This window comes from Fundulus heteroclitus, chromosome 13, assembly GCF_011125445.2.
Source record: "Fundulus heteroclitus isolate FHET01 chromosome 13, MU-UCD_Fhet_4.1, whole genome shotgun sequence".
Classification (NCBI taxonomy): domain Eukaryota; kingdom Metazoa; phylum Chordata; class Actinopteri; order Cyprinodontiformes; family Fundulidae; genus Fundulus; species Fundulus heteroclitus.
The window spans coordinates 23,377,540-23,520,935 of record NC_046373.1 but is presented as its reverse complement, the minus strand read 5'-3'; the positions used below and the strand labels follow the sequence as shown (position 1 = coordinate 23,520,935).

The window sequence follows — 143,396 nt, the reverse complement described above, 5'->3', positions numbered from 1 at the left end:
TATGCTTCCTTTTATTTTCTGTAAAACAAACCCCACTTGCAATGACTTGTCTGGGACTGAAACTCTGTGACAACGCCCCCAGAAATAATTTTTGAACCTGTTCTATTCAGAAGCATCAACACTTTTAATGAAACTATCCACTGCGTGCGTCTTAACATTAAATGGCCAATGTGCGTTAACGGCGCTAACTAACATTTTACACCACTTACAATAATTATCTTTATTGACATGGCAACGTACAGTAGATTTCAATTAAATTTGTTTTCTGCATTCAACCCATCCCTTACGTAGCAGTGGGCAGCTTATAGCAACAGGGGAGCATTCTGGGGCTAATGGTCTTGGTCAGGGACCATAGTGTCAGTCTGCAGGGTTCAGAAAAATCTCAAAGCCTTCTCTAAATGCAAGCATGCTGGTTTAACCGCTAGAACACCACTCCCCTAAAACAGATGAGGTCCCACTGAATTTTGAAGTCAGCTCATTGGATTCAAAGTCCAGAGTGCTAACCATGACACCATGGGACCAGATGACTTCATAATATGCTCCTGAAATACCTGAGAGTGACTACATGTTACAGGAAGAGTCTTATTTGTCCTTTTTTGGACCCATGTAAAGCCTATGTTTTACCATTGGTGACAAGTTGGGGAGCACGTGAACAATGAAGCAAGCAGAGCAGCTGCTCCTTCATTTTTAAAAGTGCAGGAGCAAACTTGTATTTCTGCTCCCTCATCTTTTCGCCATAAGAAATTTGCTCCTCTATTTTACAGCATAATTAGGCGCCCACGGGAAACAACATGATAAAAGATTAACAATTATTTGCCTAAATGGTTGCCTCGCGACTAAGGTCGACCAGCAGGTCCCATAGAGTCATGTGCATCATTAAGTTTTAATCTGATACGAAACCTTTCTATTTCCTTTAGCTGTAACTGTGATACTTTACACGCTAGCAGTGGCTACCATTGCTAATGCTATCATACATAACCAGGAATAAAAAATAAAAAAATAGTTTCAGCCTTTATTTCTGTACCCCTACGGCTAACACCCTTTTAGTTGTTGGCACCCTTTTAAAGAAGACAATGTGGCGCTTGTGTAAAGTTACTGTTTACTGCGGCATCCTTCAGCCACCACCTCCAGCTGGAATGGCCACGGCTGTCAGGCTGAAGTAAAGCTGCTGCTTTTAAGCCTGAAGAAAACAACATTTTGTTGTTCAGAGGTCTGAAAGGTGGATTTTTCCTTAAAGTACCTCGTGTTGGAAATGAAACTGTGAAATCTCTTGCTTTAACGGCACTTTTTGATGACTAAACAATGAACTGTTCACTCTGGTCTTTTTATGTGTTGTGGCTTTGAAAAGGTGTCACATACAGTATACGAACAAACACTGGTATAAATTTTAGCTCAATGTTTTCAGGGTTTTTTTGTACCGATCACGTTCTGCTCTCTGCAGTGTTTCTCTATCTGGTGACAATTGTGAAATTCTCTTTCAAGTTGCGACAAAAAATATGAAAAAAAAAGATAATTAATTTGTTTTAAAACTATACTTACAAATGTTTTTTTTTTTCATATTTAAGTTGTTAACAAAGGAAAAGTTGGAGTAGCTGCTCCATGGACACATGAGAGTTTTTTTCCACATGCGAAAAACAAAAAACACAGAAAATATAATTGGTCGAAACAGGGTTGTATTAAAAACAATCAAATGAATGGCAGTAGTTAATAATAAATTTAAAAAGTACAAATAAAAGTCGGGTTTTTTTACATAATTATTTAAAGCCTTAAATAGAGGAGAAATGTTACTACTAGAGAAAAAGCTGAAGAATAATGTACATCTTAAATCTTAAATAAAAAATTTTGTATGTGGTAATAAATAATGGGTTGAATAATCAAAATAGTTTAGAGCTGTTAAACATTATATTTATACAGCAAATTAAATTAGTAAACCATACACAACCAAGTTACAGGCCAAAAAGAAAAATGTCTTTTATTTTGATGAATTAGTTTTCCTACATTTCTATGATTTTCTGAGTAAATTACTCAGTTTTTACGTTGTGAGCCTGCAGAAGATGAATTGTTTCTTTGATGGTTTCAGTGGTTCGCACTTCTTTGCTTACATAACTGTGCCACGCAGTAAAATCTCAGCTGTTTTAATCTGCTGTTTTCTACGGTGTAGCTGATGTGCAGGTTGTGTGTCAGCGTGTGAACAGAGCTTCAGTACATTTTCTAAGTGGTTGCAAGTTGTCACGTCAAACCCTGAGGAGTAGGTTTACCTCCATGCCTTCTGTTTCTGTATGAGGCTGCACATTTGTTTTGTAAAGAAATAAAAGTTCCTGTTGGATCTGAATTGATTCTCTGTGATTTTTTTTTATCTTCTTAAGCCTCATGTTTTTTTTTTTCCGTTTGTTTTTGTTTGAGCTTCACTCTTTTTTTCCACACTTTTTTTTTATTTTTTTGCCTAGCTCGATGGTGTCTGTAGAATATATTTATGTTTCTCAAATCTCCCTGCATTTTGGCGTCAGTTGGCCTTGATCAAAGAGATGAGCCCCTCACCGACTTGAACCGCTGTCCATGCAGATATTTCTTACTTGAAAATGTACGATTTTTCAACTGTTCTGCAAGACAAAATCCAAAAGAGCCCTTGTTACACTGAGAAAACTTGGTCTCAACGATTCAGGTATTATTTTTGAAATGAAACTGCTTCTCTCGGGGTGTGCTTGTGGAGAGTTAATATTAGGCTGGATTTCCATAATCTGCATGTGTGAGTCATACATAAAGGCTGACAGATGGTTGATGGGTGGAGAAAAAATTACAACATGCTGCCACTAAGGAAAAGGGGGATTTCAGTCCTTCGCAAAGCTGCCAGATTTAAGCGACGCAGCTTGCTCTGGTCGGGTTCCTCAACCGGCGATGGACTGCCAATGGGAGGCACGGGACATTTTCATGGTTATATCAACGTTCTTTTTAAAGAACATTGATATGTTTTGAAGTAAAAAAGAAATTCAAGTTATCAAGACAGTATTTTGCACAGAGAATTGACAAAGAATTCCAAAATAATCAAATCTGATTGGAAATGCTAAAATTTTCATTAATTTTACATAGCGTCTGCTTCAAGATTTAAAAATGTTAGCTGTTATTTTAAACTTAGGGTCAATTAAGTTTTTTTTATTGTTTTACTTTGATGAAATTAATTGTATTCCTCTAAATACAGTACATCTTAATCGGGTGTTTCCCTCTCACGTGTAACTTTACATGGCTTCGCTTTAGCCTTTTTGATACAAAGTACTGTGTTCATCTGTGTGAAAAGGAAATATAGATTATAACAGATTCTTCTTTAGACAGAGAGAAAGATCCTCCGGAAAACCCAACGGACAGAAGGAGTGAAGGAATCAGAGGAAAGTAACTTTAACATTAACCTGCTGGATTTAGCCATCATAACGGGTTACGTTGTGGTAATACAGGGATGGACACGGTCAGCAGCAATACTGACCGTGTATTATGCCTAAATGGTACTGAGGGGCCCAGAATGGGTCAGGAAAGTACCCCCTCTGCCTCCACCCCACCATACCACCACAAGAAGCCTGAACTGTGGATTTAAGTCGGGATGGGACCACGTTGTTACTGCCCCTACCATTTGAATGTTGCAGAGGACATTTTCGTGTCTGTCATGGTCTAATTTTGGTGAACGTGTGTGAACTGTAGCCTTGGTTTCCATGAGGTTTCCTGCTGCTGTAGACCATCTGGTTCTGGTCCTGTGCATGCAGGCCTGACCTGCTGAGGCGACCACTGAATAAAGGAGACGGTGAAAATACTTTTTATTCTCTTCGCTGTTTTATTAAGCTCTTCTTCTTCTCTTCTCTCCCTTCACAGCTGTCTAAATTTTTGCTCCCTCTGTATTTACATTTACAGGCTTTCAGTTGTTCGTTGACAGACGAACACCTGAATGCTTCTTGCTTCCCTTTGGGGCAGGTCTCTGTCTTTGTTTTTCTTCTACGTTATTTCTGACCTCCTGCTGGGCACCAACCATGAACCGTAGCCTCGGCTTCCATGAGGTCTCTTCTGTAGACCATTTGATTCATGATTTGATGTCTTGTCTCCAGAGATGGCATTCTGCACATATTTTGTTTTTGTAACAAGCAAGGGGGGCTCACCATACATTAGCCCCTTTTCCATTGAAAGCCCCCCAGGATTCACTGCCTAGACTGGTCTGCCCCTCCTCTTTCTCTGCCACGGAAATCGAGCATGCTAGGCACATATGCATGCGCACACACACACGCACACAGTGGCAAAATAGTTTATAATTAACTCAAAACACAAACAAACAAATATTTAGCCAGGATTCTCACATTTGATATCTGTTACGCGCAGACATTCCCCACTAACTTAACAAATGCCTTACGGCGACTTTTCAGCCGAGACAAACAGATCCAGTCTGCGGCTGAAATCACAATGCTGGTCTACCCGGTGAGGCCAGCCTGACACCGGGTCTCTGCCACTCCATATCCAAATCCATAAATTTGTAAACTCCTCATCTTCTTACTGCTCCTTAGTCCACCCTTAGTCCTCAGTCCTTAGTCCACCCTTGTGGCGGACAGTTTTTCTTTCTGCACGCAATCCCGTCCCCTCAACAAGCCCGGAGAAAGCAAAGAAGTACTGGATGGCTTCAGGGACCAAAGCCCCGGTAAAGTAAAGCACGGAGAAAGTGAAATTAGTCGGGTACATGTGTATGGAAACGCTACCCGTGATCTGCAAAGCCCCAGGTTTCTCAAAAGCCCCAGGCTTATGAGTGGCATTGGAAAAGGGGGCTATTTTCTCTGTTCCAGAGCTTTGTCTGGAGACTTAGGATAGCTATGCATGAAATTTTGCATCAGATATTTTAAGATGTCATGTTGTATTTATGAGACCAACCTGTCTTGCAATAACAACCGTGCCATGTTAAAGACACTCTATTTTACCTTTTTTCCCTGTTCTGATGCTTGCCACAAACCGAAATAAGATGTCTTAGATGCTTCAATGCATTGAGTCACTGCCATGTGAGTGCATGTTATGTTACCTGCGTTCACAAGCAGTAGAAGAGGTGTATCTCACAAGTTGGCCATTAAGACATACAGATTAACTGATTCACTAACAGACAGATGTAGAACAACAACCGTGTACTGTTATAATTTGTGGTATTTTGTCATAAAGAAAAAATAACACCTTACTTTCTTGACATTGGTCATATCCTGCAGATTTCTCATTATCAATGTAAAAAAAGGGGGGGGGGGGGTCTTTGGTTGGCTTGCCAACCCGAAATGTAAGTAAAAGACTGCATTTGAATGTGAGCAAACTTAATGGGTACAGAGAGATGTTATTTGCTCAGCGGCACCATTCCAGGAGCAGATCTCACTTTGTGTGCAGTTTAACAATTAGGTGGCCGCGCCAAAACTGGTTTGGAAATATTTAACATGCAAAAGTAGCTTTGTGAATCTGCCCTTTCGAGTGAAGTCTAGACTTTGTCCTCTAGGGAGCCTCGTAAGCATAATCATTCCAAGACGCATGCTGGACCAGGCAGGGTCAAAAGCTCACACGGGTTTCTGGTTTTCCTTGTGTTCTGTCCGTTCAAGTCAATTCAAAGTCAGCAGTGCAAACATGTTTCCTCTGATGAACAAAAACTTCTAATGAACAAAAACTTGTGCAAAAAATATTTCAGTTCCAGTCCAACGGTTCCCATGGCAACCGGTACTTAAAATAGAGATTTAGACGAACACCTTCCAACAGTGAACTCGCACTCAAGGAAAGGTGCTAAAAATTAAAAGTGTGCGCATCCAATTATCACGGTTTGTGTGGCTTTTTCATGTTTTGTGTTGTGAACTTTATAATTATCTGTAAGCTTTGTAATGTTTTGGTTTAGTTCTTTGTTCGTTTCATGGAAATCTCTTCGTGATTTGGCATGAACAACTCTGCGTCTTGGATACGGGGACCTGGGTTTGATTCCCGGCTGCGTCAGCGAAGGCATCTGGCATAAAAACTTTGCCAAGTCTGTGTGTGTGTGCGTGTGTGTGTGTGTGTGTGTGTTGTATTGACCTGCTGTGGCGACCCCTGAATAAGGGAGCAGCTGAAAATATATTTTATTCTCTTTACTGTTTTGTTCAGTTTCTTCTCTCCCTTCACAGCTGTCTAGTCCTTTGCTCCCTCTCTATTTACATTTACAGGCTTTCAGGGGTTCGTTGACAGATCCTGGATGCTTCTTGTTACTCTTTTGGTCAAGTCTCTGTCTTTTCTGCCACGTTATTTTTCACTTCCTGCTGGGCACCACTCTTGGTTTTGCAGTACATAAATTTTGTTTAAACCTTTACTTGCCTGTGTCATAAATCACATCTGCATATGGCCCCTCTGTTTCACAACCCAGGTATAGAAACAGTTATGCTTTTCAGTGTATAGGTGTCCCTGGTTATATACTGTTTCTGTTTTTAGGTAGATCACCCCTTACCTGTACTGCTGATTCCTTTTCTCTGCCTCTTTTTTAATCTTGCATTAGGAGTTAGTTTTGGATTTTCAAAGACGTAAATATTGCTTTTCATTTTATCTCTTGTTTTTGATGAAACTTGCTTTGCTTTTGGTTTTGTGTAGAAAGAGCGGGTAAATCCAGCTACAATAGCCTGCGTGTTCTCTTGGTCCTGCATGTGAATTTCTGAACAAGCTAAGTTCTGCAGGAGCCTGCAAAGTGTAAATGCTTACGGCTTTGGAAACAGGAAACATTCTACGCAGTCAGGAAAGAAACTGTACAGGACCATAATCCTCATTTTTAAAAATGTGTGGCTAAATAAGTTAGCCTAAATTTAGATCTGGGTTTTCACTGAGCTCTATCGTCTTGTTGGATTATTTTGCAAGTAATGCTTGACTTCATCTGGACATGCTTTTACAGCAACAATGCACCACAACATAAAAAAATCACCCAGAAGGTTGACGATGTTTGCAGGGTCTTGAAGAGAGAACACGTCACACTCCCCACACTACGGAGTGCAAGAGTTTCCAGACTGCTTTGAAAAAATGCACAAAACTTCCATGTTGAGATCATGGTGCTTCGTCGTCATGCCAGCAGTAGAGCAGCGTTCTGGGTGAGATGTGGAGATGTCAAAAGAAGCAGTGGTAACTTTTCCATGATGCACAGCCGGCACACCAGCTGGTGAAACTAAAAGAAAAAAAGTGTGATCAAACAGATGAAATTTACTGTACACTCTCTCAGCTAGGGGGAATCGCACACAACTCCATATTGTGCATATGTACACATAACTGGGAGACAAAGAAAAGTTACAGGTTGCAGTTAAATATCACCTTCATCCCAGTAGGCCTACAGATCATAGTTGGGAAGGGATTTGAAGAAGAAAGGATAAAAGCCAAAAATAGGGATAAGGAAAGCACAAGACAGTGTGTTGAATGAGGACCTACATGCCTTAGAGACTTAGTTTGATCTGCTCTTATGGCCTTATGGCTGCCATCATTTTATATACACACACACATATATATATATATATATATATATATATATATATATATATATATATATATATATTGCTGATGTGTGTATGTTGTAGCAGGGTAATAAAGAAAGCAGGAGGGGGAAAGAAACCTGCCATGAGGGGTATGGTGATGCTTGCCTCCACATTAAAAGTGGGTTTTCCAACTTTATTATGATCCAGTGACACTTTAACCTTCTTAGAGATCCTTCAGACATTAGGGCAAGAGAAATCCAGTGTGAAGGGACCTTTCAATTTCTAAACTCCTGACAGACGAAAAGTCCTAACAAATCTCTTGGCCGACACCTGCAACAAATTAATGTAACAGAATTCAATACTTAATCTTCAACAGTTATTACAAAACAAAAATTGGAAAACATGCTTCACCGGAAACCATCATGTGAGCTTGAACCGATTCCTCTTGCTTCCCCTTGATTACAGTGGGAGTGTGTCACTCTTACTTTATCTAACGCCTTTACAAATGCCTGTGAAACGACAAAGCTGCCCGAGGGCAAAGCATTTTAATGAAGGAGATGAATCTCCAAGAAAACCTGAGCAGGTTACTGATCGGAACTGTGAAAAAGAGAGAGAGCAGGTCAGCATGTTTGAATGTATTCGGTTATGACAGGATTTAATTTATAAAGGTGGAATATCTCCTCGACATGCTCCACTGGTGCTGATCATTCATGTCATCCTTCAGCAGAAAGCCGTGAATATTATGCTTTGCCTCTGCCAAGCCTTGAAGATGATGCCCTTCTCATTCGCACAACCTAAAGTTTATTTAAAAGAAACCTAAATATTGTTTGCAACGTAGCTGAATCCCACGACTGACACACCACAGTATATTCCAGCTAAGAAACCCCAGAACCGCAGGTCTTGAATACCATTCTAGTGGAGAGGAAAGATTGTCCAGAATCTCTGGGCTCTGATTGATCAAGCAGTCACAGCAGTTTAATTCCATCTTTCTGCATCAGTCATTTCATATTCAGTGCAGTCTTTTTCTCCTCCACCACCAAGTTTGGCAGACTTTGACCTTTTCTACTTTTAGTTAAACTGAACCACCTCCATGTTTAATTATGTAGAAAATCACGCCTTTACACATCTAAAAGTAAAGAGCCCTAATTTGCTGTTTGCAGGATGTCATCCTGACACCCAGCTGAGTTAAGAACATACAGCGTGGGAGGATAAGAGAAGAAGTTTGTCTTTTGCAAGCTCACTGCTAACTGTGGATGTCCCTATTTGTTGACGAGGAGGCTGATCAGTAAAACATATAGCTTCAAATGATGAACCTGACGAACAATGTAGTTTTGGCATGGAAGCGCTTCAGTCTTGCAGCTGCTAATTAATTGATTTTACTTATCTATTAAAAATAGCATGCCTCCTCAGATGTCACTGCACTGAAGAAACTATTTTCTGCTGATTTAAGTCATGATTTTTAATAATAAAATATGTGTCACAGAAATGGATATGGTTAGTTTTAGGTGCAATCCAATGTAACAAAGTGTATCTAAATTATAGACTGACAAGTAGACAAGTTCTAGTCTTATACAGCAGTAATGTAAACTATTGAATCCACTTACAATTTGAATTTTAATTGAATATACACAACGATTGGTTGGTCTTCAGTGGTCATGATGGTGGAAATAATGTATGACTAGTGTTTCACTTTGGCAAAACACATTTCACTGATTGGATGCAAAACACACTGGTCATGTGTTGCATTCAAATAAAATGGCCCTATTATTTTCTGTAACAGATTTCAAGCATTAACACCCATGGTTGAAGTCAAGTGATTGTTGTTGTCTCAACACACTATAGTAACACTTCCGATGTGTTTTGACAGCAAACATGTTCTCACGCGCCATATGACTCAGCAGATTGTGCTGGTCTACTCTAGGGACCGCAGGATTCCAGGTTCTTTGTTGTGATTCAGGAAAAATGCAAAGCGATAAGTCTGCTCAGACGTAGATTTTTCTGTGGCAAAATATGGACAATGGTGCATCACCAAAACAAATCAACTCACTAAAACTTTGTTAAAGATATTCTATTGATCATCACAAAAGCATCCCCTCATCTTGAGTGAGGATAAAATAAAGGAGATGATTGTAGATTTCAGGAAAAGCAGGAATATTTGTGAAACACTATTTCCGTCATTGGAGAAGAAGTGGAGATGATGGAGGAGTATAAATACCTTAGTGTTCACCTGGACAGCGGACTGGATTAGAGACGCACTTGTGACGCTCTCTCAAAGAAAGGGATAGAATGGTCTGTGCTTCTAAGGGAAGCTTAGGTCCTTCAATGTTTGCAGCAAGATGCTCCTTATCTTCTATATGTCTGTTATGGAGAGTGTCATCATCTATTGGGATAACAGCAACAGCACAATTTACTTAAAGAAGCTCAACAAGCTAGACTGGCTCTGTTCTGGGGACTCCTTGAGAACATCTGGAGATGAATTCACAAAGAAGGATTCTTCATAAACAAAAAACATTACGCCCTGAACATTCAGAAAATAAATATTTAACCACTTGGAGTGGTCATAACCTCTCTGTAGAGCATTGAACCTCCAGATTAACAAGAAATGTAATGAAAAAGAAAAAAGACGCTGAGGAGCCGTCCACATGGCAATGAGACTAGGTGTATCCACAAAGATACGTTGTTGTTTAGGCTGTGTATCCACATGGATCCAATGCTTTGGGAGTCCGTAAATAGTAATATTTGAAAACGGAGGTCCTAGAGTGAATATATTTCCAAATGCCACTTTCGTGTTTTTCTGTGTACATGCGAACTGCATCTTTTCTGAAATTATATCATAGCTTTGCCTCTGTAACGTGCCTCTCCTGCCTCTAACTCTCACAAATATCGGTGCTGTCCGGTGTTGCGTTCAGGGTAAGGCAAATGTCGGCTCTGTTATTGTTTTTAGTGGCGTCCTCGGACTCTTCCTTTCTAACGAGCCTGCTCTAGATGGCGTGTCTCCTGTCAAACCACATAAAGATCACCCTGAACATACGTAAATGTTTGTGTTATATCCCCCGGCATTTTACTGTGTAACATAACTGCACGTGATTTATGTTTTTTGCTGGTTTCTGTAGTCTATCAGCACCACCAACGGGCCCTTTTTCTTCGGGATGCTTACGTTTCAGATCATCAAACAAATGTTTAAATCAGACAAAGACAACATGAGAAAATACAAAAGTCAGTTTTCAAATGATGATTGCATTTATTAGGAAAAGAAGCTATCCAATCTTGCGTGAAAACACACTCACTCCCTAAACCTAATAACTGTAATTAATCAAGATTTGGATCCGATAATGCAGCCGAGACAGAAGGAGCAGTTTAAGATTTATAATAAAGCAACAGGTATAGATGGGCTGGAAATCGGCTGGCACATACTCTGGAACCACTGGAAGGGAAATGAACAGGTTAGTGGCTGCAGGACACAGTGGATTGTTGTGCACACTGAATAAAAGCCAACCAACCTTTCTTGAATCCAGGAGGCAGCACTGGATCCAAGTTGTGGGACCGAGCAGCTTACTGGATTGAGCTTGTCAGGGGAAGCCAGAGACATTCACAGAGCACCACAGCAGCTCGTGGGTTATTCAGAAAACAGTCCAGGGTCAGACACAGAAAAGCAGATGCAGGCGGAGGTCCCATTGGGCAGGGCTGGACTGGGACAAAAGTTAGGCCCGGGCATTTTGAGCAGAGACTGGGCCACCAGTTATTGATGGAAAGACGCTGAAGCCTATTAATGGAAACATACTTTCTTGTAACCATTCTTGGACACTGTCATATTGGTGTATATTTACTTACTTGTTTAATAAACTTAAGCCTACACCATCCTCCCAGTCCCATTGTTGCATAAAGGACAGAAACCAAAAGGCGGCTTGGTCTAGTGAACCTCCTGAACAATGTAAAACAAACATATAATAGAATCCTGAAATTTATATGGAGAGGAATAGAGGCAAGGCATGAATGTTGAATATTAAAATGTATAAATGACAGATTGTGAGTCATTGATGTTTTTATAGACTATGTACTCATGTCAATAAAAAGTCACTCTAAGCTTCCACAGCAGCAATATTCAGCGCAGCAACTCAGAATATTTCATCAAACATGGAAACCTTTAGGAAGTGAAAGGAGACAGACAGAGAAAAGTGAAAAAGAATGACACTTGATGGACTTGCTCAGATGATCACAGTACTGGCATTTTACTCTAGAAAATAGATGAATCGTGTGTTTTATATGGTAGTTACTAAGAACAGTGCTTCACAAATAGTGTGATGCGCCCTCTAGTGGCTGGATTTAAAATGCAGGCCTCCTAAATCATTCTAAATGTGACAACAGCACCCCCTGCTGTTTGGTCTGTACGAGCGGTCAGTAGTATGATGAATACTATTAACAAACTCCTAAAAAAGGACAAAACATAATGTATTTGGCTTTAATATTAAGACATGCCTTGGAGACTTAGTTTGATCTGCTCTTATGGCTGCCATCATTATATATATATATATATATTAAAGGCTTGATATTATTTATGCCACATGTTCATAGCTAGTTAAATGTCTGCGGGTATGAGTCGGGCTAAAAAGCATTTATATTGTTGTTAATATTGTTGTTAAAAAGGTGAGGCATTGTTGAAATATTTCAGTTGTTAGAAACCATTGTTACATGTCATAAATTAACCCATACATTTGTTATAAATGTAAAAAGGGATTTTTTTTTTTTTTTTTTTTTTTTGTGATGGCCTCCTGTAAAAGACAGTGGGAGGTTAAGCCTGGGAGAAAACAGCATATGGATCAGTTTATATACACAAAATACCTTATTCTCCTATTTATTCCACCTAGTGTCTTGTGCATTAAGACCTATTAAAATTCAATCCTCTGTCTCCTCTCTCATACACTGCTGCCCCGGGGATAGTGGATCAGCCTGGTGTAACAGAACTGACACAATTTGTTAAGGTTTTGAGGAGTTTGCAGGTAGGAAGGTGACAACAATCAGTAAAATAATGGCCAAATTACTGTTCAATAAAAACAAACATAATCAGGTGAAAATAAAATAATGTAACAACTGCATCTATTATATTTGAATCCACTGTTTAGAAGTACAAGTAGGGTAATGTCATGCTCATGCCAACATAGTTAAGACCTCAAGGCTGAGAAATTAGCGAAGGACCTAAAGAACATTTTAATAAAAAGTATTTTTAATTGAATGGTAAAATGCCCACATGATAAAATGAAGGCAATTAAGGTCCACAAGAGTTTGCTGATGAATGTTGGGGGAAAAAGAATAATTAAAAACAGACAACTTGTCCAGAATAAACAGGACATTTATGAACATTAAATTGGTTTCTTTAAAATAAATGCAACTTTTATGTTCATGAGCAGCATCTCATCTCCTGGCAAATCCTAATTTGATTAAATCTAAATCATATCTGCAAGTGTAGAAGGTTAATGATAAATAACAGTCTAATCATTAGGTTTTACATGACCATTTTTGTTCTGTTGTGTTTTAGCTGTTTCTGAGCTAAAAAGAGTACTGCATAGTGCCCGTTTATCGATTAATAAGCACTGAAATATGTAACTACCTAACTAATAAAGACAAGTTACTGAAGCACTAAGATCACTATCACTAACATCATAGAAACTAAATTGTTAAACGGCCCTAATGTAACTATTGAAATTAGCAAAGACAACAAAAATAAACTCCACCAAGACTGGATTTATATCTGACCCACATGGACAACAGTTTATCACTGCTTACCTGAAGTTCAGATTTTCCCACACTCGCACCGGCGGTCCCCGCTGGTCTCTCCTCGTCCTGCCGGCGCTCTTTCCCCTCTTCCACCTGCAGGAGTTTCACCATTTCCTGCAACCCATGTTATTCTGGGACTCCACCAGAACAAAAATAGAGCCCCTCTAGTGCGCAGACTTGATATGCAATCTACACACGAGTTTCATATTGACTATGCTTGAACAGTGCTTTGAACGATACTAAATCTTAGTTGTGTCTGACCCGAGTTGGCTGGGTTTTAAATGCCCAACCAAATACTTTATGACAGTAAATTAAGATAAGCTTTAGTTTGCAAATTTTAACTAAATCATTTTGATCATTAGCCTATAGGTAAAATAAGCCGCGGCCGCATGTACGTCAATCGTTATTCCTTTTTCAATTAAAGTTATTATAGACAATGAGGCCCCTGGAGTCACAGAATATGAAGGGTCGCGTAAAACGGTGTAACACCTGCCAGCCGGGGCGGGTAACTACCTCCCCCATCGGCACCTGTGACTGCTTCGGATGCTGCTGCTGAAGTTGAAGCTCCACATAGCCACCAGCAAATGCCTATTTGCTGGTGTCCTTCAGCATCTGCTAGAAGGACATGTATCTTTTTAACAAAAAAATTTTGGGGACTCCTTTTCAATTTTTGTCACTCTCCCTGTTGTTCTCCATTCTCCTTTCTCTGCGCATGATTTATTGATTTACAGTTGTGGCCCCGGAGGGAGGGGGCATCGGCCCTCGGCTGTAATAAGCATCATAACTAGAAAAGAAAACCAAGGGAACAACAACAACAACAAAAAAAAAAAAACAAAAAAAAAAAACGCCTGGCCCAAAATCCCCACCAGCCCACCGGGTAAGTGCTCGGTATGCCCGATGGCCAGTCCAGCAGTGCAAAGGGACTTCGTCCATGGTCTTGATCCACAAACATACAGTCACAGGCAGAGGTAACAAGGGGCTTAGGCAGAGAGGCTTGGTCACAATACGGTTTGATGTCCAGAATCCGAGGGCCAACGAGAGAGTCCGACAGGGGCAAGGCAAACAGGCAGGAATCCACAGAGCAATCTTAGTCACACAGGAAGGCAGTCAAGGAACGCTGGAAGGTCTACTCACGTGGATGGCTTTCGAGAATCTGGCGCTTACACACTGGGAGAGCCAGGAATATATATATAGTGTTTTGATGAAGCTGCATTGGAGGGCTTTCAAACATGAAGTGTATAGATGCCACAGCATCTAAATTGGACTTATAAGTCTGAACTTTGACTAAGCCACTCCAAAATCCCCTTTGGTTTTTGTTTTATTTAGTCATTCACAAGTGGACTTGCTGGTGTCATTCTGATCTAGATACCTTAAATGTACTTGAGCTTTTCTGGTAGAGAAGCCTTGAAGATCCCCAGTATGTATTGTACAAACAACGGGATGTGTCTTTGTGTTATTTTCGGTCAAACAATGTTTTGTCCAGTAATGCAGAGACCCCATGCTGTGACCCCCCTTCACAGGCCTGAGACCCGCATGAAGAACCCCAAAGACGCCTGCTAACAGCCACGTTTCGGCTAGCTGCATAGCCGCCTGCCCCTGCTGAGTTAACCAGCTTTCCCCTCGAAGTAATTCACTGGCAACCGGACGCCCATCGTCACCACCAGAGACAACGGGAGAAGTTTGGCAGAGTCGAGCAGGGAAAGTTAAATTGTTTATTCAGAATGGGTTACTTCATGCATTTTCACAGTGTTTTAAAAACACATGGAGCTTACAGGATAGCTCCCACTAGCTTATTTGAAACCATGTCATGCTGATGTAATTTAAGTGTGTACTATGGTTATGACAAACTTTATTTCCACAAGACTTTTATACATTGAGGGGATAGTAATGTTTGTGTTGTGCGGTCTGCTGATTACGACCAAAATACAGCTTAAACCTTTTTTAAATTAGCACTGAATGTCTGCTAGCATAATGCTATTAGCTTCCAGATAATAATTGTTCTTCCAGGATACACAACTACGGTTCGTTTCGAACATAAGGTTTGTTTTCGTTTTGCTCCGCCATCGTTCAATAGTGCTTTGAGCGTTATTACCACATTTATATGGAATATTAAAGTCGATTTGATGGTGTTTTGTATAACTTTAGGATTAACCCATTTAGCAACCGATCACTACAGCGAACCCTAGCTTCCCAGAGGAATATTCGCATAAATAAAATGAAGCGTCCTAAAGTTACGGATTTTACTGAGTAAATCATTCTTTAAAATGTTATTTTATCAAATACTGTTTGTTTAACTCAGAATTTGCATTGTGAATGGGTTGAAACACATAGCAAACCACTTACTGAATGTAATTTAACCTCCTTCCACTTTCTTTAAGATGAACTTTGGTTCTTAGATCTGCAGTGAAACAGGATTCACTCAATCATTCTGATGATGCACATAAACAGTAATACATTGATGGTAATACCCTGCCATTCAAAACCTCATATCATCTGTGGCTCATTTGGCTTTCTGTCTTGTTGTTGCTTTATAAATGTCCTAATATTTATCAACAGCGTTGGTCCGGGGAGCTCTTGGCTTGCAGCAAAGGGAGGTAATGAATGCATGATAGTAAAACACCGACAGCAGCAACCAATCACCTTCGGCCTGCGCCCCGGATGCACCACTTCCAGCTGCGAGAAGAAAAAAAAAAAATCTAACAGAATATGATGAGGTAATTTAACTGTAATAAAGTCAGTTTTATTCATCATCAGCGCAGCAGGAAATAAACCCTGGGATTCCTGACTTTTTTTCTATCTCTCATTAAGTCCATAATGCCTTCTCGCTGATAAGTCTAATAAGAATATAAAATACAATTGACACTAATCTTCCTGTAACCATGTTCACACTAGTTTTATTTCTATTTAATACTTGCTGGAAGAAAATTGCTTGTTTTGTTTTTCTTTGTGAGAAGGTTTTTGTACCCTGCTGCTTCATTATTCTATGTGAGGATTTAAACCTTTAAAGCTTTCATAATAGATTAGTTTAACATAGGCTTTATTATTTCTGTTTTTTTTTTTTATATGTTGGCATTGGGAAAGAAGCACAGGTAAAATAATGATAGGAAAACTCAGTTTTCTGTAAGCTGAAACATCTTTTTAAATGTTTTAGAATGTTATAGGGACAACATAGCACATCCTGCTTCAATCATGTCTTCACACTACTGTCATTGCAACTTGTTTCAGGGAGGTGTTTCCCAATCTTGGAGCCACAGTCTTTGCTTATTTCAGATCCTTTCCTGCTTTAACACAACTAATTTTAAATAATGGGTCATCAGCAGGAATATACTGTGGCTGCCGACCTGAAGTGGAGGTAAATCAATTGTTTTTATCTAGGCGGTGCCAATATTCACCAGTCATTAGGCAAGTGTTGGGTGTGCAATCCGTGATGGACTGGAGATGTTCCCATCTCAGCTGCCTGTAGCCTGATCATGATTTTTTTTTTTTTTTTTTTTTTTTTTTTTTTTTTTTTTTCCCCCCAGTGTCCTGTCTAGCACTATGGCAATAGGAATTGATATCTCAATGCCAGATGGAGCTCGACAGATTTTGCTTTTACAAGTGGAGCAAACAGCTTTCGCCATAGTGCTCCACTTGATTTATGCTTGTAAATAGCTTTATTATGATTCCTGCAAGGAGAATTTCAAATTATATGGACATGACAATGGGAGAGTAAAGGAAGAACAAAAAGTGAAAGAAAAGAAAAAAAAAGAGTAGAGGTGAAAGAAAGAGGAGATAAAAGGAAGAGAATGATAAAATGTCCTCTGTCTGCTCCATCACCTGGAAAGAGACACAAAAAGAACAGCACAACCAACAGACATAAAGCAACAGATACACTCTAATAACACCTAGATGCCATTACTAAATCATATATATTATTATGTAAGCTGACATGTGTGATGTGATATTTGAAAAAAGAAAGTGACACAACATAAATAAATAAATAAATAAATTATAAGATTACTGTATATAAGTGAACACTTAATACCTGGGACCCAGCACCAGTGGGAGATGTGAAAGTGCACTAGTTTAGGTGAAGATTATCCAGAAATAGCTTGATAGTGATTGTGGAGAACCAAAGACCCACCTTCCCCGAGCACAGAGGCAGGCGTCAGGGGACCCGTAACCCCGGACTCCCAAAGGGGTCCCTAAAGCAGGTCGCCCAGGAGGGGCCGACACAGGATATCTGCAACCCCCCCCCCAAGGAAGGAGCAGAGACGACCCCGAGGAAATCCCCCAGCCACCGCAATGCCGACGCCCTCAAGAGCCGCGGAGACGAGCCCGTGGGCTCCGCCGGCAGCCAGCCCCGCTGAAGTGCGCCCCTGAGGGCCAGAGGCCCCAGGGGCGCCCCGCCCCCGCGACGAGGGCCCCGGCCGCCCCCCGGGGGGCCAGGCCCCGCGAAGAGGCCACCAGGAGCGGGCCGGCGCACGCCCGGGAACCCGCCCCAAACCCGAAGCCAACTAATGCGCCAGGGGGCCAAGGCGCCCGCCAACGAAGTGGAGGAGGGCAGGACGTGAGGGGATGGGCTCCGCACCTATCGGAGACTTGAGATGTTCTTGGGAGAGGGAGCGGACCACACCCATACCTGGAAAAAAAAAAAAAAAATAAATAAATAAATAAATAAAATAAAAAAAAACTCATTCACCCCATCCCTCCCTTGTGCCCCACTCGCCACACACAGAAAAAAAAAAAAATAAAAAAAAAAAAAAAAAGACGCTGTACACACATTCCCACATAACACTCACATCCAACACTGACCAAAGGGGGGGGGGGGACACCCCAAATCGACTATACGACTGCTTGAGCCCGACCCCCGGCCCCGGCCCCCGACCAGACGCCCCCCGGACCGGGCCCCCCCAAGAGGGCGGGCCAACACGACCCGCGCGAGCCACCCGGCCAGAGCCCCCCCCTCCCCCTAAATACCTAATAAACCCACTCCCTCCCCCCACCTTACCCTTGCCATCCCTGCCCCCCGCCCCCTGGGGGGAGCGGAGGCATCAGCCCCAGACCTGGTAGGCCGCTGACTGCACACTGCAGCCCCCCGCCAAGACCCCGGACACAGTGGCCCGCACCTCCTCCAGGCCCCAGACTCCTTGCCTCCATCGGAGAACGGGGGTGTGCAGAAGACCCCGACCCTCCCTACGCCTGCTCAAATGTTGTGTTGTTGCATGTTGTTCTCAAGTGCGTTTAAAAACTGGGAGCGCCGAAGGGGATGCACGGCACAGCCCACCCCCCTTTCGGAAGGTAGCTGTTGCCAGCGCACCCCTTCCGTGTGACTGCCCAGAACCCTCAATGTCTAAGTGGGAGAGGAGGTGAAGGGAGCCGTCCGAGGTGAGGCCCACACAACATAAGCCCCCTCCCAGACGTCTTCCCCCCCCCCCCCCCCCCACCATGGCCTATATGAGTGTGTGATGTGAAAAATGTTTGAAGTGAAAGTGTCTAAGATGCAAAATAAAATTGGGGAGAGGGGCGTCACCAGAAAGTGGCAACCTCCAGTAACGCCCCCTCCCTCATGACCTGCATGTGTGGCGGCGTGATGGAGCAGGCAGAGGGAGGAGTCCGGGGATGGGGAGCAAATGACTGGGAAGCCAACCCAGGGAGCCAGCTCCCCTACTGACTCCAATAGGCACCCCCGCTCCCCGAAAGCCCCACCTAGAGAAGGGGGCCTCGCCAGCGGCACCACCGTAGCCCGGGGGCCAGGGAGAGGCCGCAGGGCCCGCCAGCCAACCACCCACCAGGACCAACACCTAAGCCCCCCCCAGCCCACCCACCAAGCCTACTTAAACTAAATAAATAAATAAATAAATAATAATAATAATAATAATAATAAGAGGGGGGGACCCTGGCCAGCCGGCCCGCACGAGCCACCCCAACCCCACCCCCCAGGTGAAACCCGCACCGGAAGACGACACAGACCAGGACCGGGACAGGGGGCCGGACACAAGCCCACCAGAACATCAACCCCCCCCAACCCCCCCCCCCCCCCCCCCCCCACCCGTGGATTTAATCCCTCCCCAACACTAACGTTCAAACAACTCACCATACATTCGACAGTAGACATCCAGGCTGGGTAGATCCCTACTCCCCCTCCTTTCCCCCTCCCCCCACTGGCAGAGTGCCTTTCCAATAAAGGAGAAGAGCATCTGCCCAGAGGTGTTAATGACCATGCCCCCCTACCAGCTCAACGGGCCCCGAGACCCCCCAGCGCACCAGAGGCCCCGTGCAGGGGCGGACACCCGGGCGCGCGCCGGCCCACACCAAAAGCGGCACACCCCCCGGAACCGGAACCCCCGAGGCCCCGCCGGGGCCCGCGCCCGAGGGCGGCGCGCCCCAGGGACCCCAGACCCCCAGACCCACCCCGGCCCCACCCAGCGGCAGCACAGCTACCAGGTCAGTAACCCACGTCCGTCAACACGCAGCTCCCAAAGAGCGCCGCAAGCGGCTGCTGTAGGCCACCCGTAGGCCTCCCAAACTCCTCCCAGATGGGGGCAACAGACCCCGGAGCCGGATCCACCAGGCGCCCTACTCCAAGTGCCCCCAGGGCCCCAGGAACCCCTCCATCCAGCCACTGCGCCCTGCAGGAAGCAACCCACCGCCCCCTATTCCACTAAGTGATGGTGTTGATCAGAGGAGCCCAAAAAGACCAATCAGATGTGGAAGCAGATGCTGTCTCTAGATTAATATGATCCAACAAAAGATCTCTATACTGATTGATACTGAGATTTTGTTTACTTTTCCAATTCATGAGGATAGTTTTCTTTGCGATGCATAAAGCAGTAAAAACCATGTAAACTATTTCTTTTTTCAGAGGACTTTCCTCAAAATTACCGAGCAGGCAAACTGATGGGGATGGTGTAATCTTACAGCTCAAGCACCTTGATAAGTCCTTACATATCTGTGTCCAGAACCTCTGGACTGGTGTGCATAACCATAACGCATGAAAATAATTATCAGGATGATTGCCTATGCAGTGTGGACAGATATTAGATTGTGCCAGACCCATCTTGAATAATCTTTGTCCTGTATAATGTACTCTGTGAAGGATTTTGTATTGTATTAGTTGTAAGTTGGTGTTTCTAGTCAATTTGAAAGTTCTTAGACATGTCTGAGCCCAGAAATTTTGTTCAAAGGTGCCTGATAAATCTTTTTCCCACTTCATTATAGGAAGAGATATCGAATCATCTATTTTAGTCAGTGTCCTGTATGATTTAGACAGTAGTTTGGGGGGGGTTAAATCTAAGAACTCCATTATATTAGTTGGGACTTGTAAACCACCATTAATATGCTTATATTTATTTTTAATTATAGATTTAAGTTGTTCATATTCCAAGAATTTATTTTTACTAATGCCATATTGCATATTTAGTTTAGCAAAATTGATGAACTCGGTTCCGTCAAGTAGATGTTCCAGATATTTAATACCTTTATTCTTCCAGTATGTAAAGTTTATCATTTTATTATTTTGTAGGATATCAGGGTTATTCCAGATAGGTGTACGACTGCATGGGATAAGGGATGACTTTGTCATTTTGAGGAACTCCCACCATGCTGTCAGAGTAGAACTAATGTTGATATATTTGAAGCATGTATGCCGTTTTATATTTGAGCTTATAAACGGCAGATCTGAAATCATGATATTATTGCACATTTCCTGTTCTATATCTAACCAAGGCTCATCTAAAAGACTATTTTTTATCCATTTAGAGATGTATTGTAGCCTATTTGCTAAGTAATAGTTATGGAAGTTAGGCAGATCTAATCCTCCCCTGTCTTTAGTCTTCTGTATTGTCTTTAAGCTAATACGTGGGGGTTTATCTTTCCAAAGAAATTTAGAAATGGCAGAGTCTAGAGATTTAAACCAGTCAGATGATGGTTTATTGGGGACCATTGAAAATAAATAATTAATTCTAGGTAGGACCATCATTTTTATTGAAGCTACCCTACCCATAAGTGTGATTGGAAGCGATTTCCATCTTTCAAGGTCCTCTTCTATCCTGTTTAAAAGTGGGGCATGGTTAAGTTTAAGTAAATCTGTTAATTTATTCGACACAGTAATACCTAAATATTTAATATTTCCTGATTGCATTTGTAAATTTAGGGAGTTTTCGAGAGAGCAATTAATTGACAGTACCGTAGATTTAGACCAGTTTAACGAGTAATCTGATACTTTGGAGAAAGATTCTAGTATTCTAATTACTTGTAAAAGAGAATTATTTGAATGCTGGAGATAAAGTAATACATCATCCGCGTACAGACTAATCTTGTGCTCTATTTTCATGCATTTTATACCTTTTACAGCTTTTGTTTGTCTGATAGTTGCTGCTAGAGGTTCTATAAAGATGGCAAAAAGTGATGGAGAAAGAGGGCATCCTTGCCTGGTGCCCCTCTGTAGACAAAAACTGGAAGATATTTGATTATTTGTCCTGACACAGGCTGTTGGAGAATTGTATAGAATTTTTAACCAGTTTATGAATAAATCGCCAAAACCGAATTTATGAAGAGTAGCGAATAAAAATTTCCAATTTACTCTATCAAATGCTTTTTCTGCGTCTAAAGACAATATATTGGTTTTAATGTTTTTACTGATCATGATTTTTGATTCAGGATGACTAGAGCCAATCTCTATCTTCTTTAGTTTTTATCACTGGAGGATTTGTTAATTTTTTTTAGGGGAACATTGCAGGCTTCTTATAGTTTGCTTTGCAAGTCAGGTTAGATGGTTAAACTCTGGTTCTCTCTAGTGTTCATTAACTGCTACTGCAAGCAATGCAAAGGTTCCAATTAAACGTTTTGGTTCGTTTCCATCATTTTACCACTCAGTAGCTGGAAAAGTCAAAGATTAAAAGATTCCTAGGCATTTTTATGATGCAGGGCATGAAAATGACATTTAAATTATCTCAGAAATAACAGTGGGGATAGTTTTAAACCATTGTGTACGTGTGAGTTGTAGGATGTCTTAGTTATTGTTCTACTGAACTTTGTATTTTATCAATACATAAACTTTAACTTTTTTGTTATTTTGGTTACTTAATTTGGGTTGTTTTTCTTTGCTCTCTCTTTCACTTATTTTATATGGTTCTTGCTCCAGATAGATATTTACTGGCTGACATGTTAGTACTGTTATTGGGACTCTCCATGTTATTCATCAAACATTGTAGTGTTTCATATGCAAGTTGTGGTTAATTTGTATAATAATAATAATAATAATAATGCCACGGATAATCATTTGTCCCACAGATTGTCCAAAAAACAATTTTTGCATATAGTTTTTTTTCTAGTATGAGGGAAGATGAACTGAGCTGAAGCACTAGAATGATTTTGAAAACAGGACTAAGAGAACAAAAGCTTGAAATAGGTTTTTCTGTAGGTGAAAGTTCCCTCAGTGTAGCCTAACAAAGTAAAATAACTCTGGACAATCTACTGAGACAAAACAAGGAGAGCTGGTCAAAGATTCGTGTCTCCTTATGCTCCAACACTTTATAACAGAAGACTCTCATCATATGGGCAGAAAGGAGTTCGCAAACAATTTGACAGTAGCACCTCAATTCTTGTGCTGCATGTAGTTTTGTTTGAAATAAATAAAACAAATTGTGGGTAAGCTAACGCTGTATGTTTATAGACCAGCTTTTTCCACATTGTGATGGATTATTAGAATCTCTCACTATTCAGAGCCTGCCAGCTTCCACAGTTCGACTGACCTCCATTTCACAATGTCCACTCGGTCTTTGTTTACGCTCTGCTTTTATTGCAACTGATTCTGCCAAACACTAAGCCAATAGTTAATCAAAATGGCTATATAGTGCTCTTCTTCTAATTTCTTAGCATCGTTAAATAACTAGAACCTGAAACAAAGTGTTCACTTGATTTGATTTCATATTTAATTTCCTTAGCAATTCTATACATTTTTGTAAAAGAGTTCAGAAGATGAGTTCCTCAGCACAGGGTAAATGTGATCAGACGGGGCATTTCTTTTTTTTTCCTCCTCATTATTTCAAATAAATACAGAATTCAAGCATTTTTTTTCACTGCAGTAATACCGTACTTTTTTTTAGCTTTTGACACAGTTTTGTGTAGTAGTGTAGTCCGGGGGTTCTCAAACTTTTCGTGGCCAGGGACCCCTTAGCAGCGGTACACATTTTCCAAGGACCCCTTTATGCTGATAGTGTTTTTTAAAGTGTTGTGTACTGTTAAATATGTCAGGAATTGTGCATGTTTTAAAAATATATATATAAATACACCTAATATTAGAGATTTGGTGGAGATTAGATCTTTATTCTCAATAAAGCCAAACTCGATGCCATACTTCCTAATTTTAGCTGATTTGGCTTTTACTTTACTTATTGACATGGACTGAGTTAAATATTTGTCCATTATGTTAGCTCAGCCCCAACGCATCCTCAGCAGTGCCTCTTCAGGCCCGACAACATGCGTTTCTCAGACCCCCAACCCGTGGTTCATGGATCCCTGGGGGTCTGGGGACCCCAGTTAGAGGGCCGCTGTGGTCGAAATAAAAACAACTGAATAGAACATATTCAGTTGTTTTTATTTGGAGTCTTGCCACTGTCCACATGCACACCCAGACCATGCTCATACGCATTAACGTCCCCACCAGTTCTTTTATTTCCTTTGAGTCCCCACACTCTAGATTTAAGAGCCTCTAAGGACGTCTCAAACTCACAGCTTAGTTGTGTAAACATTTAAGGAACAAATCTAACACGATTAAATGTTACTCAAATGCACACTGCAAACGGGGAGTTGAGTGACAGTCGAAAGTCTTGGGGTAAAGAAAAAAAGTGCATTGGGATAACATGTGTAAGTTTCCTTCCACCTATTCAAGAATGCCTATCTCCAACAAATTTCACTCTGAAGCGCTTATAAAGATTTGGCCAGGCAGTTATCTAGAAGCTAAAATACAGTAAGCCAACCTATGTTGAGATATTCCAAAATTTAAGAGGAAGTAGAACCTGTTATTTTAAACACTTGATAAAATAAGAATTCAAAAAACACAATTACGTGACAGTCTGATTCCATGTTACAGAAGCAGAGAGTGGCTGTAAATGTTTTCATTTGTAAATGGTAACTGGCCTGTATTTTTATATAGCACTTTATCAAGTCCTGTGGACCCCAAAGGGCTTTACGCTACAAATTCAGTCATTCACCCATTTACCCACACATTCACATGCTGATGGCGCTCGTCATCTCTAACAAAACTCATTGTTGTGTAATGATGGAATAATTAGCTCTTGCCTTGTCCGCCTTTAATCAATATAATTGTATTTTTTTCTCTTGACATTTCCAAAGGCCTAGAAAGCTCCCAGCTGCCACATCAAATACAGGTAAAAACCTAGAGCAGCAACTGTTTATAATAGGGATCCAGCCTAATTTTGCAAGTCTTGCCCTGTGCACTTCTGTCCCTGCTTGCTGCTGACCCAGCTGCTCTCCCATTGGTTGACTGACTTGGCTGAACCCCAGTAACAGTTGCCAGTGGAACAAAAAGCTTTCAACAAATAACAAGAACATTAAGGTTTGCAAGTATTTTTAAAACCTGCTCAATATATTTTACATTCCTCAGTTGTCCGCATTGGCTGCACAGTGGAACAGTTCTAAGCATTGTTGCTTTGCAACAAGTAGGTTTTGGGATTGAAACCCACCTGCAGCCTTTCTGCCAGATGTTTGTGTGTCCCACCCACGTGTACATATGTTGATTCTCTCAGGGTACTTTGCCCTAAAAGTTCCCTTAGGTGGTTGAGTTCATGCCTGGGACATGATATATTATTTAATCCAGGTTGAGTGCTTCTAAAAATATTTTTTATCTCAATTATCAAAGTGTAATATGGCCAAATAGATGTAATAATTCAAGCTTTATTTAAAACATTTTGTAGACAAGAAGAAATATAGCCAACAACATTTGAGTTACAAATGCTAGTTTTGAATGGCTGCAATCTAAACAGTGGAGTCCCAGGTTTTGGTCCAGTAATTGAATGTCCATGGACATATTATGTCTGCATAACTTTTATAGCTGATGAGTCTTATGGACTTCCTTATAGACCAGACGTTTGTGTACATTTTACATTTTATGGGTCTTTGAATGTGCATGTACTTTTTCGTTTGTAAGCCAGGTCTACTTTGACCATTCATTACCATTCTGAAGGATTCAGAGCATTAGCCTGAATGGATTCACAACATTTCATGAAAATATGTTGGGCTAATTTTGCAACAAAACTCTTCAACTTCCACAAACATTGTCCTCTGTAGCGAGGGGAAAAAATGTATGCACAGGTAAAATTTGCCATTAGTTTCATCCTTGTATATCATACAGTTTGTTAGATATTAGCTTTTCATCTAGCAGTGAAACATTTATTTCCATAAGGTTTGTAAAATAACCAAGTTTGAGAAATTGTGTCTGCATGAGACCGCTGGTGTGTCTCATCTGTAAAAAGGAATATTTTCATAAAGAGAGACTGTGGCTCGGTGGGTAAAATAGCTGTATTGCAATTGGAAGATTGTGGGTTCAACTCTTATTAGTTTTCTGTCACAATGTGCCAGAACCCGAAGGTGCCCACTGATTGGTATATGCTAATGAGTGTGTTTGGTTGGGTGTGGCTATAATGTAATGAGTGGTCAGTATGACTAGAAAACTGTTGTTGCAGACAGAGAAAGGCAGAGTGGGTGATTTTTCCAGAAATGTAAATAAGAAATACCCAAGTAATTTTTTTAAATAAATGCTCAAGACCATCTCACCCGCTCTTTCGCTCCTCAGGGGGATCACGTGAAAGAATCTACCAAATCCACTCTGGTCCTATTTCTTCTGTGACCTTCCTCTTCTTCTCATAAACTTGTCAGACGCTTTGCTTCCTGTGACTCTTAGATCTCTTCCTGTGACGCTCCAGTGAATGGCCGAAACCAAAGGTTACTGGATACATAAACACTCGAAGATGCACACACACTGGCGTTATGGGAGTGAATCACAATGATTGGCATGTGGGACAACCAATAAATAAGATGATCCCGAAAGAAACTTGGCCACTCTATCTTTAAAAATCCCCTTTTTAATCATTGTCATGCTCCTTGTTTATTGGTTGTTTTGCTGTTTTATGGAGCCAAGCACTAATGTGTGAAGGGATCCTTTGTTTAAATTGCATTTAAGCCTGAGCTATTCCAAAAGAATTCCAACAAAATTTCAATATTTCAAGATTAATTTAAGTGGACTTTCAGTAAGGGTCAGATACAGACCTGCACTAATCTCACCACCTAAACTCACAGCTGATGGATTTGTGATAATTAAGCAGCTTCTCTTGCCTTTGTTCTTCTTTACAAACCCAAAAAAACACAACTCTAGCACAAAGTTAGGTTCAGACTGAACTTTGTAGCAGTTAAAACAGGTACAGCGTAGGCTTGTAATCAGTTCTCCTGAAATGTTCCGGTTAAACAAAGTTGTTGTGGAGTTTGACTTCTTATCCAGAAATCAATCTCTGTACTGGTTCCAACTCAATATAAAGGCCCCTGATACATTACATGCAATCAGTTAGTTTGAACTTTTGGTTTCAAAAGTCTGAAATAAAAAACCCAACATTATTCTTACCTGTTTAATATTGTATTTTACTCCAGCTGATTGTAACTTGTTTATGTGTTTATTGTGTATGCTGTTGATTTTTGCTCAGACTTTTGGTTAGCTTTGCTGTTTTTAAAGTGCTTGTAAATAAAGTTGGCTTGGCATTGTCATTGCGCAATGTCTCAAAGCTTTCTTTATTTTTTGATAACTGATAAAAGAAAAAACTGTTACAAAAAACTCTTCTTACACAACAGCTGGAAAGTCCACAGACTTGTTACGTCATCAGGTTGTATAAAATGCATGCAGCCCACAGGATAAGTGGTCATAAAGGGAGGGTTATTAATTGAGACTTGACCATTTCCAACAGATTCCCTCTGAAGCATCGTCATGAACCTGTGGCTCAGCGCTTTGCTCTTTGCTTCACTGCTTCTGAGCAGCTCAGCTCAGACACCTGAAGAATGCCAGCCACTGGTTTCACCCGTCTCTCTGGCTGACCCGTCCGTGGTAAAGACCTTCTCTGATTAAATGACAACATGGGTGTAACAGGCTTTTCGGTCTAATTCTGGTCACTGAGTGTTGTGGAAATCTTCTAGAAAACCAGATATACAATGTCTCTTAAAAATAACAACACCCCAGTTAAAATACCTTAAATGAGACGGATGTCCTGAAAAAACAAACAAATCTGTTTAAATGAAAAAAAAAAATAAGTAAAGAAGGTTCACTAAGCTGATTGCATAGGTATGCACACAAACCATAAACTAAAATTTAGTTGAACCTCCTTTGATTCAATTCTGACTTTAATTCTATTGTACTTGAAGTTAATCGGCTTAGTAAATCTAGAGTTGCCCACTCTAAGTTCAAATAAAAAATCACTAAATCTCTCAGATTTTGAGGACATCTCCTGTCCACAGCCTTCTTCTGAACACTTCTCATAAATGTTCTATCACATTTAGTTCTGGACTTGTTTCTGGGTCGTTCTGATGTCTTGTTTCTTTCTCAGAAAGTCATTCTGTTGCGGATTGGACGGATGCTTAAAGTCACTGGTGTACAGAATTAAATCCCTCTTCATCTGCAGCTTTGTAGCGCAAAATTAAAAGGTTTAGGGCCAACATTGGAGTATTATTTGGAAGGATTCATAACTTCAATCACCTTGAAAACAACCTCAGTTCTGTCTGGAGACAAGGAATCCCAGATCATGATGATGCCACTATCATATTTCACTAAGGGTAGGGTGTTCTATTGTTGACTTGAAATACATTTTGGCGTCAAAACACCACTGAAAATTTGGGGAAAATTATGGAAAAGAAGAAAATAGTTTCCAGACCTATGACAAGAAAAATTGGTAATGTGTAGCACTCTCTGTTCTGCACATTATCCATCTGGGACTGTCACCAACAAATAAAAAAGTACGCTGCAGGAGTCATGAGAAACGACTGTGGTTCTTCGTTCATCGATGAAATCCTGGATTCTGACAAAACAGATGTGACAGCAGCAGCTACGCGTGCATCCTCCTGCACTGCCATGTTTGTGTTGGTTTGGCCGTGGACTTGGGAGCTCTTGCTATCATCACAGCTGTATGCTCCGCCTTTAACCATAATACTGCAACGTGATTGTTTGTGGTTCAGAAAGCAGTTGAAGCGAGAGCAATACAACATGGATTCTCATGTGTTTGTGAACACACAAATACTGCGAGGATTCAGCTTACAGGCAAGGTTAAAGAAAAATAGTTTACTGGTACTGTATTTGAAAATTCAACACAATTGTTATATGAAAAACTGCTAAAAAAACACACTTGTTATTAGATCTGTATAAAACATCCTTTGGCTGTTAAGAATTATTAGTCGGTTATTAAAAAGTCATTGCAGAAGTCATTGCAGAAGTCCAAAGAGACAGTTTTGTCTCCGGACATTTGTTTAGACCCTTGGTCTAAACAAATGGAAAATGCAGCTGATATTTATCACGTAGAAAATAGAACCGGACCCTGTTGGAAGGTCCTGCAGCATTGCTGTCTAGAGCCTTCATGACCAGTTTGGATTTCCTGCAGTTAAACTACAGCTCTGCTTCCTGGTTTGGACCCAGGGTTGTCAGCATTAATAAATCTGGCCAGATAACTAGATAGAAGAGCTGCTCTTACAACTCCTTCAGTGTATATCTTACAGTGCGTGAGGTATTTACTTTTTAATCTAACAATGAAACATTTATTATCATAAGGTCTGTAAGATAACCAAGCTTGAGAAATCCTTTCTGCAGGAGACACCTGGTGTGTCTCATCTGTGAATCTTCATAAACTGGTGCTCAGTGGGTGGAGTAGTTGTCTTGTAGGTGGAAGATTGTGGGTTGAATTCCAGCTTCTTTCTGTGATGATGTGCCGCTGGGCGTGTCAGTATGACTAGAAAAGTATTGAATAAACTAAATCTTTCTGATTAAAAAAACATGAGAGCAAAGAGTTAAAATCTTCTGTTGAGTCATTGGCATACTCCCTGGTTACTGTTTGTTTCGTTTTATGTTTTTTTTTTTGGAACCAAACAAACATTTCTCACTAGTGTGTGCAGTCTGAGCTAATCCAGTTAATAAAATATCAAATTAGAAAAATCTCAAGATTCATTTTAGTGGACTTTCAGATACAGTTCTGAAATAATCTCACCAGCAGAACTCAACGCTGATGGATTTGTGATAACAAGAAGCTTCTTCTGCCTTTGTTCTTTTTTACAAATTGTAAAAGCCAAGCCAACGCTTTAAGCCAAGGAGGTGCTGCAGAAGTATCAGTGACACGCTGGTTGTTACCTAGGATGGTGAAATGTTCTTGTGGAGTTTGACTTCTTATCCAGAAATCAATCACAGTGCTGGATCCAACTCCATACAAAGGCCCCTGAGGCTTTACATGCAATCATCTAGTTTGAACTTTTGGTTTCAAAAGTCAAACAAAAAAGCAATTCATGGATACACGTGTCCATTTTGTATTTGTCATTAGAAAATGGCTCAAAACTTTGTTTATTTTTTGATAACGGTTAAAAGGAAAAACTGGTTCAAAACACTCTTCTTACACAACAGCTGTAAAGTCCACAGACTTGTTACATCATCAGGTTGTTTAAAATACATGCAGCCCACAGGATAAGTGGTCATAAAGGGAGGGTTATTAATTGAGATTTGTCCTTTTCCAACAGATTCCCTCTGAAGCATCGTCATGAACCTGTGGCTCAGCGCTTTGCTCTTTGCTTCGCTGCTTCTGAGCAGCTCAGCTCAGACACCTGAAGAATGCCAGCCACTGGTTTCACCCGTCTCTCTGGCTGACCCGTCCGTGGTAAAGACCTTCTCTCATATATTCCCTGTCATTTTGAGCAGGCATTTCAACTAATGCTCATATTTATTCTGGATTTACTCATTTGGCTCCTAAAGCAACGATAATACATGCCTTTATTGTTGTGGCTGTATTAAGTTTCCCTTTCCATGGGACGGTCTTGTATTTTTGTTTGATACAATAACAAAATTTGTGTGAAAGGTTTTTAGATCTAATTCTGGTCACTGAGTGTCGTGGAAATCTTCTTGAAAACCAGATATACAATGTCTCTTAAAAATGACAAAACCGCAGTTAAAATACGTTAAATGAGACGGATGTCCTGAAAAAACAAACAAATCTGTTGAAATGGAAAAAAAATAAATAAAGAAGGTTCACTAAGCTGATTGCATAGGTATGCACACATACCATATGCACACATATGCACACATAAACTAAGATTTAGTTGAACCTCCTTTGATTCAATTCTGACCTTAATTCTATTGTAATTGAAGTTAATCGGCTTAGCAAATCTAGAGTTGCCCTATCTAACTTTCAAAAACAAATCAGTAAATCTCTCTGACTTTGAGGACATCTCTTTTCCACAGCCTTCTTCTGACCACTTGTCATAAATTTTCTATCACATTTACTTCTGGACTTGTTGCTGGGTCGTTCTGAAGTCTTGTGTCTTTCTCAGAAAGTCATTCTGTTGTGGATTGGACGGATGCTTGAAGTCACTGGTGTACAGAATGAAATCCCTCTTCATCTACAGCTTTGTAGCGCAAAATTAACGGTTTAGGGCCAACATTGGAGTATTATTTGGAAGGATTCATTACTTCAATCACCTTGAAAACAACCTCAGTTCTGTCTGGAAAAAAGTAATCCCAGATCATGATGACGCCACTATCATATTTCACAAAGGGTAGGGTGTTCTTTTGTTGACTTGAAATGCATTTTAGCATCAAAACACCACTGAGAATTACAGCCCAACTATGCAAGTTTGGTTTCATCAGGACAAAAGACATCTTCCCACAAGGTTTTTTTTTTTTTTTTTTTTTTTTGCCAGGCCTTGATGTTCTCTCTGATAGAAGAAGCTTCTGTATTGTGTCCCTACTCACAGTTTTATCAATATTGATTTAACTAGAATCTTAGCTTTTTTTCCCAAAAAACAATACAAATAAAACATTCTTAAAATCTAGTCATGCGCTTGGTATTAGTTCCCTTTGAAACATTTGCCTTAGTGGGATTTCTTTTGGGGGGGGGGGTGGTTCAAATGGTTAGAAACAACAGAAATAAATTATGTATTTCAAAATTATAGTTCCTTTTATATGACATGTTTCCTTAAGCAACTAATCAAAGAAAATTTTGCCATCGTCAAACAATAAAAAGGTAACATATATTTAAGAAAAAGCCTGTTATCTCTAAATAAATCCAAAGTGTTCTATGGAGGCTTGGTTATGAAGCTGTGCATCACTTCCACCCCTGAGATGTCCATAATAATAACAATAATGTTAATAATTTACTCCTTTAACCTTTGCGTTCTACTTATTTCCACCATTGTGTTATTGTCTCAGTCTGTCCACTTTGTTTACGCGTCATTTGGCTTTCTATACTGCAGAATATATTGTTAAAATTGAAAATAATATAGTAAATTGTTATTAATACATTATTGTTGTGTTGTAATATTGTATAAGTAAGGACATATAAGTGTAACTATTAGAGTAGCGACTGCAACCATGCACCATAGCTGCAACAATAACTGTAATAACTTATGTGCAATAAGCTATTTAAACAAGGTGCTATAAGCCGTGCAATAAGCCTGTGCAATAATCCTGTATAAACTGTATAATAAGATATGTGCAATAACATATTTATACATAGGAGTGTACAGAATTGTATATTGTATATAGCTGTATAACTGTATCTAACTGATTGTACTTACCTACTTTGACACCTTCTTCTGACTTTTGACTATTGAGCCGATGGGACAAGTGAATTTCTCCACTGTGAGATCAATAAAGCTTATCTTATCTTATCTTATCTTACATTGTACATTTAATTTTTAAATTCCTCATATGTGTACACATAGCTGACAAATAAAGCTGATTCATATGTTTTATGCAAGTCTCTGCAAAGTAACCTTCTTCCTGTTTGTGTGCAGTTGTACGGAGTAAAGCATTTTCTTGTGGGCTACACAGATCAACAGCTTCATAAACCCATGCTGAAGATGATCGACAGCACCTGGGTGAACGTCACAGAGTCGCCGGCGGGCAACACTCAGGTTGTCATGCAAGAGAGGAACAAAATGTAAGTTCTCCATACGAATACACCTCTAGTACAGAAAAAGAAAAGCAAAACACAACATTTCAGACGGAAATAATGGATATAATAAGCAGGAAACAGTCCAGGCGAATGTCCAGAAAAACAGAAAGCCAGTGAGGTGTCCGACAGTGGCAATACAAGACGCAGAAATCCAGAAACTTGAACTTGATCAGAAACTAGGCAAGACGGATCAATAAGGAATGCTGACCACTTACTCACACAAGGCTTTCAGATAATCTGGCAACAGGTGCCTGTAGAGCCCCAGAATTCAAAGGCATGTGAACAGATGTGTTGAATGAGACTCACTGTGTGCCACAGGGGTGACGCTGGTGCAGCTACTCACGACTAATCAGGAGGGGCAGAGAAGGTCTAATTGGTAAGGACTCTTTAGCCAAAGTGGAAATGCATCAGAGTTTGCCTTAGGTGCTGTCCGGATATTGCAGTCTGTAAGGAAGGAGGTAGAAAAGGATGCGTATGCTTCATTCCTTTAGCATGATGTCCTTTACTTGGTGTAAGAAGCTATAAGGAATCCCACAATCCTTTGCATGGCATGACGTACAAGCACAGCCCACCTCACGGAAATTAACAAAAATGTCAGGAGAGAGCGCGCGTTTGTAAGTAGCACCATTTATCCTTTCACATATTATGACTTGATGGTCATCTACGAGGATAAAAGGCATTTAGCCATCTCCGCCTTTGTTGTCAACAACAAATAAGATACGATAGATAGTGCAACAGTGTAACAGCAACGTTTTAAATCAAAGGAAGCAATGAAATCCCCAGCTGTGACGTGATGAAATATGGTTAATATATACATGTGTTAACCTTGAAAATTAAACACTGATTATTTGTTTATATTGTACACATCGTTTATTTTGCATATATTGTGTATGCACCATTTTCTGCTAAAAACAAGACCTTATAAAAAATTAAACTATTAAAATAAATTAATCAAAATCATCGGCAGTATGTCAACTCTCTTTAAGAAGACAATAGCAAGCAATTGGACCGGTTACTGTTGGATCTAGAAGGTTCTGCATACGTTTCATTGGGAAAACATAAGAAATAAAACAATAAATAAAGATCTCTGGATGTTTGTCTAACTTATCTGTTTTGCAGTTCTTTTTCAGAAGGCTGTAGGCCAAAATTAGACTCGCATCATCCATGTGTGTTTCCGTCAGGTAATGACGGATGAGTTAAAGGCTGTCTGAAATCTGAAATCGGCAAAGCAGTCCAAAGCCCCTCTCCTCCCCACAATAGTGTTCTTACTGTTGGACCCATGAAAAGTCAAACCACAGGAACTAGGGGGTATAATTAGAATACTTTGAATGCATCCACAGTCACCCAACTAGAGTCAAACAATTTTTTGGTTGTATTAACACCCCCCCCCCTCCCCCCCAAACACAGATTAAAAAAAAAAAACTAAAGACACCTGTGAAATGCATACCCAAATTAAATTAGATGCAGTTCTTCAACCATTTGGAGCACATACAAAGTATTGGTGTCTCTGTGAGGGCAATGCTCTGAATATTTAACCTGACCAGTCAGAAGGGGACATTTTGGAAGTCTGTAAAATTCTTGGACACCTGAACTTCTAAAGGCTGTAATTCCTGAATCCTTCAAAACACACTTATGCAGCAAACTAAGACCCCAATCACTGGTATAAGTAGGTATTTTACCACTTTACACATGTGAGCAATGTCATTTTCCTTCACCCCTGTGCATACACAAGTAAATAAAATATTGATTTTCTTGTTTTAAAACTGCACTTCTCAGCTACCCAATGTTTAATCAAACTGTTGTTGTACACAAAGGTGTCCACAAACTGGTCAAGGACATAATCCCCTACTTCTCAGTGTCCGCCCACACCACCCACTCTGCAAACAATGAGTGGTCTGGACTTGGACTTCACCTTTAGATGCTCAGACGCTTTGATTACATTTATTCTCAATAATTTAGGTTTGACAGCGGGGATCTTAGTCTGATTATCTGCACATTTAACAGTTGTCCCAATTTCACATGAACTTAAAAGCTTTTTAAACAGCATTCTAGGGAACATTAAATGACTCTGAAAACTGCTTCTCAAGGTCCTTTTTCCCCTCCCACATTTTCCCAGTAATGGAACCTGCTTGAGATACAGCATTACTGTGACGATAGAGGGCAACACCATGAAAGCCTCATGTAAGTTTCCCTATCAGATCTGAGATAACTGGACAGATTAGAAGATCTAATTGTTCTTATATTTCCTAACAATGCTTATTTAGTTCAGTTTTATTTATCTTTTTCCAGACTTTTCATCCATAGTTCCCTTTTTGAATCATATACATTGATGGTGTGGTTCATTCAGCTGTTTGGTTTGACTAATTTAGCTGCTGTTGAGTATTAATGGTTCAAATAAAAGTTATTTCAGTTGGTTATGTCATTATTCATGTTTTACTCTTTTCTTTCCTGTGTTTTTACCCAGTTTATAACATGACCTCTGAGTCCCACGTGCTCCCAAGTTGTGACGGCTGCATGGTCTTCATGATAAACAGCACCATCAAAAACGCCAAAAACTTCCTTCAGCTATTGCAGATGCCCCATGAAGACGTGCCTGACCAATTCAGTGCTCGTTCTCTGTACCTCTTAGGTTAGAAGAAATCTGTTAAAGGCTCAAATGTTTTTGGTTTGCTTCTAAAACATGGTTACCGTCATGTTCTATATTTGGTTTCCAGGCAGAGGACAGACCCTGGCCGAGTCTGATATGGAGCATTTCAAGAAGCAGGCGAGCTGCCTCGGCTTCTCCGGTGAACCAGACTTCATCTACAATACTGAGAAAAGTGCGTAGCTTTGCGGGTTCCTTGCTCTAACAGTTAAATCACAAGGAACTGATGAGCTCGGATTTCAGGACACAATTCATGTCTCTTCTTTGTCTTTCTGCAGGATTTTGCGGTGAAGACGAGGGCTTCAGGTTGCCACATTCTTCGTAGATGAGATGTTTACGAGGATGCCATCCACCTGCAGCATATTTGTCTTTGTGTGTGGTTTTAAGACAGAAAAATATGTGAAACGGCAAAGAAAATAAAACTGATCAAAGACTATTGAACCTTTGTGTGATTGTTTTACTCCCAACCCCCCCACCACATAAAATGCATAAAAACACATTTTGAACCAGCAAAACCAAGGAGGTAATAATGGACGACAGGAGGTCCAGGAAGACTGAACATGCTCCACTCTTCATATAGGGGGAGCTAGTGGAGCGTGTGAAAAGCATAAAGTTCCTGGGCATTCACATCTCCTCCGACCTCTCCTGGTCTGTAAACACCCCCCACCTGATGAAAAAGGCAAACAGCTATTCTTTCTCAGGAAACTGAAATGGACAGGACCTTTCACTGAGCTGTTAAAAAGAACTTTGTATAAATAGTATATTGTGTCTCAGGATAACAGTGCGGTATAGGAGCTGCACAGTGAAGGAGAGGAAGGACTAGCACAGGTGGTGACTATGAAAGATTTTTGCTTCTTGATTGGCAAAATTATCATTATCAATATCAATAATATTTGAAATTCTCAAACATCTGGATGGCATTCAATTGACGTCTGATAATCGAGTAAAAACGTGTTATATTTGACCAGGTCAGTTAAATCCCATATTAAACAGATTTCCTGTGTTTCCCTTTTTTCACCTCTGGTATATTGCCACACCTAGAAATATTCTGTCCAGGAGTGATGCTGAAAAACTAGTCCATGCATTTGTTACTTCAAGGCTGGACTATTGTAATTCTTTACTATCAGGAAGTCCACAAATTGCACTTCACTCTCATACTGCAGGTCTACTGGTGGTTCCTAGAGTCTCTAAAAAAACAAGATTGGGTGAGAGATCTTTTAGTTATTAGCCTCCTCTCCTGCGGTTAAACTAGAGCTCTGCTTCCTGGTCTGGACCCAGGGTTGTCAGCATTAATAAATCTGGCCAGATAACTAGATAGAAGAGCTGCTCTTACAACTCCTTCAGTGTATATCTTACAGTGTGTGAGGTATTTACTTTTTAATCTAACAATGAAACATTTATTATCATAAGGTTTGTAAGATAACCAAGCTTGAGAAATCCTTTCTGCAGGAGACCCCTGGTGTGTCTCATCTGTGAATGAACGTGTTCGTAAACTGTGGCTCTGTGGGTGGAGTAGTTGTCTTGTAGGTGGAAGATTGTGGGTTGAATTCCAGCTTCTTTCTGTGATGATGTGCCGCTGGGCGTGTCAGTATGACTAGAAAAGTACTAAATAAAGTAAATCTTTCTGATTAAAAAAACATGAGAGCAAAGAGTTAAAATCCCCTGTTGAGTCACTGTCATACTCCCTGGTTACTGTTTGTTTCGTTTTTTGGGTTTTTTGGAACCAAACAAACATTTCTCACTAGTGTGTACAGTCTGAGCTAATCCAGTTAATAAAATATCAAATTAGAAAATTTCAAGATTCATTTTAGTGGACTTTCAGTAAGAGGCAGATACAGTTCTGAAATAATCTCACCAGCAGAACTCAACGCTGATGGATTTGTGATAACAAGCAGCTTCTACTGCCATTGTTCTTTTTTACAGATTGTAAAAGCCAAACCAACGCTGTAAGCCAAGGAGGTGCTGCAGAAGTATCGGTGACACGCTGGTTGTTACCTAGGATGGTGAAAAGTTCTTGTGGAGTTTGACTTCTTATCCAGAAATCAATCACAGTGCTGGATCCAACTCAATACAAAGGCCCCTGAGGCTTTACATGCAATCATCTAGTTTGAACTTTTGGTTTCAAAAGTCAAACAAAAAAGCAATTGATTGACACACGTGTACATTTTGTAATTGGCATTACAAATTGGCTCAAAACTTTGTTTATTTTTTGATAACGGTTAAAAGGAAAAACTGGTACGAAAAACCCTTCTTACACAATAGATGGAAAGTCCACAGACTTGTTACATCATCAGGTCGTATAAAATACATGCAGCCCACAGAATAAGTGGCTGTAAAGGGAGGGTTATTGTTTGAGACTTGTCCTTTTCCAACAGATTCCCTCTGAAGCATCGTCATGAACCTGTGGCTCAGCGCTTCCCTCTTTGCTTCGCTGCTTCTGAGCAGCTCAGCTCAGACACCTGAAGAATGCCAGCCACTGGTTTCACCCGTCTCTCTGGCTGACCCGTCCGTGGTAAAGACCTTCTCTCATATATTCCCTTTTTTTAGCAGGCATTTGAACTGATGTTCATATTTATTCTGGATTCACTCATTCGGCTCCTAAAGCAACAATAATATGTGCCTTCATTGAAATTATGTATTTCAAAATTATAGTTCCTTTTATATGAGATGTTTCCTTAAGCAGCTAATCAAAGAAAATTTTGCTATCGTCAAACAATAGAAAGGTAACATATATCTAAGATAAAGCCTGTTATCTCCAAATAAATCCAAAGTGTTCTATGGAGGCTTGGTTATGCAGCTGTGCATCACTTCCACCCCTGAGATGTCCATAATAATAACAATAATGTTAATAATTTACTCCTTTAACCTTTGCGTTCTACTTATTTCCGCCATTGTGTTGTTGTGTCAGTCTGTCCACTTTGTTTACGCGTCATTTGGCTTTCTATACTGCAGAATATATTGTTAAAATTGAAAATAATATAGTAAATTGTTATTAATACATTATTGTTTTATTGTAATATTGTATAAGTAAGGACATTGTACATTTCATTTTTAAATGCCTCATATGTGTACACATAGTTGATAAATAAAGCTGATTCATATGTTTAACGCAAGGGTCTGCAAAGTAACCTCCTTCCTGTTTGTGTGCAGTTGTACGGACAAAAGCATTTTCTTGCGGGCTACACAGATCAAAAGTTTCTTAAACCCATGCTGAAGATCACCGACAGCTCCTGGGTGAAAGTCACAGAGTCGCCGGCGGGCAACACTGAGGTTGTCATGGAAGAGAGGAACAGGATGTAAGTTCTCCATACGAATACACCTCTAGTACAGAAAAAGAAAAGCAAAACACAACATTTCAGACGGAAATAATGGATATAATAAGCAGGAAACAGTCCAGGCGAATGTCCAGAAAAACAGAAAGCCAGTGAGGTGTCCGACAGGGGCAATACAAGACGCAGAAATCCAGAAACTTGAACTTGATCAGAAACTAGGCAAGACGGATCAATAAAGAATGCTGACCACTTACTCACACAAGGCTTTCAGATAATCTGGCAACAGGTGCCTGTAGAGCCCCAGAATTCAAAGGCACGTGAACAGATGTGTTGAATGAGACTCATTGTGTGCCACAGGGGTGACGCTGGTGCAGCTACTCACGACTAATCAGGAGAGGCAGAAAAGGTCTAATTGCTAAGGACTCTTTAGCCAAAGTGGAAATGCATCAGAGTTTGCCCTGTACTAAAGACATGATATTAAATTTCTTAGGAAGATAAATGCTGACAAAGATACCGTGACTGACTGGTCATTCGGATCAGTTGTATTTTTTACATTTATGGTTTTACCCAATAATAATATAACAATAAATATACAGAAATAACAATAATTAAAAATTAAGCTGTTTCATGTTAAGCTCCCACTGTATTTAGAAAAGATCAGGGGTCTGCAACCTGCAGTGCCAGAGCCACAATTGGCTCTTTGGCTTACTTAATATATTAAACGACGAAATGTTGACCTGCTTAGTTTTTTTCCCCCAATCTTTTGTTTTGTGCCCCTGTGAAAAAACACTGGCCCCACCCTGGCCCCCCTGCTAAATTTGATCTAGAACCACCACTGATTCTAGGGAACATTAAATGACTCTTAAAACTGCTTCTCATGGTCCTTTTTCCCCTCCCACATTTTTCCCAGTAATGGAACCTGCGTGAGATACAACGTTACTGTGACCATAGCGGGCAACACCATGAAACTCTCAGGTAAGTTTCCCAATCAGATCTGAGATAGCCGGATAGATTGTTGTTGTTATATTCCCTTTTAAGAAAAATCTAATTGTTCTTATATGTCCTAACAATGCTTATTTAGTTCAGTTTTATTTATCTTTTTCCAAACATTTCATCCATATTTCCCTTTTTGAATCATATACATTCATGGTGTGGTTCATTCAGCTGTTTGGTTTGACTAATTTAGCAGCCGTTGAGTATTAATGGTTCAAATAGAAGCTATTTCAATTGGTTATGTCATTATTCATGTTTTTCTCTTTTCTTTCCTGTGTTTTTACCCAGCTTTTAACATGACCTCTGAGTTTCACGCGCTCCCAAGCTGTGACGGCTGCATGGTCTACATGATAAACAGCACCACCAAAAACGCCAAACATATCCTCCGGCTCATGCGGTTGCCCCATGAAGACGTGCCTGATGAATTCAGTGCTCGTTCTCTGTACCTCTTAGGTTAGAAGAAATCTATTAAACGCTCTAAATATTTTGGTTTGCTTCCAAAACGTGGTTACCGTCATGTTCTATATTTGGTTTCCAGGCAGAGGACAGACCCTGGCCGAGTCTGATATGCAGCATTTCAAGAAGCAGGCGAGCTGCCTCGGCTTCTCCGGTGAACCAGACTTCATCTACAATACTGAGAAAAGTGCGTAGTTTTGCGGGTTCCCTGATCTAACACATGAATCACAAGGAACTGATGAGCTCGGATTTTAGGACACAATTCATGTCTCTTCTTTGTCTTTCTGCAGGTTTCTGCGGTGAAGACGAGGGCTTCAGGTTGCCACATTCTTCGTAGATGAGATGTTTACGAGGATGCCATCCACCTGCAGCATATGTGTCTTTGTGTGTGGTTTTAAGAAAAACGGCAAAGAAAATAAAACTGATCAAAGAATGTTGAACTTTTGTGTGACTGTGTTACTCCCAACCCCCCCACCACCACATAAAATGCATAAAAACACATTTTAAAAAAATAAATCTACCTTCTTCAGATGCTTAAAACTGTTTGTATGGGTGATTGTGCAAAAAAAAAAAAAAAACACAAAGAAGGAAGCCATTACAATTTATTTGAGTGGTATTTTGTGTTTTCAACCAGTACCAAATTCCTTTTTTTCCTTGCAAATATTTATTAATGTCTAATTTAAAGTAAAAAGCAAAACATGCATGTATATAGTTGACACCAGATCTTTAAATACAACATATAAAAAATGTATAATGTATTTTGTAACCATCTGATATTAAAACTGACTAAACTAAACTTTCATTAGGTCAATTAGGATAACCAGAGTTATTCTAGTTGCTAAATGCCTGTTTAATGAGACAAACAAGAGACAGCATTTAGTCCAATTGTCTTTAAAACAGATGATTTGGGTCAAAATTTTGGGGTTTTTTTTTGCAAGTTTCGCAGTTTTCCCCTCCAAATGTAGTAATTTTTGCCAAATGTTTTATACCACCAGACATGTCTACAAGGTCTCTTTATTTTTTATTTACCTTATGGCACAAATCCCTTTGTCTACTATGAGTGGTTTTTCAGCCCGTGTCAGTACAGGACCTGTCTCAGTCTTACTAGCTTCAGCCACCATATTTCTATGGTCTTTTGTGTTTATTCTGGGTTTGAATTGCACATTTCACATCAAAACCAGACTAATTTGTGCAGCACAGAAACATCTCCCTTCTAAAAGTCGTACAGTACTTGTGCAATAAGCCAGGTGTAATGAAGTTTGACTAAGTTGGGAGCACAATAACATGAGACTGTCTCTGCTATGAGAAGCAACAGAGTCACTCCCTCCCCCAGGGGACTGCCCATCACAGCAGAGGGTGCCAACACTGCTATGCACCAAGCAACCTCGGATTTATCTTTTTCCTGCACTGGAGAGACCCATGAACGAACATGTGCTCAAGCTGGAAGCGTGTTTTTGCAGGAAGTTGAGCGGAGACCACTTGAGACAGTTTCCCCACGGCTGGACACCGATGGGACATTAATGTTTGTGTTGTCCGGTCCGCTCATTACGACCAAATTTAGCTTAAAAGTCTTTTTTAATTAGTACAGAATGTCCGCTAGCATTAGCGCTATTTACTTCCCGGGTAACCTTCTAAACGTAGCTACGGTTTGTTATAAACCTAATGCTGGTGTTCGTTTAGCTTCGCCATCGTTTCCATAGCGCTACAAACATTAGTACAGCATTAGGGAAGATTAAAGTCGATTTAATGGTGTTTGTGTAACTTAGGTGTCCTCAAACTAATGTTAACGCTACCAGGATGCCTTCCGACACGTCATTTCCGGTCGTTGTCCGCTAAAGTGTCTAGCTTCCCAAGTTACCGATTCAAGTCTAATTATATCCTGGAGAAATAGTTACATTATTAAAATCAAGTGTATCACAGGTTATTGATTTGTAAAAGTACTGCCTCCCATTCTACTTTTAGAGACTCTAGGAACCACCAGCAGACCTGCAGTCTGAGAGCGAAGTGCTCTGTTAGGAACATGAGGGGTAATCATATCTCTGATATATGATAGAGCTTGATTATTAAGGGCTTTATATGAGAGAAGAGGAGTTTTAAGTTCTATTCTTGATTTAACAGGAAGCCAATGAAAGAAAGCTAAAATTGGAGAAATGTGATCCCTCTTGTTAATTTTCATCTGAACTCTTGCTGCAGAATTTTGGATCAGCTGAAAGTTTAGACCTGGAAACCTGTTTAATATGGGATTTAAATGACATTTCCTGGTCAAAAATAACACCAAGGGTTTTTTTCCACTTTGCCAGAGGTCAATTTTATGCCATTCAGATTAAGTGATTGATTAAGAGGTTTAAAGAATTGTAAGTAAATTATATTTATTAAAAGCCTTTAACAGATAGAGCAATCATAAAGTGACACACACAAAAAAAACAATGAAACCATTAAAATAACAAAAATAAGATAAAATCACATGAAAATCACAATTAATTACAGCTGTTAATTGGCCTAGCATGAACTAATTCATAAATCAGACTGAAAGATGGTTGCTATTCTTTTTTTCTCATCCCATATTTCTAGGAATGTCAAAATTTTAATGATTAAAACTCATTTATACTAACGTCCTTTAGCAGCCAAGTTTCTGTGAGACAAAATAAATCAGTCTGATTATCAGAAATCATTTCATTAACTAACAAGGTCTTTAAAGAGAGAGACTTTACATTCAGTAAACCACTTTTTTTTATTTTTCAAGTTAAGTTGTATGTATTTGCATCTGATTGTCATGATTTGCTCCTTTTAGATCAGTTATAATCTATTTCATTTTGGCTGTGGGTGAGACACTGTCTTGATAGGGTAATGGGTGGGTAACAGCGCTGAAGCTGCAGAGAGGTGTGTTAAACTCTGGACCTGGGGTTTTTAGGTTTTTGGAGAACTAATAAATCCAGCCAGATTGCTAGAAAGAAGAACTGCTCTTACAAGTGTGTCAGATATTAACGTTGTATCTAGCAATGAAAGGTTTGTAAGATAACCAAACTTGAGAAATCATTTCTGCATGAGACACCTGGTGTCTTATCTGTAAATGAACATCTTCATAAAGGGAGTCAGTGGATCAGTGCGTGGAGTAGTTGTCTTGCAATTGGAAGATTGTGGGTACAATTCCAACTTCCTTCTTTCACGATGTGCTGCTGAGCAAGGCACTTAACTCCAAGTTGCCTAGTGATCTGCAACTTGGAGTTAAGTGTATGAATGTGGCTTTGTAAAGTGCATTGAGTGGTCAGTATGGTCAGAAAAGTACTGTTTAAATGCAATCCTTCTCATTAAAAAATCATGAGAAAAAATCATTTTATGGAACCAAACGCAAACATTTTTCTTCAAAATTTCAAGGCCGATTTTATTGGGTCGGTAAGGGTCGGATACAGACCTGCGATAATCTCACCGCCAGAACTCACAGCAGATGGATTTGTGATAACTAGCAGCTTCTCTTGCCTTTGTTCTTCTTTAAATATGGTAAAATCCAGGCCAACACTTTTAGCTACTTTGGTAATGCAGAAGTAGAAGTGACATGCTGGTTGCTACCCAGGATAGTGAATTATAGTGTGCCACCATTGCCAGTTAAACACTTTATCCATTTATTTTTATCTCTCCAACAAAATATAAGATAAGATAAGATAGGCTTTATTGATGTCACATTGGAGAAATTGGAGAAAATAAAGCATCAACACTTGTTGATAGCGCCTTGTTGCTTCAGTGGTCATAAACTGTTTACTCCTAACCCAACGGAGGAAGTTTTCCAGCATATATTGACATTAAAGCTAATCACATGTGACCTGATACTCAATACCCATGCACAAATAATGAATTCACTTCTGCTCCTAAACAAACCCTCGTTAGATCTGAATTTTGTAGCCGTTAGACGAAAAAGGACACAGGAAATTCCTTGTGCAAATTCTCCTGAAAAGTTCTTGTGGAGTTTGACTTCTTTTCCAGAAATCAATGTCTGTGCTGGTTCCAACTCGATACAAAGGCAGCCGATACATTACATGCAATCAGTTAGTTTGAGTGTTTGGTTTCAAAAGTCAGACAAATAAAGCATTTGATTGACACACAAATCCAACATTGTCATTGCAAAATGCCTCAAGGGCCCCTGATACGTTACATGCAGTCAGTTCATTTGAACTTTTGGTTTCAAAAGTCTGAAATAAAAAGGCAATTGATTTATACACAAACCCAACATTGTTCTTACCTGTTTAATATTGTATTTTACTCTAGCTGATTGTAACTTATTTATGTGTTTATCGTGTATGCTGTTGATTTTTGCTCAGACTTTTGATCAGCTTTGCTGTTTTTAAAGTGCTTATAAATAAAGTTGGCTTGGCATTGCACAATGTCTCAAAGCTTTCTTTATTTTTTGATGACTGATAAAAGGAAAAACTGGTTCAAAAAAATCTTCTTACACAACAGCTGTAAAGTCCACAGACTTGTTACGTCATCAGGTTGTATAAAATGCATGCAGCCCACAGGATGAGTGTCCGTAAAGGGAGGGTTATTGTTTCAGACTTGTCCTTTTCCAACAGATTCCCTCTGAAGCATCGTCATGAACCTGTGGCTCAGCGCTTTGCTCTTTGCTTCGCTGCTTCTGAGCAGCTCAGCTCAGACATCTGAAGAATGCCAGCCACTGGTTTCACCCGTCTCTCTGGCTGACCCGTCCGTGGTAAAGACCTTCTCTCATGTGTTCCCTGTCATTTTGAGCAGGCATTTGAACTAATGCTCATATTTATTCTGGATTCACTCATTCGGCTCCTAAAGCAACAATAATATATGCCTTTATTGTTGTGGCTGTATTAAGTTTCCCTTTCCATGGGACGGTCTTGTATTTTTGTTTGATACAATAACAAAATTTGTGTGAAAGGCTTTTAGATCTTATTCTGGTCACTGAGTGTCGTGGAAATCTTCTTGAAAACCAAATATACAATGTTTCTTAAAAATGACAACACCCCAGTTAAAATACGTTAAATGAGACGGATGTCCTGAAAAAACAAACAAATCTGTTTAAATGGGGAAAAAAATAAGTAAAGAAGGTTCAATAAGTTTATGGTGCACACACACCATAAACTAAAATTTTGTTAAACCTCCTTTGACTCAATTCTGACTTTATTTCTATGGTAATTGAAGTCAATCGGCTTAGCAAATCTAGAGTTGCCCACTCTGGCGTTCAAAAACAAATCACCAAATTTCTCAGATTTTGAAGACATCTCCTGTCCACAGCCTTCTTCTGACCAATTCTCATAAATTTTCTATCAAATTTAGTTCTGGACTTGTTGCTAGGTCGTTCTGAAGTCTTGTGTCTTTCTCAGAAAGTCATTCTGTTGCGAATTGGACGGATGCTTGAAGTCACTGGTGTACAGAATGAAATCCCTCTTCATCTACAGCTTTGTAGCGCAAAATTAAAGGTTTAGGGCCAACATTGGAGTATTATTTGGAAGGATTCATAACTTCAATCACCTTGAAAACAACCTCAGTTCTGTCTGGAGAAAAGTAATCACAGATCTTAATGATGCCAATATCATATTTCACAAAGGGTAGGGTGTTCTTTTGTTGACTTGAAATGCATTTTAGCGTCAAAACACCACTGAGAATTACAGCCCAACTATTCAAGTTTGGTTTCATCAGGACAAAAGACATCTTCCCACAAGTTGTTTTTTTTTTTTTGCCAGGCCTTGATGTTGTCTCTGATAGAAGAAGCTTCTGTCTTGTGTCCCTACTCACAGTTTTATCACTACTGATTTAGTCTCAACATTCTTACAATCTCGTCATGCGATTGGTATTAGCTCCCCTTGAAACATTTGTCTTGGCAGGATTTTTTTTTTTTGGGGGGGGGGGGGTTGTCAAATGCTAAACTACACACTTCCAAATTATTGTTCCTATATATAAACTTTTCCTTTGTTAAGCAGCTAATCAAAAATGTTTTCGCCATCATCAACAATAAAAAAACACAAATTTTTAAGATTTATTTATTTTCTATTTTTTTAATTATCCTTTATTTAACCAGGTAATACCCATTGAGATTAAAAATCTCTTTTGCAAGGGAGACCTGGCCAAGATAAAGCCAGTTATCTCTAAATAAATCCAAGGTTCTCTATGAAGGCTTGTTTATGCAACTGTGCATTACTTCCACCCCTGACATGTGCATTATAATAACAATAATGGTTTTAATTTACTCCTGTAACCTTTGCTCTCTGCTTATTTCCGTCATTGTGTTATTGTCTCAGTCTGTCCACTTTGTTTATGTGTTCATTCGTGCTTTCTATACTGCAGATTGTGTTGTTGTATGATCGTATAAATAAGTGAATTGTACCATCCAGAGTTAAATTCCTCGTATGTTACTCTGCAAAGTAACCTTCTTCCTGTTTGTTTGCAGTTGTACGGACGAAGGCATTTTCTTGTGGGCTACACGGATCAACAGTTTCATAAATCCATCCTGAAGATCACCGACAGCTCCTGGGCGAACGTTACCGCCTCGCCAGCGGGCAACACTCAGGTTTTCATGGATCAGAGTAACAGGATGTAAGTTCACCATACAAATACACATCTAGCACATCGCAAAACACAACATTTGAGAGCGAAATAATGCATATAATAAGCAAAGGAAGAGAAAATCCAATGAGGTATTTTTATTTAAGCACGCAGTCCTTCCTTTGTGGTGTTACCTAGCTGAGCCAGACACAGTGCTGCCCTCAAAAGGTTTGTTGAAGATAATAAAGCGTTGGTCAAGGCAGGCAATGACTAAGAATTGAGCAGGACTGCTCACAGCAGGAGACGACCGGCAGACAGGCTGAGGCAGGTACCCGGTCCACGAAGCAGGAAGGTAAAGACAGACAGTCCAAAGGGCTTGGCAAAGATTGGGGTCAGGAAACAGATGTCCAGAAAAACAGAAAAGCCAGAGGAGGAGTACGACAGGGGCAAGGCGACACACAGAAATCCAGAAACTTGAACTTGATCAGAACCTAGGCAAGGGGGCTCAATGAAGGCGGCTTCACACTTGCTACCGTCCTTGTGTGCTCCGTCCGTTCGCTGCTAAATGTGCTGCGCAGCGATCCAAGCTGGATCCGTTCATGCATCCAGACAGCCCCGGCCCTCCCCTCCTTCATTTTTCGAAATATTAACGGCTCCGTTTTACACTTCTTACGTCTGACAACCTGTCTGCCTCGTCTGGTTTTCAGAAATTTATGCATTTCGCTCAGTCGTCCGTCACAAACAAACCCGATCCGTATTTCTGACCGACAGCTGAGGAGGGTCCTGGGTCATGCCGCTGCGCAGGTTCAGCTACTTGCAACTAATCAGGAGAAGCAGAGTGAGACAGTCAGCCGGTCAGAGCCAAACAAAGCCCTTAACCCGAATTAAATTAGAGGCAGTTCTTCAACCCTTTGGAGCACAAACAAAATCCTGGTGTCTCTGTGAAGGTAATATTTAACCTGACCAGTCAAACGGGGCCGTTTGGAAGTCTAAATGGCCACTTTGGAAAACACGTGGTCACCTGAACTTCAAAAGGCTGTAATTCCTGAACCCCTTTACACATGTGAGCAATGTAACTTACACAGGTAAGCGGAGAAACTACCATGCACAAAACATTGACTTTCTTGTTTTAAAACCGTACTTCTCAGCTACACGACATTTAAAACTACACAACATTTAAAAAACTGCCGCTGTACATAAGTGTCCAAAAAATGACGTTCCTAGAGCCGCCCCTAAACCCATCAGGCCGCTTAAACGAATTAATTCCCCCCTATGGAGATGATAAAGTATTATCAACGTTTTAATAATTGTATGGATGTTTATGTGGATGTTTATCAACTCCCACAAGCTTCCACTCTGGGTCCCTGAGCAAGACCCTTAACCCCCAATTGCTCCCCGGGCGGCGCACAGTGGCAGCCCACTGCTCCCCAAGGGGATGGGTTAAAAGCAGAGAACAAATTTTGTTGTAATGTATGTTTGTAATGTATGTTTCAATGTATGTTTCAATGACAATAAAGATGATATTACTATTACTATTACTATTACTATTACTAATTACTATTACTTAAAAGCCAGGAAATAAAAGTGCATTTTTAAAAGCAATTTAAAAACAGGAAAAGAGGAGGCCTGTCTGATACTCAATGGTGATTTATTCCATAATGTAGGAGCAGCAATTGCTCTTTCAACTCTGAGCTTCAGTTTAGGTTTAGGGCAGCAGCTGATCTAAGGGATTGGGGTGGGCAGTAACTCTTCTCAGAGTTTTACCGAGGTAAAACTCTGAGAAAAGTATTTAGGCAATTCTAAGATTTTTCCTAAAATTACGCCACTGAGAGCTTTTAGTCTCAGGATTCTTCGTGAAAAAGGGCACTGCACCTTCAAAAGTTGTCCCAGTTTTATGTGAACTCAAAAGCTTTTTAAACAGCATTCTACTGAACATTAAATGCCTATGAAGAGTGCTTTTCAAGGTTCCGTTTTGCCTCCAATATTTTTCCCAGGAATGGAACCTGCATGAGATACAGCTATGATGGGAAGATTGAGGGCAACACCATAAAATTCTCAGGTAAGTTTCCCAATCTGACCTTTCTTTTTAAGAAAAATCCCTGCATGAATTATAATAAAACTATTTACATATACAAATCAAGCGGAGCACTGTGGCGATAGCAGTACTGCTATAAGACAACAATTCTTATTGCCACATTGCCAGACAGGATACTGTTAAAAAAGCAAAACAATCTGATTGTTCTTGCAATTACTATCAATGCTTATTTAGTTCAGTTTTATTTATCTTTTCCCAGTCTTTTCATCTATATTTCCCTTTTTTAATCATATACATTGATGATGTGGTCATTCATCTTTTTGGTTTGACTAATTTAGCGGCTGTTGAGTATTAATGGTTCAATTGAAAACGATTCCAGTTTATTATGTTCTCATCCATGCTTGTCCACATTTTCTCTGTGTTTATATCCAGTTTTTAATGGGACCTCTGAGTCCTACGTGCTCCCAAGCTGTGATGGCTGCATAGTCTTCATGATGAACAGCACCACCAAAAACGCCAAAAATATCCTTCGGCTCATGCGGTTGCCCCATGAAGACGTGCCTGACCAATTCAGTGCTCGTTCTCTGTACCTCTTAGGTTAGAAGAAATCTATTAAACGCTCTAAATATTTTGGTTTGCTTCCAAAACGTGGTTACAGTCATGTTCTATATTTGGTTTCCAGGCAGAGGACAGACCCTGGCCAAGTCTGATATGGAGCATTTCAAGAAGCAGGCGAGCTGCCTCGGCTTCTCCGGTGAACCAGACTTCATCTACAATACTGAGAAAAGTGCGTAGCTTTGCGGGTTCCTTGCTCTAACAGTTAAATCACAAGGAACTGATGAGCTCTGATTTTAGGACACAATTCATGTCTCTTCTTTGTCTTTCTGCAGGTTTTTGCGGTGAAGACGAGGGCATCAGGTTGCCACATTCTGCATAGATGAGATGTTTATGAGGATGCCATCCACCTGCAGCATATGTGTCTCTTAAGACAGAAAAATATGTGAAACGGCAAAGAAAATAAAACTGATCAAAGAATGTTGAACTTTTGTGTGACTGTGTTACTCCCAACCCCCCACCCCATAAAATGCATAAAAACACATTTTAAGAAAATGTTTTTACCTTCTTCAGATGCTTAAAACTGTTTCTATGGGTGGTTGTGCAACAACAACAAAAATCACACAAATAGGGAAACAATTACAATTTGAGTGGTACATGACGACAGTCTTTTTTGGGGTGCACTACAATTCATAACATTTGAGGGTTTTCACCCTTTCTTTGGAAATTTTTATTACTGTCTAATTTAAAGTAAAAAGCAAAACATACATGTTTAAAGATGACACCAGATCTTTAAATACAACGTATAAAAATATATAATCTATTTTGTCAACATCTGATATTAAAACTGACTAAACAAACTTTTATTAGGTCAATTAGGCTTAATGGCAGTATAACGAGACAGAAAGAGGCAGCATTTAGCCAGACTGTCTTTAAAACAGATGACTTGGGTTAAAAATTTTGGAGTTTTCTTTCACATGCTTCTTACAAATGTAATAATGATGACTTTTACCAAATGTTTCAAATGAAGTCTGTGCCACCACACGTCTATAAACTGAAGCTGTTGTTGTTGTTTTTTTACCCTGGTGGCACAAAGAATAGCTTTTACGTTGTGCTTCTTTGTTAATGGCTTCTTCCTCTCTGAGCGGTCTTTCAGCCCATGTCAGAACAGGACCTGTGTCAGTCCAGCTTCAGCCTTCATCTTCATGATCATTTTCATTTGTTCTGAGGTTGATTTGCAATGGTTTTTTTAATTTCTGTGACACATAAACCCCTCCCTTCTAAAAACAGTAGGCTGAACACTTGTGGTGTTAATTGGGGATGGAACCCCAAGGACAGGCTGACGGAAACCCCAAAAACGTGAGCAGAACTCATCCCAGAACCTGGATATAAACTTAGCGCCCTGCTCCGTGACGATGTCTGAAGGGAGACCGTGCAGTCGGAAAACCTGTCGGACCAGGATCTTCCCCAGGATGATGGGAGTTCTGCTCTTTTCCTTCTTTACTGCTTTAGCGTCACTTTTTATTCAGAATCAGAATCAGAAATGCTTTAATAATTCCAGAGGGAAATTGTTGTTTCAGTACAATCGCCAAAACATAACAAACATCACAAACATTTCAGGGGGAGACGATTTACTGAGGCCTTGCTGCCAAGGAACCGCCTTACACGGTGCCCACATGGCGCTGCCATTTCTCTGTGAAAAGATAGAGGCAACAAAAAGTAAGGTGGGAGGGGAAAAAAACATAACTCATACTTTATCCTATAACAGGATACAGTTTGAGATATCAAAAAACCTCTTGCACAAAAAGCACAAATAAGACGAGACACATATAGCAGAAGGTAAACATTTAAGGCTAGTCGCGTGTAAGTTCATCTGTTTATATGAGCATCAGTTATGTGTGTCTGTTTGGGTGAAAGTGTTTATATTTCTGTGAACACTCTCCAGAGGCCATTGTCCTTGATGTTATCAGCCGGCCAACACTTCAGAAAGCATCCGCAGATGTCAGCGGGGGAGGAGGGAGCAGGGGAGAGTTCTGAGCATTCTCCGCCATAGCAATCCAGGAGTAGAGATAGGGAGGGCATAAACCAAATATGTTATTTGTTATGAGACAAGCTGCACTGACTTTCCTGTCAGCTTTAAGTCTTTTGCTGGCTCCAAATGGTGAAACCCAATTTTCCAAATTGTTGGGCTTTTCCGCGCTTCACTTCCAGATTTTATCCCATCACCCCGTTGAGTTCAACCACCGAAGCCAGTCTGCGTACCAGCACATCCAGCTTTTCGGCTCTGCTCCTCCACCTTCAAGATCTTTGTCAAAACAGGCCGGAAACGTCTACTCACACTAAGACTTTCAAATTAATTTGGCAACAGGTGTGTGTGTAGAGCCTCAGAATATACAAGCGTGTGAACAGATGAAAATGGCCTGGCTAACTGAGCTGCTGCAGAGGAGAACGATGACAGGCGTAGCAGATAATTCACGTTGCAGAGGCAGGAGAGTGAGGAAGCAGGCAGACAGCAGAAGCTAAAACATGACAGGGAGCTGCATTTGATGTAGAATCCTTTTAATGCACAAATAACTTGTGTTTGTTTTATCTGCATCCTGATTTTTCCGGGTTTTCTTGTGGTAAAGAATCAGAAAGTAGCCCCTACATGTAAATTGGTGCACAGATCCTTTTACAAAGTGTAGTCTGTCGTTCTGTTGTAGTCGGCTAATTAGGAAATAAAGTGCATTTCTGTGTAGTGTAATGTCAGTATAAATCCAGCTGTTCTATGAAATCCTAAAGCCGGATTCACACATATTCCTTTGTCCGCGCATTCTCCGTTACTTCACAAATAAAAGCCATTAGGACATTTACCACCGGCTGCGTGGAGCTATGCCACGACAGAGAACCCTCCTCCGTCTTCCGTCAGAAATACAGATCGAGTCTATGGCTCCATCCGAATACCCTTAATTATATAGCTCCTAGCTCCTGCTCCTTGACCTATCATGGGGTCAGCAGTAAGAACACTATCATGGGGAGGAAAGGAGCTTCAGACTGTTGTGCCGATTTTGGACAGCCTTCAACTGCGACATCAGAAGGTGATGAAAATGCACATTGATGATGTGAGTCAAATCTGGGGTTACAGCCTTCAGAAAATTAACTACAAAGTAAGCACTCTCTTCTCTCAAGACAGTTTTGTTAATTCCCGTGCTGTGCTTATACGTTATGTCTCACAAAGGATTGTGGGAAACGTTATAGCTCCTTAGCGCAGATAAGGGACATCATGAGGTTCCTATGTTAAAGTAGCTGTGAGAGGGAATCCATTTGTGATGGATGGTGGAGTAAAACACGTCCACCTAAAACACCCAGATGAGCCAAACAGAAAGTCAGACACGGGAAGTGTAAAGCAGATCCAGTATTTCTTCAAAATAAAGGGGAGGGGGGGCATGGCTTTCTAAAAGCGTGAACGGATCCTACACGTATTCAGTTTGGACAATTCCCAATGGAAGGACGGAGCAGACAAGGAGCATAGTCAGCGTAAAGCCGGCTTAAGAAATTTGTTAGAGAACAGCAGCTAACAAACCGTATCACGTTCCTAGAACAAAAAGAAATCCTTCCACCCAGTGAAACCTGGCTTGGTCTAGGGTTTAAAATGTGACCTAAGTTATAGTTGGTCTATAAAAGAGTTAGACGGTGCTTTGCCTTCAGTTGTGGACGTTTCCTCTGTCTCGCAGTCCCTTACTTGACTCTATAGGCAGAAGTTGAAAATAAAATTGAAATTCTGTCTGAGTCGAACAACTCTCTCGATCCTTCCTCCATGAATTTTGTTTTCACTTGGTTAACAGATCTATGTGTAAGGTATCATTAGAGAATGTTCCAGATTTGTATAAGAAACAAAACCCAAAGCCAGAGTTTCTGAAGCTTGACAAACAGCCTTGTGTTATATAATGATGTTACGGGTCTTTCTGAGAGTCCTTAGTTCACAAACATTTCCACAACATGGAGAAGAATAAACAGGAAAAAGTCAAAGGGTGAATCTGAGATAAGTCACCCATGGAACACACATTATCTTTGGACTGCCCCAAAGGCCAGCAGAGGCCCAGAATGATTATAAATTGACCTGGAGTTCACAGTGAGTGTGTGTCTTTGTTGGATCTCAGTGCAAGATGAGTGTAGCAAAGGCCTCGCTGTTGCTTGCCCTCGCTGTAATCGGCTCCAACGCAGCACCATCTGCAGAAGAATGCCAGGGTCTGGCCAAAAGGCTGCCCGGCAAAGATCTGCACGAGGTGAGTATGGTTCTGGTCGGTGTGTTATATTACAGCATATCTTCAAATGTTGTCATGCATGTATGTTATTTTGTACCGCATCAACAAAGTTGTTATTGAGCCAAAGTCAGCATTTGAACAGCTACTTTTAAACATTTCCTCTGGGTCAGAAGCTGTGAAGTTACATATTTTACTGATGACATGTCCGGCAGCTTTTACAGTGATGCGCTCTAAAAGCTATGGCATTTTCTTTCTATGCTGTAGTAGTTCATAGATTGCTTTTGCGTGGTCTAAATCTGTTAATCAAACATTTCCCCCGGGGAAGCGTATTTGACTTGGATCCTATGTTTCTGCAGATTTACGGGGCATGGGTTCTGGTCTGGTCTGTCTCTGACCATGAAATTGGCCACGGCTTGCTGAGAAACCTGACCAGCTCCCACGTAGAGTTTAAACTCCTCGCCGACAACAAAACAATCGAGTACATCGAGAGGAACATGTTCTCGTAAGTCCTAACATAAAAATCTAAGCAAGGCATGAGACAAAAATGTTGAAATAAAACATTAGAAAGGAGCCACCCTCAGTAGATTTATTAAGGCTTCGTTGAGAGTTGAAGTTCAGCATACTGTTGAAGTTGTGTTTGACATCATCGCTACTTTATGAAGGTCTAACAATTCCTGCACCACCTACTTCATCAACATGACGGTCCCCTCTGATGGCGCTGAACATCCCACATTAAAGTGTCATTCTATCCGTAAGTTGCACACAATGTAAAGCCAAAACAGCTGTAAATCAGATTTCTAATAAAAAATGTTCTAGTCACAAGATGAAGGAAGCCCCATCTATCGCCTGCTGTCTGTTTACCAATGACTGCACAGAGTCAACAACACACGGCAACAAGAGATAGAACCAAGTAAAACCAGATGAAACTCAAACACAACATACGGTTTTTTTTTTTTTACAAGAAAATTTAAAGGAGCATGGCACAGGTTCCAGAGCTTTGAAGACGTTACCCCCCCCCCCCCCCCCCCTTCTGGCAACAAGCTGAAATAACACCAGCGTTGTGCACTACAAGGTACAAGGGTAAAAACATCTGCCTCAGCAGGTCTTTTGTTTAGAGGCATAATGTCCTTTGAAGTAAGAAAGCTATAAATATCGGAGTTAGCTGTGTTCTCTCACCAATGCATCAATTACACCGGAGACTCAGCAAAGCAGCCAAGGAAAGCGCACACCCAGGCACACGCCCAAAGAATCACTCTCTCATGAACTGACAAATGGAGCCCATAGAGGCAACTGCAATAAATAGAGGAAAACTCATTTTACACATCGGGCAATTGAAAGGGCATGTATGGGAAAGAAAAAAAAGTTTATCTTTTAAACTTGTGCAATGCTCCTTTAACAACCATTTGTTCTTAAAACATAAACTATAAGGCTTTATTTCTGCAACATAGAACAGGACTGAAACTGATACTTGTGTTACCACAGATGGGTCTATACATTAAACGTGTCCTAATCATAAGATTTAGGTAAATATACAGTTGAAAACAGTTGTTTAAATCGACTGCATAAAAAGAATGTAAAATGTTTTCATTGTTTGTAATTAAATTAGATTAAACTTATCCTGTTTTAACTCATTTGAGATTATCAAAATGATTTATATTTTTCAGAGCACTGGTTCCCAACCCTGGTCCTCAAGTTTTCATGTTTTCGTGTCTCCTTGCTGTCAAGCATATGACTTATGCAGGACAGTGGTCTTTAAAGACCAAGGTTGGGAACCACTGTTTTAGAGAATTTCAATTCTCTGGAGCAGAAGAAAGGGTAACCTTGACCTAAAACAGGAAAGGATTGGTCCGATATAACCGCAGTGAAACAAACAGGACCAGGGTTCAAATCCTAGTTGTATCAGGAAGGACATCCGATGTAAAAACTCGGCCAAGTCTGCGTACAAGCTGTAATGACCAGCTATGGTGCCCCCTGTAGTAGGGAGCAGCCGAAAGAACTCAGAGAGAAAAAATGTTATTGGTGTATATAAAATATAATTTTATCTGTAAGACCTCTTTTTATTTTTCATCAAAAATTAATGACAAAGGTTGCTTAGGTTGAATTAAAATCTACTATTTCGAGTTATAAATGTAAAGAAATGTCTTTATTCTTACTTATATAACTTTATTCTTTTGATTATGACATTGCACATTTATCAGCAATAAGTCTCAATGTAGATGGTTAGCACAATATCTACATTTTCTCTGTAGTTCTAAGGTAGGTACTAAAAATTGAAGAAACATTTACATTCATCGACCATACAATTTATTAATCAATGCTTAAAATTTCCGGAACTCTCACTCTAAAATGTTAACATAAACAGAAAGACCCCCCTCAACCAATAGTTTAGCTGTTTGTAGAAATAGCTTCGGCTCAAATTATCCCACTTTAAAAATACATTCAGCTTGTTGTAGTTTTTTTAAATTTTGATGTCACATGCTGCACATTTTCAAAAATGTGAGTTTTCCAACATTATTTGCCATTTTATGTATGCAGTGCAACCTTTTTTTGTGCTATTTGTGGTTTCAGCCTTATATGTGTATTTCACAAATTAGGAACAGAGAGAAATGGCGTGCCACAGGAGTATAACGACACTGGTGATGTTGACTTCTATGAGAGTTGCCCCGACTGTCTCCTAATGACCTACAAAACATCAACCAGCAAATTCCTGCTAAGTTATAGTAATACAGACACACACAATTTATTTCACGCTAAGTTATTTAACTAATTATTAAACTTTGTATTCAGAGTGATAGGAAATGTATTTAGTTCGTGTGAAGTTTGGTTGAAGTGATCTCATTTTGTCTGTGAATCAGAGAAGGAGGGTTCTCACCGGGATGTCGAGCAGCATAAAGCCGCCCATGATGACCATAAGAAGCTGGCCGAGTGTCTGGGAATCCCTCATGACAAAGCATACATCTACGATGGACTCACAGGTCTGTTGCTGTAAATAATAACACCTGGAGACTACCTTCATGACCGGTTTGTTGCAATATCTTGCAATTTATATTTTGTATCCTTTTACAGATTTCTGCCATAAGAAATCCGCTCCAGAAGCAAATCCCGAACAGTCCTGAGTGAAATGAAGAGAACGTGTTAACTTCCATTGTGAAAAGGATGCCTACGAGCAAATAAAAAACACATACAAATCAATTAACATGTTGCGTTTCCTCTTGCTTTTCCTAAATAGATTTTTTGAGTTAGCATCGATATACAGTAGCTTAATTTTCCCAGGGAATTCACTTGCATCAACTCTATTTGTTTGTTTTTCGTTTTGTAGTTTTTTATTTATCCATAAATAAAAGTCTAAAAACTACAAAATGAGGTAAAATTACTTAGTTTCCAATGGAGAATGTTAAAAAAAAAATCACTGCAGAGAGGATACTTTCTTGGTTGCCTTGAATTCAATTAATTTCATGATTAAAATGTATTAAAATGACAAAAATGTATCTTTTATACACCACTGAAGACTGACATATTTTCAAACAACAGCAAAGTTTTGTATTTCTTTAAAAACCGGAGAACACTTTAAATGTTCTTTTAACATTAGGCAAGAAATGCTCTCTGTACCCAGTCTGTCACTTTTGGTAGAGAGCCACATCTTGAGAGGTTTCTAGTGTGCCATACACTTTCCGGTCTATGGATCAAACAGTGCACACTTAGTAAAATATCTTTTTTTAACATGTCCTGTCTGGCAGTGTAGCATTACTGATTGATTTCTTTACGCCAAAGAGAGCCCAACAGATTTTACTTTCACAAGTGGAGCATTACTGCTTTCGCCATAGTGCTCCGCTTGATTTATTGATGCAAGAAGATTTATTAGATTTTATTCTAGGACTATGTAACATTCGATGGACACAAAAATGGGAAGGTAGAAGAGGAAAAAAGAAAAAGATGGAACAAAATGTTAAAAGGGAAAAAGGGTTGCAAAAATAGAGGCGAGGAAAAGAAGAGAACAAGATAACATCCTCGGAGTCTGCTTCTACACCTGCAAAGAGAGATATAAAAAGAAAAGCAAAACCAACAGATAAAGTATTACAGATACAAACAACCAATGCCTTATTTAATACGAGATGTATGAAGTGACAGCTAAAGATAACTATTGGGTTTTCTGTATAGAAGTGAATCCGCAAGCATCTGGATCCCAGCAACTGTAGGTGTTTGTGGGACTGCGCTTGTGTTATGGAAGGTTTATCCAAAAGAAAAATGCTCAATAGTGGTTGTTAGGAGCCAAATACCCACTCCCCAGAGTGCCAAGACAGACACCAGGGAAGCCAGAACCCCAGATGCCTGAAGGGACCTCCAGAGCAAAGGTGACCAACAGGGGCCAACACAGGGAAAGCTGCCTGCCCCATTACAGGGAAGAGCAAAGAGGAGACCCAGGAAACCCCCCAACAGCCACAATGCCAAAGCCCCCGAGCATTTGTGGATGACTGCATTCCTTTTGTAAAACCGGTTTGATCAAAGTGGATCATGAGAGGAGTTACTAATCGTTTGGCAAGAGCTTTACAGATTATTTTAATGTCAGCGTTAATAAGGGATATGGGACAATAGCTGGTAGGAAACACAGGATCTTTGCCTGGTTTAAGCAGGAGACTAATGGTAGCAAAATCCATATTTGTTGGGAATCCGCCATTTTCCTTAGTTTCCTGGTACATTCTATGGAACGATGGTGCCAGAATATTTCAGAATTATTTATAAAATTCTGCTGGGAATCCATCTGGACCTGGAGCCTTCTTATTGGGCATGCTTTCAAGAGCTTCCTGAATTTCAACTGTTGTCAACTGTGAATCCAGGGTCATTGTTTGACTATGTGATAATTAAGGAAATGTTATTTTATCCGGAAATTGATCGATGTCATTTTCTGCACTGTGTACAAGGATTTGTAGAAATCTCTGAAGGTGCTGTTTATTTTTTCAGGATCATGTAATGTATTACCAGTTGAGTCTGTGACTGCAAATATAGTTGTTTTTTCTTTGTTTATTTTTAGCTGATTAGCTAAAATGCTTCCTGACTTATTGCCATGTTCAAGGTTTTCTATTTGAAGTCTTTGTAATAAAAACTTATATATTATACTTTTCATTAAATTCATTTAATTCTGATTTAGCTTTATGGATTTTATCCAGCTTTCCCTCTTCCTAGGAGGCTCCAAACTTCATGGTTTCTTCTAATTCTTGAATCTTTTTGTTTTCTATATTTTTTTTATGTGATGAGAATGAAATGTTTTACCTCTCATCTCATTGTACTCCAAGTATAAAGCCCACTCTTCTTCAAAATATTTGATAAATTATTCATCCTTAAGCAATGATGTATTTAGTCTCCAGCTTTTGTTTTGTAGGATTACTTTTTTATTTATTAAGGTTAAGGAAACAGCAGCATGATCACTGACAGTAATAGGATAAATTACAGCATCTGAAATATCAGACAGCAGCGAGCTGCTGATTAAGAAATAGTCCAAACCAGAGTAGGAATGATGGACATTTAAAAAGAAAGTATATTGCTTACTGTTAGGATAAAGAGATCGCCATGCATCGCAAAGACCAAAATTTCTCATGTATTGTTTGAATACATTTAATGATTGCCAACTGTGCTAAATAGAGAACAATCCAGGTGTTTTGAAAGTGCATGGAAAAGTTTGTGAAAGAATAAGGGGTCATCAACATTTGGGCTATATTGACAATACATAACCTTTGGTTATGAATAGATATTTTTATTACTATGAATCTACCTTCAGGATCTATAATTTCATCTAATATTGTAAAACTGATGTTTTGGTGGATTAAAATTGCTACTCCTTTTTTTCTAGAGTTATAGAAGCCGGAAAACACATTAGGGAACTCAGGTGAGTTAAGATAATTTACAACTGTAGCTGATTTATGAGTTTCTTGCAGTAAGACAACATCTGCCTTTAATATTTTAAGCTGATTAAATATTTTTAACATTTTTTCAGAACAACTGACCATTAACATAAAGTTTATCTACAGCAACTGTAGCCCTGGTGCCCGCTGCAATGTTTCTCTTCCTGATTGGGAATAATACTCGCCTATGATGAAGGATTTCCTTTGGAAACTGGTTGTTGACGCTGAAATTCATTTCTCACAGCTCTCTGCCCCGTCTACTGACCCGCTCTTTTTGCTTATAATGCTCATATTTGGCTACAATTGGCCGAGGACGGTTTTTATCGGGCTTCTTGCCTCCGAGCCGGTGAATGCGGTGGAAGGTGATGTGTTTTACCTCATCAGCTGACCTTCAGCCGCTGCCATGGCGTCTTCTTCTTGCTGCTCCAGGATACTGGCAGAGACCATGTTATCCCTCATGCTTCGGGCCTGTATATCCAGAATGGTCTCCTTCATCTTCCAATTATCACAGCTCAATCATCTTCTCGCTGAGCTTGACGTCCTATCTCAGAGTCTAAGTAGCTCTCCAGGCTGTTTAAGGTCTCCTTGTCCAGTGTGTTTTATTGGGAAACATGACACAATTGTTAATTTTTAAATGTTACAATGTTTTACCTTGATTTATTGTCTTCCTTTTACCTGAGTAGATTGGGTTGTTATCACCAGTATACCGCCATTTTTTATCTACGCACAGCTCTCGCAAGATCACAGCAGCTCACACTTGAAGGACTTTTGTAAACTGACAGGAACATTAATCCTGTTACATGCATTGGGTTTGTGCAACAGGACAATGATCGAAAACAAGCTGGCCTCTGAAAGGCTCTTCATAACACAAAATGGGAGTTTTGGATGAGCCTAGTCAAACTCTAGACCTAAATCTTATTAAGATGCTTCAGAACCCCTTCAACAGGCAAAAATCGTCTGAGGTGACAGAATTATGATAATTCTGCAAGGAGGAGAAGGCCAATAATGTAAAAGACTCCTCTCTAGTAATTACAAATCTTTGATCAGTTATCAGGTTTATGGGGTGGGTTGAATAGCTTTTTTTCCTTTTTCTGTTTTGCATTTACTCAGTTTATCCTTTTATTATTTTAATAATCTAAAATGTGTTTAGTGAGCTGAAATGTTTAAAGTGAGACCAGAAATCAAAAACAGAAGAAGTCTGTAGGTGGAAAAACTATATATTGCAGTTTGTGTTTGTAAGACAACTGTATGTTTAAGGCCTCAGGAGGAAATAGAAATGTTGTAAAACAAAGCAAAGTCAGATCTATTGAAGCTTGCTAAATTCTCCTTCAGTGCATCTCTGGTTGATCTAAAGCAAACCATTGAGTATAAAGCAGCAGGGCACCGACAGGACTGCATAAAAAACCTCAAAGGATGAATCTGGGATGAGTAATCCACTGAGCACACATTATCTTTGGACTTTTACTAAAAACCCACCAGAAATATCCAGTTAATTCCTGTCCTGACAGAGCAAAGCGAGTTTCTGCATTTGTTTGATCTCAGAGCACAATTAGTCGAGCACAGGTTGCACTGTTGCTGCTGTTTGCTTGTATTCAGCTCCAATGCCTGCAGGAATGTCTCTCAGGGTGTGACCAAACGTCCGCCAACTATCATGTAAGCATTTCTCTGAACCAGAGGTGGACGGTTAGCTTGTTTTTGAATAGACTGGAATAAAAAAGGCCTTTAATTGCTATGCTGCAGTAACGCAGACACTCAAACACTTAATTCTTAATCAGAAATTTACAGATAGTTTAGGAAGTGCTTCCACTTTTTGTTCAGAGTAATTGATATTGCTGTAATTGATGAAGTGCGAATTGTCCCACTGTGGCCGGTCTGTTACTGCAAGCAACAACTCCGAAAGCCTGTCAGCGTTACCAGTTCCCTGTAATAATTTACCACTTACCTTTCTTTTTCTTTACAGATTTCTCTTTCAAGAAATGTGCTCCAGGAAGAAGACATTTGAGATTGTTTATAAGCACAAAACAAATAAACATATTTAGCTTTTTCCTGTTTTTTAAATGCTGCTTGATTAAATTCAGTTTTGAATCTCATCATCATATTATCTTTGTTAGTCGTTGCAGCTTTGCAAATTCCAGTGGAATTCCACTTCAGCATTTAACGCATCCCTTAGGGTGCAGTGTGCTGCCACGGTGCGGCGACCGGGGAGCCTTTTGCAGCTGCAAATCTTGCTAAGGGACCCAGAGTGTCAGTCTGTGGGATTCAAACCGAGGAACTTGCAGCGTTCCTAGAATGCAAGAGCCCTGCTCTACTTTGGCCACATCTGGTCAAGATCTGGTTTTCTAAACAGAACTATGTCAACTGGCTCCAACTCCCAGTTTGATAATCACGGGAAACTCAACCTTTCCAGCAAAAATGCAGTAAATGCAAATGTGACTTTCCTTATTTAAAGACTGAACTAATGTTGTAACATGAGAGAGATAGACAGGTATAACAGTAAACCTGCGAGTATTAGAGGTTCAAAGGGTAGATGAGTTTAGGTAAGTGATCTAGGAAGAGTGGAGAGGAGACTCGGGGGTGATCAGTGACTGAAAAAAAGCGAATGGAAACGTTTGCATCATAACCTGATGTGATGTTAAAATTTGAGACAATGGCAATAGCAAAGGGCTCTACGGCAAGACTGGGGAGGTTTGGAGGGAGAATATTTAATATGGAGCTGGAGGAGGAAAAGAGATGGACCTAGGAGATGGTTTGTTGATAAAGAGGAGGAGGATGTGCAGAGTGGTAGAGAAAAGTGTTAGGGACGTCCTCTATAGCAGCCCTGTCTTCTTTGCTTTAAAGTTTAGTTAGCTACACAGCTAGCAATCTAACTACACGGAAAGACCGACATTGGTACCCAATTTTTGATTTGGAAAAACATCAAACATTGTTTACAGCTCTGTCATAAAAATATTCTCTGCAGCAAAACCTGAACATCCTGGGGCCCAAAATAATATATGACAGAAAATCATTGGTGAAAAAAAGATGTCTGCATAGAATAAATGATAAAAGCAAATGATAGTTCTTTATCGTTTTATTTTATGTTTCTTGTGGTATAAAAAAAAGATTTGGGCTCAAATTATTTAGCTCTTATTAAGCCATTTTATATTTAATTTTTGCTGTTGTAAGAGGATTGAATCATCTTTTTTTCTCTATCTTATTCATAAGGTTTATGAACCAGTGAGGTTAAAACATTTAAAACACTCATGGAGTTTTAATCACTAGATAGACAGTGCCTCCTTGTGGCTGTTTTGCACCAAGCTAAGTATTGCCTGTTGTTACCTGACACACAGGTCATGCTAATGCCCACTTTTTGTGGACTGTAGAGCCATTGCTCGTCGTAAATGTGCAGCTTTTCCTATTTCCACTTGAGTCCTGTTTGTTGCAAGACATGGTGGAGATGGACCCAAAGGCACATCAAACCACACAAGGGTAGCCAAAGCTTCTCAACAATACTCTTATAAATGATATACAGCATTATCTGAAGATTACTGGGAGTCTTTCCTTTCCTCGCTGTCTGAAGATCAGGGATTGCTGCAATGATGCAGTCAGCTGGGCTTCCTTAAACGTTTTCTGATTGGTATAATAAATTAAATTTGACTGCAGCGTATCACAACTAGCCCAGAATTGGACGTGTGAAACTTCATGTAGCCTATTTTGTTCTATGTTAACGTGTTATCATATTGATTTAATTGTACATTTCTGAAAATTAATTGGGCCTGTTTGTCTTTTTCAGTGCCTTGAGATCATAGAGTGTGCTATATAAATGAAGTAAGTTTTTTATTGTTATTTTTAGTGATATTAAACCTTGATTTAACCAGAAAGTGAGACTAACTGAGACTAAACTGAGATTAAGAATCTCTTTTTCAAGGGAGACCTGGCAAAATGAAATTGAAATTGGGTTGAATTAACAAAAAGGAGACCTCAGTAGGATCGGCAGGACAAAACAATCCACTTTTACACACATGCCACCAAGTGAGCCTGAAAGAGAAAGAAGAGACTGATGAAAACTAATCCCCTAATGTCTGTTTGGGTGCAGGCAGTAGATCTGCTCCCATTTTATCTCTGCTATCAGACACAAAACAGGATTTTTCTGTTTGTTTTCTGTCTGCCTGTGCCCTGGTTTATGTTTAGTCAAGATTGCTCCAGCGATCGCAGATCTAGCATGTCTGAGACTGATTAGTATGCGTAAAACACACTTTCAGTTCATCGCTTTACTTTCTTTATACTCAAAGTAAAATCCTTCGCATTGCTTAGTAAAACTTTCTTGAGCTTTTTTTCTGTCCAGGATTTAAAAGAGATATCTCATTGCATCAGACTGGAACTTTTTAGAGAAATCCTAGCGATTAGTTTTTTAATTAAGCTTTTTTTTATATATATATATATATATATATATATATATATATATATATATATATATATATATATATATAATTCCTAATTTAAGACGAAAGGTTTCACGTTCCAAAAGGTCACTGAAAAAAGCGCCCGACAGTTTGCCTATCTTAAAGTAGAGGATCCGGATTTAAAATATTATTTGCACAAAAATATTTTTTGGTTTTTTTGGGGGGAAATTTAGTGATTTGCTAATGTAGCAAGCAATTTTTGCCAAACATCTCAAATTTTGTCAAATATGTTTTGTTTGTTTTTTACTCTTAGGTATAAAGCAGTTTTCTGGAATAAAAGCAAAAGTTTGGTCCTTTGTATCTCCAAACCACCTGACCTTCAGACTACAGAGTAGAATGCAGAAGATGCATTGTAAAGGGAACTAAGGCGCTTCTACAAATTGGGCGTGAAATAGCAAATCATGCAGCTTTCACTACCAGGGTTCAATTCAAAATGTTACATCATACAAAAACAATAATGTCAACAGTATTTTTCTTTAGTTGTTATGAAGGGGAACTGCCTCAAATGGTTCTAAAAACCCTGATAATGTTCCTGTAGTCCAAAATCCCCTAATACTGAGCACATTGTGGACATCAAACAAGAGATTCAGTAAGTAACCAACAGCCGGATGAAGAGATGTGAAAGTTATCATTCATATTTTTATTTTGAAAAGTAAGAAAAGTTGCTTTATTTTTACTGATAAGTCTGATACATCCAATGAAACGCTCATCGTTGCCAGATTGTGCAGGTTTCCGCCCATCTGGGCCTCTTTTGAACACGTTGGGCTGGGAGGAAAAACAGCTTTGGGCAGGTTGGTAAAATTTGTACTCCTTTTATCAAGAATTGGTGGGTTTTTAGAAAATATTCACAGAAAATGCAAAAACCTGGACATCTTAATAAAATATTATGTCCTACATTAACATCTGTTGGTCGTTGAATTTGCAACATAGAGAATCTGTCAAAATCGGCATCATGAATCAGTGACAGTCATCGGTTAATCATGTGCCATTGTGAAATGATATTTGTTAATGTCAGTTGTAAACACCCTAAATGAGGCTAAGAGGTCAACTAAGCTACATTGACGTGTGCTGGCCTGAAGGCCATTACTTGACGTTGAGAGACAGCATCATGCCGAAGAAAGGAAAATAAAACCATCCATGGAAAGGAATGTGAGGTAGATGGGGAGCTACAATATTGTGAATTCCTCTGTCGCAAAGCTTGTTGCAAATATTGTTGCAAAGAAATTAGAGTACAGCTTCACGATTTGAAAGAACATGGTGCCACAGAAAAAAAAACATAGGTCAATTTAAGAGAAAGCAATTGAAATACTACTAAAAGGTAATATAAATTCATTGTTTTTAATGCAATATGTGAGTCCAATTATGTTGTCGATTAACCTTTTGCTGATTATCTAAAAATGTTTCATGTCTGTGCGTGAAAGAGAATTTTTTGATTAATTTACACTTTGTGTGTATGTGTGTGTGTGTGTGTGAGAGAGAGAGAGAGAGACCACATCATTTTCATAGCAAACTGGTTTTATAACTTTTTTGTAGTTACTGTGACAGCAAGATTGAGACAGCTACCTTTTTATATTGTTTCTTCTGTTGCTTGATTTCCTACTTTGTGAAGGGCCTGTCTGCGTAATGTTTCTTTGTTTTATATTAGTGCAATTGGGTTCCTATGGCATGTTTTTTTTTTTTTTTATTGTGTATGCAATAGTTTCATGTTTTTAACATGAGTTTAAAGAGTGGTTGTGATTTTGAGCTGCGTGCATGGTTGTTTGTCCTGGGTGTCTCTGTAATTGACTGGGTAACATGAGCCCATCTCCAGCAAGGCTAAGCAGGTACATATAATGGATACATAGCTATACAATAATTTGCAAATCCAAATTTGCCAATATAAAGTGTGCCTTTGCACTGTCTCAGAAGTTGAAGTTTAGATCTGGGAATGGCATCACACAAGTGCAGCGCTTCAAAATTTAAACTTTCTCAGGAAAAGCAGATCCATGTTTAATACCCAATATTAAACATGTCCAATATGTCTGCCAATTATAAATAGTGAAAGATTTATGAGCAATTCTAATATTTAAACCTGTGGCACATATCTAGAAATATCTATGTTGCATTCCACAATAATGTGAGTTTAACAGTTTTCTGAACAATGTCTTTTTTCTTTTTCTTTTTTTTTTTACAAATTTAGCAGAATACACAGGGGTGTGACGTGATTCGCAGATACGAGCTCCGATTTCCGAGGCGAACCAAAACGCAGCATGAGTTGACAAATGGCTGCTCGTGCTCTCTGGGAAAAGGTACGACCGTTGCGATTCTGAGCGTAAACACATCTCCTCTCATGGTTATCCACCGTTAAGTCCATATTTTATAAACAAAAGTCTTGGCCGGACAAGTTAGACTGACGTTGCAGGCCGTGACGTGTCAGTTATCGATTGGCGCGCTGTGGTGGGCGGAGCTTGTAGGGAGCAGAAATGTAAACAGCTAGCATGCCTGTTTGGCAGCTATGACCAGCGCAGATCATTCAGACGCAGTCGACGTTTGAAAGGTAAGGCTTTTAACACATAGCCCTCCTTTTTAAAAGCGTCAGTTTTACACTTTCCTCTAAATGAGTGTATGCTGTTGCCGTAGCAACGGCTAAGTTAGCTCAGTTAGCCCAGGGAGCTAGCTGGAGGTAAGCTAACGCTGGGAGTTGTGCCAGAAAGCTGCTTAATGATGATGAGGCATCAGCAGGACGGATGTTTGGTGGCTGAGGCAGGTTCCTTTTTAAGGTGAGGCTATTGCTGGCAGGAGTTTGAAAACAAAAACTGTTTCCGAGGGAAGTTTTGGCTGCTAATGTGTGTTTAATGAAGGCGATGCTGAGCAGCGGCGCTTTCTTATCTGACTAAGGAGCGTTCTGGGAAACTTGAGCCGTCGCTTGGATGACTAACGACATGTCATAGCCAGTCTTCAGTTTTAGTTTTTTCTTTTTAAAACCCACAAACATCGGTTACCTTTTCACTTCAAAACGCTAAAAAGCTGACACCACGCCTCAACGTCCCTGTTTTGCTCTGGTAAAACCTTTTTTAAACTCTAAACAAGTCTCTGGTAAATACCACGCAAGGTGTGGCAGGGTCACTAGAAGGCAGATATTTTTCACGGCATTTTCAACAGAGTTGCAGCCATGACAAACGCGCTGCCTGGTGTAAAAGAGCAGTCAGTGAGTTATTAATGATACCAGCATAGGTTAACAATTAGACGTCTGCAGAGGTTCAAAGATTAACAACAAACACCTAACAAGAGGCGTTTGAAGAACGTTCTGCCTTTTTCTTTTTCTTTTTTTTCTTTAGCCAGAGCCGGCCCAATGTCTTATGTGGCCCTGAGCAGAATTTCATCACGGGGCCCCACCTCCAGTTAAACCTATTATTCATCGCGGCCTGACTGACCTCCTGCTTATATTTTGTTCTCAAGCGGCCGCAGAAAAAGAAGAAGAAGAGAGCGCTGGGGGTGAATCAGCAGAGAAGAGGTGTTGCAACCTTGGTGTGGATGGGGTGGGGGGGAGTTCCTTAATTACAGGGCAACGCATTTGCCACCAGGAGGAAAACAAAACTTGCCAAATCCGGTCGGGAGAAGGGCGAAAACATCGTTTCCACCAACAAAAGCCTTCAGAGCCGTTCTCTGATGTTCTTTTAATGAAACAATATTAGGTAGATTGGACAACACGGAAGAAATAGCAGCATCAATGTTAACGCTTGCTTCCTCGATGCGAGTCGCCATTGTTGTCTGAATCAAAACAGTCTCACGTCACGGTCGCTTCTCCACTACGTCACATCTATGAAACTCCAGCCCTGGCTAGGGTCAGGTTAGTGCATTGAGCCCTGTCAGAGAAATCGTCTCTTTGGAAAATGTATCTAATATCAATTCAAGATCCACGGGGGGCTACCCTGGCGCAGTTAGAAATTTTCTACACACTACACCGAGGCGGTGCACCGATTTCCTTGTGAGGGGACAGTCGACTTACAAACAGCCATTGTTTGCATAAGTTAGTTGTTGTTTTTTTGTTTCCAGCTCACACACGAGCAGGAGAAGTCGTCGCATGAGCTTTACGTTTTGACAGCTAACACAACTTCAAAACTATGAGGGTTTTGTACAAATGACGCAATGATCGACCTTCCCTCAGGCAAGCAGGGCGCCTTGGGTGGCTGTAAAGTTTGCCGATCCATCGGATCAGCTTATTTTATGACACCTGCCCCTTTTCTTTGTTGTGGACTTGATAAAGTGTTTGGCCACACATTGAATCAGGTAGCTTGTAGGCATTTGAAAACGGTAGCGGAAAAATATATTAAGACTGTCAGGCAATTTACTTTTGTAGAAGCGAAAACCTGAACCACAATTCAGTCAAGAAATGGAGACAAGTTATATTTTGGTCTCCCTTTATGTTATAATAATAATAATAAATGATGGAAACTCTTCCCCGGTGTGGTCATCAAAAAGCAGTTTTTTTGCAGAGACGGCTCAATAAAGCGAATCAAACATAAACTGCAGGCAGAGATGCGTGATGGTATAATACCTGCTGACAGCATCAACACTATTCTGTGCTGTTCAAATATGAGTCCTCGTGGAAGCGGGGGGGGGGGGGGGGGGGGGTTATTGGTGAATAGACGGATGGCCTGAGAGGTAAGAGCAGAATCTAAACAGAACCGTCACTGATCAGGGCAGAAACGGCCACACAGACGCTGATAGCGACCGCATGGATCACCCTGTCTTATTTTTCATCTTCAGATCGGACCGGGCGGCTGCTGACTGAAGACTGAGCAGATCCCGTGTTCCTCGATCGTCCTGGACCGTAAAGCGAGTGGAGAAACGCTGTTTGGTCTCTCTGCCCGCAGGTTTACCTTCTTCGGCTCGAGAGGAGAGCCTGATCTGCACCTGGAACTGTGTTTATTGAAAGATAAAAAAGGCAGAAAAATGCAGTGCTCTTCTGAAGCCTTCGGTACAATTTGGGCTCACTGACAGAGTTCTTGTGAGTTTCTGAGGCTCGGGCGACCCACAGAGCCTAATCTACAACTTCCAGGCAGCTACCCGACGCCTAAGGATGTGTTGATCCTATGAAGGGCTCTGTGTATTTATTGATTCTTTGAAACCCGTTGCGTAAGGAACCCGACAGCCTGAGTCTTTGTGCAGCTGGTGCGTCCATCGCTTTGGCTGGATCATGGCAGAATCCAGCTCGGCACCAACAGACCTGCTGATTGGATGCGCCAAGGAGGAGGCGGGTCTCAGAGAGACGACCGCGGCTGCCGGCGGGTCCGACCAAGGAGCGAAGGTCCCAAACAGCAACGGCAAGGCCGACAGACCTCCTCCTGCCAGAGAGCCAGAGGAAGACGAAGAGGCCACGCCCACGCCGCCCGAGACGTCGCCAAGCCTGTCTGAAAACGAGACGCTGACCATCGCTACGACGGAGGACGAAACTCTGTCAGTCCAGCTCAGGCAGCTTAAGGCTGAAAGGCGACCAGGGAGAGAAGGAGAGCCAGGTAAGAGGTCACCAAGAAAAATGATTCATCAGCAGATGATGTCCCTCACGTCTCATTAACACACTTCTCTGGACTTTAAGCTTTATTACCGTCTAAGATACTCTAGATACTCTACATGTAAGCATGGGCTGTTGTTGCAAACTTGGTGGCTTATTTTAGTGTTTAGTAGATTGACAATGTGCAATAATAACACACTGCAAAAACAGAACTAGAAATAAGTTCTTAAAATTAGAGTATTTGTCCTTGATTTGAGCAGGTAAATAAGATGATTTGCCAATGGAATAAGATTTTTGCACTTAAAATAGGAACAACTCATCTCCATCGTCTTATTTCAAGTGCAGGATGTCTAATTATCTTATTTTAGGGGTCAAAATACTCATTCCATTGGCGGATAATTGTATTTACTTGCTCAAATCAAGGATAAATACATTAACTTGAAAAACATTTGACTTATTTTTGCAGTGCATTATTGAAAAGTAAAATCACAACCTTGATTTTAATGTGTAGCAACTGAAAGGAATGAATGGGAAATGATGGGAAATCTTTGTTCGAGACATCCAGTTGTTAAAAGTCTATCCCTCAAGTGTAAGCAGATCTCTGCCGTATACTCAACCGGTTTTCTGTATTTTTTTGTTTTACTGCTGAGGTCCAGCTGGTTAAGATTCAGAAAACGGAGACAGAGCCGAGCAGAAAAGCGCTTCAATGAGCCTTTGTTTCTTATCGGATATGAGTGGCTGCAGGCCAATAGGAGAAGCTGAGCCGCAGGGACCAGAACTACTAACTGCGTAAAATTTCAGTTGCGTTACAGCAGTTCACAACACACACCGCCTCAAGGCACTTAAATTAAATCCGGTGGAATCATCCAGACCCATTAAAAGGTTTCCTATCTAAGGAAACCCAGCAGATTGCATCAAGCAATCGACTCGCAGCACTCACTCCTCCTGGACGAGCAAGCAGTGGTCGGTCGCTCACATTGTGTGGATGGCTTTGCAGCAATCCCTCGTACAGAGCATGCATGTAGCGACAGTGGAGAGGAAAACTCTCCCTTTTAACAGGGAGACACCTCCTGCAGAACTGGGCTGAGTGCAAATAGCCGTCTGCCACGAGCGACTAGGAGACTGAGAAGACGGAGCAGAGACCCAGGAGTACTTTCTATGTGAGGGAATTACTGTGGTACCTTTAAATAGGAATAAATAATATTACCATCCAAGAAGCAAAGGTACTGTGCATTTTACATCCCTAGCTTGTTTACATTGACAAAAATGTGTGATTCTACTTGTTTTTCCTTCAGCTTTGAGATTAATTTTTACGACTTTAACTCCAACAAAAATGGCTGCTTAAATATTGCATAGACTTTAATTTGAAGTCAATCAAAATAATAATAAAAGGGTTGTTTTTTTTACTTGATGTCCTTATATGTATCTTATAATCCATAATTACCAGACATTAAGTGTAGAAACATTTTATAAAAAAGCAGCTGTCAAATTCCCTGTTTTTGTTCCTCTTTCCGCAGATTATCTTTCCTGTAGCTACATTTCCAACTGAGATGCGGCATTTAATTCACTAATACTTTTACGGTATAGGGTACAATTACAGTATATTTAAAAAAAAAAAAAAAAAAAAAATGTGATCAAGATCAAACTGTTTCTAATCGTATCATAAACGTAAATGTTAAATAATTTAGATGGATGTCAGGATGAATCCTTAAAAATCAAAAATTACTGGATTAATCCCCATAGAGAAATTCCAATTGGTGACAAAGAAGAAAACAACGCATAAGAGAAAATCTACTTAGACAAACATTAAAATGGGTAAATGGTAAAACTCCTTCCTGTATTTTGTTGTCCTTATAATGACTAAAGCAGAGGTGTCCAAAGTGCGGCCCGGGGGCCATTCGTGGCCCCTGGACTGATTTTTGAGCAGCCTCCAACTGCAAATAATGATTTAGATTAATGCAGATGGAAACTTTTAGATTTAATTGGGACAAAATTATTACAAACAAGTTTTGGATTTCCAGTGATTTCAACATCTCGTTCCTACAGAAAATCAAATTTTAAAGAAACTATTTCAGCCTCATAGTTTGTGTAGGAGGAGGCAAATGTGTATATAGTACGGCTTAAAGCGTAGAATAACGTCTGTCGCCGTTTTCCGGCTCCAGACCTGGACCAGGAGGACAGCTCGGCAGCGATGACGGCAGCGGACTCGGACGATCAGCGCGAGTCCACCGACTCCGCCTCCTTCTCCATTCCCAGTCTGGAGCTTTCGGATGGAGTGGCGACCACGGGGAACTCTCTGGACATCGAGGACGGCTTGTCATCAACCTGCTCTGCTCCGGGGGTGGAGGGCGGCTCCCCCCCGCCTGTCGAGGCGCCCGGCCTGAAGGTGGAGGAGGCGCTGGAAGCAGCAGGTGAGGGAATCGCTCAGAGCTCGACTGTCATGGAGTCTGTGGTGAGAACGGTGCCTGGAGCCTGCAGGCGCTTTGGTTTTCCATTAAGACGTTTTTTTTATGAATATTTTCTCACAGGGAAGACGGCCTCATCAAAGTTGAAACGTTCATGCATCAAAAAGAGTTATTCTAATTTAAAGTATCAAAACAATATATCAAAATTGTATTTCTGATGGCAAAAGCTGGTGTGTTTTTAAGAGTTGCAGAACATGAGCTTGTCTGGTTTTGTCTTAATTCCTGAGCGTAACTGTAGTTTTCCCTCCTGACTGTAGGAGGAGCTGTTGCTGCTGCTGTTGCTGCTGCTGCTGCTCCCCCTCAGGTTGCTGCTGCTGCCGCCGCGGTGGCGGAGGCCGGACCCTCCATGCCAGCATACTACCTGGTGAAGTGGATCACCTGGAAGGAGAAGAAGACTCCCATCATCACTCAGAGCGAGAACGGGCCCTGCCCCCTGCTGGCCATCATGAACACGCTCTTCCTGCGCTGGAAGGTAAATCAAACGACTCTCTGTGGCCGTCAACCACCGTAAGGTTAAACGATAAAAACACGGACTTGATTTGAAGAGAAATGAGGTCAGCGTTGGTATAATTCGGACTTCATAACACATTTTGTTCCTAATAACTAAATCTGGTGTAAATTCCGAACTAATGAGCTGAGGGTTTGTTTTAGTTTGTTATTTTAATTTATTAATTTACTGTCTAATATTTCTTTATGTGCCTCCATACAGTTGTTTTTTTTTAATATTTTGTAGACATGACTGTTCCTAAAGGTCATCTTCCTGAGAATGAACAATAAATATAAAGAATAGTAAAAGCTTTCTGCTTTTATTCATTTATTTATTTTTTAATGGGAAACTCTGTTTTTCTGTGTAGGCGAAGCTTCCTGCTCAGACTGAAGTGGTCACCACCGAGGAGCTGATGGCTCATCTGGGTGAGATCCTCATCAGCTCTCTGTTTTTAGGGTGAAATGTCCACAAAAATCGTACGGTGACAATTTCCCGTGTGACGTTTATGAATAAAGCACATTTAGGGACACCAGGGGCTGAGCGAAGTGCTTTTATAGTCAAGCATCTCAGAGCCTGCAGGTTCTGGCTTTTACCGTTCTTCTGCTTCCACGTTAGTCGTTGCAGCTCACAGAATCTGAGCTGTGGCGGGTCTGGGCTTAGCTGAAAATGTAAAAGCTGGGGACAGAAATGAGTTGGGACCCTGACGTTGCTGACCTGTGTTGTGTTTTATTGTGTAGGAGAGTGCGTTTTATCAGTCACCCCCAGAGAGAAGACGAACGGCATGGAGCTCAACTTCCAGCAGGTACGAACACATGCAGACCCTTAATGCTGTGGCTTTGTCTCCCTGAAGGTCATGCAAAGTTGATTTTCTTCTCATCTAAAACAGAAGAAAAGAAAACATATTCCCAATAAATTTTCCCAGTTTTCACAGATGTAAAAGGGGAAAAGGAAGCAAAACATAAAAGCACAGAGGGCGGGGCTGGCCCTGACCGCCAACATCCATTCTGCTCCCTTTAACATTCACATAGGTTCACTGTAGCGTTTTGTAGACACTCAAACGTTTTATGCATCTTTCCATCATAGATTTATGGTATTTTGGCTAGGGCTGAACAATTAATCGCATTTTCAATATAATCATGATTTTAAAAAAACGCAATTTCCAAATCGCAGAGGTCTGCAATTTTTGGCTATGTAACAATCAGGGAATTAGACGCGTCCTTCAGGTGTCAGTAAAATGTTTGAAGTGGGTTTGCCTCCACATGGAAGGGAAGACAGTTGCAGCAGTGAGATAATCTAATTTTATTACTTGTTTTAGAGTTTATATAATCATACATAGCATTAAGTACAGGTCAATCAGTTTAATACATAGACTTGCTCATTGGTAGCACTTTATGTTCAACAAGGGTTGATGTCCAATTAAATTAAAAGCTGTTCTCTTGAACAATATTCTGATCAATAGAAACAATAAAAGTTCATATTTAAAATAGTCCTTGTTTACAAACATCTTTATTTAGAGGCCATTTTTGTTGCTTGTGGTTAATACAGAGAAAAGTCAAAATTGCAATTTTGGTTGAAATATATTGTAGGCAGAACACGATAATTACTGCTCTGAGTTTAGATACTGTTGGTCTTTTAGCAACTAATCTGCACGGCGAGGAAACAAATTGGTTTGTTGTTTGTGTATATATATTTATAAAAATTGCATTGAATCGCAATATTAAGATAAAAAAAATCACAATTAGATTATTTTCCAAAATCGTTCAGGCCTAGTTTTGGCCCATTCCTGCTGTTAGAACGGGCTTAACGGAGTCGGGTTCATAGGTCGCCTCTCTCACACGCTCTTTTCCCGCTCCGCTCACAAATGTCCGAGGATGTGGAGATCAGGACTCTGTGACTCCAAAACATGGACCTTGGTGTCTTTAAGCCATTCGGCTGTATTTTCAGGGTCATTGTCCATTTGGAAGAGCTTTTAGTATCAAATCTCTGATATTCTGAGTTGTTTCCACACAATGTTCTTTCCTCCTGATGCCATTTATTTTGTGACGTGCACCAGTCCCTCCTGCAGCAGAACCCCCACCAGTTAGCTTCTCAGTTTCATACACTCTTGATCAGTGATTGGCTTTAATTGTTTTTTTTTTTTTTTAACCTGCAGCAATAATTGTGATGAACTGACCGGCAGCTTTGTGTCTGCAGAACATGAGCGACGCCATGGCGGTGCTGCCCAAGCTGTCCACGGGCCTGGACGTTAACGTTCGCTTCACGGGAGTCACGGACTTCGAGTACACGCCGGAGTGCATCGTGTTCGACCTGCTCAACATCCCGCTGTACCACGGCTGGCTGGTGGACCCGCAGGTAGCCAGAGGCTCGCCCGCTCATCGTGTGACGTGTCCGGGCAAAAAATGAAAGCTGAACGCTGCTCCTGGATCGGTTTGGCTAAACGAAGCGTGCTGCGACTATCTGCTTTATGTGCGTTTAGAGCCCAGAGATGGCGGCCGCTGTGGGGAAGCTGAGTTACAACCAGCTGGTGGAGAAAATCATCGACTGCAAGCACTCGGCGGACAGCTGCAGAGTCGGCGAAGGTAAATTATCTGCAGAAATGAAGCTTACAGTAAACGCACACGTGCCCGAGGAGGCAGGTAGGGCTTAACGTGACCCAATCCGAGACCTTCGCTGGGCTGCAAGCCGACCAAATTGTAGATGGAGGAAAGTAACACGTTTCTCTCAAAAGACGTAAACCAGGGGTGTCAAACATACGGCCCGCGGGCCAGATCCGGCCCACAGAACAATTTAGTCCGGCCCTGTGGCTAAATGCATTATCAGGTATTTAAAAAAAAAAATTGCAATGGGGCAATAAGAATTGTTGTCTTAATGCCAAAAAGAGCTCATCAGATTTGACTTTCACAAGTGGAGCAGTACTGCTTTTGCCATAGTGTTCCGCTTGATTTATTAATGTTATTAGTTTTATTATGATTCATGCGGGGAATATCTCAAATGATATGGACACTACAATGGGAAAGTAGGAGAGGAAAGGAAGAACAAGAAGAAAAAAAGAAAAGGTGAAAGAAAGAGGAGATAAAAGGATGAGAATGATAAAACAATTATTGAAAAAAAACATGTACTCCGTTTAATTGAAAATCTGCAGTTCCTATATTGTCCACGAGGGGCGCTGTGTTTTAATTAGCAGATTAAGCTTCAGGTGTGGATAAATTTAAATCATTTCTTAATTTTTATCTGTTTGATGTATTTTGTCATGCAGGACAGTGTTTTTAAGTTCCAAAAAATGTGAATAAATGTTTTTCAACATTGTATAATCACTGTGATCAGTTCTTATGCATAATACACAAGTAAATGTTTAACTGAGTAAAAGTATTGTTGAAATTGCACATACTTTTTTTTTTTTTTTTTAAAACTGAGGTTATTCATAATGTGTAAAAGTGAAATTAATTTAATATAAAAATCAACAACAAGTTCACTTTTATTAGTTCTATTTAATCTTGCAATGAGTTTACTCGTGTGGCCCTCTCGAGATCAGATAAGGCTGTATGCGGCCCCTCAACCAAAATGAGTTTGACACCCCTGACGTAAACTAACCAGCACATGGCTCTTTGCGCTTGATCCAGGTTTGATCTAAACGGTAGTCCTGTGTGCACGCTTGTCTGTGCTCCTCTGACCCGTAGGTCTGGTGGCGGAGCAGTTCCTGGAGTCCACGGCCACTCAGCTTTCATACCACGGTCTGTGTGAGCTCAACACCACGGCCAAAGAAGGCGAGATCTCCGTCTTCTTCCGGAACAACCACTTCAGCACCATGATCAAACACAAGGCGAGGAAGAAAAAAGAAATAAAAAATAAACCCCGTCCTGCAGTACCGCCGTACGCCACCAGGTGGAGACGCACGCGTGTGAAGTAAACGGCTTCTCTGTCCTCTTCCAGGGTCACCTGTACCTTCTGGTGACAGACCAGGGCTTCCTGCAGGAGGAGGGCATGGTCTGGGAGTCTCTCCACAACGTCGAAGGAGACGGAAACTTCTGCGACTCCAGCTTCAGGCTGTGCCATCCTCCCGAGAGATCTCCGGCCGCCTCCCTCCTGGCGCCCGGCAGCCAGGAGCAGCAGCGGCAGATCGACCAGGTTAGGGAGTCCCGTCGACACACACACAGCTGACAGGAACGTTGCTGCTTTATCTTTCCCCGTTTTACGTTCTTCCAGGACTACCTGGTGGCGGTGTCCTTGCAGCAGCAGCAGGAAGGCGCCCCTGGACCTCTCAGTGACCTGGAACTGGCCCGGCAGCTCCAGGAGGAGGAGTACCAGCAGCAGCAGCAGCAGCAGCAGCAGCAGGCGGGACCGGCGCAGACGCCACGGCAGGTAACAGCCGGTCTGACTCTTACCACCACACGCCTCGCTGGTTAATATCACTCATTATTCAAGAATTGAGTTGAAAAAAAAAAAAAAATTGGGGTTCATCTCTAATCCGCTGTGTTAAAATTATGCATATGTAAATAAATACTTATTAAAAAAAAAAGGCCCTTAGAGCGTCATGCATAGTTCAGTCAGTTTCTTGGTAAAGTTGGAGTTACTTTAAATAAGTTGGTTTTCAGACGTTACAATGCTGCACTATAACTGCAATAACTTGTGCAATAACTAATGTGCAATTACTATTTAATAACCTGTGCAATAATCCTGTTAAATAAGTAACTTCAGCTGTTATAGTTATCTCACTACCTCACTGTTGTTCTTTACCTGGTACCACTTTAATGTACAACGTCGATCCATATGTGTATAAGTCACCTTTTTAAATGCACATAAGTCATCTTAAATCTCTTCTTTATTTCTTTTTTTTTTTTCTCTCTCTCTCGATCCACAGTATATATGTGGACACACTGTATATACCTCATGCACCTTTTCCTCCTTTGGGCACCTTCTTTTGATTATTGAGCCGATCTGACACGTGAATTTCTCCACTGTGAGATCATTAAAGTCTATCTTATCTTAGTATACTATAGGAAATTTGTTTACAGTTTTTTGGGGTTTTTTTTTATTTTTTTATTTAAGATCAACAGTTTTTATTATTTTACCAAGAGTATTTTTATGTTTAGGTTCAATGCATTTTCTTAAATTGGACATTTGATTTTCATAGCAAATGGCATCAAAGTGATGTTGTTTGCAACCTATTGCAAACAACATCACTGTAGCAAAATTAAGATTTGTAAAGTGCCTTGAGATGACATGTTTCATGATTTGGCGCTATATAAATAAAATTGAATTGAATTGAATTAAGATACTTAATTTTGCTACAGTAAAATATTCTATACACCATTAGTTTCTTTCTTTCTGGAAAAACTATGCATATATTGCAGAACTAAATGCATCCTAAAGCTAGCAATTTTAAATTACCTTTACATTTAGAAACATTAAGTCTTAAGTTTTAAGAGCTAAAGCTGAAGGTGTCCAGAGCCACAGGCTGCAGACCCCTGCTCTAAGGGAAGGGCCGTATAATAATTGAATATCAATATATCGCAATATAATGTAATTCAACAACAGTGATATGACATTTACGTTAGCTCAGTTCAGAATATGATTATATCATGTCACTAGTGATGGGTCCGGCAACACCGATGCGTCGGCGCATGTGTCGGTCTCATAGAGCGAAACCCGTGTCGATGTGTGTATTGCTACGGAAAAGTCACGTGACCAATACAGCACCTGTTTCGAACTGACTGACGCGCCAAACTGTTTCTGTTCCCTCGAAGCTGCACGCGTGTGCGTTCGCGCACAGCAGAGCTATGCTGCGCAGTAAATAAAATCCAAGCTGAACTGTAAACAAAATAACGGTTAATAATGGTTAATTTTTAACCATTTTGCAACTCTGGTGTGATGGTGTTGTACCACAGTCTCACTCTGTGAGCGCCAGGTGCTGATCGGAGCGCACCACTGATGGATGGGTTCTGCAACGCTTTTTTGGTTGGGCGGGTTGCGCTGTGCGTCTTTGTTCTGAGCGTCGTTTCAGAAAAAAACGGCTGATCTACACTGAGTAGAAAGCTGCTTCTCTGAGTAGTTTTTCCTCCCTTTGTCATACTCAGCATGTCCGATTTCAGAACATATGATATCAGTCAGGTAACTAAACACAGCACCCGATCAACCATTTGTAAAAAAAAATAAAAAAAGCCAGTCCACAAGCATCCTCCTTCACATTATTTATTGACTGTATCTAAAAAAAATCAAATATATGTTTAATTCAAATGAAAATATAAAATAATACAATGCAACATACAATGATTTAAATTGTATTGTGTATACTTGGTCATCAAATCAGTGTCAGTTAACTCTGTCAACCAGGTTGCCTGTAGTGATTTTTAAGGTCCAGCAGGTGTCAGTATTCAGTGACACAGTATCGGCACAGTATCGGCACAGAGTTGCAATGTGTCGAAACGTTTCATGACGCCTCATCGACCCATCACTACATGTCACTGATTTCATGCAGTTTTATTTTTTAAGCAAATATTTGTAAAATGTTATATTGGAGGAGTTTTATAAACATGGCAAAGTACGTTTGTACAGGCGTCTGTTCCTGCCCTCCTGAGGCTTTAATTCTGTTTATATCGATGTTGTAATTATAGTGTATCGACCGAAATGAAGAAATCTATCGTGCTCTAAGTTTTGGCCGTATCGTCCAGCCCTATCTAAAGAGGATCTTTCATTTTTACAAATGTTCATCTGCTTTTGTATGTCTGGATACAGCTGGATGTCTGTCACCCAACACCCACATGTTGCACATCAACATTTACAGCAGCTATAGGATTACAAAGCTTATTTTTTTCTTTTTTTTTAAGGTTTTTTAAGGTTGTTTTTTTTAGTCCGCAAATGTGGACTAAACTTTATCTGGATGAATTGATTCACTTCTTGAATTTAGGTTATTCATGTCTTAGCTTGGCAAAGTAATAGAAAATAAACACAAAACATAATAACATTTAGTAACTTCTTTATTTTAATTTTGTTTTATACTTGTCGTTTTTTTTTTGTTTTGTTTTTTTTGTTTCTTTTTTCTCCTCGCACCAACTCCTGGATTTGGTTCACTTCACAAACTGTGGCTGTGTTTGTTCCGTCGTCTTTTGTCGTCTCCAGGTCAGAGCTCAGGGGTCGCAGCAGCCCAGAAGAAGAGAGAAGGACTCGGACTGTGCCATCCTGTAACCGCCTTCCACTTCAGCGCCTCGGGACCTCTCGGGAGTCTCGCGTGTCACCCGCTCGCACACAGAGACGCACGCTGAGGCAGCTCCATGCCAAACCCGGCTGCTTTCGTCCCGCAGGCCCGCGTCCGACGCGGCGGCCCGCCGGAAGACGCGGGTCCGGCTGAGGAAGGAACCGGCCTCCCTGAAGGGGGCTCACGGCAGCGGCCGAGGTCTTTTACGCATAAACTCTCTAACCGCTGCTCTTAAGGTCGGTTTTTAATCAATTTAATAAAGAAAAAGGAAACTTACCGTTGCCAATACCTAAAACTCAGCCAGATATTCAGTCCTTTCAGGTTTTATTATTTGAGCACTTTAAAACGAAGGAAGACGCTTACAGAAGCCACTGTGGATGTTTTTTTTTATTTCGACACGTTTTCTGACATGTTAGAGCCCAGCCATTTGTTCTGCCGCCTATTAATAGATTCCTGATCTGATGCGGCGTGAGAACGCTGCCTTGCACCAGTACTCAGCGCAGCTTGAACTTTTTTTTACATTTGGTCCTTTTTAGAACCAGACGCTTCTAACTGGGATTTTACGTGACGAGCAAACAGGAGAGATCGGAAGCAGAAATCTGAAAGCGTCAGTGAACCAAACCGATGATGCTGTAGCGTAAAAGCGACTCCATGGTCGCTCTGTGGAGCGTCACCCTCATCTCTACGTCTATCTGGGCACAGACCCATGGCCAAATCTAAAAAAAGATCAAGGCGTGTGAATATTTCTGCAAGGCACAAGGTATTAATAGTTCCCTCCGCAGGAATAATCGATTCCCTTCAGGATGAAATCGACGTTTTTTTATAAATGTTGATGTCTATACTTGCCAAAGAAAGGGTGAATGTTGGACCTCGTTAATTTTTTTTATTTTATTTTTTTTCTTCTACCTGAAGAATGTAAAATACCTCTGGTGTTCAGAAATGCTCACTTGCTCACCTTCAGGCCCATTCGTTTGGTTAGGAATCACTACAGCGTCTCTAAAGGTGTCCATAACTCAGCAGCGCCCCCTTCTGAGTCGTTTCCTGCTCAGTGAAGGTGATCGGCTCCATGTTTGGTTCGTGAAACATCAGAAGCCGTGCTGAGGCGCAAGAGAACGTCCTTAATTTGCCTCATTTTATTCCGTACATACTACAGAAACTCTCAAATACTCACTTTAGTGTCATAGATGACAAAAGAAAGCTGTAAATTGTTGCCAAAATCCAGGTTCCTACGGTTCTGAATCCAGCTGGCAGGCCAAAGGTTTACAGCTTAGATGTTGGGGATGTTTAATGAGGTCTTCTAAATGCATGGACGAGTTTATTCATTGTCTTTTTGGTTTGTTGTGAAGTATCCCTGAGAAATCTGGTCCAGACAAACCTGCAGGATCTGATCTCGTTCTCTTCAGGAAAGAAAACGTTTCCGTTACAGAACCTCCTGTGGGACATAAAAGGATCCGTTAACCGCTTAGAAATGCAGACAAACTCGAGACGGGGCTCAACCTTTCAACTCCCTTCAGATCGGCTCAGTCTCCCTCCTTACGGGTTCATCTCCGTAAACGAGTCTCAGTGGGAAGGAAACTTCCAGTAACTTTGTCTCTAAAAGTGAAACGAAAGCCCAGGATTCACGTTCCAACAGAACCGTTGCGTTCTGGAAAGTCTCTGTGCTCGTTGCAGTCATCGTCTTTCTTCGCTTTTCTCTGAAAAGAGAACCGACCGGGAGTCTTTTCTTTTTTTTTTTCTGCTTTGGGAAGATCCTGGTGCTGTTTGTGGTTCAGGAGTGAGCAAAGTGAGAGTTCTAGGTCAAGTTCTCCACAGCTGGAGATATGGAGGGAGAATGAAGCTGCAGTTCCCGCCATGGGAATCTCCTCCACACGGTTTTCTCCATCCGCCCAACTTTCCGTTAACGTTTTCGTATTCAGCACCCGGTGAACGCTCAGCTTATTAGACCATGAGGCTTTGTGGATGCTCGGCCATGATGGTCCAGACTGCTTTTATTGGTCTTGAGTAATGCTCTTATTTTCTAAAGAACAGAACTTTGGGTTTCCGTTAGCCAAACGCTTACAGAGTAATATATTTAGTGCTTTGTATAGTATATCTATATGAGGTTGTGCTTTTTTTTTCTTATGAAGTTACGGGCATTTTTAGCCCCCCTTTTGGATTAATTTGCGTTGACAGCCTTTTAATTTGGGCTCCGATTAAAGAGAAGTAATTGATGAGCCGTAACCTGTCACTCAATCTGAAATCTCTTCGTCTGAAGTTTAATTCATCAAAGTTTCCTGTAGTTTATCATAGCGTTCTGTTCGGTTCTGTGGGTTCTGTTGACCAGGAGTCTGTGTTTTAAAGCTGCTGAGGGAACCGGGTGAACAGGAACATTTTTCCAAAGACGACGCACTCCTCGGCTGTTTTTGCTAAATCTTCATTTTCTTCCAACTCCTGAACATTTGTGACCGTTCTGAGTCGTGAAGCCTGATTCAGAGCCTCCGTCAGTACCGTCGGGTCCGTTCACTTCGGTGGATTTTTTTTTTTAGGCTGTGAAAGCTGCCTCCGTTAATGACTGTTCAGCTCAGAGCATCAAGATGTGGGTCAAATTTCCCAAGCCGGGTCATGAAACACGCAGGGAAAGCACCGGTGAAACCTCCTTAGCGCTGATTCTTTTCTGCACTTTATTAGAAACATCTTTTACTTCCCACTTAGTCGAGCAAACGCAGCCTGATTTGAAACGGATGTTTTGAAAGAAAGATGAGGAAGCTGGGTTCGTTCTTTCCTCTTGTAAAGACCCGATGTTCTGATTTAGACCTGGAAGGCCCAAAGCGTCGAGGTTGTTTTCTGTCTTTTTGAGGTTTCGTGACGTCTGAAAAACCAATGTGTGCTTTCCTGTTCTGTTTATCCTCTTTCATTATTGTCTTTTAACCTTTTGTTAACGATCCGTTTGCCATTTTGTCAAAATGTCAATAAAATCTGAATCTACGTAAAGGTCTGCCGTTCTCCGTCCCGTTTGTCTCTCTAATAATGACCATTTAACTGGAATCTTCCTTCTATGTTGTCTTACTGTCATCCATAGATGATAATTTAGTATAGATACATTTCCTACAATACGCACTGAGACATTGGTAAAATTATGTGTGGAGTGTCTAGAAGTCTTAAAATAGACTAAATATGATCCAGTTAATTATTTTTTTTACTTTATTTGCCTGTAGGTCATGTTGTACTTGTATTTTTCTTTAAATGTGAACATTTATTCCATTAACATGATTAACATTTGACAGCTTCAACAGGTAGCAGGACACACTGCTTTAAATTTAAAAGCATCATGAATTAAATCAGTTGTTTCACTGAAATGTATTTTTATTTTTTTGCATTAATATTCTTGCTGCTCATCGTCGTCGTTGCAAGATCTAATCCGTCTTCATTATGATCGACTAGAAAAGATTTCTACCCTCTGAAGCCGAGTTTATTCTCTAAAATAAGAAAAATGCGTGGAAATTGTCCTTTTGCTCTCAATGAAGACATTTAAGCACAAGTATAGAAAAAAGGGAACATTGAAATAATAAAAAACAAAGGGGTTTTTAACATGGCTTTGTACAGGTCATGTGACAAATTAAAGCATTGTTATTGGCTGGTTGCAACTGGCCTCAACCACACTTTGGCAAAAATCCAACCATGTTTTATTTTGTAATTAAAGATGTATTTTTGTAATTTCATTAATTAAACCAATGTGTTTGTTTTCCTCAAAGCAACATGGTCCCAGACTTCATATTTATATATATAAAAAAAAAAAAGTTTTAGTGTCAATCAAATGCATTTAAAAACAATATTAACATTGAATGAACTGTATTTCTTCTGCCCGTCATTTATTAGCTGGGCTAAAAAGGACGAAACGACTCCAGGTCTGAACCAGGTTTCCAGTTTATTGGATGAGTTTCCATGCAGTTAGAACATCACAGACCGAAGAGGTTTTTCCCGCATATGATCGAGAACCTCAGCGGAGAAGCTGGAGCCGGATAAAACGACAGCAATTTCCTTTTTGAACAAAGGCAGACTTAGAAGCCGAGCGCCGAGGCGAGGACAAGCTGAGCAGAAAGTTTCAAACACATTTACATGAAAATAAACTCAATGTTGTGAAGAAAAAAAAAAAGGTGCTTTACGCTGGTGGTTAATACTGGAATCGATCTAATTCCCAGGATCAGAGACATCAAGTAGCTGGATGGGTTCAGGAAATAAAACAGTTTGGTGTTTCCTCCCCCCCCCCCCCGAATATAATGGTAATCAACAAATTTAACATGACAGTGCAAAGAGTTCAAGATCTTTGTGCAATTTATGCACTTTATTTGGGTAATCAATAATTATACCTGACTTATTTTTTAAACGCTCCAGCTATTATATAGGCACGTCAAAGCAGAGTCTTTTTTTTTTTGCGTTTCTTCTGGGTTACCAATAATGTTAAATTTTCAACAACAGTCGACTACTTCAACTTTAGTCACCCAGTTAGCATTAACTGAATTTTTTTTATTTAATATTTCTTCCATACCCACAGTCGCTGCCTTGTTAGTCTGAAATAAAATACGCTGAATGGTTTTTGCATGTTTGCGTTCTCTTATAAGTAGTTTCCCTTTTTTGTCCATCTTCAAACAAAATACGTTAAGATTTGACTAAAGATGTCTTTAATGTATTTAGTGACATGAAAGAAAGTTGGAAAGCACAGGGCATTCTTTCAAACAACAAAACATAGAATAAATGCACTTAAAAGAGGTTTTTTTTCACATTTAATGTCTGTGACTTTAGAAAGCTGATGAAAGGATCAAAGAAGGCAATGAAAGGTTCTCAGTATCGGAGCGAGTTTCTGTACATTTTAGTAATAAAACTCGCCTCGATGTTCAGATATCTAATATAAAAGCACTTCAGAGGGGCAAAAAAACATTCGGCTCCCCGTTGCATTGATAATTTTATATGTTCTGTACATATCAAGGCATCTTTTTTTTCTTTTTTACATGAAAACATACATATTCACACACAAAGAAAAGATCACAAAGACTGTTTGCTATTTCAGTTGCTTATCTGGTAAACTTTAGTCACAGCTGTGTATAAAGTAAAAGGCTTAAGGTTAGCAAGAAGGTACCATGATGCTGCTTTCAGAACAGATCTGTGCTTTTCCTTCAATAGTGGTTAAACCAATACAAAATAAATTGAGGAAAATTGGAATATTGGTTGCTTTTCAGCACATTCAAACATTGGCTTTATTCCAGCAAGAGGATGTTTTTCCAGAGGAGGGGGGGGGGGGGGGGGGTGTCAAAATTAACGTTTATAACTTTATTTCTGCCTTTAACTGTCAGATTAGCCGATTAATGTTTTAAAACCCAAATTATGTTTGGTGCCTCAAGCCTAACATTCAACTAGCTTTAATCCCTAGCTTCCCAGTAAATTAGCATTAGGCTAATTTAGCATTAGGCTAATTTAGCATTAGGCTAACTTGACTAAAAATATATATATATATAGAGAGAGAGAAAGAGAGACAGGATATTTGTTTATAGAACCTGAGGTTTGCTTCAAGCTCAAGTTTTAGTTACGGCATGAGAAATAAGTTAATATGTGAAGCAGGCAGTACTGATGTTAACTACTGTTAGCTAGTTGATGCTAATTAGCTTTTTTTTGTAACATCTTTCTTTTTAATTTAATTTTATTCATCCAGATACTAAAACTGTTATGTGCAAATAACATTGAGCTGTTTCATGACTTTATGACACAAAACGGCCATTTTCAGACCAGAGCAGACAGCTAGCTAACATGGCAAACATGCTAACACATTGTGGGCTACGTTCAGCTTGTTCAGAATAAGTTGTTTTTAAAATCTGGCTGGACATTTTTTTTTTATACAGCATAAAAATATATGACTAACCCTAAATAAATGCTGTTTTGGTCGAGAGGAGGAATTTTCTGTCATTTCGTAACTTCTTGCAGTTTTGGCCTTCTGACTTTTCTTTTTCTTTAAAACTGTGTAAAATGAGGGACAACATAAAAAGGCACAATTAAATATAATTAAGTTGAATTATATAAGTACTCTGGAGTAAAGCCAGTGCAAAGTGCAGCAACATTAGGGAGCATCATGGATGGGTTTAAAATTCAAGCTTGAAGTTTCTGCTTGTCAACACTGAAAAACAGACAATACCACAATATTTTCATGGACAGTTATTTAGAAATAAAAAAAAAATAAAAAACACTTTCACATGTTCGGAAAACCCCTCATCACTTGTCCCATCGACAAAATAACTTTAAAAAGCTGTTTTGTTCCTCAGACAAAACTGCTGAGCGAACCTTCCTGATTGGTCAGCATCAGTTAGAGGAATGTGTCTTAACCAATCAGGAGGGAGAATGTTGAGTGTTAAATTAGCATAACAACACACTTCTGTAACAAGATATCCGTTGACAATGACGCGTCAGGCGGTGTGCAGCCAATTAGTGGCTTTTTGGCTTAAACACCATCTGAGAGCTTACAGGTGTGTGTTCAATTATTTTCAGTCAAGGCTTTAGATTTGTTTAAGTTAGCATCTTTCCCATGTGCAAAACCAAAGAACTTGATAAAAGGATATAAAAAAAAAAAAACTACACACAATTTTCCTTCTGAAATCTGATTTGGACCAACAACAAACAAACAATGAAAGTTTTTTGCACCAGACAGTGATCACATCTCCAGTTAGCAATGAATTGTGTTCATTAAAGTAATTATTCCTTAACGTAAAAGAAGATAATTTCAAGTCATCAGCTTTAACCTTAAAGCCAATACTGTTGTTTACTTTTTAATCAAAATCAAACATTTAGAGTAAACATCTTTTTACTGACTTAGCCCCTGAAGTCGTAACAACCCCCTTGCTAGTTAAACACACCCTTATCCACTCGTCGCCCTCTGTTGGTCATGAAGTGAAACGCAGCTTTAAAACATTTCTACATTGGCTTCACTTTTCCGACAGGTGGGTCATCTTTGATACACAGTCGCTTTGCTTTTTAGGGCTTAAATATGATTCTTTATTTAGGACTTTTGTTAATGATTGGCATCAAAGAACGACGACACCAAACAACACCCAGTGACTGATTTTAGAAGTCCTGCTGGTGAGGACATTTCTACATCAGCTGCGGGCTTTTGCAGTGATAGCTGTCTGGTGAAATAAATACCATTGTGAGGATTTCTGCCGACGCCACGTAAAAGACAAAACATGTTCAAGTCTCTTTTGCTCTGGTCATCCAGAGAACGGATCCAGAAATAAAAAAGCCTCAGCCCCGGATGTGCTTTTCACCCCCACCCCCCTCCATTAGTGTTCCTGTTCTTTAAGAACAACCTCAGACACCGAGTCACTTCCTCGGTCACTAGAAGATGCCACGAACGTCCTTGCTGGTGTTGTTGCCGCCCAGCCGAGTTGGACTTTACCGGATGAGGATCGGCGCTGAACTGGCTGCAGTCTTGCTAGTATTTAGGCTTTAAAGAGGTCTAACCGTGCACATGAATAAAACTGGATAATTTATTCGTTTTTCTACCGTTTAGCAGTTAGAGCTTTTTCGTTCATCTGGGAACAACAGGTAGAGTTTTTTGCAAAATATTACAAACTGTGCCTTTCTTTTTTGGGGGGGGGGGGGGGTCTTTTTTGACACTTAGGGCCAAGAAATTAATTTAAACCCAGTTGTTCTGTTTCTCAGTCATACGATCTGTTATCATATCTAGATGTGCGGTGTTGTGAAGGACTTGATACGTTTCCAGATCATTAGATTAGTTGTTCAGAATGTGAACAAACGGAACCGTTCAGTCAAATCTCACAGGATGAGATTAGTAAATAACTGATGCGTCACGTGTTCGTTTCAAGAGCAAAACCGCAGGGAAACTGCACCCTGCAAACGGAGAAAGATCCCAAAAAAAAAAAAAAAAAAAATAAGTGATTTAAATCCTTCATGATGAAATGATGATTTCCGACTCCTCCGTATTGTTTCACAGCAACGGCGTGAAAACCCTGAACTGATCCAGGAAGCAGAACCAGCAGCTCGTTGGCGCTGGTTCAGAGTCGAGTTCAGCAGAAGTGGTTTAGGTCCAAGTTAAATCCGTCTGAGAGCAGCACATGTCTGATGCCCCCCCACCCCACCCTCCCATCACATTTAGCGTGATCTGAGAATGATCCGGATTCTGTCTGCTCCAAGATCCGAACAAAACCAGATCAGATCCGTCAAGATTCCAGAAGAATCGGGAAATTCAAATCCGGTAAAGCCAGTCGGTACCGGGTCGTCCCGGCTGTTCTCGGCTCACATGATGCCGTTGGTGACGTACTGGAAGGAGTCGTAGAGTTTGGTGGTGATGGAGCGCATGGATCCGTCCACCAGCTGCTCCACCAGCAGCTGGAGCTGCTCCTCCGTCAGGGACATGTGGAAGCGCTCCTTCAGGCCCCGGATGGTGCTGGAGCCGTGGAAGCAGGGCAGGTGGGAACCTGGTGGGGAAAACGACACGAAGAGCTTAAAAAAGCGGGATGAGAGCAGCTTTCAGGTCGACTTTAAACCATCGGTGAAACCCCCGGCGATGAACACCTAACGCCGCTTTTTCATGTGAGGAACCAGCCCAGATATCAGGCAGAGCATTTTGTGGACATTCACAAGAACCACTTTCATCTTTGGACATAATTTCCAGAACCAGAAGGTTATTTTTTGCAAGAAAAAACATTCATTAATTATTAACCAGTAGTTATACTGCTCAGAAAAGAGGCGGGTTATGAGTAGCCTCGTGAGACCATCCTGATCTCGCGAGCTTTCAAGGTTTCACTCGCAGATCAGTCTGGCTACTCTCCGTTAAAGAAAATTTGGAGCCGTTCACCAAACGAACGTCCAATCAGCGTTGGCTTTGAGGCGGGTTGAGGTGTGACGCAACGAGAAGCGCGACAGTTCAGTCTAAAGAACATGGCGGCTTCAGCCGATGAAACTAGCGTTAGCGCGGCTATCGAGCAAGTTTTATCGGAATTACAGAGTATTTCTTTGAGCTAACGAGCCTTTACCTGCAGCAGCAAGAGTAGCTTGGCTTGTGGATGTGTTTTCGTCGTCGCTCGTAACAGAGCGACGACGAATCTGATTGGTTTATTTGGCCCGTCTATCACCAACATAGGCCAATCAGCTAACCAGTATTTTCGCCTCTTCCCAAAATGACTTCAACGGAAGGTTTCCAGATGGATATGCGGAGCAAATCTATCTGGCGGAGTCAGGTTAGGTTATGAGTCCCAGAGGTGAACAAGTTTTGGGGCAACATGTGAACATCAGAGCAAAAGCGTCGATATCCAGGTGAGAAATGAGTCCCCTGCGTGAATGCAGACTGAAACAGCAAAACAACATACAAACATGTTCTTTTACGGCTGTGCTTAAAAAAAAAAAATCGATACAATGATTAATATAGATGTTTTTAAAAACGATTTAATATCGATATTCTGGCTTTCAGTATCGATATACCTCCCAACCCCTAGGGGGCGTTGTTACAGCGAACCATTACTGTTCACAGCGAGGAAGTACAAGTGAGACAGGATTTTAGAAGCGCCTTCGTCCCTAAAAATCAGACATTTTGGAACATTTTTGGTTTCTGTGATACGTTAAACGTGTTGAACCAAATGCACTTTATTTTCCTGTTAAAATATCAGTGTTCAATAAATTGAACATAAATATAATAATTGGCTGGTTTTGTTGATTGAACGACTGAGCATCAATTTGAAAGTAATAAATATCGATATTGGAGTCAAATCAAATCAAGCTGAGCCATGCATCGACAATCACATCGAATCATCCTAGATGATACCCAGCCCTACTGTCTTTGTTGTCTATAAGTTAATGTTTCAATTAGTTTTTTAATGGTACAGCAGCAGCATAGTTTTCACAAGCCTAGAGTGCCCTCTTGTGGATATAGACGGTAACGTTTATTCCGTGGTTCATGCTGGTCAGTATGAATTACCATTTAAATTTGATATATAAGTCGCCCCTGAATATCAGACACAGGATTGGCCAAACTAGGAAAAAAAATAGTGTGACTTATAGTCTGAAAAAAACAATACGTTATATTCCTATAACTTTAAGTTGCACGTTCTAGTTTTACCTTGCTGCATGATCTCGACTATCTGCAGCACCTTCTCCATGTGCTTTCTGGCTGCAATCAGGCCCTGCAGCATCAGCATCTTGTAGTAAATAAACATGTCTCCGTCGAGGCCGCCCATCACCTGGAGACACGGAGGAAAACGAGTCACTGGAGCTCAGAAAGTCCTGCTGTTCGTTTCAGACAGAGTTTAAAAGCTTTTCCGGCTTGTTGGTTACCAGGAGTTACAGCTCGACCGCTTTCCTGCATTTATCCAGAGGTTTTTACTCACATCTACAAACTCTGACGTGAGTTTGAAGGCCGACGTCTCAAAGCCGAGGTTACGAGGAGAGCTGGACAGAATGAAGCCGAAGTCGATGTGGATGATGTGGCCTTCGGAGTCCAGCAGGATGTTCCCGTTGTGTCTGCAAAGACACAACGGGCAAAGATCACGTCAAGCAGCCGCAGAAAAGATCAGCTTTCCAGCGCTAACACAAAAAAAAAATCCAGTTTACATGGAATCAGAAGACCCAGGCAGTAAAAAGAGGAATCCTGAACTACCAACTACAAGTAAGGGAAACGCTGAAGTTACTTTATAACGTTCTGGTCCCTTTAGGTTCTCCTTTTAGGGCTCGTCTCACCTGTCCTTGACCTGCAGCAGGTAACAGATGAGGCTGTATCCGGCGCAGCTCTGAACAAAGTTCCTCTGAGCCGTGAGGAACGCCTCGGTGGTGAAGCTGCCGTGTTCCTGCAGGAAGTAGTCCAGCAGTGACAGCTGGCTCTGTTTCCTCACCTGTAGTGGGAAACATCAAACGTAATGTTTTCAGGGTCCGCAAAAAAAACAAAAAAAACAATCACTGCGACAGGATGGACAGGTGCCACTTTGTTTTATTACACATGCGGCTTAAACACCGTAAAATAGGGCTGAACGATTTTGGAAAATAATCTAATTGCGATTTTTTTTTCTTAATATTGCGATTTAATGTGATTTTTTTTTCAGTTTAATTTATCATGTCTTTTTAAATATATTCAAACAACAAATCAATTTGTTTCCTCGCCGTGCGGATTAGTTGCTAAAATGACCAACAGCATCTAAACTCGGAGCAGAAATGATTGCATTCTGCCTACAATATATTTCAACCAAAATTGCAATATTGACTTTTCTCTGCATTAACCACAAGCAACAAAAATGGCCTCTAGATAAAGATGTTTGTAAACAAGGACTATTTTAAATATGAACCTTTAATGTTTCTATTTATCAGAATATTATCAAGAGAACAGCTTTTAATTTAATTGGACATCAATCCTTGTTGAACATAAAGTGCAACCAACAAGCAAGTCTATGTATTAAACTGATTGACCTGTACTTAATGCTATGTATGATTATATAAACTCTAAAACAAGTAATAAAATTAGATTATCTCACTGCTGCAACTGTCTTCCCTTCCATGTGGAGGCAAACCCACTTTAAACATTTTACTGACACCTAATGGACGTGTCTAATTCCCTGATTGTTACATAGCCAAAAATTGCAGACCTCTGCGATTTGGAAATTGCGGTTTTTTAAATCATTATATTGAAAATGCGATTGATTGTTCAGCCCTACCGTAAAACATCAGATTTCTGGAGAGGATGTGTCTGCCTACCTGGTGCAGAGAGACGGCGTTGAGGACCGGCTCGATCATCCCGCTGTCGGAGGACATGACCAGGATCTTATAGGGTTTGATCCACAGGGGAACTCGCTCCTGCTGCCAGATGGACTGATCATACAGACATAAAAATGGAAACCATGTGGATCTTTATGAAGAAATTCAAACAGTAGAGATGCTTTTCTTTGATTTCTTTTAACTTCCTTCATAAAATTAATTCATCAACGGTTCCAGCTGAGGAAAAAACTAAACAACCAGGCAAGAATAGGACATGTTTCAGTAGATTCATAACTAACATTTGTTCCCAGTGCCCGATATTTCTTCCCTCTAACATTTATCAAATTAAAACTACTAAAGTATATTTTATTGGGATCTTATGCGACAGACCAACTCAGATGCATTAATTGCGAACTGAAAAAGGATCACCGGTTTAAATCTCCTCTCTTCCAGGAGGTTCCTGCATTTAGCTCCACCCGTCTTCCCATCAGCCCTGACCAGTTTCCAGAAAAGCCCGAATCCTCTGATGATGATGATGATGATGATGCTGCCACCGCCGTGTTTAACCTGAGCACGGTGCGTTCAGGTTTAAGCTGCAGCATCAGCTTTCAGCCACGCCGTTTTGCATGCAGGCCAGAAGGTTCGCTCTGGGTGTCATCTGAAGAAAGCAATTCTTCCACATTTCATAGTTATTAGTGCTGCGCCGATGCCATTTCTTGGCCCTGATACCTGGCTGTGCAGTATTGGCCAATACCATCTTGAAATTGATGTGTGTGTGTATATATGAAGAACTGCATACATACTTAGGGTAGTAGAACTTTTTATTGCCTACCTGGAATGGGTGAGAATAGTTGAATAAACTTTTGGCTCTCAAAGGCCAAAATAGTGCATCATTTGTGAAATTATAACATGTATAATAATAGTGCAACAGTAAAATGACATTAATAATTGAATAATCTCTTTTAAATCCTGAGTTTTGACTCTCAAATGCCAAAATAGTGCAACTTTCATGAACTTATATAACATGTATAATACTAGTCTGGAGAGAGAAGGCTGCGTTCAAGTGACATACAAACATCAAAATGGTATCAGTGCCCTATTTGTTGGTACTCGCTGATACCGATACCACCATTTTAGTGCTGGATCAGGGCCCCGTCTGATACTGGTATCAGTGCAACACTAGTTTCTATACGGATTTTATTTGGAGGATCAGAGTAAAAGGGGCTGAAAACACATGCACGCCTAACTTTTAGGTTTTTATTCATAAAAATGTGCAAATCGTGATCCTTCAGCTTCAGTCATTCGCTACTTCTTGTTAGTCAATCACATAAAACCCTAATAAAACACGCTGTAGTTGACAAACCGAAGGTGCTTTTGGAAATCACTGCAGACAAAGAGCCACTTCAGCTGCTCTCTGAGGCCTCCATGCGGCCAGCCGACGTCTTTCTGTACCTGCAGCTGCTTGAGGAACTGATAGGCCAGCAGCTCCTGTCTCAGGTCGTCTCCGCACTTCACGATGACCGACAGGAGCCTCCAGTTGGGTAAGTGACCGTACGGCGAGCCCTCTCTGATCCGCCTGAACACAACAACAGAGTTAGCACGGCGGCAGAAGACAGAAGACTAACCCTTCGCCTCCACGGAACCAACCTGACTTTCTCCTCCCAGGGCTCTTTGAGGGCCACGGCTGACGGGTCCTCCGGGTCCCTCCTGAACGTGGTGGGCGTCTGAGCGAGGTTCTCCGACAGCCGGCGTCTAAAGCAGACACGGAGGGGGGGGGAAGAATCCAGAGATGAACGAGGCGCCAACATGTGGGAGCTCAACCGTCAGCCTGCTGCGGTCGTCTCGTCTACCTGATGTCTCCGGCGGCGATGAACACCGGCTCTTTGCTCTCCAGGCTCGTGATGCTGTCAACTGAGAACTGGCTGATGTTGTCACTGCTGCTGGTCTGAGCCTCCCCCTGAAGGAGAAAAATAAAAATAAAAAGCACAAACTTAGTCATGGGTCCTCAGGAGCTTATACCCCCTCATGAGCATCCCGACTGAAACGGCAGTCACCTCCACCTGCAGCTGTCCGATGTCGTCCGTGGCCCAGGCCTCGTCGTCGTTGTCGTAGTTGGGCACGGTGGAGAAGCTCCCTGCTCTGTGCTCCGAGGTCATGCCGCCGCCGCCGCCAGTGACCGGAGCGCCGCAGTCCAGGTTCTCCGCCGAACGCGCCGAGCGGATCCTGGTCTCCGGGATGCGCGCGGGGACGGGCGACGTCTCGAAGCTGTTGCACCCCAGCACCTCAACGTAGATGATGTACGGAGCCTGAGGGAGGAGGCGGAGACGGAGACGCGCGTCAGTCGTTTTATCAGGACGTTTTTAAAGCACAGAGCGCCTGCAACACGATTTCAGCCCCATTAAACCTTTTTTTTTTTTACATTTTCAACTATTTAATTTGAATCATCTGTGGCACACTGGACCCCTTCTAACACTTAAAGGCATACTATGCAACATTTTTCAGTTAATTAATGTGTTCCATACCGTTTTGGATGATTAAATGAGTCATTTCAGATCGAACAAAGGTTTTCTCGGCCGCCCTGGTGGTCTGTAGGGGAAATACCGTACTTGCAATAGCGTACCGCGCACGTGACGTCACCGACTCAAGAGCAACGCCCCTTTTGCCGTTTAGGTAGGACATACAGGTAGAGAACGCCCGTAGCCACCAGCTATTACACACCGACTTTACAGCCGTTAAACTTTCCCAAGACGATGTCCCAGGTGCACGGATTACTGGTCGAACTGTCGAAGAACACACCAACCTTCAGCTCAAACGATGGCTTGAGGTTCGAGTGTTTAAAAAGACTGGAAAACGGGCCGAGTTGATCGAACGGTTAGCTTTGTTTATTTTTTTCCTGCGCGGCGGTCATGGCGTCATCGGCCGTTTTTTTGTTTGTAATCACTGTCCAGGGATCGGTATATGTTTAATGTTTGTCTTATTTGAAATGTTTTTGAGTAAGCCTGGTAGCAGGTTATCATGTTAGCGCCTGCTACCATGATAGCCTATATGCTGTCATGGTAGCAGGCGCTTCATTATTAACACGTCGGCCACCAAAATACTCTTACCTTGACTTGATGTCGCTGGAATTGGGTCAGGATGTTCTTCGGTTGGGCCCTTTCCTCCAACAAAATGCTTGCTACATATGTACGTGAATTTGGTAACTTTTTCCGGGTTGAACTGTTGTGTAGGCCGACCGCACCGGTGTACCCAGCGCACACATTTCTCCTTGGCAGTCTTGAAGAAAACATCCTTCATATGCGGCCGATCAGGGTAACTCGAGTCGCTGTTGCACGTTCCATAGCAACAATGTTTAAAAACCATGGTCTTAGATTTGGAAAAAGCAGTCGTTTACCGAGTAAAACCTAGGCTAACGCACGTCTCTTTTACAGCGAAACAGCGGCGGACTATTCAAGCTTGTCCTACTGCGTACCACGTGATGTGACGTCATCGTGACGTTACGTTTCTAAAAATAGCTTGCTCGCGGTACGCTATTGCAGGAGCCCTCGGCCACCACCCACAGGCTCAGAAGTCTGGTGTGCATCGCGAGAGTCGGTCTTGATTTACGGCGAGAACTGCTACACGCCCCCAGTGAAAGGTGTGCTCGTTGCTAGTGCAGTGGCGATATTTGTGCAGTTATCATGGCGGAACCAGCGAAAAAACAGCGAAAGCCCATGTTGGAGCAGGCAAGAAAGAGGAAAAGGGCTCTGGACAGAGAGAGGAGTCGTACATGGGTGAACATCTGGCAAGCTTTTTCAGAATAGCGAGAGCTAAAAGAAAAAGAAGGCTGCAAGGCTGATGCGGACCTCGCGTTTCTGCTGATGCGATTCTAAGTAACATTGGAATGGTTTCTCTCTCTCTGTGTGCATGTTCATACATTTACTGTGTTAGTCATTGTTTGTACTGCCGTTTTTTCCACTTTTCGTTGCGTTCGCCTGTCTGCTAAGCTCAAAACAACCGCGCCTGGCTTGACGGAGAAACCAGGAGAACAGCTGAGCATCTTTATGACAGTGCACTTTTACTTTTGCCCTCTGGGAGGAGCCTCGCTGGAAAATCAACCCCTGTTGCATAGTATACCTTTAAATACCCTTGGAGCCAAAGCAGAGGCTATACGTTTTAAGGCTTTGTTCTGTAACGTGAATCCTGCCCCACGTCTTTAGCAGCCTTTAACAGGTTTCCTTCCAATGTGAAAAGGTTTAAAAAGGGACATTAATGGATTTTCATCGTTCTCAGTGTTGGAGCCCCGACCTTGTCCTTGGAGTTGAGGACGACAGCTTGGGTGTGGGGGACCCTGCAGACGTGGTGCTGGTGCTCAGCCGTCGGTAGCCAAACGCGAGCCGGCAGCTTGTGGTTGAGCAGAGACAGCTCTGAGATCAGCCGCTGGGTCTTCTGCTCTTTGGTGGGCAGCGTGGCCAGACGCTTCCCGATGCAGAACAGAGACTTGACAAACTCCCTCTGAGGGCGCAGACGCTCCGGCTGTCAGCGAGAAGAAAGAACAACTTTCACAAAGAGGATCCAAAGAACATCATGATTAAAAAAAATAAAAATAACAACAACTATTGGTGGACGATCCCTGTTAACGCACAATGAAATGGGTCAGTGTTACTTTAAAAGCTCTCTAATTTCACATAGTGATGCAGTAATTCATCCAATTTATTTTAGCTCAGCTGTTCCAGTCAAATATTCAATTATACTCAATTTTATTCATATAGTACCAATTCACAACACAAGTAATCTCAAACCACTTTATAAAGTCAAATTCAATCAGATTTTACAGATTGGTGAAAAAGTTTCCTCTCTAAGGAAACCCAGCAGATCGCATCAAGTCTTGTCAAGCAGCATTCGCTCCTTCTAAAAGAGCGTAGAGCCACAGGGAGAGTCGTCTGCATTGTTGATGGCTTTGCAGCAATCCCTCATACTGAGCATGCATGAAGCGACAGTGGAGAGGAAAACTCCCCTTTAACAGGGAGGAAAACCTCCAGCAGAACCAGGCTCAGTGTGAACGGCCATCTGCCTCGACCCACTGGGGGTTAGAGAAGACAGAAAGGATTACTGCTTCTGTGCTTTTGTGCCTCTGCTCTATGTTTTATGGTAATAGCAGATAATCTGTCTTCCCTGGATGATGTCACAGCTAACAGAACGCCAGACCAGGTGTACCTACTATGAAGAGCAAAAAAGTTATTAGTTGAAATAACAAGCAATGCAAATTGGAGAACAGTAGGAGAACTCAGCAGAGTGAGAGAAATAGTCCCTGATGTCCTCCAGCAGCCTAAACCTATAGCAGCATAACTATAGAGGTAGCTCAGGGTAACATGAGCCACTCTAACTATAAGCTTTGTCAAAAAGGAAGGTTTTAAGATTAGTCTTAAAAGTAGACAGGGTGTCTGCATCACGGACCAAAACTGGGAGTTGGTTCCACAGGAGAGGAGCCTGATAGCTAAAGGATCTGCCTCCCATTCTACTTTTAGAGACTCTAGGAACCATCAGCAGACCTGCAGTCTGAGAGCGAAATGCTCTGTTAGGAACATACGGGGTAATCAGAGCTCTGATATATGATGGAGCTTGATTATTAAGGGCTTTATACGTTAGAAGGAGAATTTTAAATTCTATTCTTGATTTAACAGGACGCCAATAAAGGAAGCTAAAATTCAAAACCCTAAAATTTAATAAGAACAGCAATGAAACGTTAAAGCTGTAGTCGTTTATAGGAAGTTTGTCAGTGAAGAAGTTAAATATGTAAAACGTTTTCTATATCCCGCCAGAGTTAACACAGACAGGCACAAAATAGTGATTTCAGGGCATACTTACCACAATTAAGCTCACTTTTCAGACAGACAGAGCATTAAAGTCTTTTTATTTTAGGGCATCTGTTTGGGACATATCCAGACCGACCACTGCTTTAGGCTTTTCCATGGGTGCAACAAGTTACTAAACTCGTATTTTCCATACATTGCAAAAAAGGGAACCAAATAAAATTAACATATTCTTGAAATTACTGTATTTGTACTTGACATGACCAGGCAAATATAAATAATCTGCCAATGGGAAAAGATTTTTATGCTTAAAACGGTAACAACTCATCTCCATCATCTTATTTCCAAGTGCAGTATATCTAATTATCTGATTTTAGGGGTCAAAATACTTATTTATCTGCTCAAATCAAGGACAAATTCACTCATTTCAAGAAGATTATACTCACTTTTAGTTCCCCTTTTGCAGTGTACGTGTGTGGCATTTTTTTTTTTACATTTTTGCAAAGAAATAAATCAGCCAAACATCTTTTTGTGTGAACTTCAGAGCACCATTATAGACGAGGAGGATCACCACGCGGATCTAAAATGATTAGAAGAAAACGGCCCCGAACCAAAGAAACATGTTAGTCAAGCATTTAGACGCAGCTCAAATAGTAATTTATTCTTCTCTCAGTTTAGAAAAAAAGAGACAAAATCGTGCCGTTTTAGAGGTTTTCGCAGTGGAATCGTGACTATTATAAATGGAGTCTGGCACGCTCGCTCAGCCGTCGCATCTGCAAGCCCAAACTCCTCTTGCTCCTCCGTCCATCCCTCCTTTTCTCTGCCACTTGCAAACCACCCCCCCCCACCCCCTCGGTCTCTGTGGCAACCGCTCCTTTCTCAGCGTGTCCGAGCAGCTTCCGCCGCCAGCTTTTGTTGCGCAGCAGCCGCAGCGTATCGTGTTCCCCTCTCTGAACTTCTCTCATTTTGTGCTCCAGTCCACTTTCATCTCCTTGTGATGAAAAGAGACAAAAGGAGGAAGCGTCATCGTGAACTTCCGCCTTGTTTTTTTGTTTTTTTTTGTAAAAAGATGAACAGAGATTAACTGCGTCTCAGGTGACAAAAAACGGTTCCTGGCGGCTTAAAAACGGAGATCGTTTTTAAGCCCCGTGACAATTGTTAAAACAAAGAGTGTCTTTAATGTAGGGAGCAAAACACAGTTTCACCAGTTCAAAGTTCAACCATGGAGGGTTTTATCTGGTTTTAAACAGATCAAACCAGGAACTTTGATGGCAGAAGGAAGAGTTTTCCTGAAGCAGCTCGGGTCCAGTTGCATCAACGCCCAGCGGGGCGTCCGTCTCTGGCCCAGGCGTCGCTTTCCTCACAATCGCTCCGTTATCTCGTGGCTGCGGCGTGCTTCCGCTGCAGGTTAAACAAGCTGAACCTGAACGTAGGCGCCGACAGCCGCCGTACGTCAGGTCGTCGGCGGCCTTTCTGGGCCGGTAGCCCGCAGCCGGGAATGTCTAAACAAAGAGCCGGGCTGACGACGCGTTAGCTGTCATCGAGCGGCTCGTACGCCGCCGAATCGTCCCCTTCAGGGTCGGTAAAGAGCCAAGATGCGTTTTTTTTGGGACAGCTTGGCTTTCCCCTTCAGTCTAATCTGCACTAGCATTTCTATTTAGTTCTGCGAAGGAAGCGAGATCCGAATCAAAAACACAGCAGCTTGTTCTTATCGGGGAGTTCAAAAGTTCAACCGCAGCAAATAAAAGACGCTTTTATTCCCCAGATTCTCCTGCAGGCCGTCTCCTGTTTTTTTAGTCTTTCCGGAGCAGAATCCATCAGATTAGGAGGAAAAAAACCCCCGGCAAAAACAACAAAACAGGAGAACGGGGATAGAAAACAGAAAAAAAAAAAAGAGAAAGTTTGAGAGTTGCTCTATTTTCTGATCACGTCACACAATGCCTGTGGCTCTGGGCCAACGGAGCGCCTCAGTCACTGCGTGGCCAAAGCTGCCAGCCTGGAATGTGAGAGCAGAAAACTCGCGTTTATCTTTCAGCTTCTCTGTCGAACTGCCAACGGCGACAGAGAAAGCAGCTCGGCTCGTTTCATCGCAGCTGATCAGCCAGAGGAGCCCCGGCGAAGATCGCGTCACGTTTATTTTAGAGCAGAGAGTAAAGCTTTCTGCTTTTGCCACACTACCGTCACATTTTCCTGCTTTAGCTGGATTTGTTTTTAGACTTTACACGAGTTTTAACGAGTTTGAATAAGTTGGTGTTTTCAGAGCAGCTGCAAAAAACATCTGGATTCCACACTGGCTTTGCTCCCCAAGTGGGAAACCGTTTCCAAAAACAGATTTTTTTTCTGATCTGGAACACTTAGCAATATAAAAGTCAGTAGATCCGTCATGTTACGGCTTTTTCGGGTACAGCAAAGGATCTAATGGGAAAAAGGAAGAGGAGGAGGTTTTTCATTGGGTGGCAGAAAAGCAGAGAGGCGATCCCCAGGACACTCCAGAGGTCTGGCTGTTGATGAACTCAGACAACGAGCCTGATGTCCTGTTTTTCTTCAATAACCGCTCCTTTTCATTTGGAAAAGAAGCTCAATGAACGCGTGGAGCCGAAAGTTTAACGATAAACACTTTGCTGCTAGGGGAGAAAACCAGAACCTCACAGCTGATTTCTCTACTTTACAAACCAGGGTCCCACATTAACACAGGGCTAGCTGCCACACGGCAAGTAAATGTTCGTACCAAATAAATGGTGTTTTTCAGTCATCATTTGGCTGGAAGCGTCTTTATGTTCCTCTGCTTTCAGCTCGTATGACAACAAACAAACACAAACACAAACACCCGCACACGTGACGCGAGAACGACAGCAACTACATCAGGACTGTTTGCTAACAACTAGCGTTTAGCTCAGGCTGATTACGTAGCGGCATTATGTGGAGATATTTTGCAGGAGTCAGTCAGAATAAAAAATATGCTTGGATGGAGAATCAGGAAGTCAATTTCAGACCCTGTTACTAAACCTGCAAAGCGTCTCAACCAGGAAGAGTCAGACTGAGAAGTATGCGGGTGTAAACAGCAGAGATTCCAAAAAAAAAGTAAAAAACAAAGCAACTGGACTTGTTTTCCGTAGTTGAAGACGTTTCGCTTCCTCTCCAGAAAGCTTTCTCAATTCAAAAAGTCTGGAGTAATGTTGAGTAACAAGCTTTTATACTGCTGTCCAAACAAAGGCCTTGTAATACTCCACACTTTTTGAATTTAGAAAGCTTCCTGGAGAGGAAGCGAAACGTCTTCAACTACGGAAAACAAGTCCAGTTGCTTTGTTTTTTACTTTTTTTTTGGAATGACCATGACCTGGATGACTGAGAATCTTCACCAGCATAAACAGCAGAGAACCCCGGATGAATCCCTTCCTCACCTCCTCGTGGACCGCCTCCACCTTCGGGTTGCTCCCCGTGCGTCTGAGACCGGCGCCGGGGAAGCCGCTGGCCATGGTGGCGTCTGACTTGGACCTCTGGTGGGTCCTCCTGGACGGGGAGACGAACACCTCGCCCTGGTCGGGGCCGTCTGGGGCGACGAAGCACGGGGAGCCGCCGGCGTCCACGTTGCTGCTGTTGTGCCTGCGGTGCCGGTGGGGCGGCGAGGACAGCGGGCTGTCGGAGACGGACCCCGAAAGCGAGCGAGGCTCCTCGGGCCGAGGCTTGAGGTCGTCCGACAGGATGAGCTTGCGGAGCTTGGTGCCTCTGGAGTGGCGCTGCGTGGAGATGTGCATGTCGGAGGAGTAGGCGCCGAGGAGCCAGGCGGACAGCAGGGAGAAGGTGATGCTGGATCTGCAGCGGTGGATCTGAGGAACACAAACCGCAGCTGTAGCGTCTGAAGGGCCAACAGGAGGCCGTGTGCTCAGGTGCGCGTCGCGGGGGGGGGGGACTCACCAGGTAAGGCCGGATGGCGTCTCCCACCTCGGTGTCCATGTGGACGTACATGTTGAGGAGCTGCGGCAGGTAGAAGTCCACCTCGCCGTCTGGGAAGCTGAAGAGGCGGTTCCCGATGTAGGCCTGCACCCCCGGCTCCTTGGACTTGTACAGGTAGGAGATCGCCATGGAGACGTCAAACAGCTTGGACTCGAACAGGCGCAGCAGCCACGACTGCTTGGACGACGCCGGCGAAGGAGACTCCGACGGCCCAGCGGGGGGGTTCTCCCCCTGGGTAGCAGGAGCGCCCTGCCGTCCTTCCTCCTCCTCCTCCTCCTCCTCCTCTTTGATGGAGCAGGTGTCGGGGTTGAGTTGCCACTGCGGGCCGCAGCACTCGCTCGTCTCCACCTGCTGCTGCTGCTTGTTGTCGAGCAGCTTCACTTTGAGCAGCACTTCCTGACAAGCCTTCAGCGCCACTTCTGGGTCGATGACTGGAAGGAGAGCAGAAGAGAGATGAAACGACGCCGTCAGCGGCAGACCTTCTGCACATTTCTGGTACGATGCACTGAAGTCGGTGCTCCTGCTTTCTGCATAACGGGTCCCATTTAAAATAAGTAGGGGGATAGGACCCACGGTATTTAAATCACTCGGAGTTAAGCGAGGAATCTGCTCCGACCACCAGAACCATTTGGCTCCAGTGTTGTAGTCAAGTCACTATGCCTCGAGTCCGAGTCCAGGTTTGAGTCTCCAGTGTTCAAGTCCGAGTCATTAAAAAAAAAAAAATCCGAGTCAAGTCACTATTGATAAAGTCGAGTTCAAGTTCCGCACTAAAGTAAGCATAGCCTACATGTTTTTAAAAAAAGAAAAAAAAAAAAAAAAAGCACACTCCACCACATTGCACTAATAATTTAGATACTAAAATTATACACCAAATAATATTCTAATGACAAAAAAAAAAGTCAAGTCTTTTTCTCAATTTCCGAGTCAGAATGATCTGAATGTAGGAGTCCGAGTCCAAGTTTGAGTCATCAGTGCTCAAGTCCAAGTCAAGAGTCTCTAAATTTAGCTAATAACTCGGACTCGAGTACTACAACCACTGAGCTATATTATACACTGGAGTGCTAATCACCGTCTGTTTGAACGAGTCCCTTTGAGGCCACCAGCCGCCATATTGGTACTCCCTATTTTCCCCCAGTAACTAGGGAATATGTGCGCTACAGCATCGAATAACGAGGATTTTCTTATGTTCAGGGGGGGGGGGGCTTAAGACTTTTAAAATGTCAAATGCCATATACTTTTATGTTATGTTCTAAAAATATCAAGAACTGACAAAGTCATGTGCTGAAATATTTTGCATTTTATTCATTTTATTTTGTTTAACATTTATAAACATATGTATATATATATATATATATATATATATATATATATATATATATATATATATATATATATATATATATATATATATATATATATATATATATATATAATATGAATAACATGTAAAATATTTCAGCACCTAATTTCCTAGTAGTGATACTGTTAGTACATCCATTGACTATAAAATTACCTGTGAAACGTTTTCCCACAGCCAGAAAACTGCTTGTTGTTGCAACCAAATCCTGTGGGATTCTGTGAGAATAGGGAGTAGCAAGATGGCGGCCAGTGACTTCAGTTTTTCGGCAAAATCAGCACTCCAGTGTATTATATAGCTCAGTGACTACAACACTGTTTGGCCCAGATCTAAAATATTTACTGAGAAACAATCAGCTAGGTGGCCTCGTTACCTTGGTCGACGCCTAAGTCCATCTCCATGGCGTCCTCAGAGATGACGTCCAGCAGGGGACTGGGGCCGCGCTGTTCGCCGCCGCTGGACATGCCGCTGCTGCCGATGCCTTCGCCTTCGCTGCTGCTGCCGAGGCTGCCGGTGCTGCCGATGCTGCCGCTGGGGCTGGAGCTGCGGGGGCTGGCGCTGGGGGAGGACGGCTGCTCGCTGAGGGGGGGCGGGGGCAGCTGGAGCTGAGGGCGTGGATGATGGTGGTGATGGTGGTGGTGGTGGTGATGGTGGTTGGGGCAGTCTGAGGAGCTCTCAGAGCAGGAGGAGGAGGACGAAGACGAGGAGGAGGAGGAAGAGGCACTGGAGGGCGAGGAGGGACAAGAGAAGGTGGTGGGAGAGGAGGAGGAGGTCGGAGGAGGCGGTTGGGCAGAGTGAGCGGGGCTGATGTGGAGCGGCGGGAGAGCAGGGGATAAGGAGACCTCGGTGTCGGCCATTTTGGGGGAAAAGGGCTAAAGAGAGAGAAAAAAAGAAGAAAAATAGGGTTTAAAACTATGTATGTGGCTAAAGTGAGAACAAAAACTACAGCTGTACAATATTTAGCAAATGTAGAATTACTGCAAGATCAAAGTGCAAAATATGAATATCAAAAGGGACTATTTTCTGTAGAATAACCCTTCATTTCTCCCTCCATGGGGGAAACCGTACCACGTCTGCTTCTGTGTATTCATGCAAAAACAGACAATTTACAATAATATGGGAACACGTGCAGAGAACAGCAGCGATGCCAGCAGCTTAGTGGCTTTGCTGGGAACCGTGGAGCTGAAGCTCAACAGCTGCTGGGAGGAAGGATCTGCGATCGCGCTCCTCGGTGCTCCCAGGACGGCGCCGCCTGTCGCTGGAGGAGCGCTGCAGCAGCTCCAGGCGTGGGGCGGGGAGGCGAGGTCCAAAAGTGATACGATTGCTGCTGGAGTTCTGGTCTCCCACCGCCTGCACTGGGTGGAGCGACACAGCCGGCATTCCTCGGCATTCCTGGGAGCTTTCCCAGCCGTTTCCCGTCAGCTGTAGACAAGCGGCTGCTCCAACAAACACCACAGAACCCAGCTGAGTGAGAAAAGGTCCTCAGGAAGCTCAACTCCAGTTGGATATTACACTCTAAGTATGAGAAGCCCACATTTTGCATGTCACTGATGGAGGGAGTCTCACAGCATCTATAACAGACTTCCTTCTAGGGCTGGGCGATATGGATTAAAAATTAAATCTCCGATTTTATCATACCAAATCCGATTAATCGATTTTTTTTTCTCCTTTTTGTTTCATAAAAAGAAATTTAAGTTTATTTAAAAATTATTTAAAAACCTTGCTTTTATGTCAAGCATTTCGTCTGGGAGTTGACCTGGATTCAAAGTGCAACTAAAAACAAGCTGTGAAACATGCTTGTAAAACAAGATGGCAGCCATGCCATTGTAAACAATGAAAATATAACAAAACATTTGCTGCTAGTGGTATTACACATTGAGCTAAGAACAGGCTTCACTGCACTTGTGAACTTCAAACTAAGTTAAAAAAAAAAGTTAATAAGTAAATGAAGTACCTCGTATTATGGTAAAAAAAAATGTTTCCACTTAACAATATTTTGACAATATATTTGCCTAAACATCATCACATGCTGTTCTCTTCATGGAAACCCAATGAGTGTATTGGCAAAAAAATTAAATCCACATTTTCCAAAAATGAAATGTTAAAGAATTGTAAATTCGAGTTAATCGATTAAATCGATTTATCGCCCAGCCCTACTTCCTTCTATTGAGAAGCTCTATTAAAGACCGAACTAACAAGAAGAAGAAGAGTAAATTTGATAGACATCTTGATCTGATCCTGGGTGTCGAACAAGGATCCAGATGAAGACGTTCTTTAATGACTGCAATCCGAGTCCCTGAAAAAACCCCGATACCTGCTGTTGGCCGCCAGGCTGTGGTTGCAAAGTATTTATTTATCTTCTTTTTTTTGTTTTTGTTTTATCACGGCCCATATTCGTGTGCGCGGCTTGCAGAACTGCATCATGGGCTGTACGGATGAGTTCTTCCAAACAACACGTCTTCGTCAACCTTTCTGCAAAAGCCTTTTCCCTGCAGCCATCAGACTGTTAAACTGCTGAAGCTATAACTGGACTCTGTACCACATGTGTCTTGCATTGTTTACATCTCAATTGCTGTACTGTGAAATCACTGTTGCACTTTATCCTGTAATTTTATCCTGTCATTTACTTTATTCTGAAATCTACTGCCATTCACTGAAATTTTCAAGCTGTATGCAAACGAAATGTCGTTCTGTACGCACTCTGTGCATACAAAATGACAAATAAAGTTTGTCTAAGTCTAAGTCAATAACAGTCAAACTGAAAGAGAGAGAGAGAGACTGTTTTGGCTGCTGCAGCTCTCTCCGTCTGTGTCATGTGACCCGCTCAGCGCTCCGATATCTGGCTGAAACGCTCGTCGTGACGTATATATATATATATATAAAAAAAAAAATTTTTAAAAATATATCAGCTCACAGAGCGTGAGAACTAATTTTGTTTTAGGTAGGCGATAAAAATGAAACGAACTAAAATATGTTGAGTTGTGTGAAAACATGAAAACACGACAAGTGACTGCAGCTGTATCTTTAATCCAATGCATTTTCTTTTAAATTAGATTTTTTAAAAATGCAGTCTAACATGACATGTATTTCTAATAAAACCTACATTTGCTGCAAAACATAGGATTGGTTTTAATGATTTTAATAAAGCAGCAGACTTTACCCAGAGTATTACCCAGTAGGGCTGGACAATTAGACGCATTTGCAATATAATTGTAATTTAAAAAAAACTATTTCCAAATTGCAGACCTCTGCAATCTTTGGTTACGCAACACTTTATGGATAAAACAACTTTAGGTGTTTAAAGTGGGTTTGCCTCCACAAGGAAGGGAAGAGTTTTTCAGCAGTGGGATAATGTAATTTTATTATAACGTTTTCAGAGTTTATATAATCATCTTTTTTTACCAGAAGCTTTCAGGAATCTCACATAAGCATTAAGTGCCGGTCAAACTGTTTCATACATAGACTTTGTGTTGGTTGCACTTTATGTCCAACGAGGCTTGACGTTCAACTCAACAAGCTTTTCTCTTGACTAATATTCTGATTAATGGAAAAGTCAGTTTCTTGTTTTAAATAGTCCTTGTTTAAAAAACGTTTTTGTTGCTTCTGGTTAATGCAGAGAAAAGGCTCAATTAAAGCGCAATTTAGATTTAGGGCAAAATTGCACAGCCCTATTGTCCTGTAATCTTAATTTAGAAATCCCAACTAAACTCTCTCTAATCCAACCAAAAACAGAAAAACCAAAAATTAAAAAAAATAGGCCAAAGCATTTCACATAAAACGATCCCAACCCATTAAATGCTCTCGGTGGCACACAAAAAAAATAAGCTTACAATTCTTTGCCCTAATCTAAATACAGCTTTATTGTTTCTACAAAGCATTTTATTTTTAAAGACAACATCTTTTGGTGCCTGCATCAAGCCTTCCTGCCGTGCAAGGCAGGCTCTGCCTCAGTCAGCAGAGAGACGATGCTCTATGAAACGTCATAAAAATCATAGAAAGAGCTTTTTAAACAACTCATTGACTGTTTATTTAAGTTTTCAGCTGTGCAGAGCTTGTAGACAGTAAACATTCACAGGAGTAAAAAAGGTTTGACTGTAAATGTTAGAACTGAGCACACAGTGAAATATGAGACCTTGTCATCTATTATCTATACCTGGGGGGTGAAGCAGCTCTGCTTATAGTTCAGCTGCCATGTCTAAATAAGTTATATCTAATATATAATAAGCTCCCATCCCAAACTAATTCCCAACACCTTTGTTTGTTCCGCTGATCACTTTTAACAACAGAAGGAGAGCAAACTGTCCTGCTCTCTCTCAGATCTGGCAACGTGATCTGGGAAGGAAGCAGACACGAGAAATGTGAGATCAGTCCCACTTCCTGCTCCGCAGCAGGAAGATCGGCCGAATAAAGACGGAGCAGCTCCAGCAGAGTCGAGCCGCGGCCAACGGTGCGTTTAGGTCCGTATCCTGGTGAGGAGGCGGGACAGGAAGTCCTCCCTGTGGTGTTGGCGCGCCATCAGCATGACGCAGACCGCGTGCATCATGGAGATCAGCATCATCGGCAGCATCATCATCATCATCAGCATCAGCATCCCCGTGTGTCTGCCGCCTGAGGAGGCGTCTTGTTTCCATTTAATTTTTCAGCAGCCGCGCGTTCTCACTTTTCCTTTTGTTGGGGGGGGGGGAGTCACAACGCCTCTAATCAAACGCCTCCTGTTTCACGTTTATGGCGTTTTATAGAAATGTTCTTTTCCAGTTTTTTTATTATATATTAGGGCTGAACGATTTTGGAAAATAATCTAATTGCGATTTTTTTTTCTAGATAATGCGATTTAATGCGATTTTCTTTTTCCAGTTTGATTTATCATGTCTTTTTAAATATATACAAACAACAAATCATTTTGTTTCCTCGCTGTGCAGATTAGTTGCTAAAAGACCAACAGCGTCTAAACTCAGAGCAGAAATGATTGTGTTCTGCCTACAATATATTTCAACCAAAATTGCAATTTTGACTTTTCTCTGCGTTAACCACAGGCAACAAAAATGGCGTCTAAAAAAAGACGTTTGTAAACAAGGGCTATTTAAAACAAGAACTTTTAATGTTTCTATTAATCAGAATATTATTCAAGAGAACAGCTTTTAATTGATTTGGACATCAATGCTTGTTGAACATAAAGTGCAACCAACAAGCAAGTCTATGTATTAAACTGATTGACCAGAACTTAATGCTATGTATGATTATATAAACTCTATAACAAGTAATAAAATTAGATTAACTGTCTTCCCTTCCATGTGGAGGCAAACCCACTTTAAACATTTTACCAACACCTAATGGACGTGTTTAATTCCCTGATTGTTACATAGCCAAAAAAATTGCAGACTGCGATTCGGAAATTGCGGTTTTTTTAATCGCGATTATATTGAAAATGCAATTAATTGTTCAGCCCTATTATATATTGTCATTTTTCCCCCAAGATGCAGCAGTATTTTTGATAAAAAAAAAAGGAAAAAGAAAGAAAAACAGCCACTGATGCTCAGACCCGACATCTGATTGAATCAAAGATTTCACCGAGCAGCAGAAGCTCAAACTTAAAGACAGTTGCTTTTGTTTTGAAGGGCTTCCCTCTTCCTCTCCCACTAAGCCGACCATACCACCGTCTAAACGCCGCACACGCGTCAAGTCGCCGGGCCGATTAGGTCACGCCTTTTCACCTTATCCGCCTCCAAATGTCTGCGCTGTAGTTCTGATTACGCCCGGCTGAGCGTGAGATCATCCCACCGCAGCGGCGTTGCGTTGAGTTAACACACAGCGTGATGCTTCCCAGATGTGGAGGCGGCTGTGGCGGTGACGTCGCGTACGCTCGCCGTAAATCTCTCTGTCGCGTCCTGGGCTGAGAGCCGGGTTCTGCAGCTGTTCCCGAGCGCCTCCCGACCCTCGCTGCTGTCCTCCGGGGCGTCGGAGGAGAACCTCGCCTCCCAGATGTTTTAGCTGAGTGTTCCCTGGTGTTAAGACACCTGGGATCTCTCTGATTGACTAGCCAGGAAAAGGGCGTACACACGGCTTGTCAAATCTCAAAGACTGGTTTTAATATGGGAGCTGAAAATAATAATTATATGGCTTTTTTTTTTTAACAAAACAAAAAGGGGATTTTTTTTTTAATGCAACGTCATGAAAAGTTGCCATTCAAACTGGCAGATCAGACTGAAGTTAGGCCCGGACAATATAGAAAAAAAAGCATGTCGATAAAATAAAAATCATAATGATCGATAATTATCAACAAATTCAAAACATTTATTTTAAAGTGCAGCCCTGGCCATTTTATGCTGTTGCCTAGCGACCTATTTTTATATATAAAAACACACAAACATTGAATTCAAACTACAAGTTTTTAAAAGACAAAAGAAAAACGTGCTCGCTGAACTCTGAAGGGGGCGGAGCTTGGTTCCTGGGTCTGCGTTGTGATTGGTTGGGAGGATGTAATGACTGTAATCTTAACCTACATGTCTAGAATGCAAAAGGAAGGAAAACTTTTACTTTATTCAACTTTTTATTGACCTTTTTATACACGTCTATCGATCGATATATATCGTTATTGAATTATCGTCCAGCCCTAGCTGAAGTCTTGTTTTATGAAGCCAACTCCAACTTGTCAGGGGAACCAGCAGATACTACAAACGTCAGCGGAGTGTAAAGTTTCAGAGCAACGCCACTTAAACTTTAATTTCCTGGCACAACTTCTTCTACCTCAAGCTAAGAGCACATTTTAGACCCCATTTACCGACGCCCCGTTATGGATTCCTTGGCAGAGAAAATAAATGTTTATCTAAACTGCGAGCAGAAAAATCGCATCAAGCTAAGATGGTAGAGCCTGAATTCATTCTCAGTTACTCCATCTGTATCAAGTTGGAAAGTTGGTCTGATCTGATAGGCTGCTCTTAACACCTCAAGACAAAATGATCACGGCGGTTCAGAGGTCAGGGTCTGAAACTGATGTGAACAGACGGTCAGTGAACGCAGCGTCCTCGCAGAGTGATGGAGGAGGGAGACGTGTGCAGTTCAGGGCAAAGTGTGGGCTTTATCTCAGGCGCTCCGAGGAGAACCGTGACACAGCGGCCCGGCTGTCGACTCAATCGTTTAGAGGCAAGTAAGATCCATGCTGGCCCACTTCTCTTTTGGTTTGGACAGACAGGAACCAGATTCCCCGTTAAACACATTCGTGAACCCAAGTTTTACCCGTTTGTGGCGATAAGTTCTTGTTTGCTTTCCTCCATTTACTGTGTCCGTTTACATTTATTTTGATCTGATCTTAATGAAAGCGCTGTTTTCACACCTCTGTATTGACACACTGGGATAAACCTACACTTCTACTCAGTAACGCTGGACTGCCCCACCCCCACTTGTTGCTGTTGTTGTTCTCAGCCATCTGAAGAGAGAAGTTGATTTCTCAGGTCAGACAAAGTTTGGATAAAATTAACAAGTTCGGATTTCTCTCGCCGAGTCGAAGTCACTCGTAAATTTACGCGGAAAGAAAAAAATAAACAATTTAATTCACCCCTAGAGGCAAAACTACACACGTATTTAGTGTTTTTTGCAGTTTAATTCCAGCTAATGTGTCTCCTATTGCTGTATGGTTGATGGCAATGTACCTCCAGCTGGAGGAATCAGCTCATAGTGATGTTATTTGACCTTCTGATAGGGTATTTTAAAATATAAAAACAACAACTACATTTATGTAAAGATCTGTTTTATTTGGATCTTTACGACCTGTAACTTTGTTTATCTCTCTGTTTAAAAATGAGGGGCCGCTTCTGCCTCTCACACTTGCTGTAATTAAGAAAGGTGGGAAGTACCTTGATGCACCCAAATCTGCATTGAATTGATTTAACAAACTTGGCAAATTATAGCAAAATGTTCATTTAAGTGTTGAGAAAAGACCAGTTCATGAAATCAGTCAATTCGGTCTAAATCAATTGTAGGCAAACCTAAAAAAAAAAAAAATATATATATATATATATATATATATATATATATATATATATATATATATATATATATATATATATATATATATATATATATATATATATATATATATAAATAAATAAAGGCTTTCCTGTGTTTTGGATCTACAATAATTCACAGATTCTTCCCTAAAATATTGCATGGGTAGTTGTTATTACTTTTTTGTTTTTGTCCTTTATTTCCCCTACAAGCAATTTTGACTTTGGTCCATGAAGTAAATTGTCCTGTTTGTTTACCTGACAGATTAAAAAATGACCTTTTTTAGAGGTCCTTACTGAGCAATAAAATAAATAAATGTAACTATTGACAATATCAAGAGTTGGCTTCAAGCTTCTATGGACAAATAACAAAATAACGTATTTGTTTTTGACGTGTATCGACACTAATACACAAATATTGCACTTTTACATTGATTTTTTATTATTATCATGGTATTATATTTTAAATAAAGCTAAGATGCTGAAGTACATGATCCCACGTGGTTCCTTATAAACCCACAGTGTCAAACGAACAACCAAGAGCAGAAATATCATTTTGAGGCTTAAAGTGTTAGAGCTTTGAAATTAAATGGTGTTTAGTGGAGATACGGGAGCGGGGCTGCCAACAGGACAGCAGGAGGAGGAGGAGGAGGAGGAGGAGAGCCGCTCCCTCCTGATGAAAACAAACTGGAGGAAGGAGGACGATAGCCGGGCTACAGAAGGCCCACACCCGTGGGTTTAACGACGGGGCAGCCGAGGAACTCCCCCCGCTAACGGCCGTTTTAACGGAACTAGCTTAACCAGAGCCGGGAGGGGAACCACGAAAAGCGAAACGTAGTGAAAATAGCGAGGGGAAAGGGGGGGGACTTACCCGGCCACTGAAGCGCCTTCACTCCAAATAAAAGCTCCGACACACGACGTCGTTATCCAGTTTTGATCTCCTTTGGTCCCCGGTTCAGTCCCGGCGTTCAGTCCGGGTTGTGCTGCGGGTCTTGGTCCGTGTTTTTAGGCTCCGTCACGGTCCATCTGCTCCGGGATTCCGTGGCCTGGCCGTTCACGGCTCTCTGCTTTAAAGACGCAATGACGCAAGATGCGTAAAGACAGCGGTTCTGTATGAGGTCCCCAACTTCCGGTGAGACTTACACAATAAGAGTATGCAAACAAATTAACAAAAATAAATAAAAGAAAAACGAAATGAAATTAACTAAATAAGAAAGCGTATAATAATAATAATAATAATAATAATAATAATAATAATAATAATAATATGGTCTACCTGTCTGTATTTTTCATTATATACATTCCATATTTCAATGATTGAAGCAATGTCTAAATTAAATGTAAAAGTACAATTCAATTTAATGACTTTAAAAAAATATCCCTGCGCTGTCTACACTGCAAAAAGGGAACTAAAAGTAAGTAAAATTTTCTTAAAATTTGTATATTTCTCCTTGATTTGAGCAGCTAAATAAGACTTTTTGCCAATGGAATGAGAATTTCCACCCCTAAAATAGGATAATTAGATATCCTGCACTTGAAATAAGATGATAGAGATGAATTGTACTTATTTTAAGTACAAAAATCTTATTCAATTGGCAGATAGAATGATTTACCAGCTCGAATCAAAGAAAAATACATTAATTTTAAGAGGATTTTACCTACTTTTAGTTCCCTTTTTGCAGTGTATAGAGTCAGGTTCTGAGATTTTATTAGATAACTGACCCCAAACTTGAACATAAAATAAAAAAATATATATATATATATACATTTTCAGGGTTTAGTTTTTGTATTTTATTTTTTTATTTTATTTTAGTGAACGTAGATAATTTCTCAAATGTTATTCCCGTTATTTAGGATAAACTATTAGAGTAGTTCGACTCTTAATTCTTCACTGGGTGCCAGTTTGTTAAAAGTAAAAACAGAAACTTTTAATTTGAAGTCACTACGTCGCCTGTTTTCTGAAGTTGTTGGAGTTAATTTGACAAGGCAGCTGTTTTTGGTTGTGTTTCCGTTTTGGACCGACACCTCCATCCTGGCTTCCCACACAGTTTTCATCTCCATCAGGAAAAACCTCAAATAATACGCTTCAAGAACTTAACTTTTTTTTTTTTTTTTTTTTTTTACAAAATAAATAGAATTTAAATTTGTGTTTATTAATAATAAAGATTAGATTAGAATATAGTGAATTGACAGATAAATAACAGACAGAGGGAGGGTTTAGAGGGAATAAAGTAAACACCAGAAAATAAATCAACGTCACGTCTTTTATTCCATCAACGTAGGAAAATAGATTCACATTAATGTTCTGGCTTCTCTCCTCTGTCACTCTTTTTCATTTCACAACAAAAATAAAAAAAATAAAACAGGGCAAAGTAAAGGTGCATTTCACTCAAAACTAACATCTCAAATCCAAAACAGCACTTTGTTTCTCTCCACCTCTCGCCATCGTTAAGGAACATTAAAAGTAAAGTGCGACATGAAGAAACAAATCAACATAAAGCCAGCAGATTAACAGGTGAACAAAAACGAACATTTACAGGCGATAATAAACAAACATTTACAGGTGATAATAAACAAACAGCCACAGGAAAACCATGCAGGAAGCCGGCAGTGTTTTCCACAAATTAAACAACGAAGCAGACAAGATTTTTAGAGCAACAGCAAGAGAGAGGAGAGGAGGAGGGGGGGGCATCAGTGAGCTGTACAACTGTATGAAACAGCAAAGACACGGCAATAGGCAGAACAAAAGACTGACAACAAAGTAAACTAATATTAGATTAAAAAAAAGTACATTTAAAGAGCGATCACAAAAGAAGCTGCTCCATGTGTCAAAATCCCACTCAAGGACTACATTTCCCAGAGTTCCAAGAGGTCGAGCAGTGGCAGGACCAGTCGGGCTCCTCTCAGGGCCACGTGCTGACACTAATGTCCCTTTTTTTCCAGGGAAATAATTTTCCTGGGGTGTTTATAGACAAACGTGGGTGGGTTTTGAACAGCGACCAGCTCCCTTCACATCAGAGTTCGCCATCATTACATTAACTGCAGGGTTGATAAGCCCGGATCAGCTCGCCGTCACAAACACCTCGTCATCTCGTCACCTCCGGCCTTGAGCTGGTTTCTTGCTCCAATTTATTATCACGCTCACATTTTATCTGTTGACTCGTTCCTTCCTACTGATACTGGGGAACTTGCAACAAAATCTCAATGAAGGGTTATTGTTCCCTAAACAGAGCCACAAATCACAGCCAATCCAGGTGACTGGACTGTTTTTTTTTTTTTATCCAATTTTCAGTAAACATTTAAATCAAAAAGTATAATTTTAAGCACTCTGAAGTTGATCTCATTCATTTTAATAACTACTTTTTGGTTCTTTTAGTTAACCTGCGACAATACTTTGGAGTTCAAGCCGACAACCAGGGTGTTGAACAGGAAGTGCCGTCGGAGAGCGTTTGTTTGACTCGGCCTGATCCTCCAGCGTCAACGCGCCAATACCCGAATCCCGATTTATTATCTTTGCTTAACTGACCCGTTTCTGGTTTCCTTGTTTGAGCAACGCGGCTCCACAGTGAAAGTTTCCCTCTACCACCTCTTCCTGCTTTCGCTGCAAAAAGGGAACTAAACGTAAAATTGTCTTAAAATGAGTGTATTTGTCCTTTTTTTTTTTTTTTTTTTGAGCAGGTGAATCAGATTATCTGCCAATCGAAAGAGTATTTCTACCCCTAAAATAAAATAATTAGATAAACTGCGCTGGAAATAAGACGATGGAGATGAGTTGCTCCTATTTTTAAGTGCAAAAATCTTATTCCACTGGCAAATCGTTTACACTCGCCTGCTCAAATCAAGGACAAATACACTCATTTTGAGACAACTACTTACTTTTGGTTCTCTTTTTGCAGTGTTCAAAGCTTGTTTCCTGATGCAGACCCCAAGCAAGGCCGTGCCGGACCAAAAGTCAGCCAAACCCAACTTACAGATAAACCTCCTCCACCTCCAAATCCCAGGTTCTGCATCAAACCCAAGTTCTTTTTAAATCTCAAATGACAGATACCTGCTTTTCTTTTAAGCTTCAAACATTCAGGTTCCATTAAATCTTCCTCCAGCTCAGAGAGTCGGCCGTTTTCTGAATTTCCGTTCTTAAACTTTGAGGAATTCACCATTTCTCATCACATTTCAGCAAGTCAGCTGACAAAGCTCTTAACTTTTCAGTCCACATGTTATCTGATAAATAAAGTAAAAAATCCAGATCAGAACCCAAACTAACATCAGAAGCTCTTTTTTTTGGCCCCAAACCTTAGCTTTACTGCACATTTCTCCTTCCAAAAACCCACAAAGAGAGGATTTGAATATAAATATGTCCAGATAAGACAGCGAGAGCCGCAAACAAAGCTTAAACTGGAGTTTTAACTCCTCATATAAAACATCTGATCCATGAGAAATGCTGACCGGTCTTCTCCAACATGTTTCCGGTTTGACCCGTTTGGCCCAGCGTGGCCCTGCAGGGGCCATTCGGCTGCTGCATATCCTGCTCAGGTTTTAACCCGAACCTTTAAAAACATTTAAAAACTCCTGGAAGCAACATTTCACGTAGAGATCAGGTCTGAGATCAGCGTCATCTCTCCCCGGGGCTTTGGTAACAACCTCACACATCACAGCACCTTTTTTTTTTTTTTTTAAAGTAGAAACATCTTTTTAAAGTTGTGCTAATCACACCAAAGCACAGCTTGTTGAGCGGTTCGGTGAAGAGGAGTCATTTCAGGCGACTTGAGAACCACAAAACAGCCGTTTTTATTTTCTGGCGGCTAAATAAAAAAACAACAAATTCAAAATTAAAAACAATAAATCGTTTTAGTCTAGACCCAAACGCAGATTCCTGTTGTGCACTGCAAAAAGTGAACTAAAAGTAAGTCAAATTTTCTTGAAATGAGTGCATCTCTCCTTGTTTTGAGCAGGCAAGTTTAAACGATCTGCCAATGGAATAAGATTTTTGCACTTAAAATAGGAACAACTCATGTCCATCGTCTTATTTCAAGCACAGTATATCTAATTATCTTATGTTAGGGGTAGAAATACTCATTCCATTGGCAGATGAGCTTATTGAGATTCACCTTGTCAAATCAAGGACAGTTCCTGAGCTCAAATAAAGTCCTGATGCCTTGAGAGGACAATGGGGACGAGTAGCCAGGTGTGGATTCACCTGAAGTTTACAGTCACCTCAGTCTACGCTAAAGAACTGTGGCTAAATGGCTGTAAAAGGCGACATTAACCAGCAGGAGGTCACTTAGTTGATGTGGTTTGATAGGGAGACATAAAAAAAGTCTAGTCCAAACAGAGATCAGAACGTTTAAAAGGAACCAGCGCACTGCAAAAACAGAACTAAAAATAAGTAAAAAGTTCTTCGAATGAGTGCGTTTGTCCTTGATTTGAGCAGGTAAATAAGATGATCTGTCAATAGAATGAGTATTTTGACCCCTAAAATTAGATAATTACTTGAAATAAGATGATGGAGATGAGTTCTTCCTATTTTAAGTGGATAAATCTTATTTACCTGCTCAAATCCAGGATAAATGCACTCATTTCAAGAAAATGTTAGTTATTTTTAGTTCTGTTTTTGCAGTGTGAGTAATACCAAAATTCATGAAAAAGTACATTAAATGTTATGAAAGAAATGGGTATCTCTATGCTTGTTTAGCGCCATGATTCTTTAAAACGCTCAACTAGAGGGACAGAAAAAGGCAACCGTTAAGTGCAAATGGTTTGTTTGCAGGAATTAAATCAGCGTTGGGAAGGAATGGCAACAAAACGGTGCTGTGAGTGAACGAAGGGGCAAAAACGAGCCCAAGACAGCCAGAGGCTTAGATTTAGATTCAAATAAACTTTGTTGCACCATTAAATAATGATAAGGTCTGAACGGACAGAGGGAAAGCCCGGTCCGAACAACTAAGGCAGCTCCAGACCAAGTTTTCCGTCTGAGCTCAATCCTGCAAACCTTTAAAATTTAGTTTTTTCCCCCCGATTGTTGCAACCAAAGCCCACAAGTGAAATGTTGCTTTGAACCATCAATACCCTCTACTTACTTTAACCTTTATATGAAAACAGAGCTTATATTCTCTCTCTCTTTTTTCTTTTTTTTTTATAATTATTAAACTCTTATCTGAGTAAAGTTTAAACAAAGGATTATTACTCTGGTGAAATAAAAATCAGAGCCGGCGGACGTCGGCCTCTAAGCGGAGTGCAAGCATTAAGCAGAATATTACATCACTCATAAATACTTGACAGAGTATTTTCTCAGTACAATAAAAACTCATAATATACATACAGAGTCCCTCTTTAAAACTTTCGACAGTGCAACGTTTGTTTCAGCTCTGTTCCGGGGGGAAAGCGCTGAACCGAGCCGTTTCTCCCACCGCGTGGAAATATGCGTCGTATTGGCACTTCACCACAAAACAAATCATCTTTAGTGCTTCTTTTAAATTAGCTTTTTTTTTTTTTCTCTCTGGGGCAGTGAGCGTCTGAGCAGGGCTTCTCTTGCCGTAACGCAACAAAGTTGGTTTCTATAACAGTCTGGACGTTTGACAGAAGAACAGCGCTACAGGTGAGGACAGAGTGAAACACGGGGGGACGCCACAGATCTTCAGTCACTAAAAGTCCACAAACGGGCTCTTTTTTTTTGTTTTGTTTGTTTGTTTACACAAGTCTGTGGTTACCGTAAGGAAAACCCAGGAAGGACAGACAGAGATGTGAAGCCCTATATGGTGGTGCAGCACCAGTGATGAGGAAGGCGCCCTCTAGTGGAGCGACAGAAGCTCAGCAGTGTCAGCAACGTGACCTTTGCATGAAAACTCCCCACAGAAAGGCGAAAGGCGACGGAAGAAACAACCCTTCCTGCGTCAAATAATCCGGCCTGCATATTAGCTGGGAGGAAATCATCCAGATCTGGGGTTGCTTCCGAAGCAGCCGAGGCGTTTTCATGGAAATGGTTATTCCAAAAAAAAAAAGGTAAAAAACAAAGCAACTGGACTTGTTTTCCGTAATTGAAGACGTTTCGCTTCCTCTCCAGGAAGCTTTCTCAATTCAAAAAGTCTGGAGTAATGTGGAGTAACAAGCTTTATACTATTGTTTGTATAAAGCTTTAAAAAGCTTGTTACTCCACATTACTCCGGACATTTTGAATTGAGAAAGCTTCCTGGAGAGGGAAGCGAAACGTCTTCAACTACGGAAAACAAGTCCAGTTGCTTTGTTTTTTACCTTTTTTTTGGAATGACCATGACCTGGATGACTGAGAATCTTCACCAGCATGGAAATGGTTCATAACTCAAAGAGCAGTGGTTCGGTTTTAGCCGTTCGGATCTTTTGAACTTCACAGCAAAAAAAAAAAAAAAAAATCACGTTAAAATAAGGCAGCCATGCTGAGAGGAAACCGACAGCGGCACGAATGTCACCCAGAAAACACGCGTCCTACTGCATCTTAATGTGCTACGGCTACCTGTCAGCGTTCCTAGTGCTTTGCTCTACCGGCGCCTGAGCTGAAGCTCGTCTTTTAGCCGGACAGACTTCACCGTGGTCTTTCTTTAATTCGATGATTTGGTCTCCAAAGTTAATCCTTTGTGTCACGACAAGGGCTGCACAAAAATCTTATTTTCAATATAATCGCAATTTGAAAAAAAAAACTATTTCCAAATCGCTGAGGTCTGCAATTTTTGGCTATGTAACAATTAGTAAATCAGACACGTCCATTAGGTGTCAGTAAAATGTTTAAAGTGGGTTTGCCTCCACATGGAAGGGAAGACAGTTGCAGCAGTGAGATAATCTAATTTTATTACTTGTTTTAGAGTTTATATAATCATACATAGCATTAAGTTCTGGTCAATCAGTTTAATACATTGACTTGCTTGTTGGTTGCACTTTATGTTCAACAAGGATTGATGTCCAATTAAATTAAAAGCTGTTCTCTTGATAATATTCTGATAAATAGAAACATTAAAAGTTCTTGTTTTAAATAGTCCTTGTTTACAAACATCTTTATTTAGAGGCCATTTTTGTTGCTTGTGGTTAATGCAGAGAAACGTCAAAATTGCGATTTTGGTTGAAACATATTGTAGGCAGAACGCAATCATTACTGCTCTGAGTTTAGACGCTGAGGGTCTTTTAGCAACTAATCCTAAGGAATAATACTAAGGAAACAAATTGATTTGTTGTTTGTATATGTTTAAAAAGACATGATAAATTAAACTGGGGGGAAAAAAGTCACATTAAAAAGCGATATTAAGATAAAAAAATCGCAATTAGATTATTTTCCAAATTAGTTCAGCCCTAGACACAACCTGTCCTGCTGAGGGTCGATAACCCCTATTATGTTGTGAATTATTACGTTATATTGTGGTTTTCCATGAGAACTTGCACACGTCGCAGTTTGATCTGGCAGGATCAACGTCTGTGTTATGAATGACAAACCGAGCCACAGCGTGTGGTTTATATTAGCATGTTTATAAAAGGGTTAAAATATGGTGAAAAACTCTCATAGTTGGGCCTATTTTGCATCTTTTTTTTAGGAGGGCGTCAAGATTTTAATCCGCATCCCATCTGCAGCTGGTTTCAGGTTAAGCAAACAGCTGAGGACTTGTAGTAAAAGCAACGTTTTTGGTCCTCCGCTTAAGTTTTGAACATCTGAAACAGGGAAACGCTCTCAGTATCTGCAGCTTTTCTTCCTTCTTCACGTGTTTTAGATCAGGGGCTGCCAAAGTGGGGGTCTCGAGGTGATCCAAGTAATATATCAACTTCCTGACTTCACAATGTCAGAGATATAGGAAGTGTACACCTTTAATTGTGGGAACTATTTTTATCTATATCTATCAACATCCAATTTTCACGCAAATTTGTGAAATTAATTTCAAAAAGTAGTTTTTGTGGAAATTTACCGTATTGTCCAGACTATAAGGCACACTTAAAATCCTTAAATCTTCTCAAAAAATGATGGTGCGTCTTATAAATGATCACCGTTGTGCTTACTGACTGATTTTATGTGGTACAATGCGCTCAAAAATCTATTAAAATGTGTAAGCATGACTTTGGTAAGCAACAAAGCCGCTCCGCTCAATGGATATTCTGAGCATTACGGTACACTGTGTCACTACCTGATCGGACCCCTGAGCTGTCTACAAGACCGCCTGACTGTAATGTCTAAACTAAAAGTGCAATCATGTAAAGACCTCCACACACTCGGGTATACACTGCAAAAAGGGAATTAAAAGTAAGTAAAATTTTCTTGAAATTAGTATATTTTTTATTAATTTGAGCACCTAAATAGGACTATATGCCAATGAAATTAGTATTTTTACCCCTAAAATAAGATAATTAGCTATCCTGCTCTTGAAATAAGATGATGGAAATGAATTGTTCCTATTTTAAGTTCAAAAATCTTATCCCATTGGCAAATAGCCTTATTTACCTGCTCAAATCAAGGAAAAATACACTAATTTCGAGAAGATTTTACATACTTTTAGTTCCCTTTTTGCAGTGCAGCTCTCTCCACGGAGAGAGCTGCACTGCAACACTGCAACACATTTTACCATCAGTTCCACCGCTTCGTCCCACTGGCAGAAAAGTTGGGAATTGTGGGAATTTGCCACAAGAAATGTAGGCAACAAATCTCGACTATGAAGGGTAAAACGTCCGCGTGGAGTCCACCAAGCTCACTGTATGCACACAGTACGCCCGAGTACGTGGGAGCCTTTAGACCGGAGTACATGCTAGCAACAATAAACCTAGTCAATTAACTCAATCTAAAAGTTACGTTTATTTTGGCTTTATGTTAGAAACAGGGCGGTGTAGGCCAAATACTCTGTCCTCCTGACAGAGACGGATAGAGAGCTGTGTACGTGAAGGAGTGGAGTGATATTACACAGAATATTTATTGCGCCTTATGGTCTGAAAAATACGGTACTTCTTTATTGTGGCCAATAATTAGCTTTCCTTATTCTACGATGGTCCTGACAATGACAAAAAATAAAGTATATAGCATTAGTTTTTCAAGAATATGGAACTTTTTGAAAATATAAAGTCACATTATGACCCCCTCCCAGGCTGTAGCGCTGTTATTTTGGGGTCACAAGCTGAACGGTTTGGAAACCCCTGATTTAAATCACAGAATATTGACCCAACCTAATATGAATAAAGTTTCACGAACGTCACTGAAATCTACAAGAACGACTCTGACTCTGCGGCAGGTTTTATGGAATAATTCTGACGTAATTAAGTTTATGTATAAAACTGTCGTTATTTTTTTTTATTATCTATATATAGAAAATGACTAATTTTTCTTGATATATTATTATCCTGGGTAATGAATAGCTTAGAGTTTTCAATCTTTCAAACTCAAAACACACAATCTGAGACAAAGCGGATAGAAACACAAATCTGCTTAAAACAAAAGGAACTCTTTAGAAGAGCAGAGCCGAACCCAGCTTTGATTCCCATTCATCAAATATCACTTTAATTAATAAAACTGCCTCAGGAATTACATTTTATGACCTGAGGACGAATCAAAGCTGGGTTCTGGTTCTGTTAGGACAGAGAACCTTTAGAAGGATCTTAACCCGTATCACCAGCATCTGAGGCGTGTTTCAGAAACATGCCTCCTTCCCTTCTTCCTCTCTCTCTCCTTTTAACTTTCCAACTCTTTAGTACGATTATCGTTCAGTTTTTATCCTTTTTTTTTTCCTTTTTTTTTTAAAGTTAAGCAAAGAAGACAAACAAACTGCAGCACAAGGTTGTTGTTGTTTTTTTTGGGGGGGGGTGTTAAAGATACAGTAACTAAGGCGAGGAAGGAAGGAGGGGAAAACGTAAAGAAAGTGGCTCAGATTTAAAACCACAAGTAGCACACAGACAGACAGACATGCAGTAGAAGAGGAGCAGTTTACGAATGAGCGGGAACGAAAAAAAAAAAGGGGGACATGTTGACTTTTTGGCTTCATTTATCCTGCTGGGTTGGCTTTCTGCTGCAGCCAGTCTGGGATTTCCACCAATCAGGACACAGATGGGCGAAAAGGGGGGGAGGGAACCTTTAGCAGTTGAGGTAAAAATCTGAATGATGGGAGTCACTGAGAGGAAAGAATAAAAACTAATGTCCTTCCCTCTGGGACGGGAAGCCGCTTTCTGCTTCCTCCTCCTCAACCTTTACCACCAGGGTGGAGGAGATTGAGAGGGAGGAGGCAGGAGCAGCAGAGGAGGTGGAGGTGGAAGTGGGCGGCGGGTTGACGTGCACTTCCACCGGCGTCAGCGTTATCTCCACCTCGCCTTGCTCCTCGTGCAGCGTGGGCAGGGGGAGGGGGGGGGAGTGGAGGTGCGCCGTCGGAGCGGGAGCCGAGCCGCCGCTGCTGCTGTTGTTGTTGTTGTTGCTCGGCCTCGGCGCTTTCTGGATGACCTCCACCATCGGGGTCCGCCCGGACGGCGACAGCTCCCAGCCGGGGTTGCCGGGGCTGTGGAAGAGCAGCACGGGCCTCACCTGGCTGTCCGGGTCGGCGGCCCCGCTCGGCTGGCACTGCACCACCACGCCGCGGGGGTCCACCAGCCGGTGGGACGGGTCGGACATGGCCGGCAGCTGACCCAGGACCAGGCCCGGCGGCTCCTGGATCACCAGCTCCACCACAGTCTGCGCGGGGGACGACAAGGAGGACGTGGCCTTCTGGATGACGCCGCCGGTCAGCGGGGTGATGATCGGGGGCGCCGGCGGCGGCGGAGGAGGAGGAGGAGGCGGCGCCGGCGGGTCTTCCGGGCGCGTTTTTCTCGGTCGTCCTCGTTTCCGTTTAACCGGAGAGCTGCTGAGAGACGAAGCGGCCGAGCCACCGGCGGCGCCGACGCACGACGCTTCCCCTTCCGCGGGGCGCTTGGTGCCGGGCCCCCGAGCTTTCTGGACCACGGAGGTCGGCGCCGCCGCGGCGTGCTGCTGGGCGGAGAGAGGAGGAGGAGGCGGCGGCGCTACCTTTTCCGCCTCGAAGGACAAACAGCCCTGAGGAAGAATCATCAAGGGGAGAGGCCTGCCCTGCTGCTGGGGCAGAGTCGTCATGGTGATGACCTTCACCCCGCCGCTGTTAGCCGGAGCCGCCGCCGGGCCCCCGTGGGCAGACGGCACCCCGACCGCCGAGGCGTCTGCGGTGGTCTGGGGGGGCACGGAGGAGCGGACGGAGAAGCTCTTGTCCGGGACGGAGCTGCGAGGGAGGATTCTGGGTAGCTGCTTTATGAAGGCCTCCACCTGCGGCACATCCAGAGACTCGGGTTAGCGTTTTCTTTAGTTACACACTTAGTTTGACTGACTTCTGCTTCAAAAAACGCTCAGAACAAAAATGACATTTAATTCCGCCTACAAGCTGATTTTTCTTACGCTGCTTAGCAAAAGTCCTAAACACAGGGTTCCCACACCTTGGTGAACATCAAATTCAAGGACCTTTCAAGGACTTTCCAGGACCAATTTCCTCAAATTCAAGGACCACACGTGGCGGCATTTACCTACTGTGACCGCTGAATAGGTTATCATATTTTAATACAATGCAAATTCAATAAAAGACTAAACGGCATAGAAGTTGTTGGGTCAGAAGCAATGCAACAAAGTGGACTAATTTATAGCCTACATTGATATTGATCATATTCATAGCCTACATTTATATCCACAGTACATGGCTATGCCATACTACATTACATATAAGATGTACATTAGCCTACCGCTTCATGGAATTTTATTGAAAAAAGTGCAGCATTGAGATGTTCAGAATTATATCAATTTGTTTCACTTACTTTCATCTTTGATTAAGCTAGTTTTTGACTTTGACTCTGAAAAGTCGCTAAATATAGCGACAAAGTCGCTGAGTTGGCAACACTGCGTGAATGTAACCTATTGGACGCACGTAGGTCTAAACCTACCAACTAACGAAGAAGAGCGAACGTACTTTTGCAAATTAAAAGTCTGCGGAATCAACATAATTTTAAAAGATCGTGTGGTAGTAAAATAATGACATGAGTCGTCATCCGTGTGAACTTTCAACCCCACAAAAAAATTCAAGGACTTTCAAGGACAAGGTGTTTTTTTGGCTGTTTTCAAGAACTTTCAAGGGCCTTGAATTTATTTTTTCAGATTCACAAACTTTCAAGGATTTCAAGGACCCGTGGGAACCCTGTAAACACCCTTTTGAACCGTTTCACAGTTCCTAATTTTAAAGTGGAAAAGAAGGGAAATGACTAAATGATATCCATCCATTTTACGACTGGTGTCTATCTCCAGCTGTCAATGGGCGAGAGGCGGGGTTCACCCTGGACAGGTCGCCAGTCTGTCGCAGAATGATTAAATGTCTTAATTTTTTTATAATTAAATATGGCGTCTGGTGCAAATGACACCAAAATGAAATGCTGTGCGTCATCCTGAATACACTCTCCCCACAGTTTCTCCTTCCTGCAGGACAACAGCATCCATGATGCCGACGGAGACACGACAGAATGGTCTATACCTGTGGTCCCACCTCCGATCCTTTTAGACGCGTCCCTGGTCCAACACACCAGAACCAAAAGGCTGAATTAGCTCCTCAGCATGCAGTCAAGTTCTCCAGGGTCCTTTGACTCCAGTGGGTTGAACCCACTGGGCTATATTATACACTGGAGTGCTAATCGCCGTCTGTTAGAACGAGTCGCTTTGAAGCCACCAGCCGCCATATTGGTACTCCCTATTTTCCCCCAGTAACTAGGGAATATGTGCGCTACAGCATCAAATAACGAGGATTTTTTCATGTTCAGGGGGGGCTTAAGACTTTTAAAATGTCAAATGCCATATAGTTTTATGTTATGTTCTAAAACTGTCAAGTACTGAGAAAGTAATGTGCTGAAATATTTAGCATTTTATTTATTTAAAATATATATATATATATATATATATATATATATATATATATATATATATATATATATATAAAAATAAAACATTTATAAATATATAAATAACAATATACAAAAACATATATTTACATATATGTATACATATATATACATAAATACATATACACATACTTATATATACATATATATATAATTAATATGAATAACATGAAAAATATTTTAGCACCTAATTTCCTAGTAGCTGATAGTGTTAGTACATCCACTGACTGTAGAATTACCTGTGAAACGTTTTCACACAGCCAGAAAACTGCTTGTTGTTGCAACCAAATCCTGTGGGATTCTGTGAGAGTAGGGAGTAGCAAGATGGCGGCCAGTGACTTCAGTTTTTCGGCAAAATCAGCACTCCAGTGTATAATATAGCTCAGTGGTTGAACCACACTGCAAAACGGGAACTAAAAGTAAGTGAAATTTTCTTGAAATTAGTGTATTTTTCCTTGACTTGAGGAGCTAAATAAGACTTTTTGCCAATGGAATGAGATGTTTGCGCTTAAAATAAGAACAATTCATCTCAATTATCTTATTTCAAGTGCAGGATGTCTAATTATCTTATTTTAGGGGTAAAAATACTCATTCCATGGGCAAATAGTCTTATTCAGCTCCTCAAATCAAGTAAAAATACACTAATTTCAAGAAATTCTTACTTACTTTTATTTCCCCTTTTGCAGTGCAGGGACACGTCCAAAAGCTGCAGGACGGCGGATCTCCAGGACCCGAATTGAAGATGCCTGGTCTAGATGACAGCACAGCTACTTGTGGTCAAACTTTGGACACAAATCTAATCCAACCGCCACACTTTTCAGATTTTTTTGTTTGTAAATATTTTTTTTATGTTTCCACTTCCCAGTTATGTGTGACTTTGTTTTAAAATCCCACTAAAGTTTGTGTTTTTAACAAAATGGGTAAAAGTTCACCGGGTACAAGTAGGGCTGGGCGATAAATCGATTTAATCGATTAATTCGAATTTACAATTCTTTAAGATTTCATTTTTGGAAAATCTGGATTTTATTTTGCCAATACACTCATTGGGTTTCCATGAAGAGAACAGCATGCGATGCTGAATATATGTTTTGTCAAATGTATTGTCAAAATATTGTTAAGTGGAAACTTTTTTTTACCATAATACGAGGTACTTCATTTACTTATTTACTTTTTTTTTTTTTACTTAGTTTGATGTTCACAAGTGCAGTGAAGCCTGTTCTTAGCTCAATGTATAATACCACTAGCAGCAAAAAGGGAGCTAAAAGCAAGTAAGATTTTCGTAAAATTTCTATATTTTCCCTTGATTTGAGCAGCTAAATAAGACTATTTGCCAATGGAATGAGAATGTCTACCCCTAAAATAAGATAATTAGACATCCTGCACTTGAAATAAGATAATTGAGATGAATTGTTCTTAATTTTAAGTGCAAAGATCTTATTCTACTGGCAAATAGTCTGATCTATCAGCTCAAAGAAATGATAAATACACTAATTTCAAGAGTATTTTACCTACTTTTAGTTCCCTTTTTGCAGTGTGTTTTGTTGCTTATAATGGCACGGCTGCCATCTTGTTTCACAGCTTGTTTTTAGTTGCACTTTGAATTCAGGTCAACTACCTGATGAAATGCTTGACATAAAAAGCAAGGTTTTAAAATAATTTCTTTAATTTCTTTTTATGAAACAAAAAGGAGGAAAAAAAAATCGATTAATCGGATTTGGTATGATAAAATCGGAGATTTATTTTTTAATCCATATCGCCCAGCCCTAGGTACAAGTCTGGTTTTGCTTTCCCAACAGTTTCTGTTCTCCTTCTGCTCTCATTGGCTGCATCTCGGCTGCTTTAAAGACGATTAAGCGGAGCCGGATCGTTGACTCACCGCTGGTCGCAGAGATGAGGAGGAGGTAGAGGAAGGAGGAGGTGGAGGAGGAGCGGGAGGGGCAACGTCTGCCGAGGAAGGCTTGGACGCGGCTGATGTGGATCTGTCTCCTGTGGAAAGCTTCGGCGAGGATGAGGACAGATCTCCCGGTTCCTTCAGCAAACGGACAAACAGGCAGCAGTGAGCAGCAGGAGCTACAACCCAACAAGGTACGGGAGCAGCTGGCAACAAACCTTCTGGTCTGCAGCTCCGTCTCCGTCAGCCTGAGAGATCACAGGAGTTTTCTTAATGACTTTATGGGTTTTAGCTGGACCACCTGAGGAGGAAAACCAAAATCTGTGAATCATCCGATGACAAACAAAACACCAGAACAAGAGTCTTTGTTATCGTTACTTGGTTTGAAAAGGTCAACATTCTATTCCTGAACTTTATATAAAACATTTAAACTTCACATTTTTAAAACAATTAAGATGTCCAAATTCAAAAACCTCAAAGTGAATTTTGTGTTTAAACACCTAATAGACGTGATGGTAAAGCATAGACTGCTCTATAACCGCTCCATCTGCCTGTCTTCTGTTTCATTTATTAATAAATAGCAAACATTAATACCAGCTACTACTATGAGAAATGCCTCCCAAATGTTTGCACCTTGGTTTGTCAGGTCTGATGGGGGGGTGTCCAGCAATGTAACCTTACGGCTAAAGGAGAAATATGAATTAAAGGAACTTGAGAGGAGCAGCTTATGTATCCCTGGTTAACTTTAAGGCTAAGCAGAAACAGCTGAAGTGCTGAAATATAAGCTGTAAAACATCAAAAAGATGTTAATTTCCCACTAAGTTGTAATAAGCGATAAAAAAAAAAGCTTTTGTAAATATGAATTGCCCTAATAAGTGGTTTTGCCGACCTCGGTGGAAACTATCACATGTAGGGCTGTGCATAAAAATCGATACAAAGATTAATATCAATGTTTTGTAAAAATGATTCAATATCAATATTCTGGCTTTCAATATCGATATACCTCCCAACCCCTAGGGGGCGTTATTACAGCACATCATTACTGTTCACAGCGAGGAAGTGCAAGTGAGACAAATTTGCGGAACGGCCGACAGGATTTTAGAAGCGCCTTCGTCCCTAAAATCAGACGTTTGGGTACATTTTTGGTTTCTGTGATACGTTTAAACGCATTAAACCAAATGCACTTTATTTTCCTATTAACATATCAGTGTTCAATAAATTGAACATGTATATATAATATTTGGCTGGTTTTGTTGACTGAATGATTTTGGGCATTAATTTGAAAGTAATAAATATCGATACTGGAGTCAAATCAAGCTGAGCTATGTATCGAGAATCGTATCGAATCGGCTCATCCTAGATGATACCCAGCCCTAATCACATGTGTCTAAATATCCTGCTGGTACTCTTTTCTGACACTGCGGAGGAATTTTGACCCACTCTGCATTGCAGAATTGCTTCAATTCAGCCACACTGAAGGGATTTTGAGCATAAAAGGCTGGTTTGAGGTCATGCCACAGCAGCGCCAATGGAATTATGTTCAGACTTTGACTAGGCCGCCCCCATAAAAGTATTTTATGGAGCCATCCAGAGGTGGACCTGCTTGTCTGCTAATCATATTCCTGCTGCATAACCCAAATAAGCCAAATTCAACGCCAAATCAATTACAGCAAGTTCTCCAGGTCCTGAAGTGGCAACGATTCTGCCTCATTGTGGGGGGAAAAACGAAGCTTCTGGAGACGTAACAGGCCAAACCTGCGAGTGCTGCAGACGTGACGAGCTTGGCCTGGCTGCAGCGCGGGTTTACAATGTGCTCCTGGATCAGGTAGCGAGCGATCTCCACCACCGTGTCGAAGGAACGCTTCAGGATCTTCTGAGCCCAGTCACAGATCAGCTCGCAGGCCGCCTCCGTCACTTCCTGTTTGTAGGTCTGGACCAGCTCAGTCAGCTCCGACTGCGGACCAGGAAGCAACAAACACACGCAGAAGCTCGGTTACACACAAGGCTGGGATTCTAAAACTGATACGGGGCATCAATGTTACAGGCTGGGGGGAAAAAATACATATTTTGCCTCATTAAAAAACAGTAATTTCATCATTTTGAATTAATCAAAACAGATGATTTTCTAATGTGGTGAAAAGACTAAAATAGCTGCATCATACAAAGCTATAAAAGACCAAAAAATTACGACATAATATCAAATGTGAATATTTGCTTTTTACTTCCTGAACCTAAAATCTAAAAACAAAGGATTTGAACATTTTAGATTTGAATTTTTAACACCTTACCAAGCATTTTTAAAGCTATTAAAGCCTCTCGGTCCTCAATAGACCAGTGATCAGAGACATTCACAATTCAAAGAGACATTTCTGTCCCTTTGAAGTGTCCATGTCTTTTGGGATTTGTTTAGTTGTCAACAACTAAACAAAGTTTTTCATGAGCTGCAAAATCTGCATGATCCCCAGAAGAAACAGAACATATTAGTTGTTTTTTTTAACAACAACAGTGGTTAAAAAAAGACGACCCCGTTCCTGCTTGCGGGGTCGTCTCATTGCGCCTGTTGATGATTTCATCAACAACAGAACGGCGGACCCTGATTAACAATCACCTCAGCTACAGAACTGAGCAGATCAATATTACCAAAGTTTAAAAGACCTGATATTAAACTCTGATTAAAAAAACCTGTTCCTGTAATTCTTTTGAAGCAGTGTGTGTGTCCATTTAGAGATCGAGATCCTTGCGATAGACAGTACCAGCACACGTTTAAGTAACTGACACAAGTTTAGACAGCAGTCTGAGCTCCAGCGGGGGGGGAATAGTAGCAGCAGACAGATAAAACTAATGCATCAGGGTTAGTGTGCGAGTACCGGGTCATTCTTTAGGTCCAGGTTGGGCAGCAGAGGCATGTTGAGAACCGTCTTTCTTCTGATGCCGCTATAACAGTACGTATCAGCCCAGCAGGTTAGGGAATTCAACCAGCAACCACGGCCAACCTGATTTACTCTAACAAGCTACACATCAGAAAAATAGCATTAAGCTCTAAGTAACTAGTAAACTGGTCAACCTCAGTAGATGCACTGAATTTTACGCGTTACGCTGCGGATCAACTCCCCCAGTCGCACGCACATTCCTAGCAATACGCAGATCAATACGCAACTTGTGGTCAAATGCCTTGCTCGGGGGTATGTCAACACATGGCAAGAGGAAGCTGGAATCAAATCCACAGTAGTACCCATGGGGTTCAGGTTGAAGCCCCTTATTTAATGTAGCGTATTTTTCAGACAATAAGTCACACTTTTTTTATAGTTTGGTCGATCCTGCGACTTATATTCAGGTACGACTTATATATCATATTTAGACGGTAATTCATATTTACCAGCATGAACCAAGGAGTAAACATTACCGTCTATAGCCACAAGAGGGAGCTCTAGTCTATGCTGCTCTTGCACCACTTAAAAATGAATTAAAACAGTAACGTATAAACAACATGTACATGTTGTTTCCGTATGTATTTATGCAGTGGAGCGTTGCGTGGTGCAGCTTGGAGGAACCAGACCACGACAGAAACCCTTTTATTGGGCCGAAAAAACAGCTAGCGCTAGTTTACAGATCTGTTGTCTGGGCATTTTACAACTTTGCTGATGCGCATGAACTTTATGTTGCTCTGAAACATCCGTGTCGTACTGTTAGCTTAGCACGTAGCACCGTCACACTCACGGTCTAATTTCAGAGTAATTAGACCAAAACGATGAAAACTTTCCTGAGTTAGTGACCTGTTCTCCCAATTACCATATTCAACCTCCCAGGTATGTTCCATATTATTCAGCCGGTTGTGGATGCAGCTGTTCAGTTGAATAAGTTGACTTACAAGATTAAATGTCAGTTTTTAGTCTTGGATTGTGTGGAGAGAAAAAATCTAAATAAATGTGATTTATAGTCCGAAAAATACGGTAATTTTGTGCAACCTCTTTAAATTTAAGAGGAATATACACTGAATAATTTAAACAATAAGAGCAGGAAGAAAATAAAGATGAAGAATCGGTTCCCCACCAACGTGAGGAAAATCCAGCTCCTAGAAAAGTTTGCAACCATTTAGCTAAATCAACCTCGGTGAAAGACCAGATTAAACCTAAAGAGTCGGCAGAGGCGGTGTCTGTCCTGCTGATTCGTGCAGCAGCTCAAAGGATATTTGGACTGTCCTCTGCCCCCGAGTCGTCTCGCCTTGATGTTGGGGAAAATGTCTCTGATGATCTTCCCGAAGTTGGCCGCGCTCAGAGGGCGATGCTGCAGGTTCTCGCAGTACCTCCTGCAGCTCACAGATTACACCATCATCATAATCTCACTGCGCGTGTTTGACGTAACGAGGCCCGTGTCGGTCTGGGCGTTCCCACCTGTACGTCTCGTAGACGTCCTGTTTGGGCAGACAGGTGTCCGAATGCTCCTCCAGGTGACTGCGGATCCAGTTACAGGTGTGAAGCTGGTCGGCTGTGTTGAATGAACTGGGGTCGCCGCCACTGTGTGCAGACAGAAAAGTAAGAAACCCGCCTCGCTGTCAGCAAATACTAACATGCATCATATACGTTACGCCTGAGAAACGCAGAATCTTACACTGCAAAAACCGAACTAAAAGTATGTACAATTTTCTAGAAATTAGTCTATTTTTCATTGATTTGAGCAGGTAAATAAGACTATTTGCAAATGGGATTAGTAGTTCTACCCCTAAAATAAGATAATTAGATATTCTGCGCTTGAAAAATTATGATGGAGATGAATTGTTCCTACTTTAAGTGCAAAAATCTTATTCCATTGGCAAATCATCTTACTTACCTGCTCAAATCAAGAAGAAATTACTTAATTTTAGTTCCCTTTTTAGCAATGTAGCAAAATAGGACTAATCAAGCAAAACTTAAGGACAGCTTAAACCAGGGGTGTCTAAAGTTACCTCTGTGGGCTGTATTTTGTGCAACATGTGACCAAAAATTTAAAAACAATAAAAAGGTACTCATTGTTCTTTTATTAACTTTCTTATCTTTCATTTTAATGTCGTAGTAAAGTGGATCACAAATGTCCACTTTTAATTAACATTTACTAAGAAGCAGAGTTAGACGCAAACGTTAATGACACTCAGCTAAATACAGCAGCCAGAAAAACAAAGGCGCCACAAATATGTAGGAGTTTTCTTCATGAGGCAAATAAAATAATAAATATTTTTATTATTTTTCTATGTTCAACTTCTCTATTTAGGCCCATGTGGGGACTGAAGCACCCTGTACACCGCAAAAATGGAACTAAAAGTAAGCAAAGTTTTCTGGAAATGAGTGTATTTGTCCTTGATTTGACAAGGTAAATAAGATAATCTTGCAATGGAATGAGTATTTTACCCCTACAATAAGATAATTAGATATATTCACTTGAGTTTTTCCCTATTTTAAGTGCAAAAATCTTACTCCGTTGGCAGATTATCTTATTTACCTGCTCAAATCAAGGACAAATACACTCATTCCAAGAAAGTTTTACTTACTTTTAGTTCCCAGTGTAAAAAAATTCCCTCAATTCAAAACATCTTAATCAACTGAAACAAGAACGTCTAACATTGTTTATGTAATTAACATAAACATAATAACCACTTCTCAAGTTACATAATAACCATTATTCAGCTGAGGGTGACTGCCTATATTATTTAGAGTCCTGCAAACTTTCCATCCCAACATTTCCGACTCAAATTTCCAAATATTTCAGTCGAGCAGAAACATTTAGTGTGACATTGTGGATGTTTTTAACACTGTTTGGGGTTTTTTTTTAGTTTAGGTGTGCTCCAAGCAGAAAAAAAAAGCTTCAGAACTGAACAAAACCCGTAACATCAACAGATCCACAGCCGCCCATCAGATCAGAGACCAACATCAGCGGCTTTTCAGTCAACATCTTACAACCCAGATATGTGTTGAGCTTTAAACCACTTTTGTTATCCCAATAACTAGATATAAAACTGGCTTTGAACATGTTTTAACCCAGTCAGGGTTGAAATGAGACATAAAGCTCTTTGCCCTGGCCATGATTGCAGAACATTGTTGTGACATTCACCGATTTGTGAATATATCTACTTGTGAAAACATGTTCATCATCTTTATTTTTAGGTATCAAGATTTCTCTCTGTCCTTTTGTCCCAGTATCAGGTTAATTATCTCATTTTGGCGAGATTGCGTCACCTTAAGCGCGTTTTTGTAGTGACAACAGTTTGATTTGATCACTGTTTCTAGATACGAGATCTAAATCTCATTTGCTTACTGCAATAACTTCTCTGAATTATCCAAAAGATATTTAATATTGAGCCTTTTGCTGCTAATTCAGCTTTGATGTCTCATTATATCAAGACAGCGGCAGCTCAGGCATGAATGATGCCCTGGATGAGGCCTTCCTTCTGTCTTCCTGTTTGCCAAAAAGTAAAAATTTACACAGCAACTGCCCCAGTGGCCTAACAGATAAGGCCCATACACCATGGCAATCGATGGATTGAAACCATCCTCTATGTCATCTTATCATCATTGCACAATAAGCACCTTCTTATCTGTGATGCATGAAGGACAACTAGTTCCTACAAGCTTTTGAATCTTCATCTTTTTGATTTTTTTAATCTTTTGAACGCTATAATGAGAACAAAAAGAACCATTGTTCATTGTTTGTCTTTATCATTTGTACTGTTAGCCAGGAAAGGCCAAAAAGAAATTTCATCATGGTGACAATAAAGAATCTTTGAATCAGAAAAGAAGAAAGAAATGTTGGTCGGATGTGAAATAATTTAGAGAGACGATCAATGATGTTGGTCCTGAAACCAACTCTTGTTTTCTCTTCCCACAAATAGCATAAAGGTTTTAAAAAATCTCAAAGTGTGTTTTAAACACTCTGCTCCGTGTATAATTACCAGGTAATCCTTTTATATTGGAAGTGTTTACAAGCAATCCAGTGTTAAAAACCACAATAATTCATTTAATTAAGCAATAAACTGTGAACCACCTAGCTTAATTAATTTCTTAATTTCTATCTCACAGTGAATACACTCGCCCTGCACCTGCAAATAAGCAGCAGAGCCCATTTGGGGAACAACTAACACAACTTATCTTTTCGCCCCCACAGGTAATGCCGCCCTGGGCAGAAAGCCAAGCCGTCCGTATCAAAAAGAAATAAGATTAGAGAAAACGAGCTCACAATCTCAAGGGAACATTAAAACGTGTCCCAGCAGCCACAGGCTTTCTATGATTAGACTGGATTACTAACATTCATTCTACTTTAATGTTGGTCCAAACTGTTTAACGCAGGGGTGTCAAACTCATTTTAGTTGAGGGGCCGCATGCAGCTTAATCTGATCTCAAGAGGGCCACACGAGTAAACTCATTGCAAGATTAAATAGAACTAATAAATGTGGACTTGTTGTTGATTTTTATATTAAATTAATTTCACCTTTACACAATATATAATGAATAACCTCAGCGTTTTTAAGAAAAGTATGTGCAATTTCAACAATACTTTTACTCAGTTAAACATTTACTTGTGCATTATGCATAAGAACTGATCACAGTGATTATACAATGTTGAAAAACATTTATTCACATTTTTTGGAACTTAAAAACACTGTCCTGCATGACAAAATACATCAAACAGATAAAAATTAAGAAATTTTTTAAATTTTTCCACACCTGAAGCTTAATCTGCTAATTAAAACACAGCACCCCTCGTGGACAATATAGGAACTGCATATTTTCAATTAAACGAAGTACATGTTTTTTTCAATAATTGTTTCATCATTCTCTTCCTTTTATCTCCTCCTTCTTTCACCTTTTGTTTTTTTTCTTCTTGTTCTTCCTTTCCTCTCCTACTTTGTAGTGTCCATATCATTTGAGATATTCCCCGCATGAATCATAATAAAACTATTCACATTCATAAATCAAGCGGAGCACTATGACAAAAGCAGTACTGCTCCACTTGTGAAAGTCAAATCTGATGAACTCTTTTTGCCATTAAGACAACAATTCTTATTGCCACATTGCCAGACAGGACACTGTCTCATTTTAATAATGATAATGCATTTAGCCACAGGGCCGGACAAAATTGTTCGGCGGGCCGAATCCGGCCCGCGGGACGTATGTTTGACACCCCTGGTTTAACGCAACATTTGCACAGTTAGCCTAAATCTGCCCCAGACTTAATGTGTTTTTTCTTCACAACAAACACCGCCCACCTTTTGTCGCCGGAGCTGGGTCCAGAGGGCAGCTGGAGGTACAGGTACAGCTTGTCATTGTCGGAGAAGCGCTGAACGTCTTGCTGCGGAAACAGAAACAAACCCTCTAGCAGAGCAGACCTGAGCAAAGCGCAGTACATCCTGCAGATCTAACGGGTTTCTGTCGACCGCGCTTTAAAAATTTTCAGCGGAAAAGGGGGTTTCTTACCAAGATCTGGTCCACTTTGGTCTGAACGTTCTTACTGCAAGACAGGAAACGCATTCAGTCAAAAGAAATAATTAATTTAACCTTAAGTACGATCAGTCACAGGTGTTTTCACGCCTCATCTCCACAGGTTTTCTTTCAGCTGTCTTTTAGAGAAACACAGAAACGTAACACAGACACGCAGCTCTCACGACTTACGAGATGTTGCTGTTTAGTTTCTGCAGCAACATGCTGGGCTCCGTGTCGCCCTCCCCAGCCTCCAGACCTCCCTTCGCCCTCTGGGAGGCGTCGGCCCGCTGGTGCCGCTGGTCCTCCGACATCTGGACCGACTAGCCTGTGCTCAGAACCACCATCTGGAAACGCAAAAGGCATAAACCCATTATATTATAAACCTTAACAGCCCCTGACCAGAAAACTGAACTGCTGGTCTCCTACCCAATTACCGACGCCTAATAGGCTGCCTCGGGTAACTCTTAAGGCCCCCCGACTGTAACCACACACCAAGGCGTGTGCAAAAAATGCACAATTCTCGCTTATTCAAAGGAATACCAGTTTATATGTAGCATTAAACGGTTACTTAATACCCTCGCTCCCCTCGGGGCAGTCCCTAGGATCGGTTAACCATCTTAACAAAAAGGAACAGGTTTATCTGCCCGGCAACAGCATGTCTATCGTAAAATCTCTGTTTTATTGTTGGGGTCGCAAAGTGTATTAAAACAGATATGCAGTCGTATCCTGTACACTAGGATGCGCGCTACAATGAGGTTTCATTTGCCAGATTTAAAGCAGCTTTTGAAAATAACCTTTATAGGAGGTATGAAACACGCTTTTCATTACATCTACATTTCTGATTCAAAAATTTCGTTTGTTTTTTTATTAGTCCGGTGCAATATTCTAATCTTAAATGTCTTGTTTTCATGAGCTGTAAGCAGAAAATCATCATAATTATAACATGAAAAAAAGCTTTTAAACTTCAGTCTGTGTGAAATTAATTTGTATAATGCGTTTCAATTAGTGAACTGAGTCGAAATAAATAAATGTACTTTTCAAAAATGTTCTAATCTGTTGAATTTAGCTGTATGTCATTGTGTGTAGGGACCTAAACAGACGTGTGTGAAGCAGACATCTGCACAGTTATCTGTGGAACTCTTGCTCTTCCGTCTTTGTTCGGCACGCCTCACAATAATGAATGAAAATGCAAGAAAAATTAAATACAGCAACATAGTCCCATATTCTAGACCCCTCATTTAATCTATAGTGGGAACAAACAAACACTTTTTTAGTCCAAGGCCATGAGAAAGGAAACTCATGGGATATATTTAGGTTAAAAATGTGAAGTTTATTTGAGTAAAGAGCTTTAGATATTCATGACAATCTGCTCTTAGATCTTTAACTGGAGCTTTAATATTCAATTAAAGCCACGAATGATTCTCTACGAATGTGTTTATTTTGCTCTCAACAGAACAACTATAAAAGTCATGATCAACAACAAAAACTTCAAACTTCCCTGCGTAAAACTTCTGTTGCAGGTCAAGCATCGGATTGAAAGACGAGTGGAAAAACCCAGACCTGTTAAGAACAATTTTATTTATCTAACTCTGGACTCTATTGTGATTTTATTCCTTGGCTTTTTGCAAACATCCTGAGTCCATTTTTTGTGAACCGGCATCATACACAACTAAAGACGACAGGACGGCTGAGGAATAACAGCAAAAACTTTCCACAAATCCTTTTTAATTTCACATTTTCCTGAGAACTTAAAAGACATTAATGTTACATTATTGGGCAACTTTTGAATTTGCTTTTAATTTGAGTCCAGGAAAAATCTTCCTATGATTTCTATTTTAATTTATGTACTTTCTTATATTTATGTTTAAATTTCTTTATCTTATTTTTTATTAAATTAAAAACACATTTTGTATACATTTTAGAAATATTTAAATGAAAATCATGTTTTATACATTTTAGAAATATTTAAATATAAAACATATGTTGTGTACATTTTAGAAATATCTAATTTATTTAATTAAAGTATGTACTTAGTTCTATTAGCAATTAATGTCCTTAAATAAAAAAAACATATATATTTGTACAAATAGTGCTATTTAAAACATTGTTATTGCCTTTTTTCATACATTAATTAACTTTTCATCCTTTTTATTGTTTAATTTGTTGGTTGGTTTTGGGTAGAGATCTGTTTTTAATCCTGCAAAGCACTACATGCTGCACAATGTTGCATGAAATGTGCTATTCAACATAGTTTGAGTCACTTATTGATAGATAAGTAAAGCTTGCTAAAAGCAGGCGCTTGCATAGGAATCTGTATAACTTAAAAAGTGAAGCAGGAGAAAAAAGGTAAATACATGTTTGCCAGAAGGCCACTGAGACTTGCCTAAGAGATAGGATTACTGAGGATGCAAACAATAACAAATAAAAATAAAATCAACTTTGCAGCTTTTACATATTGGTAAATATGTATATATTACTACAAGAACTTAAGAAATGCCTAAAGTTATGCTCAATATCAAATGTGAGACTTCTTAAATTATATATGAATTTTGCGATTACTTAGTGTATTTATTTCCAACTTAAAATGGTACTGGGGGGAGAAAAAAAAACTATTTTTAACACAACCCAGGAAGTGAAAGCTAATATCCATGAGAAGTAAATTCAGACCAAACTTGTTTTTCTTTGTTAAAAAAAATAAATAAATAACTGAATTAATCCAGCAACAAGAAGAGCATCGGTCTGAATAGCAACAGATCTTTGAAGCATCATATCCAGAAGAATGATGCTGCTCGCCTTATTCTAGCATCACTTCGTATTGCAATCAATACCAAAATCCAAACCGGTTCCGCTCTGACGGCTGCAGTAATAATAATAATACAAAAAGGGGGGGCCCGCTGGCTGCCGGGTAAAGGCACATGCTGGCTGACAGGGTGTTGGTGGACTAAATTACTGCAACAAAACCGGGAGGAATATTCACAAGAAGCCAAGAACCGCCCGTCCACCCGCTGTTTTTTTACTGGGAGAGCTGGCGCGCCAGCACAGCTCCCATGTCAGCTCTGACTGCCGTGTTTACAGCGGGCGCAGCGCCGGTGGTCATGTGCCTGCCATTTACTACACAACACACAGACGCAAGTGTTACATGCTACTGCGGAGCTAGCCGGCTAGCGGGGCAACACTCGCGCCCTTCGCAGCGGCTGTCAAAAAGCAAAGACATGTCATAGCTGGCTTTATCAAGAACACATTTAACGAACACCCGAACGCTACGGAGAGTGTAAACATGCGTCTGACGCAGAGGATAGAGATAATAGAGCGACTTAACGCGGTTAGTTACTGAGCTAGCTGCGAGAAGCTACACAGTGTCGTTAGCATTAGCTAGCAAGCGATGAAAACCCTACCAAACACGTTTTTGAGCGTCATTTATGATTTCAAAATAACTCAAGGTAGTAGGTAATTAATTATACTATTAATGTATGGTAGACTGGGTGACTCACATTGCAGTATTTATTTTAAAAAAGAAAAAGAAAGTACCTGAGCCAAGATACAGCAAAAATCCCCTTTCAGATTTTTTTGTGATTGGACGACTCCGTTATGTCTGCCTGACTACAAAGGCAACGTCATTTGCGATTGGTCCCCTGTCAAAAATTCCCTTGGATACCAAAAGTAGGCACAGCTTCATTGGCTGAGCTGAAACATTTTTTCGTCAGAGGTTATTTTGATTGGACAACGTTTCCTGGTCTGCCCAGTTACAAAATAGATAAATTTATCTTATGAAATCTACCTAGTAACACCATAACAGTCCCCTGATCAGAGAAGATATGGAAAGAACATTTAAAAAAAAAAGTTTGAACGGTCAACATTCCAATAGTTTAACGTACCTTCGGAATCTTGGAAATTATTAATTCTGAAACAGTTTAATTACAATATCTCAACGTCAGCAGTAAACATTGAGTGGTGCACAAAACATGCATTTTCCGGCCTTTTCCAAACCGATTTTTATTTTATTTTTTAAATCTGATATTACCATTCTGACATTTTTTTTTATCGTGTAACTAGGAAAAAAACGGTGCAGTTTTAGTTTTGATATTTTCCAGTAGATACTAGTTTTGAACAAAACATTAAAAATTATCCCCATTTCATGCAACAAAGAATCTCTCATTCACCTCACTTATAAGAAATAAAAAAAAGTGTATGTAACTGTTGCTGGCCCATGCAATTAGCAAGTGAAAATGTCGGGAGTTCCTCCACTTATTCCCCCCCAAGTGTTTTGGTCTTTTGGTGCTTGACTTGCCTCAGGCCCAATCAAGGGAAAATTTACAGACTCATTGCTGCATCTATAATGTAAAACATTTTTTAAAATGTAGCGTCACAAGTATTTAACTCTAATACATGATTACACTAGATATTGAAATATTTAAACAAAGAAAGCGTTTATATTTATATGCAACAAATAACTGCATTAAAAATAAGAGATAGATAGATAGATAGATAGATAGATAGATAGATAGATAGATAGATAGATAGATAGATAGATAGATAGATAGATAGATAGATAGATAGATAGATAGATAGATAGATAGATAGATAGATAGATAGATAGATAGATAGATAGAATATTTTTAGGGCAGTAGATAAAATGAGAAACGATACAGCCGTTTTTTTTTTAATTGTATTTATTTTCCATTATACAAAAGTGACCATAAACAGAAAAAAACTAAACTGGGATAGATAAGTTGCATGGTGGGAAGTCCTTTTTGACGTAGAAGGGAAATGGTTCCACCTCGTCTTCATTCAAACCCGCTGCAGAGAAATCAGACGAACAGAAATCAATGCAGACCTGTTTCACCCTCTGAAAATGTGATCCTAACAAGGTTTAATAACAGGTTATGTATAGCAAGCAGAAATCCTGGACCCACCTGACCAAATGGGCGATGTCCCAGTTGGTTTCTGATGAAAGGGGACCAATGATTTCCACACCTTCCTCGGTCACAATTGCAATCTCATGCTGAAATAAAAGGACCACAATAAATCACCACCTTCCTTAAAAGCAAGATACATAAATTTTTTCTTAAGTGTGCAAAGAACAATCATTTCTTTGTCATTTGATCCATGAAAATATGTACAATCCAAGTATTATTATGGCCTGCAGGGCTCTAGACTAACTTTTGGCTCTGGGTGCATTCATGCACCTACATTTGTTTCTTAGGCACAAAAGTTAGGCACACCCAAATCATATTTAACGCTGCAGTTTAACAGGTTCAGTTTTGTCTTCTTTTAAAATTGCTGTTCATACAGAAAACATTAACATGTAAATGATTAACAATCTGCTCAATAATAAAAGTCTTTATTTAAAACAATTCTACAAGAACTTGGTGGAGATCTGCACGGTGGCAGGAGATAGAGGTAGAAATGACAGTGTAGTGGAAATAACATAAATACGATCATTTACTCTTTATCAGGACAATGTTTAAATCTGTTTTGCACAGAATTTTTTTCCTGTTATCCTTTGAACGGCTGGTTGCGCTGGTGCTACCGACCGACCAAACTGGTTGCACTCTAGAGCCCCGGGCCCTGACACCGGGACTGGTTGGAAATGGGAGCTTAGCTCACCCTGTTGTAGGAGCGAGCGTCTCTGTAGTACAGCACTTTGAGGCAGCGCTCTACCAGATCCCGAGCCTCCTGTTTGGTGATCTCCGCCTTGTTCTCCACCACCTCTCTCATCAGAGGCTGCAAGTATAAGCGAACAAACCGTTAAGCATTACTTTGAATTAAAAATCTCAGAGCCGTCTTATTTACATGCAACGCTTAATGACCAGAAATTAAACATTGGGCAAATTTCACTCAAAAAAAAAAACAAGCCCATCACTATCAGCTGGGCTTCTTTAGACAGGGTAATGGTTTACCAACCAGCTTTATATTATTAAATTAATTTGACTGTATTATAACTATGATCCAACTGGACTGTGTGTAACTGAAACTACGCATCTCTATAATTGGATGGTAGTTCTATGAATTCAAATGACTGAATTTGATGATATACTTCCATATTATTAAATAAAAACCCGTTAAAAGCCTGTTTGTTTTATAAAGTAAAGTAAAATGTGTTATGACCTGATGCCTAAAGTATAAACTTCATTAAACTGAATTGAATTCTAATAGACTGTTACGATTAATCAAAGCTAGGATGATGACATATAAATCCAAATATTTCTCCTCAGAAGATTATTTAAATCAAAGCCGGACCAAACATGCTTCTTTTTTTTTTTTTTTTCAAACAGGAACTAACCTGAGCCAGATACGCTCCAAAACCAGTCGCCACTGTGGGAGCCTCATAAGCAACACCCAGCTTGTCCACATAACCCAGGAAACTAGAGAAGATGAAATATTTAGGAAGTTAATTATGTTTTACAAAACAGACACAGGAACAGAGAGTAGCAGGTGGTTCATTACCTGGGTTTACATTAACTCACTCTTATATTACTAAGAACTTGGCTAAATGATATCAATCAGTGTTATTATGCTTGTTGTGTCCTGAGAAATCTGTAAAGCACACAAGTGATTTAAATTTAGTTTTTTTTACTAAAGCTCTCACCTCTCCCCATTGTAGAAACCTCCGATGACCACAGTGTTCCACAGAGGATTCATCTTGCTGCGGCGGTTGTACATCACTCTGGTCAGCCAGGAGTGGATGGCCTTTGGACTGTAGCTGTGGCCGTCCCCGAGCAGCTCCTCGTCGATACTAATGGCAAAGTGATATTTATATACACAGATTTACACGGATTCAGTGAACTGTGGCTTTAGTCACTGATCGGAAACTTACACCATTTGTTCGATGACCTGTTTCAGGTACTGATAGTCAGCGTAGTCCCCTGATGCTCCCAGGATGGTGTTGTTGTTTACCTAAAAAATGTAAATAAAATAGATTAAATATGGTTTTCAGTTATCAAAATGTCTGGGATTGTTTCTCTTGTCGACAGCGGTCGTCACCTTCATGAGGCGGGAAATGTTCCTGAACCGAGCCAGAGAGCCATAAGAACCCAACATGTCAGCTGCGATGATGACCCCGCCAGTGAACTTCACGCCAAGAACCGACGTACCGGTTACCATCGGGTTACTGTGGAGAGAAGGAACGGTTACTGTTGCCAGATGTTATTTTCCTTTAAGTAGACATGATTATAAAAGCCTGTGTCATCTGCATGCAAGTAGAAGCACTCTGAATTTGTGTAAAAGCCACAGTCGACAGCTACTTTGCCTCACAGGACGATTATCTTTTGGTGAAAGTATCTGTAAGGTGTGATGCAGCGAGAAGACCCACAACAATAGTTTCTCTACAACAGAGCGAAAAAGAGCCAGACTTAACAGAAATATAATACGCATTTCTGATTCAGTTCAAAGTAAGTTAGAGGGGAGGAACATTAAGTAACTTGATCACAAACTAACAGAAAATTTTGAAAATCACTGTTACTACCCTTACATTCAGCCCGCAGTGTAGGAACTATAGTCTTATGGTCTCCAACACAATTGTCCTCCTGCTGCTCCTGATTACAGCAACATTTAAGATGTATGACATATTCAATAATTGGTAATAAATCATTTAGATCCAAGTCAGAGAAATACGCTAAAATCACTTGGCCAGGCCTAAAAATCCAAGTTGGCTTCCATACAAATATTGCAGTGAAGCAGTGATGAACTGGTAACTTATTTTAGATATGGTTAAACATAGTACTATCAAATATTTATTCATCTGTTGGCTGTTCACACTGAGGCAAATTCAGCAGGAGGTTTCTTCCTGTTTAAGGGAAGTTTTCCTTTCATGGTTAGTATGAGGTATTGCTGCAAAGTCAACAAGTTTAATACTACAATTGACTTTCAATTTGTCTGTATAATGATTTTTTTTTTTTTTTGTAAAGTAACCGAAGTAGGACCAGGCAATATGTCTTTAAAAAGAGATAAGATTAGACTATATTGCTTATATGGAGAGAGTCTACGTTGCGTTATAATTATACTTTTACGTATTCCAGTAGGTTATTTTTCATATTTATCTACAACTGTTAATTTAAAAATCTGCCTGTGAGAGATTTATGATAAAGCTTTGATTCAGAGATGTCTTTTTTTAATACTTTATGGAAAACATATTGAGATGAATACCGTAAATCAACATTCAGCCTAAAACTAGAAAAATATTTTCTACCTCTCCCAACCCCTAACCCCAAGACGATATTTGTTGTGAATATCTATTAACTGTTTTGAAATAAGATCTTTTTTTTTTTTTTTGCTAAAATTAAAGACAGCACTGGATTAAAAAAAATATTTTGCTCATACTTTTGTCTTTTTATAACTACAACAAAAACTAAAGACTGCTTTTCGTTTTTGTGTCTCTGCTTAACGAGTTGTTTAACGCTTTGAATAGGCCACAATTAATGTAAAAAACATTTACCTGGTAAACAATTTAGTTTTAATACCTGAGGACAAAAACAAACTGTTGTCTAAGCTAGCCTAGCTAACAGGTCAACCAATTATTAGACGTAAAAAAAACAGGGTTAAGCAGATCACGTATGGTGAGATAATTTGTACTATTTGGGTAATTTAAGGACTTAAAAGTGTCTGTTTCTCTTTAATTAGCTCCCACATCTCAACTTTTATATAAACCGTTTCAGCTTCGGTTAGCAACCGTTTCTCCATGATGATACAGCACAGCAGCGGAGCTCAAACCGAAACCTTCCCCGGTCTTCGTCTTCGACGTACCGCTACAGAGTTCGGTTCCGGAGGAGACGGTTACTTACAGGGTGTGTCTAACCGGGCCACATGATGTGCCTGGCCCGGTACTGCTGGCACCAGGGAAGGGGTAAAACTGTCCGGGTTTTGGTCCGTTCTCCCAGAAACTTAGCTTCACACCGCTGGACTCCATGTTGAATATAGACGGAAGTGACGAAGCAGTTGCTGAACGTCTTCTTCTTCTTCTTCTTCTTCTTCTTAGATTTATTGGCGGCGGTTGGCAACAAACCTTTAAGTAGCATTACCGCCACCTACTGGTATGGAGTGTGGTTCGTGATGGTCTATCTATCTACTTATATACTTATCTCTCTCTCTCTCTCTCTCTTTCTCTCTCTCTCTCTCTCTCTCTCTCTCTCTCTCTATATATATATATATATATATATATATATATATATATATATATATATATATATATATATATATAAAAATAAATAATAATGTTGTATTCTACCCATCTATAT

General features: G+C 40.7%; 6 protein-coding genes across 9 annotated transcripts; 3 read left to right on the top strand and 3 right to left on the bottom strand.

The window, feature by feature from the left end:
* The first annotated feature begins 27,192 nt into the window (after positions 1 to 27,192).
* On the top strand, positions 27,193 to 49,352 carry LOC105937794. Its single transcript, XM_036145879.1, has 12 exons — positions 27,193 to 27,324; positions 32,256 to 32,401; positions 39,243 to 39,307; positions 39,614 to 39,778; positions 39,864 to 39,968; positions 40,072 to 40,099; positions 44,357 to 44,483; positions 46,191 to 46,336; positions 48,280 to 48,344; positions 48,753 to 48,917; positions 49,003 to 49,107; positions 49,211 to 49,352. Exons 1-12 carry the CDS (start codon positions 27,208 to 27,210, stop codon positions 49,255 to 49,257), a joined length of 1,281 nt encoding a protein of 426 aa, XP_036001772.1. The 5' UTR covers positions 27,193 to 27,207; the 3' UTR covers positions 49,258 to 49,352.
* Positions 49,353 to 52,982: 3,630 nt separating this feature from the next.
* Positions 52,983 to 56,315, top strand: LOC105937793 (saxitoxin and tetrodotoxin-binding protein 1). Its single transcript, XM_012879296.3, has 6 exons — positions 52,983 to 53,140; positions 53,476 to 53,621; positions 53,782 to 53,870; positions 55,714 to 55,839; positions 55,975 to 56,094; positions 56,186 to 56,315. Exons 1-6 carry the CDS (start codon positions 53,021 to 53,023, stop codon positions 56,233 to 56,235), a joined length of 651 nt encoding a protein of 216 aa, XP_012734750.2. The 5' UTR covers positions 52,983 to 53,020; the 3' UTR covers positions 56,236 to 56,315.
* A 9,430-nt stretch (positions 56,316 to 65,745) lies between these two features.
* Positions 65,746 to 79,797, top strand: mindy1 (MINDY lysine 48 deubiquitinase 1). 2 transcript variants are annotated; one of them, XM_012879295.3, is made up of 12 exons: positions 65,746 to 65,994; positions 68,208 to 68,956; positions 71,115 to 71,363; positions 71,675 to 71,889; positions 72,272 to 72,329; positions 72,642 to 72,706; positions 74,098 to 74,256; positions 74,381 to 74,483; positions 75,582 to 75,724; positions 75,835 to 76,029; positions 76,108 to 76,263; positions 79,021 to 79,797. In XM_012879295.3, exons 2-12 carry the CDS (start codon positions 68,638 to 68,640, stop codon positions 79,084 to 79,086), a joined length of 1,728 nt encoding a protein of 575 aa, XP_012734749.2. In that variant the 5' UTR covers positions 65,746 to 65,994; positions 68,208 to 68,637; the 3' UTR covers positions 79,087 to 79,797. The 2 variants fall into 2 exon arrangements, with proteins under 2 accessions (XP_012734749.2, XP_021180530.2); XM_021324855.2 differs by lacking the exon at positions 65,746 to 65,994 and adding an exon at positions 66,013 to 66,217.
* A 3,184-nt stretch (positions 79,798 to 82,981) lies between these two features.
* Positions 82,982 to 111,001, bottom strand: LOC105937801 (phosphatidylinositol 4-kinase beta). Of its 2 annotated transcripts, XM_012879308.3 has the most exons (14): positions 110,783 to 111,001; positions 102,285 to 102,783; positions 100,516 to 100,985; positions 100,002 to 100,427; positions 95,096 to 95,323; positions 92,866 to 93,117; positions 92,662 to 92,768; positions 92,459 to 92,563; positions 92,264 to 92,387; positions 90,812 to 90,925; positions 89,807 to 89,958; positions 89,458 to 89,590; positions 89,190 to 89,310; positions 87,371 to 87,552 (listed from the first exon to the last, which is right to left on the bottom strand). In XM_012879308.3, the coding sequence occupies exons 2-14, from the start codon at positions 102,766 to 102,768 to the stop codon at positions 87,371 to 87,373; spliced, it is 2,898 nt and encodes a 965-aa protein (XP_012734762.2). In that variant the 5' UTR covers positions 102,769 to 102,783; positions 110,783 to 111,001. The 2 variants fall into 2 exon arrangements, with proteins under 2 accessions (XP_036001353.1, XP_012734762.2); XM_036145460.1 differs by lacking the exon at positions 110,783 to 111,001 and having other exon boundaries at positions 82,982 to 87,552; positions 102,285 to 102,768.
* A 9,664-nt stretch (positions 111,002 to 120,665) lies between these two features.
* rfx5 (regulatory factor X, 5) lies at positions 120,666 to 137,793 on the bottom strand. Of its 2 annotated transcripts, none has more exons than XM_012879225.3 (11): positions 137,692 to 137,793; positions 134,353 to 134,507; positions 134,158 to 134,191; positions 133,950 to 134,032; positions 130,108 to 130,230; positions 129,906 to 130,022; positions 128,584 to 128,662; positions 127,472 to 127,670; positions 125,935 to 126,017; positions 125,702 to 125,854; positions 120,666 to 122,158 (listed from the first exon to the last, which is right to left on the bottom strand). In XM_012879225.3, the coding sequence occupies exons 2-11, from the start codon at positions 134,472 to 134,474 to the stop codon at positions 121,028 to 121,030; spliced, it is 2,124 nt and encodes a 707-aa protein (XP_012734679.2). In that variant the 5' UTR covers positions 134,475 to 134,507; positions 137,692 to 137,793; the 3' UTR covers positions 120,666 to 121,027. The 2 variants fall into 2 exon arrangements, with proteins under 2 accessions (XP_012734679.2, XP_036001352.1); XM_036145459.1 differs by having other exon boundaries at positions 137,655 to 137,723.
* A 1,033-nt stretch (positions 137,794 to 138,826) lies between these two features.
* On the bottom strand, positions 138,827 to 143,095 carry psmb4 (proteasome 20S subunit beta 4). Its single transcript, XM_012879220.3, has 8 exons — positions 142,944 to 143,095; positions 141,148 to 141,274; positions 140,981 to 141,060; positions 140,753 to 140,899; positions 140,447 to 140,528; positions 139,771 to 139,887; positions 139,077 to 139,165; positions 138,827 to 138,960 (listed from the first exon to the last, which is right to left on the bottom strand). Exons 1-8 carry the CDS (start codon positions 143,066 to 143,068, stop codon positions 138,948 to 138,950), a joined length of 780 nt encoding a protein of 259 aa, XP_012734674.3. The 5' UTR covers positions 143,069 to 143,095; the 3' UTR covers positions 138,827 to 138,947.
* Positions 143,096 to 143,396: the final 301 nt, after the last annotated feature.

Bases quoted from the DNA above. Each gene is read 5' to 3' on its own strand.
- LOC105937794 (XM_036145879.1), top strand. From the start codon at position 27,208: ATGAACCTGTGGCTCAGCGCTTTGCTCTTTGCTTCACTGCTTCTGAGC. The intron at 39,308-39,613 runs GTAAGTTTCCCA...GTTTTTACCCAG, and splicing joins CAACACCATGAAACTCTCAG to CTTTTAACATGACCTCTGAG. The intron at 46,337-48,279 runs GTAAGTTCACCA...TATTTTTCCCAG, and splicing joins ATGGATCAGAGTAACAGGAT to GAATGGAACCTGCATGAGAT.
- LOC105937801 (XM_012879308.3), bottom strand. From the start codon at position 102,768: ATGGCCGACACCGAGGTCTCCTTATCCCCTGCTCTCCCGCCGCTCCAC. The intron at 100,986-102,284 runs GTAACGAGGCCA...CTCTCCTTCCAG, and splicing joins GGACTTAGGCGTCGACCAAG to TCATCGACCCAGAAGTGGCG. The intron at 92,769-92,865 runs GTGACTGCCGTT...TTTCTCCTTCAG, and splicing joins TCGGACAGCTGCAGGTGGAG to GGGGAGGCTCAGACCAGCAG.
- rfx5 (XM_012879225.3), bottom strand. From the start codon at position 134,474: ATGTCGGAGGACCAGCGGCACCAGCGGGCCGACGCCTCCCAGAGGGCG. The intron at 128,663-129,905 runs ATATCCTTTGAG...CTGGGCTGATAC, and splicing joins GGGGGCAGAGGACAGTCCAA to GTACTGTTATAGCGGCATCA. The intron at 122,159-125,701 runs GTGAGTCAACGA...GATGTGCCGCAG, and splicing joins CCTCATCTCTGCGACCAGCG to GTGGAGGCCTTCATAAAGCA.
- LOC105937793 (XM_012879296.3), top strand. From the start codon at position 53,021: ATGAGTGTAGCAAAGGCCTCGCTGTTGCTTGCCCTCGCTGTAATCGGC. The intron at 53,141-53,475 runs GTGAGTATGGTT...ATGTTTCTGCAG, and splicing joins CCGGCAAAGATCTGCACGAG to ATTTACGGGGCATGGGTTCT. The intron at 55,840-55,974 runs GTAATACAGACA...TCTGTGAATCAG, and splicing joins CAAATTCCTGCTAAGTTATA to AGAAGGAGGGTTCTCACCGG.
- psmb4 (XM_012879220.3), bottom strand. From the start codon at position 143,068: ATGGAGTCCAGCGGTGTGAAGCTAAGTTTCTGGGAGAACGGACCAAAA. The intron at 141,275-142,943 runs GTAAGTAACCGT...TTCTCTCCACAG, and splicing joins GGCCCGGTTAGACACACCCT to TAACCCGATGGTAACCGGTA. The intron at 139,888-140,446 runs GTTAGTTCCTGT...TTATACTTGCAG, and splicing joins TTGGAGCGTATCTGGCTCAG to CCTCTGATGAGAGAGGTGGT.
- mindy1 (XM_012879295.3), top strand. From the start codon at position 68,638: ATGGCAGAATCCAGCTCGGCACCAACAGACCTGCTGATTGGATGCGCC. The intron at 71,364-71,674 runs GTGAGGGAATCG...TCCTGACTGTAG, and splicing joins GGAGGCGCTGGAAGCAGCAG to GAGGAGCTGTTGCTGCTGCT. The intron at 75,725-75,834 runs GCGAGGAAGAAA...GTCCTCTTCCAG, and splicing joins GCACCATGATCAAACACAAG to GGTCACCTGTACCTTCTGGT.